The following is a 140,737-nucleotide window of genomic DNA, read 5'->3' on the forward strand; positions in this document are numbered from 1 at the left end:
GATAGGGGTTTAGGAAAACACAAGGGAGAGAGAGATCGAGAGGAGGTAATATGGAGAGAGAGGGGGCCATATGGACAAAGTGGGAGAGGGCTATATGAGGAGAAGAGAGAGAAGGGGATTGTGGAGTGATGGGAGAGAGAGAGAGGGGTAATACGGAGGAAGAGAGAGAGAGGTGATTTTGAGTAATACACGGAGGAGGGGCTTGGGGAGAGAAAAAGAGGGAGAGGTTAGAGAGAAAAGATAGGTTTAGAAAGGTTTGTCAGTTTATAATTTGTTTGAGTTAGAAAAATAGGATTAAAGTGGAAAACTTAGTCTTGAGATTAGAAGATATAAAACATAGGATTTCTATTGCTCATGATATGTTTTAAAATATTGGGTCAATGGAGATAGGAAACTTAAAAATAGGAGATATGAAGATATTTTTTTAAAGTAAAATGTAGGATATCTAGTTGAAGTTCCATTAGCGGAATATATTCAAAACGTGTGACAATCTCCAAGATAGATGGCATTTTATACAAATAACCTTTTATAGAAGAAATAAGACAAAGTAAGGTTGTGCGTGCATAATACTTTTGAACCCTAAATTCTACAGAGAAAATATATATAATGAGACCATCTTCTTTTGATACAAGGAGATTACAATCATTATTGACCATTAGATTTAAAATCCGGTGGTTGAAGATGTGTCATTGTTTGGGCACAAAGTCCAAAATAAAATTTCTCAAACGTTGTGACGCATTTTTATCTTTTGGATTTCACATCCAATGCTCAAAAGTGATTTTGACTTTTTTGTACTAAAAAAAAATGGTCTCATAGTATACAATCCTTTTCCAAAAATATTGAAGTTCAGCCCATTTATTTTCTCCCAAAAGTTTTGCCCTATTCTCAGTTGTATTTTTCCATAGCTCTCAGATATAAATTACTCTTAATAAACATCTTTTCAGTACATATCTTCCCATAAAAGGCGGAGCCTCCATCTCAATTCTATCTTACTACTCTCTTCCAGGTACCCAACTAAATAAGCAACTTCTAACATCTTTTCCACATAAAAATGCTAATACTACATCATCTCAGCTCTACTGTTTTTTGCTCTCAAATAGATATGGTGCCTCACTTGTTGCTCAGTTGATGAGCCAACTACTAATGTGTGCTGCCCAAGTATAACCTTCCTCTTTCCCTCTTCATCCACTGAACTCAAGTCCTTGCATAAATCAACACTTATGGTTGCCAACACAACTTCTCCTCTCTTCACCTCAACCCTGGTAAACCCAATCAGTTGTTGCTTTGGGTTTCCATTGATCTCAGTAGTGTTAGGAGGCTTCCAAAATAATAATACCACATGAGTCCCATGAATCGGACCCTCATTTTTTACTCCAACAGTCACATTGAATCTCAAGTGGTCACAAATAACTGTTGACAAGTCGATTGCTCTTCTGGGATCCGTCACCAATGCATCAAGAATGTTGTGTTTGATATCCAACTCCGAGCTTTGAGTAGGCTTAATTGGTATAGAGAGAGAAGAAGGTGCATTTTTTATGAACTTGGAGAAAGTGGAGTAACTTAGTCCATGACCAAATTCATAGATGGGTTTTCCTGAGTAAAACCTGTATGTCCTTCCTGGGAAGTTGGTGGTGGCATTGGGCCTCATGTTCATGTCTGTCATGAGGACTTTATCTGCAAATTCCTGAGGGTACCATGTGAATGGTGACCTACCCCCTGTTAGTTACCAAAAGAGCATCAGTCTTACCTGGTTTAGATGCTAAACCTCAGGTTGCAAAACAAATTTAGGCACCATGCATCCAAATTGAGTTTGAAAAGGATTTGATTCTTAGCATTAGACAAGGCTTTGATCTTAGCAAAGAAAGAAGAAAAAGAAGGGAGACCGCTGTGAAACTTACTTATTTAGTCTCATGATAATTACTCCCTTACACTTACAGTCAAGAGAGTAAACCATTCTAATTGCATAGCAATATTTATTGAAACCGTATACTAGACAGTCCGTCTATCTTTATAATAAGGAGGTCACAACTAATACTAGACATCAATTGTCAAATCGGATAGCTTAAAGTATATCACGGAGTTTAAAAAGAATTTTCTATGAACTTTGAGCTTAATCAATCACAAACTCTCGTCCTACTGATTTCAAATCTAACGACCAGAAATGATTGTGAACTCCTCATACAAAAGATAAATGGTTTTATTGTATATATTTCCATATTTATTTTATTTATGCAAGTTTCTGTTGTGTGGGTTAGAGTGAGAAGGAGAGAGAGAAACACATACCAGGATTATAGTCCCCAAATATGACTTGAGCTATGGCATCTCCACCAGCCTCACCAGGGTATCCGACCCACAATATCCCCCTTATGTTGCTCTTGTTCACAACAAAAGAAACATCAATCGGCCCAGCTGACATGATCACAAGTATCATCGTCCCCTTGGCGGCATCCGCTACATCAGAGACCAATTTCTCTTGTAAACCAGGCAAGGTTAAGTTCACCCTATCCAATCCCTCAGCCTCTATAGATTGATCAAGTCCAACAACTAACACCACAACATCAGCACTAGAGGCTGCCTTGGCAGCTCCTGCAATGAGGCTTCCATCTTTGCAACCCACATTCGCACACCCTGGATAATAACTTGTGCTCAAATTGTATTTTTGCATACCTTGTAATGGGGTGACATATTTGCAAGGTATTCCAGCATAATTGCTTATCATAACTTCAGTTACATTAGCATTGGGTCCAATTATAGCCATTGTTTTTAGGGCTTTGTCACACAAAGGGAGGGCTCCATCATTGTAGAGGAGGACAATCCCTTGCTTGGCTGCTTCAAGGGCCAATTGTTGGTGTGGGGCCGTGCACACGTCGGCGGGGCCCAACTTGCCAAATGGAAGCTGTTTGGGGTCGCCATCAAAGAAGCCTAATCTCATCAACACTATGTAATTGTTGATTAAGGCTTGGTCTACCACTGATTCTTCGACTTTGCCGGTTTTCACTGCATTTTCTGTGTATTTTCCTAGGTACGTCCCACAATTCATGTCCAGACCTGAATAACAAACAACTGTATTGTGAGGGTGGGGTTTAGGATTCAAACCTTGAAATTGAGCTTGCGACACACTTTCTCTCCCTCTCTTTCTTCAGTGGAGAAGGGATCCTTTAGTCTATTATAAAAATAAAACTCAAGACATCATTTTGTGGTGCTCCATTAAGTTGACCATTTAGCCTTAAGCCCGTGTCTCCCAACATTTTTCAAATTTAGCTCAGCTTTTTCTCTCTCCATATTTAGTTTACTCTCATTCTCTCTCTTTTGATTAATATTACTCTCTCCCCCACTAACCATAATGAGGGCCATCTCTCACGATGATGAGGGCCAAGTTTTGAGAGGATTATGTGAAACTTTATCGGAGAACATATTAAGTGTAATGCCATGAAAGAACCTGCTTTTAGTGCTGCAGCCACTGCATCTTCTGGTGTCGCCGAATAATGGATTGCATTATAAAAAACTTCGATTGAGTCGCAATCGGAAACAATGTACCTAACAACATAATAATCGATTAAGTTAATATACTTTCTCCTCCTCCCAAACTTTTATGTTACCATTTATTCTTTCACAGGAAAATCGGGAAGCTTGTGAGGCTCTACTAGCCCAGTGTTGGAACGATCTGACTGGGCTGAGTAGTCGGCCTGAGGTCTGGCGCAACTACAAAGGGTTAAAAAGATTAAAAATACAATTTTTTTTTAAAAATAGGAAAATATTTTAGAAGTAAAATTAAACAAAAAACTACCTAAATGAGGTTAAAAAAATAATCAAGAATAGATTTTGAAAAAATCACTTTGCAATGTGCTATTTTAGAAACAATCCACAAGGAAAGAAAACATGTAAAAAAATAATAAATATTCATGGGCAAAACACTTTCCAATCCTTACCAAAATAATAAAAAATGTAAAGCAATATACTACAAATAAAGTTCTTATTTTTTCTAAAATTTTTATAATTTTTTAATGTCCTTGATTTTAGACACCCAACTCGAGATATTCCGGCTCCCATGGTGGCAAGTCCGAGTTACTCAAACTGTCCCTGGCTCGCCTGAGTAATGTACTAGCCTTATAATCGACTAGTTGAACCGGAGTAATGTACTAGCCTTATAATAGACTAGTTGTATTTTTTACTATTAGGATGAGCGTGATGTCATCTATATGGGATGTGACAACACCGAATATACTATCTATATACAAAGAAATGTATAAGTATTCAAAATTTGTTCAGTACAATGATAAATTATTCTATAGTTTGAACACCTTAACATAACCCTATAAATAATCGTGTAAATATGCATTAAAGAGTATATAGAAATGCAGTAAACATTTATGTAAATATTCACATAGAAGGCACAAGCCCAACAAACATATGCACGTTCTTTCTCTCTATATATACACACACACACACACATACATATTAAATATAAACACCACATGGTATCCGCAAAATCGAATCATAACGGTTAACCAGATATGGACATGGAAGCGGTTTAACCGGCCTAACTGGTAAACCAGTCGATTCAATTGTTCTAATTGGGCAAGTCCCGAACGGTCAAAAAAGTGTTGAAAAAAATAAAAAAGATACAAAAAAAATCTATTAAAAGATGAAAAACATATGAAAAATGCTTAAAATAAACCACATTCAAATGAAGTTGAAAATTAATGAAAAAATAGATTTTAATGGATGGATTTGTGCCTAAAGGTATTTTTAAAATTTTATGAAAAATATGAGAAAATATAAAAGTGAGTATTAATAACCAAAACAATTTTTAATCTTTACAGTAATGTAAATAATATTAGAAAAGGGAAAGCTTTCTATGTCCCCCTACAACATAGAAGTTCTATGTTTCCCTTTATCCAACCGTCCATTTATGAATGGAGGGCTAAGATTGCCCCTTTATCCAACCGTCCATTTTTTAATGGAGGGCTACGATTGCCCCAATCACAATGTCACGTCTTTACACTGTTTTATTTTTATTTATTTTTATATAAACTGTTTTTACACCAAATTTTGGGTATATTCCTATATTAAACTCATACTAACGAAAAATATAAAAAAAAATATTTTCAATAAAATAAAATGAACAAAATACCCTTAAAAATTTCAAAGGGTATTTTGATCATTATTTTTTATCTAAAAATTATTGTTAATATTTTTTTATAGGTGTGCTCCAATGGAAGATGGCACAAATCAAATTCCTTATTTTTAAAAATTTATATACATTTTTTTTATTTATTTTTAAATACTAACGGATCACAAAAACCACTCAAAACCAGAAACAACCACTCTAACTTGGCCATTAGCTATTAAAACGCCCGATTTTTCCAACAGTACATTAAATGACCTCTCTCTCACAAACCCAGTAAATATAAGCTCATCTCTCTCTCTTTCTCTCACATACAACAATAAAAGCACCATGAACCTCCTCCAACACACTAAACAAAACATGTCTTTCTCTCACAAACCCAGCAAACAAAAGCATGTCCCTTTCTCTCTCCTCTCTGTCACAAAGCAATAAGCCCCACCAGCATCAAACCCAACCCAGTGGACATTATCAGAGACATTATTTTCTGAAGCACATAACTTTACAATTAAATTTATTTATAAAGTTCTTCCAAATAAAAAAGGAAGGCACAAACATGCTTTCTTATTTTTTGAAGTTAAGAATTTTCAAGTATTTATGAAATTGTAATAAAAATTTAAAATTAGTAAAAAAATGGGGTAGAGAGAAAAAATGCATAAATTTAAAATTGAAAATATTAGAAAAGCATTTTGCATTGAAACATTTTTTTTTTTCTTAATTAAGATTCAACATAATAAATGGAAGAGAGCATATACGCATAAAGAAAGTATTTAAAAATAAAAAACTTGTTATAAAAATTAAAAATACCTGTAAAAAATAAATAAAGTAACCAAGTGAAAGTCATTGTTCACAAAATAATATTGTTTTTACTATTACTGATAATATTTATAGGTTAAAAATCTCTCTTATATTTAGATAAATATTGCAATCCTATAGGTTAAAAATCTCTCTTATATTTAGATAAATATTGCAATTCCTATCCATCTCTGTACGGTTGAGATAATGAAAGGAAATAGGGTGACACATAGTAGTTGTCTGTACGGTCGAGATAATGAGGGGCTGATGTATTTCTCTTTCTCCAACATTGATGTCTATCTATTTTGTTTAATAATTGTACGTGCCAACCGTTTGTCAAATATTCATATCTATTTATTTCATTAATACTAGTATATACTAGCTACTTCTTATTAACATCTGCACCTTCTTCTTATTAACATCTCCACCTTCTCTATTAAAATGTACACTTTCGTTTTAAAAATTTTCCACCTTTCTTATTAACATGCACACCTTCCTTTTAAAATTTTATTAATAATTGTATGTGCGGCAGCTCCTCATTATTAGCATGTACACTTTCTTTTTAAAATTTGTAAATATCTTTATTTTCTAGAATCTCTTTCATTCATTGTTCTCAAAAACTCATAAAGATTGTTTATCTTTTAATTTTAAGTGATATCTATGCGTGCCAACCCTTATGGCTCCTAAGGTTAGCGTATACAAATTTTAGGAGGTGATCCTAGGATTTTTAGAGGGAATCCTTGTAGTACCTTATAAACTTTATTGATATTTTAATATATCTCCTGGCACTCTTTAGAAAGAGAACTCATCTCTCTCTCTCCTATCTCTCTAACTCACGAACCCACAAAATTAGAACTTTAATAACTATCATTAATTTCCTCCAATAACAAAAATATAAAATTAAAACTTTAATAACTATCATTAATTTCCTCCAATAACAAAAATATAAATTATTTGTCAAATTAAGTGAGAATAGTCTATCTTTCCATAAATTTGCTCTCTCTACATGAGTATTTTTCTCTCTCTACACTTGAGTAGTCTTTGGAATAGATTACTATAAAAGAAATTGCCATCTTTATCTTAAATATGGAAACCTATTTTTCTCTCCTCGTTCTCTCATGTACTCATCTCTCTCTCCCCTCAATAGGAAAACCTATTTTTCTCTTTGTTTTTCTCTCTACCTTTGTCTCACAATATCTTCTCCAAGTACATCCCTCTCCCATAAAAATAGGGATTTGGCACCTTAGGCTTTTTTTTGTATTTAGAAGTTATGTACCCTACATGCACTCTAAAATTAAGATCCTTTTTTATTTTGGTGACAAGTACCCATCCGATATGAAAACCTATTTTTCTCCTTGATTTTCTCTCTTTCTTTCACAATTTCTTCTCTATGTACTCTCTCTTTCACACATCTCTCTCCCTTTCACATGTCTCTCTCCCTCTCACACATCTCTCTCCTTTAAAGATAGAGATTAGGCACCCTAGGCTTTTTTAATTTAGAAGATATGTGCCCTACATACACTCTTGAATTAAGGCCCCTCCTATTTTCACAATAGGTACCCACCCCTTAATTTTAGCTTAATAATAATGTAGTATAGAATGATATCACATGCATTCTAGAACTTTTGTGTCTTGATATGGAAATTAAAATATGGAAAAACAAATGAAAAAGTAATGGGTGCAGTGTTGATACTGCGATGCATGGTTACGAACCCTAAACCCATCTTGGAGAAGATCGGTACCTCAAACTCTGCAAGTCCCTAAGCCACACCTCCAAACTCAAAATTGGAAACAAAAAAAGGAAAATATACTTTGAGCTTTAATCTGCTTTTCAAGTCTCTCAGTTATGGTTCCGTGACTCGCAAGTGTCCACTTGCAATTTGGATTCACCCGAGTCCAATGGGAACTTCGACCGGCCCATGGTATGTGTACAACTCGGGGATACTCGGAACTCGAGCAAGACCGATTCTCCTGGAGTTGTAAGTACAATTCGGGGTACATAAAAAAATTCAAAAAAATTATTAGAATTGTAGAAATTGTGTAAATTTTTTTTCTATTATTTACGTGTTTTGGAAATGATTGAGCCGTGCCAAAGTTGGCAGCCAAAAAATTTTCCAAAAATGAGGGGAAAGAGAAAATAAAAAAGCATACCCATCTAGGTTCCATTGTCCCCTGACCACCCCTTTAAGGAGGTTGGGATCAGCACAGGTGGGGATGCCATTGACTCTGTTATAGGAGCACATCACACTGCTCACTTGCCCCTCCTCAACACAGTTCTTGAACGGTGGCTGGTATGTATCTTCCATGTCTTGCAATTTCACCTGCACCCTCCCAAACCCACAATTCCATTTATCAACCCATGAAAACTAAAAACAGTAAAAGCAATGAAACCAATTCCCTTTCTCTGTGGGAAGCTCACTTGACAAGGGTCAGGCCATCATTTTCAAAATAGTGTTTCATGACTTCACCGAATCCATTCAGACTTGGCTTAGTAAATTGGCCTCACCCTAGTGTTGAGGCTAGTTGGGAGCTCAACTCGCCCCTCACCAAAAAAAGCGAGGCTAGTTGGGTTCGAGTTGGGAGCTCAACTCGCCCCTCATCAAAAAAAGTGAGGCTAGTTGGGCTTGAGTTGGGAGCTCAACTCGCCCCTCACCAAAAAAAAACAAAAAAAAGCAATAAAAATTTAACGGTGTGGTTTGTATAAAACCAAGATCCTAAACAATCAAAAGTAAGGTGCACCTGTAAATAGTGTTGAAAGATGATGTTTCAATACTGGAAATATTTGTGATGGCTTGAAAATTTATTTTCATATCTAATTATAAAATTTAAAGTTTCAAGAATAGTTAGATCAAACAAATCTATGAACACTTAAAAAACTGGAAAATTGACTGTCTAAAAATACATTATAAAATGCACTATGTCCAAGACTTGAATTCCATTTTTTCTCATGTCTATACATCTTGAAGTCGAAATGATCAATTTGATGATTTTGGCATCGAAACAACTTGTTTTAGTGAATTTTTGAGGTGCACCTTAATTTAATCTCGCCCGTATATAAAATTTTCCCAAAATTTAAAATTATAGAAATCTAAAAAACGAGTCTAGAGAATCCCGAAATGCTAGGTCTTTCTACTTTTTCGACTACTTTCTGATCACTTGAATATTTTTCCGATGATTTTCATCTCCCATTTTTTACTGCATTTTCCGTTTCCCAGCATTATGTACTGATGGGGTTCCCAAATTCTAGCAAGAATCATGAGTTTTTTGGCTTATAAATCTTTTCACTGTTAAGGATATGGGATTGTATATAATGAGACCATTTTTTTTACCTTCAGTACAAGGAGATCACAATTACTTATAACCATCTGATGTAAAATCTGATAACTTGGATGTTTGATAGAGTTAGAAAATAATTCTTTTAAACTTTGAGCTTAGTCAATGCAATAAATGCAGCCACCCAATTTCACATCCAATGGTCAAGTTTAATTGTGATCACCTTGTACTAAAGATAAATAATCTCATTGTATACTTTTCTTAAAGATATAGTATTTTCCAATGTTGTTAGATTTGCTTCGGAGTCTTTTACGGTTTGGTGAAAAAAATGAAGCAATTCGGTACTTCAATCCGACTCATACGACTCTCTCTCTCTTGCATCTTCCTTTCTTCATCTTCATTTCTTTGATCCCTAGATCTCTTGCAATACGACCGCACCATCTAACCATGATGCCGCTCAAGCTTCTTGTAAGAAATTGGTATGTCCTATAATATAGGAAAAAGTTTATATAGAGCCGAGGCTCAAAATAATCAAATTAGAGCCTGCCTCAAAAATTTCACTAGGAGAGGTTGTTTTTGATGTCCAAATATCTTCAAATTAATCAACTCGACATCAAGATGCATGGATATGAGAAAAAAATGGGTTTTAGAAATAGTGCATCTTGTAACGCATTTTTGAACTGCCAATTTTAAAGATTTTCATATTTTCATAGATTTGCTCGATCTACACTATTTTTAAAGCTTTAAATTTTATAATTAAAGATAAAAATATATTTTAAGGCTATCACAAAGATTTCTAGTATTGAAACCACCTTTCTCGACACTATTTGAAGGTGTGATTTATTTTGATTGTTTATAGCCTCGGTTCTATACAAACCGTACCCATAATATATACTACTTTGTTTCTTTTTTTTATTATTATTTATAGCCTCGGTTCTATACAAACCGTGCCACAATATATACCTTTTTTTTAAAAAAAATAAAAATAAAATAAAAAATTGGGCTGGATACTCGCCTTGACCAATAAGCGAGTAAAATGACCATGGAGAGACCTGACATCTTGATTCAAATAGGATACCTAGAACTACAGAAACTGTCAGATGTCTAGAATAAGACATCGAACGTTTGCGATCTCCCACTCACTCTATCAAAGACCAAATAGTATAGGATGCGGGTTTATCAATAAACATACTGTAGCATCAAAGTGGAAGCGATCAACCCCTTTCCAGTTATCGACATCATAAGCTGTGTAATGCTTGCAACAACTTGAAACCTTGAGACTGTTAGAAGATGTTGCCTCATTGTCAGGGTCCTGCAATCCTCGAACATAGTTGACAGCATAGCGACTAACAACTACGGGGTCCTCACCGGGGGTCTCCTGACCTCTTCCCCACCTATAAAAGAAAATAAGTCAGGTCAGCTTGTTTGACTTTTATAGGGATAAACTTCAACAGTTCAAACCATAGTTGTCAAGACCGAGCATGATTGGAGTCCAATTGGTGGAATTGCCAGCTGGTTTGGTCTAGAGTAAAAATCTTTATTGATAAAAAAACCAATCAAAATTTTGTTTTTGACTCGTTTAGGCCAATTTGACCAGTTTAATCATCCAAATAAAATGGGCAACTGTTATAAAAAATAAAAATATATTTTTAAATTATTATTCGTAATCTCAATATTTCTAAAATCTGGCCAAATCAATTGGACTAGTAGTTGGACCAGTTTTGATTGAGCCAGTCCCCTCACCAGTTCAGTGGCCAACCAAACCCTTCACAAGTTTAGTGGCCAATCCGATCTTGATAACATTCATTTAAACCCTTCACCTCTCTCACCCAAATTGACATACTTATGACTAAGCCAAAGCCTAAGGGACTGAAAGAATATAATAGATGAGTCCTTCCTAACCTAGGATCACGAAAGACGTTGACATTTGGGCTCCAGTAGGTGAGCCCCGCCAGCCCAGTGTTATACATGGCTCGAGCCTCGGTTGAAACCACTTGGCCCATCACAAACCATAGTGTCTCATTGAAGGAGGCACCACTCAGGATGACTGCAGGAAAACTGGTGGCACCTGGGATAGTGCCATTGAAGTGCACCGCGGGCCCAACATTGGAGACCCCATGTAAGGCCTCAGACCACCACTCGTAGGGTGGGACCCCTAACCTAGCAACCCCGGCAGCCTTGTTCACCAGCTGTTGAACCTTCTCCGTGAGGTTTAGGCGGGAAACGAGATCCTGTGCTCGATCATGTATGGGCAGTGAGATATTACAAAACGGCAATGGTGCGGCCTCACCTTTGTCACATGCATAAGGGATTACTGGTTGCGGGGTAACATGGAGGAGGAGGAGGAAGAGAAGTAGAGTTTCATAGTTTGGGAGTTGCAATGAGAGGAAGTGTTTGTTGCCAAAGAGTCTCTTCATGTTTGCTAGGTGGTGGGATGAAATCTGGAGCTTTAAGCATGTGATTATATATAACTTACCAATGATTCAGAGGCCATGTTACTTTGCTTTGCTTGGCTTTTGGGGTAAAGTGAGAAAGGCATTCCTTTCAATGCAAGGGATAGATGATGTGTGTTTTCTCTTTCTTCTTATTTTAGGCAAGCTTTCTAAACTTCTCATATTATCCACTGGCCGTCCTAAATGGATGGCTGAGATGACCTCAATTATAATGTCACATTTCTACACTATTTTATTTTTACAAAATTTTTTGACACCAAATATTGGGCACTTGTAAAATATATATATTCTCAATAAAATAAAATGATCAAAATTCTCTTAAAAGTTTCAAAGGTATTTTGATCATTATATTTTATAAAAAATATTTTTAATATTTATTTTAGGTGCTCCCCATTAAGATGATGACATGTACTAAATTTATATTCATATAGTATAATTTGTACAAAAAATAAAAAATAAAATATGCTAAGATGTCAGATCTAGATTGAACGGTCGGTGGCTCACTTGATCTAAATTGAACGACTGGATGAAGAGAAATATACACAGGGGAATTATAGAGACCTTTTCCGTGTCCCTCTGTCTCTATTTATGAGAGGAGTGAGTTTGAAGAGAGAAGTTTTAGTGGAGGATTATAGAAGGAGAAGGAAACACTCATATCCCGATGGACTGCTTATAATAACCGCATGTTTGTGGAAGGCATGAGTGAGGCCACTATCCATCTGTGTTGTAGCGTGTAAGACTCAAACACCATCTTCTTGTTTCTCCACGGTGTTGTCCATTGATTCACCATCACTTTAATCCACTCGGCACTGATGTGGAACCATACTGCTTTTTTATTCTCTCCCTCTCTAATGGAAGTAAACTGGGGGAAATCAGTCTTGATTCCTAGGTTTGTTCCATGAAGGCAAGATGTAAAACCTCTATGTGAAGATGAGAGAGATGCATGTACATCCAGTGAGCAGAATATCGACTCGGTTCGTGGCGAGTCAGAGACTCCGCTGAGTTTGGTACACCTCAGAAAAAGTGAAAAAAAGGGTAAAAATCTTCAAAATTCAGAAAAAATTCAAATGACCATTAGAATCATTAAGAGACTAAATAAGATAAAAAATATATAAAAGATAGATTATTGAAGAAGTGGATATAAATTCAATTTTTTTAAAAAATGGAAATTATAAAATTTTCAAATGATCTTAAAAAAATAATAAAATCTTCTAAATAAGTATTTTTGACCATTATGCTAGTATGTTATTTTCTTTTCTTTTTTTTTTTACATTTTTTAAGTATTTATTTAGGTTGGTGAGTTGTACACTTAACTCACTAGGTACTCAGCTGAGTATAAAAGGACTTAGCCTAATCTTGACACACTGTTCACATCTATCTTTGGTCTCCACTCCTGGCCAGGTTCAACACTGGAGAATGTTTTCATGCAACTATGTCATGCTCCACAACCCTACCATTGAATTAAGTTTTGAAGTAAGGTTTAATGAGCCTAGAGGTCTCAGTTTCAGGCATGAGATAATAAACTTTGAAACATAAGACGCGAATGATACAACCTTTCCATTTAGTGTGCGGTTTGTATAGAGCCGAGGCTCTAAATAATCAAAGTAACTCTCACCTTCAAATAGTATCGAGGAATGTGGTTTTAATATTAAAAATCTTTGTGATAGCCTTAAAATATATTTTGTTGAAAAAATTGCATGTTGATAGAATATTTATGCAAAAACATACATGTTATTATATTTCTAATGCAAAACTGTATTATATTTTTAATGTAGTTTTGCATTAAAAATGTATTTTCAATTTTTAAAACTTTGAATGCAAAAAATACATGTTTTTAAATTGTATTATCATAAGTAATTAAAGTGAATATCATTGTAAAAAAATCATGGCACCAGCGTGACCAAGAAGAAGAACGACATCGTCTATCATTTTATTTTTTGATCGTATGTTACTAATTGTATGCTTTATTGTAATCCATGTATGTTGATATATTTATTCCATGGTAATACTATGTTTATCCTTTTGTGTGATGTAAATTAAATGGTAAATAGTAGTTCATGCAGGGAAAGAACATATCAATATTCGCATATTCATGCAAAGAAATGAAAATTCTTAATGGAGTACCCTCATTTCTTATTGAATTATTAAAAAACAATATTTATAATTAATTTTAATAATTTTTTAAGATTTTTTTGAAGCTTTAATCTAACCGATTCAGCCGATTCTCGATCCGGATCGCCGATTCCCCGATCCGGATTGGTTTTTGAGGTGCCCGAACCGGGTCATCAATCCGCTTTTAAACCATTGGGGTGGATAATTTGGTCCCTTTGTGTCTTCATATTCTCAACTTTTAATTGGGACTATTGGAATTGTTTCTTCCTTTCGTGGGTTGGACTTTTTTATTTATATAGGAGCTCCCCATTGAATAGATCCTGACCTAAGGCAATTCTTATCATTCAGTTTTTGAAATTCCTTGATAAAATACGTCACTCTACCATTTCGGTTTTCATTTTCAGAGCGGTTTCTTTCTGTGCTCCAATGCCATATTGGATGATTTTCAATTCTGAGCATGAATTCCAACTTGTCGATCTTTATCAAGTTGATTAGGTCTTCATTTTCACAGTTGTTTCTTCTTGTGCCCCTAGGTAATATTGGATAATTTTTAAGCTTGAGTAGGGTTTTCGACACATTGATCTTTATCAAGTTGATACCAGCTAGGGCTTCTTCATCTTCATCAGTCCTATCATCTGATATTACCTGACTTTGCTTTGAGTAAGCCCCATCTATGTCCTTAAATGATTCTGGTGATGGTTCTGACTTGGGATTGTCGTTAAATTCTTCAATTGTCATCTCTTCAGAGTTACATTTAGGCGAATCTTCATTTTAGTCAGGCTCTTGTTTCTTCATGAATTTATCTAACTCTTTCCCTAGTATGGTTTCATCAGGCTCTTGCCCCAGTGTAACTGGTGATTGATCTCGGTCCCTTTCCTTTGCTCTCACATAACGTAAAACCATTTCTAACATTGAGTCAAAAGAGAAACTGATGTAGAGTTTATACTTAGGGGAAGCATTCTCTATGGCCATACCGATCTTAGAGGCTTTAGAAAGCATGCAATCAATGAGTTTTGATGCAGCCTCTCTAAATCGTTGGACAAAATCTATAAACAACTCTTCCGGATTGTGTTAAGTGGAGACCAATTCACTAAGGGTCATTGATCTCTCTCTGGTCCCATGATGTTGCTCAACAAAACGTTGAAACAACTCATTAGGAGTTTGATTCGGGTATTTTGATACCACCTCTCGAAACCATGTTAAAACTTCTTTAGAGAGAGTGTACTGACATATAGCCTTGAAACGACGAGGTTTCTCTTCAAGTGCAAGAACAGTCAATAGGTAAGCGATGATGTGATTTTCAGGATCACCTTTCTCATTGAACTTATTTTCAAACTGAGGGAATTCGAAACCCGGAGGAAGAGATTCGACATCCCCGAGAACATCATTGGTATAAGATTTTGGATAAAGTATATTTGGAACTCTAATCTTAGCCAGGGTATCTTTAACTATGGTTAATTCACCTTTCAACTGGGTGACTCAATTGACTCAGGGGGTTTTAACCTCAGAGGTATGTTGGTTTCTCAGAATTAATGATATAGATTTTGGTGCAGGAGATGCAGCTAATATGGGATGCACCGGACTAGGGATAGGCTGGGCCTGTGAGATGGTTGGAGGAGCCGGAAGCTAAAAAGCCGGCGTCGGGGTCTGAAAATGGATAGTGGGGGCTTGGTGCATAAGATACCCCAGGTAAGGGTGATTAGAGAAGGGGACTGCAGACGGAGGGTATGAAGCTGACTGGTATGGCTGACTTGGAGGATACTGGGTTGAAACAGGGGCTGAATAGGCTGCTTGTGACTAATGGTACGAAATTAGGGCACTTGAAAAGGCTGCACAGGTGAATAACTATACATAACTTGTAAAGGGTCAGGTATGGATTGACTAAGGGATGAACGGTCATGTGGTCAAGCCGAATCTGTAGAAGTTGGACGATGAGAAGATTGGTGATGCTAGCTCGCCGACGGGGTGGAACTCACATGACTTTGTTGGTAATGGGCGAAAAAGGTCATCTGATTCTAACATGATTGATGACTCGATGTCATAGGTGAGGCATGTGGCTCAACAAGGCCATCACGCTTCAAGAAAGCCTTGACCTCGAGTGGGGCATGTGGCTCAACAAGGCCAGCACACTTCCAGAAAGCCTTCACCTCGGGTAAGTTCTTGAGACACTCAATTGAGAGGGACTCTTAATCCCTAGAATTGTGTATGGATGAATCTTGAGGAATAGAAGCAAGCTTGAAGAACTCTTGGGTTTAGGTGAAGATGTCTTACTCTCTAGTTTTCCTTGGTGGCTAGCATTGCTTGAGTTAGATTTGGACATTTGTGGGAGGTGCGCCCCTGATTGGGCAGTATATTCCCTAGATATAAACTTAGAAGATGAAGGTTGGTTCAACCCTGATTTTTTAGCTTCGGATCGAATGCTCTAACTGTTTTAAGTAACTCGAGCCATACAAACTTGTTGCACTCCATGGTTTGGCTGGACTACATATGTGTTAGCTAGGCTTAGCCCTGAGCATGGGATTATGGACCCATTGAAGCCTGATCTCGACTGACTTGAGACATTGTAGGCCCAAGAAACTGAGCCATAAAGTCCTGTGGGTCTAGTCTAAGGGGTACTAGATGACACAATAAACTACGTATCTGAGTCCCTATGAACTACAGACATGACTAGAAATTTATGCAACAAAAATCTTCTCTTTTTTTTTTTTCTTGTTTTTTTTAGCTATCTAAAAAAAAAAGAAAAAGATAAAGATGCGTCTAAAAGAAAAATATTTTTTTTTGTTTTTTTGTTTTAAAGAAGATAATGTCAATAAAATGATAAGCTATGCAGATAAGGTTAAACAACAAAAGATAAGATTAAAAAAAAATGAGATCTATTTCTAATCTAAACAGATAAAGCAGAGAAGGCTTAGATCTATATCTTTTTTTCTTTTTTTTAAAATATCTTATCAAAAGATATATATATATATATATTTTAAATTAGGAGAGAGATAAAGATTCTTTCAAAAAGATGTATTCTAAAAAGATAAAGATGTACTTAAAGAAGATGATAAACATAAATAAAAGAAAATATGAAAAAGATGATATCAAGATGAATCTAAAGATGTTATCAAAAAAACAAAGATGATCTAAAAGGTGAATATAAAAGAAAGATTTACTGATAAAAATGATCAAGATAGATCTAAAAGAAAGATGATCTAAAAGATGAATCTAAAGAAGATCTAAAGATAAAGATGATCAAGATGAGATCTAAAATAAAGATGATCTAAAAGATGAATCTAAAGAAGATCTAAAGATAAAGATGATCAAGATGACATCTAAAAAAATGAGAATCTAAAAAAAATAAAGATGACCTAAAAGATGATCTAAAGATTGAGAGGAAAAAGATCTTAAATTTTCTATGAAGAGAAAAAAAAAGGTCTAGAAAGAAAATATATAAACTAATATAAAAAATCTTTTTCAATCTAACTCCTTTTCTTTTTTTTTTTTTTTTTTTTTTGCTGGAAAAATAAATATGAGAAACAAGAAAACTTCTTTAAATCGAAAATATTGATCTTAAGTTCAAGGTGCCCCACGATGGGCACCAAACTGTTTACGCTCCGATCTGCGCCAGTCTCTGGGATGAAATCTGCTCAAATCTTAACAAAAATTGAGTTACTTTTGAAAAGGTAGAGAGAGTGAGGTCGCTTGCAGTATGGGCTCAGAAAAATCCATCCATATAGATATGGACTTTTTCTGAGTCCACTGCAGCACCAACTCCAAATCCATATTTTGACTTAAAAAAAACAGTTCCTAAATTTAATTAAATCTAATAATGAATTAATTTCCAGAAAAAGAAAATAAAACAAAAAATTAAATGAAGAAAAGCAAATTAAATCAAGCAAAGAAAGATACACTTACCTCTTGGGACCTGAAACTCGGAGTTTCGAGCTTGGATCAAGTCGCTCTTCTGATTTGCACCACCATCTCTCTTTTTTTGGATGCATTTGCTTGCTGGAATTGGTAGATCTAATGTTTTTTGACCTAGATCTAGGGTTCTTAATGCATTGGGAAAAGCTGTGAATTTTAGATAGGATCCACTTAGGTTTTTTTTACGATTTGAGGACAATTTCCTTAGTTTTTTAAAGGTTTTGGGATCTCCTAGGGTTGAATATGAATTTTGGGATTTTCTGTGATTTTTGGGCTGTTAGAAAGCTCATGGAGTTCTCAGTATATTTGTTATATTCTTAACTCTTTAGTTCTAATTCACATCAAATCTCATTAAAATTATTTAATTTTATTATATTTTAGATAAGGTTGCAGTTTGTATAGAGCCTAGGCTCTAAACAATCAAATTAGAGCCTACCTTTAAATAGTATCGAGAAATGTGGTTTAGCACTGAAAGTCTCTGTGATAGCCTTAAAATATATTTTGATATTTATTTATCAAATTTAAGCTTTAAAAATAGTGTAGATCAATAGATCTATGAAAATCTTGAAAATTGAGGGTCAAAAAATATATTACAAAATATATTATTTCCAAAACTTGAAATCAATTTTTTTCTCATGTCCATGCATCTTGATATTGAGATGATCAATTTGAGTACTTTTTAGCATCAAAACAATATTGTCTAGTGAAATTTTTGATGTAAGCTCGAATGTGATTGTTTAGAGCCTCGGTTCTATATAATCTTTTCCCTTTAGATAATTAAAATGAAATTTGTGATTTCTCTGGATACTTTATTTTATTAAAAAATATTTTAAACAAGAAAAAATCAATTTTCTGGATTAAAAATTTAATTCAGAGAGAAATAAAATATTTAATAGATTTATTCAATTATTTTTTAATATTTTAAATATAATATAAGGTTTGGGGACCCATTGGGATTTTGGGCCCACCACATATAAGCCCACTAGTGGGGGCGTAGGGCCCACATGGCTCTCCATATCCGGGGGTGCCCCACTCCCTCTTCTTTCCTATCTTGTGTGGCTTGTGTGTTAAGCCATCTCTTTGATTTAAAAATAAAAGGAAAGTAAAGTGGAATGGATTTCATTGATTTCAAATAAGCAAGTGTAGAGATTGATTGAAAATTGATTTGTAAATATAATATTTTTCTACATAATATTTAACGGGAATAAAATTATAAAAACTGTGAAATAACGATTTCACCTCATTCCTTTAATCATGATGGTTGATATAAGGAACGAATGATTGAGATCTCTTCACCCCACAAATCTCCATGTTAAAGACCAAGATTGAGTATCATAATAATAGCAAAACCCTAGACCCCAAAACCCTAGCCTCCTCTCTCTAAATATATATATGCGAGTGTATTCTCTATACTCGTGAAATTGTAAAGTGGGCACGGGGCACAATTCATGCTGGATGAGGCGCAATTTGAGTCGGTAGATCGATCAGAGTGCTGTCTAGATGGAGGAGGGAGGTGTTCCGATGAGTCCAGATAGGGAGCACAGTGCACGATTAGTGCCTAATGAGGTGCGCCTCGAGTAAGGGGTCCGATTCGAAACACAATCTAAGTGAAGAGGTGAAGTACGCCGAGGGGTCAAGTGATAAGAGTGAGCACGAGGCACAATATGTGCCAAGCGGGGCACGCCCAAATTCGAGGATGCCGTGCTTAAAGCGCAATTAACGCGAGGGCTCAGGTGGTCTTTGAAATTGGTTTTTAATCCCAAATAGTTTTGTCTCTTTGGAATTGGTTTTCTTCCACGTTTTAAGTTCTTCGGACTGATATTTATATGAACTTGAACTGTACCTCTAAAATCTTGCCTTAAACTTAATTTTGATGGCATCTCATTTGGAAATCTAGGGCCCAAGCTTTTTCGCAACAATTTGGGATTGGTTCTTTTTTTTTTTTCGGGTCCTTATGGGTCTACAACAGCCAATCATGCCGAATTGGCTGTTCTCCTTCAAGGCCTTCATATTATCATCGATAAGAGTTTTATTGGTGATATTATAATTGAAAGAGATTTTCTTAATGTTATCAAGTGGTGTAGAAAAAAGCAAAAGATCGCCTAGTCTCTATTTACTCTAAAAATTCAAAACTTATGTGCGGGGTCTAATTTGAAGATAAGCTTCGACCACACTGTGTGTGAAGCCAATGATATCACTGATGGACTAGTTAAACATGGTGCTTCTTTTCTCTTTTTACAAGTTTCTAACAATTTGATCCAATCTTTGTAATCTCATGCCCTTGAAGCATTGTTTTAATATAAGTTTATAACATTTGTCAAAAAAAAAAGGAAAAAAAAATAATAATAATAATAATAAGGGAAAAAAAAGCTGGGCCTGGCCGGTCTGCACGGCTCTATTGTGCCCCTAGATCAAGCCCAACCTCAAGCCACCTTTTGTACCTAAGCCTTAATTTTTTAGGTCCAGGCCGACGCACTGTCATCCCTCTCTAAAAAATCGCACTGCCATCCTAGCTTCTTTGTTAGTTCTCGTACCCCTCACAGGGTACATTCCTAATCGAAATTCGAAACCCTTGCCTGTTCTCACTTAACATGGCATGTCCCCCTAATTAGGCACGCAGGAGTTCTCTTTATTACTTACTAGCACTTGTTTACTTACCCTTTACCCATTTCATCTCTCTCTCTCTGCACTACTTACTAGCACTTGTTTACTTACCCTTTACCCATTTCATCTCTCTCTCTGCATTACTTACTAGCATGAGGTTTATTTCCACGTTTACCCATCTCTCTCTAGCACTTCTTGTATTTCCCCTATACTCATCTCTCTCTGTTTCTCTCTCTACCAAAGCGCATACATCTTGGTGGACACCGTCTATGTCCCACGATTTTCCCTCCCTTCCTGTCAATCACTAGTCATTCACTAGTCAGAGTTCGAACTTCGCCCAAACCCAATTTAGAGAAGGAGAATTGTTTGGTGCATCCAAACCCGCACTTATTACTATACGGGTTTGAAGATCTACACCATCCACCAACAAAACTGTAGATCTACACCATAAATGATATTCCTCCAATAAAAAATAAAAAAATCAACGGTTCAAATAGTTTCTCCAAAACATATAATTACTGATTAATAATCTACATATTAAAGAAAATTAAGATTAAATTCTATTTTAAAAATAAATTATTAAGGGGCCCAAATTTCTATATGTGAGTCTGTGAACTCATAAAAACCGTGTCCTTCAAAGAAAAGCCAAGATAGCTCTCTCCTCTCCAAGCCACCAACTCCAATGGCGGTTCCAAATAAGGGTCTAGGGAAAAATATGAGAAAAAATAACGGGAAATTTCCAAAGCCAATACACCATCCATATTTATTTAAACAGTGCAGAAGGCTGCAATGTTACAACCTTATTTTTTGGGGTAAGGCTGCGATCTCATAAAATGATTTGCTTCACCCTTTGCAGACTAAATTTTGATTCAACTACTAGTCTGATTCCATACACAATATGAAATTCAATTGGGAATTTTCTTCTAATTTTCTGCAATTGAAAAATGATCATAATCACTGGAGCTCATTGGCTACTCAAGTGAGTTTCAAAATCCTATGATTGTTCTCCATACACACACATTGACAATTCTTTGAAAGAAAAGAAAACCAATGGAAATTGTTGAATTCTGCGACTTAAGCTATCATCAGATCAATGTGGCCAAACGTTTCCATATACATCAGGCTTATGGTACCGCCTATCCCATGACCATGGCACATCTGGGAAAAAAAGCCCACAAGTATAAGAAATGTCTTCCGTAACTCCCATAAATCCAATTACCAATAAAATGGATAATCACATGAAATTTCACCACATATAAGAGCAAGAACTAGAAATTTCAAGCTCATTGTACAAAATAGCGTCATGTGCAAGCAACTGCTGACCTTTAGAGGTGTATGGCTCCGGAGGGAGTTTATATGGAACAGGCAATGGGACTATTTCAGAGGATAATTCCTCACTTTCGTTTGCTTGCCAGCAAAGGGTTACCAATTTAGTTTTACCCTCTTCTGAAGTGCTGGGCAGTTCATATTTTTCCAAATCCTGAGCAAGAATAGTATTAGGAATTATAGTAGAAACAATCTCTGGAACACAATTGAAATTCACAAATAAATCAAATAGTTTTATTACTGCAAATTGTGTTTAACATATGAATGTACAACAAAAAATGATTTCTTAGGAGTAGATGGGAAAAGTATGTTACCCGAGAGGAGCTGCTATCATCTGTGCAAGAGAACCCAAGACATTGTTTACGAATCAGAGATGGCAAGAAAAGAACTCCAAGCTAATCACGTCAAAAGCAAGATTAGAATATGGGAAATATCTTGACATGAGTTAGAATCAATTAAAAGGCTGAACAATAAATATTAACCCATAGTTAACGAGATCTCCTAATGATCCCAACCATCCCATGCTCCCAGAGCTGGAACATGGGTGGATCTCGCTCCTATATGAGGGGAACACAATCCCAATCCCTTAGGGATCGGTAATAAACTCATGTTAGATTGATCTTTTGTAAGGAAACAAGTCTTAAATGCATATCCACTAAAAAATAAAAAATTACTATGTTGCAGAGGTGTGTTCTATAGATTTTCAAAAAGAAAAGAGAATTTTTAGACCTTGAGAACAATGGGATCTAGCTCCCAAGAAGTTGAGATCAAGATCCACAAAATTCAGGGTGCAAGGACAGTGATCCCGGCCACAAGAAGCTTCTAGCCTATTACAATCCCATGCTCCCGATCCAACAACTATGCCTTAATCTCTCCAAAATGCTACTATGGTATGAAAATAGAATGTTACAAGATGGAGGGAAACCGTGAATCTTTTGATTGCTAGTACTGAGTATCGGAGTATGCAATAAAAAGAAAAATAAGACAAAGTGCTCCTGGTGATACAATTCATTAGAAGAGAAAAGGGGTGGACTATATTTTGTTCCCCTTGAACGGAAAAGATAGTGGCTCCAGATATTTGAAGGGAATTGGGCTTTTCAAATAGAATAAAAGAATCAAAATATATACAAAAAAGAGAAAGGTCCCCCCACCAGTCAGTACCCTATGCCAGATTCCTAATGGAGCATTGGTTTTTCTTTAACTAGCTCATCTAATAATTCAGCCAAGAAAACTGTTTTCCGTACGAATTCCTTTTGTGGGGCTTATGGTTCCCAAGAAAAGGTAATAGGTATGCTTCTGTATGCTGAATGAACCACTCTGAAATTTCTAATATGTCTCTCCAATCGTCCTTACAAGAAGAAGACCCATCTCGAATGATGAAAACTGGGGCCATCTCTCAATTATTTCACAATAATGCACCTAGAAGTAAAATTGGTGCCATTTTGATCAAACCATGAAGAATCCGAGCTTCTATAAGCCAGGAAAATGTGGTTGCCTTATACCCCCCGGTTAAGTCTAGCAACTGTTGGGATTTTGTAGCCGTTTAAGGTCTTATGAGAGCTTGTAACAAATTTTACTATAGTGGAACAACGAACACCAGTGGGAGTATGGTCCAGAGGGACCGAGGTTAACAGTATTGATTCCGAGACTCAAACTACGTGGGCATCGAGCACCACCGATAAGGGTTAGCAGGGTTACCCCTTGATGAGGTCGAAGAAGATGCCCAGGGTAGTTTGCCAACAGACTTTGCGGCTTTTGTGTGTGACTAGTAGGCCTGTAGGGACAAGGGTCAAACCCTCATCATAGACCATCACACGGCATGTACACATGATAGTCGTATCGTGAGGCGAAGCACCAGTGACGTATTATATGTACATGTGCAAGAGATAGCCCCCATGCACCAAATTGCGATGTATGTGTACAAGTCTGTGTGACCAAGGCTTGTCCCTTGGGGGAAATCTGTAATCCATAGACTAGGATTGCGTCCCTTAACCTATTGGCTAACTTTGGTGGTTCAATCATGAACCCCTGTGATGAACTGTGAGTCATGGGAACTACTGAGTCAGTTTGAGAAAGTGAGTGTGGTACATAGTCTCTAGTAGAAAATGGAGTGCCTCAGTATTTTCGTATTTTCCTTAACATAATTGGATCTGAATCCCTTCAAATTAATTTAGAAATAATTAGTTTGACAATAAATCATTTTTAGAATGACAAAATGATTTTTAAAAGTCTCTGAATATTTTATTTTCTCAAAACAGATTTATAAATAGGTTTAAACTGAATTTTCAGATATTTCATTATTTAGAGAGAAAATTTCTAAAATTCATGATATTAATTTTATAAAAACTAAGACATATGGGGGCCCATTATTCTCCATGGGCCCCACAAAATTATAGCATGTGGGGAGGTGCGTGTGGCCCACTAGAGGCCCCATGGGTGGCAGGCACGCCCCACCATAGTGCATATAATTTCTTATTTTGATGGCATGCAAGATATGCCACTTAATCAATTGAATTGAAAAGGGAAGTTTCTGAAATAAAGACTAATTGACTTTTCAAAGAGGCATGTGTAAGAAAATGATGAAAATAAAAGGCAAGTATATTGAATTTTCTCTACACCATATATTTGATAGGATTAGATTAAAGAAACTGAGGGATAAGGTTCTAGCACCTTCCATCAGATCAAGATGGCTAATATACGGATTGTATGGTTAAAATCTCTCACCTCATAAGTTTCCTATGATCAATAATCTAGATCTAATCTCCATAAAGATGAGCAAACCCTAGAAACCCTAACCCTAAGCATGAGTCTATAAATAGTCTCTTTTGGGGGTCCCATTCTCTACACCTAAGATAGATCACATCTCTCTCTCTCTCTCCTCAAAGAAGCCTCACACCACTCTCTCTCTCTATCTCTGATCTTTCTCATCTCTCTAGCCTCCACTATACATAGAGAAATTATCTTGAAAAGAAAGAGGGGGCATGCCCCAACCATTGAGCCCAGAGAGGGGCACGCCACACCCACACAATCTTGAGCCTAGTTTATGTTCTACATTGCTCTCACCATTGAACGGTTTCTAGCCTAAGCTTCCCATACTTGTAAGATCTGAAAAAGACCTTGATCCCGTGCGCCATCGGAGGAGGAGACCCTAGTGGGGTGTATCAAGTCCAATTGAGGTAATCTTTTGGCACTTTAATTTTTGTTTATACAGTTTGTGTTTCTTGTTCCCAAATCAATATTATGTAATTTTTGTTATTGAAATAAAAGAGTTGTATTAAGTGGCAGCAGGTGAGAATCCATTTTGTGCTTCTTCTTTATTCTTTTGAGATTATTTTGTATTATTAGGACCTCTGTAAGTGTTCTAGCTGGTAGAGAAAAGAAAAATTTTGAACTACACATACCGTGCTAGTTCACCTTGTCTAACTTTCATTGGTATCAGAATTAGGATTTCTTGCTGCCATTAGTTTATTTTGTTATTTGAGTCTTTTTATATATTTGGGAAGAAAATACATGGCCGTAAGGCATTTTATTGTTAAAATTTTGAACACCGAAAGGTTTGATGGCACAAACTAAGCCTTATGGAAGCACAATAGGCTATGTGCTCTATGACAAGGGTTTGAATAATATCCTCACTGAGGCTCCACCATCTCAGCCTAGAGGTAATGCATCTCAGGCTACAAGAGATGCATACGCTGAGTGGGAGAGTAAAAATATGCTCGCAAGGTATATCCTCCTCGAGTATATGCATGACTAGTATGCATCCAAGTATGAGCTAATCAAAACCGTTAAGCGGATACATGATCGACTTGAGAAGGAATTTAGTGATCCTTCTCTCATGAGAAAAACGCTGGCCATGAAAAAGTATAATGATCTGAAACATGGCCGAAGGAGGAAAGATAGCCAACCACGTGCACACCTTCAGAGCGTTAGTTCGAGAATTGGAGGCAATTGAAATACGGCCCATTGAACCCATGCAAGTGGTTCACTTGCTAAATACTCTCCCCACTTCTTGGGAGGTATTTATATCCTCCCTTGCTACTAAGGAGACTACTCCTAGGCTAGAGGAGCTCATCACTTTGCTCAAAGCCGAGGAAGAGAGGAGGAATGCTCGAAATGCACCAGCACCCAAAGATGTGACGCATATGGTAAACTCTAAACCTTATTTTAAGCCTAATAAGAGTAAGGGGAAGTTCAAGAACAAGAAGAGAACTGAGGAAAAGGAAAAGGGAAAGTGAGAACATCAAATTAAATTTAACGGAAAGAGAGAGAATAGGCACTGCTACATATGCAAAAAGGTTGGGCATAATATGCTTGTGTTATTTTTTAGACTTTGTTAGCTGACCCTAAGGGCGCATCTTGGTGTCTGGACTCGGGAACCACAACCCACATATCAAACACCAAGGATGGCTTCCGCAATTTTAAACCCACGGGGTCAGGTGAGCAACACATCTTTATGGGGGAAACCAAAAGACCAAAGTACTGGCCGTCAGGGACTATGCACTTGAATGAAAGAATGGGAAGACCATGATCCTAAAGCAAACTCTTTATGCACCTGATGTGAGGAAATGTTTTGTTTAGGTCCCAAAGATGGCTAAAGCTGGGTTTGTCACCACCTTCTCTATAGACAAGATGACTGTCAAAAACTTCAATGATGTTGTTATGACCGGTCCTTAAAGACGAGCTTTACTTTATTGAAATAAAGGAAGAGTTTGCTTGTCTTGTTTCCCACTCATGATATTGATGCTTTCCTATGACACATGGAATTAGGGCACACAAGTTACAAAAGAATAGAAAGACTAAGAAAAGATGAAATTTTCGAGAACTACAAAGGCGATTTATCAAAGGCATGTGAATCATGCATGCAAGGAAAATTAATAAGGAAAAATCAACCGGGACACAAAGAGCTCCTAGTGTTTTAGAAATCATCCATAGCAACGTATGCGGTCTTATGAATGTGGCAACCAAAGGCAACAAAAAATACTTACATCACTTTTATTGATGACCACTCGCGATATGGCCATGTGTACCTAATACACTCAAAATCCGAAGCCTTGGAGCATTTCAAGAATACAAAGCCGAAGTAGAGAACCAAATCAACCAAAGAATCAAAGTCCTAAGGACCGATAAGGGCAGTGAGTACTCCTCACATCTCTTTAAGGATTTGTGCGTAGAGCATAATATTATCACCAATACACCGTGCCTTATACACCCGAGTAAAATGGAGTTGTCGAAAGACAGAATAAGACCTTGGTAGAAATGGTGAGAAGTATGATGGGGCATGCAAGTTCTCTCTTAACTTTTGGGGACAAGCAGTGTTGACGACAGAATACATCCTGAACCGCGCACCCAATAAGGCTGCCCCTGTTACTCATGAGATTTTCACTAGTTGTACTCCGTCCCTTCATCACCTAAGAATGTGGGGCTGTTCTCCCCATGTCCTAATCGCATACCAAAATAAGACCAAACATGATCCAAACACTACCAAGTGTATTTTCATTAGCTACCCTGACCATGGTATGGGGGTATCAATTCTTCAATCTTGAAAATGGGGCACTAATAGAGAGCTTGGACACTCACTTCTTTGAGGACGAGTTCCTTGAAGTAAAAGCTAGTCACAAGCAAGCCCAATCTCTATCAGATGGATAGAGACAAAGTTGAATCTTGTGAACCCGAACAGGAACTTAAGTGAAGTAACTGAATTAGATGACCACCTGAATTCTTCACTTGCCTAGGGGAACATTATGAAAGCGTTGGGGATGAGCCAGATCATGAGCCTACCATTTACCAAGAAGCCATAACCTGTTCAGAAAAGAACCATTGGATAGAAGCTATGAAAGATGAGTATAAATCCATTACCCAAAACCAAGTCTGGGAGTTAGTGTCTTTACCTCAATACTGTAACGCTATCTGGTGCAAATGGTTTTCAAGAAGAAACTAAACTCAGAGGGGAAACTAAAAAAATATAAGGCTAGGCTAGTAGCCAAGGGTTTTACCGAAAAGGAAGGGATGATGAAACTTTTCACCAGCTGCAAAGTTTTCATGTATTAGAATCCTAATTACCATAGTTGCATACTTTGACTTTGAAGTCCATCAAATGGATGTGAAAACAGCCTTTCTCAATGGGGACTTACAAGAGGAAATATATATGAAATAACCTAAGGGTTTTAAAGAGAAAGGAAAAGGGAACTTAGTGTGCAAACTTAAAAAATCCCTCTATGGCCTAAAACAAGTATCATGCCAGTGGTACATCAAATTTCAAGAGACATTGTCTCAGGCAGGGTTTGCCTCGAATGAGGAAGACTACTGCATTTATAATAAAGTTTGCGGGAGCAATGTCATATGCATATCTTTATAGGATATGCTAATAGTTAGTAGCTCAATGGCCCGTGTGTTAGAAACAAAAGAGTTCCTTTCACGACACTTTGCTATGAATAATCTAGGGGAAGCTTCATACGGGTTGGGTATCAAGATAACAAGAAATAGAAAGGACTGAACCTTTCAACTTTCCCAGGCAACTTAATTCAAAAGAGTACTGGAAACGTTTGAAATGGACAAGTGTAAGCCCATATCGACCCCTACCAAAAAGAAAAATGTGCATTATTGAGGATGACGAGAAAAAGGCCATGGAAAGAATAACGTTTCAAAGCGCAGTAGGATCTCTGATATATGTCATGTTAGGAAGAAGACAAGAGTTGTCCTTTTCCATGAGCATGATTAGCCGGTTCCAATACAACCCTGGGATTGAGCATTGGAAGGCGGTTAAGAGAGTTCTAAGATACTTAAAGGGAACAGAGAACTATGCGCTAACATATGCGGGAGGATCAGAAATTGTTGTGCAAGGGTATACAAAGGGTGACCCCGATGACGTAAAATCCACATCTACATATGTGTTTATGCTTGGAGGAGGATTTGTTTCTTGGAATCAAAGAAACAAGACGTGATGGCTTATCCACCATGGAATCAGAATACGTGGCATGTTGTCTAGAAGCTAAGGAGATTGTGTGGATTAAGAAGTTTCTTAATCAATTACAGTTTGAACCGGTACGATGTGCATGTGTGACAATTTTTTGCAACAACCAAGCCGGAATATGGGCTGCTAAGGAGCCATGATTTCATAAAATATCCAAGCGCATAAAGCCCTGCTATTATCACCTTCAAAATGAGGTACAAAGTGGAGAGATAGAGATCACATACATTCCCACAAAGGTAATGGTTGCATACCCTCTTACAAAGGGGTTAGTTGCAAATGTTTTTATTAAACATGTACATGAGATGGGTCTGAGAGAGATTGAGGAAGTGAGATTATAAAGCCTTCACAAGCCAAGTGGGAGATGTTGGGATTTTGTAGTCATTTAAAGGCCTTATGAGAGTTCGTAACAGATTTTACTATAGTGGAACAATGAACTCCAGTGAGAGTATGAACCAGAGGGACCGAGATTGGTAATATTGATATCGAGACGCAAACTAAGCTTAACGAGCTAGGCCAATTGAGTACTAAAACCCTAAGATACTTGGGCATAAAGTACAACCAAGTAGGGTTAGCAGGGTTACGTTTTGATAAGGTCGGAGATGCACAGGGTAGTTTTCCAAGGGACTATGTGTCTCCTGTGTGTCATTGTAGGCCTGAAGGGACAAGGGCCAAATCCTCATCACAGACCATCACACAACATGTACACATGATAGCCGTTTTGGGAAAAAAAGCACCATTGAGGGTGTTACGTATACATGTGATAAGAGATAGCCCCCATGCACCAAATTGCGATGTGTGTGCACAAGTACGTTTCAAAACACGCTAGGCATCCCCTAGGAGGCATGCCTGGCGCCTAGTGCCCAGCGCCTAGGCAGGCGCCCAGAAGCTCGGGCGCCCTGTTGTGCGAATTCATAGATTATTTTTATGTATTTGAGGGTTTCTTTATTTTTTTCAATTTGGGGTTAAAAAATAAACCACAAAACTTTTTTATACAAACTTGGGGGTCAAAATGACCCCCTTTGCCCTTTTGGGCGAACTTAAATACGATAAAACGCCCCACTGCCCTGAGCGCTCGCCTAGAATTGGGCCTTGGGCGCCCACCCAAGTACAACCACCCGTGTAGGGGAGCCTGGGTCAAGGCGTGCAGAAATTTTTTTCTAAGCGCCGGGCGGACCGTTTTTTAAAACATTGCAGGTACGTGTGACCTAGGCTTGTTCCTAAGGGAGAACCTATAATCCATAGACTAGAATTGTGTCCCCTCACCTATTGACTGACTTTGGTAGTCCAATCATGAATCCGTGTGATGGACTGTGGGTCATGGGAACTACTGGGTCAGTTAGAGAAAATGAGCGTGGTACATGATGGAGTGCATCAGTATCTTCGCATTTTCCTTATCATGGTTGGATCTAAATCCCATCAAATTAATGTAGAAATGATTAATTTGACTATAAATGATTTTTAGGATGGCGTTGAATTTTTAGAAGTCTCTGGATATTTAATTTTCTCAAAACAGATTTATAAATAAGCTTAAACTGAATTTTCAAATATTTAATTATTCAGAGAGAAATAAAATATTAAATATTTTCTAAAAATCATTATATTAATTTTAAAATAAGTACGACATATGGGAGCCCATTATTCTCCATGAGCCCCACCAAATTATAACATGTGGGGAAGTGCATGGCGCCCACTAGAGGTCCCATTGGTGGCACGCCCCACATAATGCATATAGTTTCTTATTTTGATGGCATGCAAGATATGCCACTCAATCAATTGAATTGAAAAGGGAAGTTTTTGAAATAAATACTATTTGACATTTCAAAGAGGAATGTGTAAGAAAATGATGAAAATAAAAGGCAATAATTTTGAATTATATCTACACCATATATGTGATGAGATTAGGTTAAGGAAACTGAGGGATAAGGTTCTAGTACCTTCTATTAGATTATAATGGCTATATACTATAAAGCTAAGATCTCTCACCTCACAGGTCTCCTATGATCAATGGTTTAGATCTAATCTCGATAAGAATCTCTATAAGTTTGGCTAATCCTAGAAACCCTAACCCTAAGCATGAGTCTACAAATAGTCTCTTTTGGGGTCCCATTCTCTACAACTAAGATCACATCTCTCTCTCTCTCTCTCTCTCTCTCTCTCTCTCTCTCTCTCCCCCCCCCCTCCCCCCCTCCCCCCAAAGTAGCCTCACGCCACTCTCTTTGATCTCTCTCATCTCTCTAGCCTTCACCATACTTAGAAAAATTATCTTGAAAAGAAAGAGGGGGCACACCCAAACCATTGAGCCTAGAGGGGCATACCACACCCACATAGTCATGAGCCTTATTTAGCTTCCACATTGCTCTCACCATTGAAGGGTTTCTAGCTTAGGCTTCCCATACTTGTAAGATCTGATAAAGACCATGATCCCGTGCACCATTGGAGGAGGAGACCTTAGTGGGGTGTATCAAGTCCAATAGAGGTAATCTTTTGGCACTTTAATTTTTGTTTATGCAATTTGTGGTTCTTGTTCTCAAATCAATGTCATGTAATTTTTGTTCTTGAAATAAAAGAGTTGTATTAAGTGGCAGCAAGTGAGAATCCATTTTGTGTTTCTTTATTTTTTGTGTCTATTTTGTATCATTTGGACCTCAGTAAGTGTTTTAGCCGGTAGAGAAAAGAAAACTTTTTAACTACATATACCGTGCTAGTTCACCTTGTACAACTTTCAGCAACACCTTCGAAATTTTTAGTGAATAGCACATCAGCTTCAACGCATTCCATCTTCCTATCCCAAAGAGACAGCAGCCCTATCAAGAAAACCCTCCATTTCTTAGGAGCTGCAACCTGCAGTCTTCTTCACCCCCACATTCTTAATCACGGCCTTCACATCTTCAACGCCTTTCCATTTCACAGATGACAAGTGTACATTCACCAAAAGTACATGGAAATTGGCATACTGCAGGGCTCAACCCAAAAAGCCCTCTTCAAACTGCAGAGACTTAAGAAGATCCACCAAGTACAGATTATGCTTGATCATGAGCACCATCACATAGCAATCCAAGATAAAATATGCCAACTCTACACCCTCAACACCACTAGCTGCATACGTTGAGGGCACCAACAAAAGTGAGAATGTTCAGGACAATGCTGGCCTCTACCAAATACAGGAAGAAGTCAAGTACATGACAGTCGTGCCATGTGTGGAATGCCAACTAATGGCAGCATGTGAAGCAAGATGGTGTTATTAGGCTTGCAGAAGGCAACTGATTGCAACTGATAAATCACTCCATTTTGCATGCATATAGATAAGGTCCACGACCATTTTGTTCATGAGGATCATCCTCAACATGGTTTTTCTTTAAGTAAGTGTGGATCCACTTTGTAGGATTAGGATATCGGAAGTGAAAGAAGTTTTGAGAAGGACGAATATAGGAAAGGCTTTAAGACCAGATGATATCCGATAGAGGTTTGGAAGTGCATGGGGAAGATTGGCATTAACTGGCTGACCAAGTTGCTCAAGAAGATGTTGAGAACAAAAAAAATGTCAGACGAATGGAAGAAAAGTATTGTGGTACTTATTTACAAGAACAAAGGAAACATACATAATTTTGCTAACCATCAAGGGATGAAACTTATGAGCCACACTATGAAGCTCTAGGAGAGAGTGATTGACAACTACGCCATGAAATGAGTCCACCAGAAAACCAATTCGGATTTATGCCAGGGAGGTCAACAACCGATCCTATTTTCCTACTTAGGCCACTGATTGAGAAGTTTTAAGGAGAAGGGACAGACCTCCACATGGTCTTTATCGATCTAGAGAAAGCTTATGATAGAGAACCTCAACATTTGATTTGGTGGGTGTTGGAAAAGAAAGGATTCTCCAAATGCTACATCAACTTGGTGAAAGAAATGTACGATGAAACACTGACTAATGTATAAACAAACTAATGGAGAGACGAGTGAGTTTTTAGTGACAATAGGTCTACATCAGGGATCAGCATTGAGTATGTACCTCTTTGTATTAGTTATGAACGACTTAATTAGGCACCTACAAGTTGAGGTACCGTGGTGCATGTTGCTCGCAGATGACATAGTTTTGATCGATGAGACCCGAAACGGTGTCAACAGAGGGATGCTCTAGAATCTAAAGGTTTAAAGTTAGTCGGACTAAGACAGAGTATATGGAATGCAAGTTTAGTAATAATAGAAATAGAGACGAGGAAGTAATTAATATTGACGGCCAGGAAATACCAAAAAGAATGCACTTTCGCTATCTTAGGTCGATAATCCAAGAAAATGGAGAAATTGAGGAAAATATTGCACACAGAATTAGAGCTGGGTGGGCGAAGTGGAGATGTGCAATTGGAATTTTATGTGATCGACGCAGACCAAAGAAACTGAAGGGCTAGTTCTATAGGACATCTGGGAGACAAGCTTTGTTCTATGGGTTAGAATGTTGGGCAGTCAAAAAACAATATGCCAATAGAATGAGTGTGGCAGAGATGAGGATGTTGAGATGGATGAGTGGCAAGACAAGATGGGAATTCGAAATGAATACATTCGGAAAAATTTAGGTGTGACACCAATAAGCGATAAGATGAGAGAGAATAGACTTAGGTGAGGAAATACCAAATTCTTCCACTATAGAAACGGGTTTTCGGAAAATTCAAGGAAAGAATCTCTTGTTCCTCCGAAAGGAATTCTTCCAATAATTCCAAACCTAATATTTTCAAAATTATGCGTACCGTGCTTTTATGTTTATGAGCCAAAGTTCTAGCACATGAAAGTCGAAGTATATATTTATTCGACACAAACTGCGTTTTTTGGAGGATCCACTGTGTTAATGAGAGATATTTTTGCATATCCACCCAAATTGATCCAAAATATCAGAATCTTTGGCCATGTGTAGCGCAAACCCAGTACAGCACCTGTTAGGAGGTGCGAGTTAGTTCAAGTGGAAGGCACAAAAACGGAAAGGGGAAGCCCAAAAGGACATGGTTGGAAGTAGTGAGAAGATACAGGGACCTATGGCCTCATTGAGGGTAAAGCCTTAATAGAGCAAATGGCAGACCACGATTCGTGTAGACGACCCCAATTAGTTGAGAAAAGCCTTTGACGATGATGATGAAGTGTGAACCTACTTCCCTTGAAAGAGGCCCACTAAGTCAACTTATGGAAAGAACTCCCTGTAGAGTATGAAATGCAAAATAAGAATGAAGGTGTTTCACACGTAGAGTTTATTGGGCACAAAGTCTTATTCAAGGCCCAGATATGGACCAGCTTGCCTTCTATGATAGAGAAATTAGAATAGGGGAGTGGAGGGAAAGACAAGGCTTCGTGGTTGGAGAGGAACTGGAGGCGACAGAGGCAGCAAGTAGGAAAAGAAGTAACCAGGAGGTGGCCTGGAGAAGGTTTTGATGGGGGTATTAGAAGAGAACAGGCAGGAAATGGGAGCCAGGAGAAGGTTTGATGAGAGTGTTACAGAAGAGGTCAAGGGAGGTTCAAAGCTGGGACAATGCATGTAAACTATGTGTTTCAGTGAATTCATAAAACAATCATAATTGAGGATTCTGGTGCAAGAACTCCTCAAAATGTGGAAACTCCATTACTCCGCCACCAGCTGAGCGACAGCCTTGGCCTCCAACAATCGACCCAAATTCCGCCCCTTAATACGCCCAAGTTTAACATAATATCTGATCCACACATTTAATCTCTTCATTTACCTAACAAAATTCCCCCAATAATTGATCACTTCATTGAATGAAAAATCTCTGCTCTTTACGCAAAAGCTCTAACAATTCAGATGCCTCATCCTCATTATTATCATATAGCTAATTGTTCTTTCTAATAGCAACGATTTCGGATAGAATTTTGTCACTTTTGGTGCACAAAAAAGCCAATGACTAATAAAAAAGAAATGCTAGAGAATGGATCTGGCTTTCTTGTGGTGTTTGCAGGCAGTTTGAGATGGGTACTAGAGATGAAAGGGAGAACAGAAAAAAAAAAGTAACAATTCAAGCAATGATAAATACACAGACCATATATATTTTAGTTTCCACTAATGAGGCATTGTAGCATCCGTTAGTTTACCCCTATGACCCATAAACTTAATAGTATGATGCAAAACTGTGGATCAAACAGGTCACCAGCACACAAAGGAAGCAGTAAAAAACCTAAGTGACTTTGAAATGGCAAAATAATATCAAGCATTTTAGTTTTAGAACAAATTACAAAGGGATGGATACCTCGTAAGAACGAATCATAATCTGGGAACAATTTTTCTGTAGTGCACCCCAAGCAGCTTTGCTGAGATTTGCTGATGTTAGAAGAAACCAACTGTTCAAGGACACCAGATCATATTCTGCACTAGGAAGTGATTAATGATATTGCTGCGAAAAGCCTACCTTAAAAAGGTCAAGAAAGGTGCAAACTGCAATTAATACATAAGTCAAGGTTGAGTCCTTACGCAAGACTTTGGCCGTTATAACGGGTGTATGTTTTTATGTGGGGCATTGCACGACTGCAACAACAGAAAGGGCAAAAAACAGATTATCAGACTGGGGGAAAGAGACGTGCAGCAACCATTGTTATATTTCACACATTGAATGACAAGCCAATAAATTAATTCAGAAAGCAATACATTCACGCATGATGTTATTTCTAAACAATATTGGCAACAATATTTCTATGTATACAAGTTACACAAGGCTATTTATGGTCTTAAGAACACTCATAAAGCATGATTTTCCATTCTAATTTCTTATTTCTAATATTTCTTATTTTTAAAATCCTAGTACCTCCATCCCTTAGTAATCATTAATCATTAATCATTAATCATTAATCATTCTCATGTATTTGGCAAGTCCCCATATCAAGGTTTTTTTAGTTGTTTGGTCAGACACTTGCAACAGGGAGAATTTTTTTTTTTCCTTTTTCAAAGAAATACAACACAGAGAGATTTACACGGACATCAACATTCAGGTAATATTGCAATGCATATAGCTGGCAGCTTTGGCCAAGATGTGTGTTAATTTAGTGTGACACAATCTTGTCATAGAAGCTGTCACATTGAATTATCATAGCCTTCAGCATGTGCATTTGTTATTCAACGAACAGTACACGATACTATGAACAGAAAGAGCTAAAGCGATGTCCATCAACATTAAAATGCAGAAGAAAAAGTACATTGTAATAAATCAGAGAGAAAAGGTTCATTACAATAGTCACAAGAATATAGCTTAAATATTTCCCCAACTTCCACAGAAACAACAAAATCTAAACATACCAGCGTCCAGTGTGATCTGCTTTCCATCTGGACCAATATTTCCTCATAATGTCTTTCTCTACATTCTTTTGAGGGCCGGGAATGCAACTGCCAGCAGCATAACCCTATTTAAAAATCATAAAAATAGATTAGGTTACAAATGAAACAACATTCTAGAAACTAGCAAATATAACTAAATTAAAACCATAACCAGCCCCAACAATTCCATCTTCATGTAAATGGATGACGAATAATCACAAGAGTTGCTACTAAATCTGCACAGGAAAGTTGAACATCACCTCACACTAAAATAGCTAGACTCGCTCAGTAAAATAGCTAGACTCGCACATTTATTTGAAAAGCGGCATATCTTTTGGGTTGTGAGGCACATTTTCCTTTTCCCAGTTTTCTTTAACACTGAATAGCGCATAAAACCTAGGTGTATTTTACCATTTTCCTAAGGGCAATTTATATGTTTGTAAATGTGCAATCTACACTTTTCTACTAGCAAATCCTAGTCATGGATAAGAAGTAAGAAAATATAATACACGCATCACCATGTGTGGGCGCCTTCTCCAAAGAATTATATCAATTTCTTAGCTTATTATCAGAGCAGGTTGAATCTGCAAATCAATGAGGACTCAGTAAACTGATTTGAGGACTCAGTAAACTCAGATACAAAAAATGGGGAAATGGTTCAAATCAATGTGGTTAACCCATAAGAAATAGATATATCAAATTTTAAATGAGACATCATACATACCACTAAGAAGCACATAGTACAAGGAATTTCAGTAGCTAACCCAAGATAATTCTGGACCATATGTGAGCAACACTTTTTTAATTCCTAGTCTGCTTTCAAGTCTGCACCATGGCAACTTGGAGACAGGTGTCCCAATGTAGACACGAGCTCCAAAACATGGTTTTAAAATGTGGTCGCATTGCCGCATATGCAACCGCATAAAGCATTATGAGCTGGGCAGCGCATCGTAACAGGCCGCATATGCGCTTTGGAGAGATGCGCCCGCATATACGCCGCATCTCTCCTCATATGCTGTTGCATCCCGCATAATCCGCATATGCAGCCAGTCATTTCCATGAAAAAAAAACCCTCGAGCAGGGGTATTTTGGACATTTTGTGACCTGAAAAAAGAGCGGAAAGGGTTTGGGAGGGTAATAAACCCCCAAACAACTAAAAACGTATTGGTTGATGTTTGGTTGAGCGGAAAGGGTTTGGGAGGGTAATAAACCCCCAAACAACTAAAAAAGTATTGGTTGATGTTTGGTTGTTGATATGTTTCTTTTGGATGTTCATTTGAGGAAGTTTAAGAAACGTTTTGACAACAAATCAAGGGTTTCAAGGGCCGAGAAGAAATCGATACTTGCTTCAAGTAATCAGTAACTTTCTTTTTCTTACTACAGTAATACTTTTTTTTGGAGCAATGTCTTCTTCCCAATCTTCTAGTAACAAGCGACATGGAAATATGCAAAACTAAAAAATTCGAAAGATCGAAATTGTATGATTTGTGGAAATACTTATATAGGGGGTGCTTTCGGCAAAAAGAACACTTCACCAGCATTTCTAGGAATGTAAGAGCATGCCCACAAGCTAACAAGGAGATAGAAAAAGATATTAGAGAATACATGGATAGCTTGAAAAACAAAAAGAGAAGAAAAAAATGAAACAAAAAGAATTAATTGATGAAATGTAACTAATTGATGAAATGCAATTATTTGATGATGAAGAAGATGAGGATATGTCAAAAGTTGCAATGAGGCAAAAGGGTACTCCAATGTCAAGAGAGAGGGATATAAATATTCGTGGTAGTATTGGAAAAAACACACATCTCTAAGGGGCCAATAAACTAGTTTCACGTTTCTAGTTTCTATCAGGGATAGTTGATAGAAATGTATACATTTGGATGCAAAAACTAATTTTCTAAGCAAAGAGGTTTCGAGCAGGCCATAGCAGCTCCAAATCCATTATGTTACACCCCATGATCAATCACCTAAAATTTAACAGTGGGTTTGAACCCCTGAAAATTCTCAATTTCCAATAAAATTATAAACCTGATATGAACCACCATTTCATGGATGTGAAATCACAGTTGTTAGGATTGGGAGCGAGAGTGGGACCAGAAGTAGAATCTAGATCGGGATTGGGGGACGTGAAATGCTCAAATATCCCTATGATTGGGAGCAATACATATGTTAGGGGTGAAGATTCCCAAATATTAGGGATCGAGATCCCAATGTTTTGGGGATTTGATTCTCAAAAAAAAAAAAAAAAAACTTTTTGGTGATCTTGATCCTGACCTTTTAGGATCTTAATTCCAAAAATATTATGGATGGAGATCCCAACTTTTTGAGGATCTTAATCCTTACCTTTTAGAATCTTAATCCCAAACTTTTGGGATCTAGAATCATATCTATTCTCTAGAGTAGGTAGTAATTTATAGCCAGGAAACAATGCAACTACACTAAAACTATAGATGTGTTGCTAAATGGCTATAAATAAAGAAAATAATTAGTTGGGCTATTGTCTTAGTCTTTAAGTTTGGGATCGAGATCCCTAACAATGAGAACAGAGGTCCCTAACAATAGGTATCAAGATCCCAAAAATTTAGAAATCGAGATTCCTTTCTTAGAGAGGAAGCGACATCTTAGAGAGGGATTGCCACCTATTCGAAAGATCCTGACAGCTATATGTTAAATTGATCAAATTTACCAAATCTGATTTAGAGCTTATAACAATGTCCAAATCCAAATTTATCACATGTCAAATAATTTTTAGGTCTTTTGGAGTGTTTTTAGGTCCTAAAATTCATGAAGTGGAATGGAGTTTGAGATGTAGCTGCATGAGTTTGTGACGCAGAGTACATCAAAAAAAGACTCTGTTTTTTATTAATTTCAGTTTATATACTAATTCTGTATAAAAAGGTGTAAATATCCGCATCTAGCCACATCAAAATGTCCATACCATATTTTTAAGAGTTGTCTAATGCAACATGTCTGTCAGCAATTAAACCAGTTTGTGTCTTTGTAACAAAGAAGTCCCTAAACATTCTTGTCCTCTCAAGAATATTTGCCATGCTATTTTTAACATAGATGGATCGGGATTCCTTGGATGCAAATCAATTTCTTGTTGAGTCTCAACGATCCATGAGTTTGAGATCCAGGTTTAAGAAGGTGAGCATCCTTGAAGGATAGCTTATTTTGATGAAGGGTCCCATTGGCTTCATTTATCGAAGGAAAGGAGACGAGACAACTTCCCCGTGGGAGATGCCTGCTGCTGATGTTCTGAGACTAAGGAAGACAGCCCTGAATGCCCGCAATATCACGTCATGAGGGTGGAAGGTTGCGATGAGGGCCTGTCACATATTGGAGAGCTTTTTCGCTATGGCAGCATGGTGAAGTTGGAGAATTTTGTGATGTGAAGTTGTCTGCTGGGTCGTCAGGACGCTTTGTCATGTTATTCACATGCATATTTTTCATTTTGTTTAGTTCATGAGGGGCGGATTCTTTTGCTAGTGCAGTCCATAATGTAACGTGGTAAGTCCAACCAACATTCTTGTCCTCCCAAGAACTAGCATAAAGTCAAACATGGATGCCGTGATTCAGTCCATGGGCTTCATCTATGAAGGCCAGGTATCAGACTTAAGCACCGCCTTTTGAGACCGGTAGCTTCTCAGGTATCACCCAAACCCAAAACCTTGAGAGGAACAAGGGAACAGCTTAAAACTCATCAAACATGAATTATGGCCGCTCTGGTGAACCCTCCGTACTTCCTCTCTCTAGGATTTTCCCCTAGACAATGTCCATCTCTCATAAAAGCAAGATGCAGACTAGGGATACTCCAAATTCTCCAAAATTCTAATTCTAATTCTAAACAATACAGGCCTAGGAAAGCCCCTCTCGTGTTAGAAACAACATCGATTAGAGCCCTCACCCACTCTCGTGCCCCAGATGTCTTGGCCATCACTGAAACCAAACTCCCCACCCCTTTCCTTTCTTTGGGCGTGGAAGCTAGGGAACCAAACCTTGTCATTGTCCCTTATCTAACCCTCATTTAATTTTTTGGGTACATAGCCCTCATTTAATTAGGGTTAGAAACAATATAGATATATATCTTTGAGTGAGGCCCCTCGCTCGAGAATGAATTGGGGTCACGGCACTCTTCTCTAGCTTCCTCTCTATCCCTCCCTACCCATGTCACAACTTGTTCCTCTCTCAAGTATTCAAGGTGACTTTTTAACATCGTATCAGAGCAAGGTTCAATCATCAATGTGTCCCATTGATCTAAGATGTCAAAATATCTCTTTTTGATATTTTTTCTTTATGATTCATAATTTAGAATGATCATGGTCCTGAAAATATCAACTTTAAACCCTGATTTGTCCCCGTGGATTTTCATATCTCTCTTAACCCTAAATCTCTTCTCCAAAAATCTCTTATTTACCCTAAGTTACCCTAAACTCTTTATTTTGACAAGAACCAAGGTTCAAGAGGCAAATGCAGCCGCCTATGCGGTCCGGGGTCTGGGACACCCATGCGCCAAGGCAGCCGCCTCGGGGGGTGCCCAGACACAAAGGCAGCCTAGATGATTCATGTTCTTTGGTTTACCTTCCATATTAATTAGAACTGAATTAATACTATGTTTTGGTTTACCAATAAATTAATCATTATTATTACTTGCAAAACAACAAGCGGCATAAAAAGTCTAATCCTTCCATATATTAATTAAAACTGAATTAATACTATTTTTTGTTTAACAAAAAATTAATAATTACGAATTATTGCTATTTTTTGGTTCACTAATAAATTAGTAATTACTATTATATGCAGAAAGCATTTTCAACAAGTGGCATAAAAACTCTAATGCTTCCATATATTAACTAAAACAGAATTAATACTATTTTTTGGTTTACTAATATATTAGTAATTATTGTTACATGAAAAACGACAGGTGGCATAAAAAGTCTAATCCTTCAATATATTAACTAAAACTGAATTAATACTATTTTTTGGTTTAATAATATATTAATAATTATATTACATGCAAAATGACAAATGGCATAAAAACTCTAATCCTTCCATATATTAACTAAAATTGAATTAATAATATTTTTTGGTATACCAATAAATTAATAATTATGATTTAATACTAATTTCTGGTTTACCAATAAATTAATAATTATTGTTACATGCAAAAGGAATTTTCCACAAGTGGCATAAAAAGTCTAATCCTTCCATATATTAATTAAAATTGAATTAATATTATTTTATGGTTTACCAATAAATTAATAATTACTGTTATATGGAAAAAGCTTTTCCGACAAGTAGCATAAAAATGTGCAGGTCAAGGCGGCGTCTAGGCGCCTGCCTTTTACACTGCCTAGGCGAACGCCTTTAGCACCCAGGCACGCACCTAGAAAAATCCGCCTAGAGCATGCCTCCTAGTCCACGACTAAGAAATTTAGAAAAAAGGCCCCCTCGGCGGGAAGGCGACCGAATTTTCGTTCATTGATACAAACAAAACTCTAGTTGTTGTTCATGTGAATAGTAAACACTAGTTACCATCCACATGAAGTAACAATAGTTCTTGTTCACATGAATCACATGAATAGTAAGACCTAGTTACTATTCAGACGAACAGTAAACCCTAGATATTCCTCACATTTAAACAGTAAATTTCATTTTGTTATATATATATATATATATATATATATATATATATATATATTACCATTAGCTTCTAGTAATTTGATCTCATGGAATCTTCTACTCTCCCCAAGATTCCTTTCCCAATAGTTACCATTAGCTCTAGATATTTCTATTGATAAAGCTGTGAGTAATGAGGGTGGTGTTCATAATGTTGGAGGACAGTTAGCTACGTTGAATACATTATGGGGAATCTGGACATTACATATTCATCTAAAGATGTATGACTTGTTGATAATTAAACAGCCAACCATTTAACAAGATATTCAGGTACGTTCTCCTGCCATGTCCTTACCCAGGTAGTAGGTTTACTGTAACCAGAGATGGGTCCTCTCACCACATTACAAATGCCGGGAATGCCACCATTCAGTCTTCTAAAGGTCCTATAAATCTCAAAAATGTTTTCCTTGTCTCTAATTTCAAAAGTAAACTTATTTCTCTATCACAATTGGTTAGAGAAAATCATTTCTTTGTATTTTCCTTGTCCCTAATTTCAAAGGTAATCTTATTTCTCTATCACAATTGGCTAGAGAAAATCATTTATTTGTATTTTTCCTGACTATGTTTCACTAAAGACCAACAATTGGGGATCATGTCTGCTGGCCGCTCGCAACGTGGAGAGTTGTACGCAGTTGATGATGAGTCAAAGAAGTTCCAATATCTGGTCGTGTCTGTTGTCTTAATAGGGATTCCATTGTGTAAAATCACAGATTTGGTCATTGCTATATAAACAAGGACTCCTCCAATATTGATCATCCTAGTGAGTTTATTGGTCATAATTGTCCGTTGGGAAAACATGTCAAGTTGCCATTTCATCATCATTATCCGAGCCTTATCTTAACTATTTGGGTTTGGCAACATGAATCTTGTTTCACCATTCCACTCTATCAAGGGCCATACCCTCAGTCAAACCATAAGTCACCAAATCTCTTCTCACTAGTTCTATCCTTTCCCCTTGCCCTTTTAGAGCCTTTTGCTTGAACCAAATTACCCCTCATAATCGGTGTTGTTCTAGGTCAAACCTGCAAATGACCAGCCCACATAAGCCTATTTTCACCACCGAACATTCCGTCTCATACAACACGGCTGGTCTCAAAGTTGTCCTAACTCCCCCTTCAATTCATTGGTATGCAGCAATCTTCCTCAATCTCTCCATTCTCATGGATTATCGACTCCAAATATCGAAAATAAAAATGAAGTGGTAGAAAGGAAACATATACATAAAACTGACGTTAGACTATCTCCTATGTTTGCTAGTGGAGTTCAAAAGTTTTTATGGACTGTCCATACAGCCACCTTCATGATAAATAGACTTCCAATAGATGCGTTGGATGGAAAATCTCCATAACGTACAGTACTTTAAAGAACTCCTGACTATTATATCTTGAGGAGTTTTGGATCTTGTTGTTCTGTCCATGTTGATAGTAGTCTTAGGAACAAACTTGATCCCAAGGCAGAAATATGTATTTTTGCAGGATACTCGAATGATCATAAAGGCTATAGATGTTATTGTCCTCGAACAAAATGGATTTTTGTTTATCGACTTGTAACATTTGATGAGTTGAAAATGTTTGCTCCTCCAAAGAATGATATTGGAGGTTAAAGTCCATGTCCAACGGAAAGAAATAAACACAAGAATGACACGAACTACTCTTCATAAGTCGACATCAGATGCCGAAATTTGTTGACCTCGATGTTGTGAAAGGAGGAGATGATGAAGATATTGTTCCTTGTAATCAAAGTGAAGACTTAATGACATTCTTTGAGGATGACAAGCTTACAGGCCAAAGTAGGGGCCATGTTCAATAAGTTGAATGCGGCCACCTAGGCGGTGGGAGGGGGGGCTAGGCTGCCTAGGCAGGCGCCCAGACTCAAAGGCGGTCGATAGTTTAAAAAAAAAAATTAGATCCCCCACACCTCCCCCCATTTTATTGTATATAGAATTGTCTGTTTTATTATTTAATAAGTTTTGTATATAAAATACTGTTAAGAATTTAAGATGCCAGAAGCACAAATCAAACCTAAACATTTACAACTTTAGACTGTAAATGACATAATTATAACTCAAAAGCAACATTTCGAAAAAAAATTTGATCTCTCAAAGAATCTTCAAATCTAGTTTTTTTGAAGTTGTTTCTCACTCTAAAGTTCACTAAAATTGTTTTGGGGGGCAAGAATGGTCCCCCCAAACCCTTATCCCCCATTTTAAGGGGGTAAAATGACAGTTTTGCCCCCTCCCGAATTTGTTTTCCGCCAAACTTGTCCAGGCCGCCTTTTCCTGCCTATCGACCACCTAGTCGGGTGCCTAGTTCTGGCCGTCTAATAGTGTCCGCTTCATAAATGCCTAGGCGTTGTGTCCAAAAGTCAGCCTAGGCGGTTGGACGGAGGACTTTTCGATCATTTGTAGGGGCTCAACAAAAAATGGGACACATGAAGTCACTGTATACAAAAGAAGAGCTAAGATGGGCCAGCAAACAAGCACATCAGAAAGACCAGCAAATGAACACACGAACCAGCCCATAGAGCATCTGAATCACACCATGGTAAGCACTCTAGTTGATGCATATGCTGAGGCCACTACTTTGAGGAGGATGACTTGCATTAAACATCCTATTGAAAGATGGATAAGCTATAGAGGGTTTCACTCACAAATATCAAGTATTCTCGAGTGAGATCCTTAAGAGAAACGTCAACATACTTAGAGGCAACAAAGGATAAGAGGTGAATTGAAGATATGCAAGAAGAAATCAAGGCCATACAAGTAAATAACACATGGGAGATTGCTAAAAGACCTGAAGATAAAATGTGGTAGGTTGCAAATGGGTATATAAGGTGAAATACAAATCAGATAGAAGTCTACAAAGACTCAAGGCAAGGTTGGAAGCTAAAGGATTTAATCAACAGCACAGACTCTATTATGAAGAAACCTTCAGTCTACTTGTTAAGAATGTGACAGTACACATTATTTTATCATTGGCCTTGGCCTATGATTAGTCACTCTACCAGCTGGATGTAAAGATTGCATTTTTTCATAGGGAGTTAAGAGAGGAAGTTTACATGGAGCAACCACGGGGATGTATTGAGGCAGATTCAAGAGAGCACGTATTTAAATTGAATCGCTCAATTTTTGGATTGAAGCAAGCATAAAAAACATGGTTTCAAAGTTTTCATAATGCATTAAAGAAGAAAGGATTTAAGAGAGCAAACGTTAACCACTCCATATTCGTCCAAAGAAGAAAGAATTGTGCTTCTATATGTTGCGAATATTGTAACTACAAGATGTACTAATTTCTAATGTGCAGATATTTCTTAATGATAAATTCCTAATGAGAGATTTGGGAGAACTAAGGTATTTTCTTCCGCTAGAAGTAGATCGAGGTGCCAGTGAAAATAAGCTATCTCAACAGAGTATGACTCACATTTTTTATGAAAAACTAATAACTAATATTAATGAATAACCCTTTGGGAAAACCTGTTGCCATGAATGAACGACTGCAAAGGGATGAGGCAGAATTGTTAAGAGAACCGGAGAAGTACGGGAGTATTGCAGGGGCTTTACAATATCTCACACTAACACAACCAGCTATATCATAAGTGGTGAATAAGGTATGTCAATTTATGCATATGCCCACTTTCGGATTGAGAAATTGGGGATGCTGTATATGCACCATTTCTGTTTATATTTAACAAATAGCAAATGGCCAATTTCGGATTTTGCCATTTCTCTTCTTTCCATGTAATATCTGAACATCTTCTGCATTTCCCCTTGTGATAATCGCTCTGAATTAATAACAAAATTTTCTCATTATACGTACACCAGCAAAGAAACTTTTCGCTTTGCAGTTCTCATAGTACTTAGCCAAGAAGAAAGGCGAAATCAATATGCAAAGCATGCAGATAATTGAGTCATGAGACGAATTCCTTCAGTCATAAGGAGGTATATTGATCATAAATAGAAAAATTATACAGTTGACATCTCAGAAATTTGAGTTTTATGTCCAATGACCCATTTCATGAAAACAGAAACTCGCAAAAAATGTGGAAAGTTAGAAACTAGCCATATCATTTGTTCTTGATGCAACCCTTGAATATACTAAAAAAACATAGAAACTAGATATCCTGGCCTATCATTTGCTTAAACTGTGCTTTTGGCATATAATATGGTGCTATGCTAAACTCAATAATCCCATCAGTAAGAAAGCTGATGAAGGCTAAAAGTGAACCTAATAAAGGATATCAGAATGTCATCTTGGAAATGCTTCAGATCATACAAGAAGCGTATGTTAGGTAGACCCAGATATGCATGTCAGTATCCAATAAAAACGTCCAGTCTTAAAAAAGGCCTTCCTGACAGGACATGTGCATAAGTCATTTTCCGAGAGGGGGACAATGGGAGTTTAAGTGACACTGAGTACTTTACCTCACATTTCAGTAAAAAAAAAAAAAAAGGGATATTAAAAATATGGTTATGAAGAAATGTCCAAGTTTCCATAAAGTGTTAGGCACGTGTTGTGTCCTTTAGTGTATTCACAGGTACCAAAAACAATGGACACGTGTGCAAGTTACATAACAGAAAACCCTATTCAATAGGAAAAGTACTTGCTATATTAGGATACCTCAAGGGAACAGCGAACATCTTCTACAGATGGCCATATTATTTGTGCTTTACCCAATCCTAAAGGGATTCCATCATCTGATGTGCCAGAAGACATTGACAAAGATAGTTCTGTCATCCACTTGTCATCCAGAGACCCAAGAGAGGAAAACTGCAACCAAAAATAGCATGTTTTCATTCGACTTGCTAAGCTACCATTAGATATTTTTTGCACTTAAAATCATCAAAAATACAATACAAGTAGCAAAGGACACCACATGTAGTAATAATCAGATGTAATTCTAACATGCATTGACCTGTTAGTAACATATCATTTTGTATCTCAGACATTTCAACCAATGACAACACCTGATGATTATCCAGAATGCATTTTTTCTGAAGGAACGCATTTTGAGTTCAATTTTAAAATTCGCATGTTCCTCATGTTTAATAAATTCTAGGTGACAAGCAGTGTTCGCAAAACCGGCCGGCAAGAACCGGAACCGGCAGTTAGATCGCTACCGGTGGGGTGGCGATTCCGGTTAGGGCCGGTTTTAAGGTACATCAGGTAAGGGGGCACACTCCAAAAAAAATCGGGACCAAAACCGACCGGCTCCATGTCGAACCAACGGTTTTTCTTCAAAACCAGTCGGTTTTCTAATCGGTCCGGTTTACCATTGTTTTCGTCCGTTATAACACCGATTTAACGCATCAAATAACGGCCATTATTTGACACATGCCCGTTATTTTTCATAGAACAAGATTTTGCAGCTTCTTTTTTCTTCCATTTTGTAGTTTTTTTTGTTTTTTCGGTCAAATATTGATGCTATACACCATAAACTTTCTATAGATCATCGATTATTGAATCAAAAGTCGAAAAACAAAGAGTTCTTGGCGGATTGAAATGGGGATTTTTGAAAATTATAAAGTTTTGAAAATTAGAAATTTCCGCCATTCTATCAAATGCACCTTTAATACGTCATATATTTTCATAAAAATGGAGTGCTTTGATTGATTGTTGAAGGATCCAACGTTTACATATTTCAATTTTTCCAAAACGATGAAGATTTGAGGCTTGTTTGGGCCTGAAGTACTACTGCTCGAAAAACTGTTTTTATCCAAACAAATTGATTTCTGATCGATCAATTCATCGATTTTTATGGAATTGATCACTGAAATTTGATCATAAAGGCCTTATATATCAAATAAACTAGTTATTTTGATTTACTATTGATTACATGTTTTTATATCAATTTTTTTTGCTTCGTTTTTTCCTGAAATTTTCTTGAAGTGAAAAATCCGCAATTTTTTTAATAAAGATATCAATAGTGAATAAAGTTTCGTGAAATTTGGGGCATTTGAATCTTAATTGAAGTATCTATCATATCCCCATGTCAATTTGTTCAAAAAATGAAAGATTTGAGGTTGATTTCGACTCTAAAGTTTTTGTGTTCTCTGGCTCGATATTAGGGTTCTTAAAAAATATTTGTGTCTTTAAATTTGCTGGCAAAATTTAAAATTTATAATTTTCTGGCTGGAATGGACTGGGCATGTTACTTTCACGAATACCTTGGTGATGCCAAAGCAGATTTATGAAATCATGTCCCTAGGTAAAATGGTTTTTATTGTCAATAACATTAATTTCATTATAATTTATTTTTCTAAATGGATTTTGCAATTCTTAACCACATAGATATACAAAATATTTACAAGGGTGACTACAACAACAACAAAATCAACGTAAATGTTTACCATGATACAAGTTCCAGCAAGGTAAAAGGTTAGTGATGAACATATGTTTCCAAATTAAGACACAGCTGATACAATTTCAGGCACAAGATTAGGCAAAATGTAGCATAATAACCCTTTCAGCAGCTCTGCAATTTTGTTTTGATTTTTAAGAACTTATTATTGAAAGCCCCCTAAAAGAAAAAGAGCTTACAATTCAGTGACTAAAATTAGGTAGGCATACATACTGTGCACCATATGGGGACCTACAATCGACAAATCATAGAAGTGGACCAAAGACAAGTGGGAGCGAGGCTAGATGTCAAGAAAACACCCCATGCCTCCTCTAACTTCCAGGCCCATTTTGAACTTTTCATAGGAAAATTTAGACGGTTAAAATACCAGGTTCCTTGTCTCGCTAGTCCCCATCTCTGTAAGGAAGTATGGCTTCCAAAGGCATGTATGGGAACTTGCTTGGTGTCAATTGGGCCATGATACTAATGACATCCTTGGCTCTTCAGAGAATATAAATAACATTCTTGTTTTGATCCTTCTAGTCTTCTCAGGATATATGTCATTCATGTTGCCTCCAAATTTATTCAATGTCTATGATCCCAAACATGAATAGTAGGTGATGCTAGACAGAATGTCATTATCTGGTGTATATCGAGACTAGTATGATACCTCGGGTTACTATAATGCTGTGATAGCTTCCTACAGCTAGCCACACATTAGATGCAGTGAACAACACTAGAAAAAAATTGAAAACTTGAATCATATAATTACTCAACACTACAGCTTTTAAGGGCATTCAAGTGCCAAAAACAAAAAAAAAGAAGAAGAAACGGTGGGTGAGGACGTGTCAATGAAGCCCAATACAACCCATCGTGCTAGAGACTGCATCTTGAATCATTGAACTCTACCAGCTACTCCCAAATGAAAGATTAAAAGTAAAAAGCTCAGAAGAAAGAAAGCTCATCTAAATCTTAAAAACATGTGAGAGTACACTATGGAAAGTGGAGTTGCCAACTCACCTAAATCTTCAAAAAAGTATGAAAAAGTGACCTATTTCAGTTCAGAAAGTTCAGACACGCTGAGTAGAATTGAGGCAACTTAATAGTACATCTTCCAGAAGGGTGTGGAGGGGCGCTTTACTTTGATTGTTTAAGATGGACGCCTTGTGTAAACCACACCCCAATGTAAATCCCACCCCAATGTAAATCCTACCATACAAGTTGTTCAAACATATCTAGAACAAAATGAAATTGAGGTCGATCACCCTAAATAGAATATTCATAATTGAGGGATTTACTATTGGACTTTTTGTCAGCTCCTTACACAAAAGAGGGAATACAAAGGAACTTAGAATTATGATAAACCTTCCTCAATTATCATGCACACAATAATTTGAACAAGAAAGATATTCACATCCAAGGGATTTTCAATCAATAGTTTCACTGCCTCTACTGGGAAAACAATCAACCTGAAATTCAAAATAAGAGACTCCTTGCACTGTAAAAGGCTTCCATTTCGGATGTTTAAGATACAACACAAACATATGGACTAAGGTGTTTATGAGAAGCACTTGAGATGTCCAATCTTGATAAGATCCAAGAATATTTATTAAATACCATATTGGATTCATTCTGGATTTCAAAACTTAGGCATGATATTTATACCTTGTATCCTACAATGACCAACATATTTCACTTAACAAAAGGCATACAATGCATTAAGGCAAGGAAAATTTCTCAATTTTTTGGAAAAGAACACCCAAACATCCATATTTTCATCAGAGTGCATTCTCTCCACAATTAGCAAGTCCAGAAAGAAACTAGATATACCTGATAAACAAGGGGAGAACCCAGGAATTCTTTCTCAAATTTGCTTTCCTTCAAAATAGTTTTCAGTTTCATATGGCCCCACTTGTTCAACTTGGGCCCTTGGTGATAGCCAGGAATAGAAGCAATCAGTCGTACCTGAATAAATGACAAACAAGCATAAAAGAAGCCCAAATACATTAGAAATTGCAAAATTTTAAGTATTCAAAGCAATTTCTATTCATTGTTCTTATTGAGCAGGTCTAACAAAATAAATAACAGAAGTTGCACAATTTAATCAACATAGACTCACATACAATTTCAACCAATGTACAACCACACACCACAAAGCACATAAATGTTTACCAAAACATAGTTTACGAAAGCGGACTGAGATTGGGACTCATCGTGGTCTTGATCTGAGTCAAATCGGTCTGACACAGCCAACTCCCAACAGTATATACCAAGTCTCTTTAAGGGCCTGTTTGATAACTGGAAGGTAAATGTCTCTCGGAAATTGGAAGTTCTTCTTTGCTGAGAAGAAAGAAGTTATTTAAGGAAGTTTTGAGTGTACCTGCTTCATAACTTGCTGGAAAGCTAAAGAAGTTCTAGGTACCTGTGTTTGACAGCCTATTGGAATAAAAGTCATGTTTATTTAAATATTATTAAAATATTATATATTAAATATTACTTTTATATAATATAATATATATATATCTTTATTTATTTATTTATTTATAATATATTATATTAAATATATATATATATATAATATATAATAGTACAAAAAATATATATGGACATAATTTAAAGGGTGTGATTTCTATGAGGTTGCAACTTTAAACAATCCAATTAAGGCGCACCTCCAAATTTTAACATAATATGGAATGTTGGTGTAGAAAAGCATTAGGATTGCCTTAAAATCTATTTTCATATCTAATTATCAAATTTTAATCTACAAAAATGGTTAAAATCAAGTAGTTCAATAAACATATGAAAATCTTGAAAATGGACGGTCTAGATAATGTGTTGCAAGATGCACTATTTTTGGTACTCAAAATATTTTTCTTTTCATATTCCTACATCTCGATGTCGAGATGATCAATTTTTCAGCATTAAAACAACATTTTCCGATGTATTTTTTAGGTGCGTATGTAATTCTACATTTAAGGTTGCAACCTTATATAACTTTTTCCTAATTTAAATAAATAAATAAATATATATATATATAATAGTACAAAACAAACATATGGACATAATTTAAATAAAAATATATGATATCTATAACATATTATAATATATAATATAGTGTATTTTATATTTATTTTATTATATAACATATAATATATATTAAAATATATTATATCACATAAATGTATAATATATATAAATATATTTTATATAATATATATAACATAATATAATATATAACATAGTGCATTTTATATTTATTTTATTACATAATATATAATAAAATAGATTATATTATTAAAGTGCATCTTAATGAAATTTTCTATAAAACAGTAGTGCATCATCATAATGTCAAAACATTTTACAATTTAGCAGATATTATCCCAAGCCTACAAGAGAGTAAAACATTTACTACTTTTTCGGATATTATCCCAATCCTTAAAGCAAAAATAAATGAACTGCAAATCAAACAAGATGTGTGATTCAAATGTCATATAAATGAGAGAGTGCCTATCTATTCTAAGAAACATCTTATTTTAGATGCCAATTAGATGAAATATGTCAGCCAATGGCATTCCCCATCCCCAATGTTCGAACATACGGCTCAGCCATGGAACTTGGACCCTAATTGGCCCAAGTTACTCGGGTGATTCTGAGTCACCTCGCCCGAGTCTGCCTCGAGCCACCCCAAGAGCCCAAAAATAGGGAAAATGACAAAATCAGAAAAAAAAAAAAAAAAAAAAAAAAAAAATTAAAAAAATTAAAAATTAAAAATTAAAAAGTATATGCAACAAAGAAAGTAGAAAAATAAAGTTAAAAGTACATAAATTCTAGGAATTTAAATTGAAAATGTCAATAGAAGTTTCGAGGCCGGTCCTTCAATCTTTGCCTTCAAGGTGAATTATGCCTTCAATATTTGCCAAAGCTTCCTCATACACCCCAAAGTGAAAACCCTAAGCCAACTTTTGGATTCAAGTTAAGATCCAGCTCATCTAAGCTATGTAAAATTTAGGGTGTTAGTAAATCCAAATTTAAAAACTCACAATTCGGAGAGTTTTCTTGTTTTTTGGTGAGAAAGAAGTTGAAATTAAAGTAAAGAAGAAAATAGCTTGATAGGATCTAGAGAGAGAAAGAGAGGAAAGAAAATAAAGATGATGAAAGGAGAGAGACAAAGGGGTCACTTGTAACCCCTACTCCTCTTATAACATTCAGTAGGAACCCTAACTAAAACTTATGGACAATATTGCCCTTATTTAGAGACTAAGACAAATAAGGACTAAAGAAAAGAAAAATAACAGTTGTCCATTAAATACAATAAAGCTTATTCTTTTTATTTCCAACACTCCCCCTCAAGCTGGTGCATCGATATCAATCATGCCCGCTTGCTGGTGACATCATATAATATGTCCTGTCCAACAGTGTTGGCGAAGGTACCTGAAAGTTGATCATTAGACTTCACATGAGGAGTCTGAATGATCTTGGTTGCAACCTTCTCTCTGATAAAGTGACAATCTACTTCAATGTGTTCAGTCCTTCCATAAAAACAGGAATTTTTTGCGATATGAATGGCTGCTTCATTGTCACAATATAGAGTCATGGGAAGCCTGAACACCCAAATCAAAAAGAACAGTTTTAATCCACATTACTTCGCATGTACCATGAGTCATCGCTTTGTACTCCGCTTCAGCACTTGATCTTGCCACGACATTTTGCTTCTTGCTCTTCCAAGTAACCAGGTTTTCCAAAATGAAGGTACAATGGCCCGTTGTGGATCTTCTATCAATTTGGCAACCAACCCAATCAACATATGTGTAAACTGCAACATCAAGATGCCCCTGATTTGAGAAAAATTTCCCTTTCCCAAGTGCAGACTTGGGATATCTTAATATTTTGTATATAGCATCGAGGCGGGGTTTACGTGGTGCATGCATAAATTGGCTGGCCACGCTAACCACATAAGAAATGTTTGGTCGAGTCATTATGAGATGTATAAGCTTGCTCATCATTTGATTAGGATTTTTTTAGTAGCTTTCCCCTTCCTACATGAAGTTTATGAATGACTTCTACAAGAGTATCTGTAGGTCTAAATACCAACATTCTTGTTTGTTGTGACAAGCCCAACACATATTTTCTCTAGGAGATGATTGTCCCTATCTTTGATCTTGCCACTTCAACTCATTTGTTGTAACAAGTCCAACACATATTTTCTCTGGGAGATGATTATCCCTTTCTTTGATCTCGCCACTTCAATTCCCAAAACATACTTAAGGGGTCCTAAATCTTTGATATCAAACAGCTTACTTAAATAAGATCTAAGATCCTCAATGCCCTTCATATTATCCCCTGCCACAACTATATCGTCAACATAGACAATAAGGACAGCAATTCCAGTAATATCATTTTTCACAAAGTGGGTATGATCAGCTTGACTCCTTTCGAACCCAAATTTCAGCGTTTTTAAACCTTGCTCTAAGAGACTATTTAAGTCTATATTTTGCCTTCTTTAACTTGCAAACTTTACTTGTATCCCCCTTAATCTGAAAACCAAGAGGCATGGCCATATAGGTTTCTTCTTGAATGTCTCCAAGTAAGAATGAATTCTTAACATGTAGCTAATGAAATGGCCACGATTTATTAACAGTTAATAGAAGAATGATCCTCATAGTGTTCAATTTGGCCACAGGAGCGAAAATATCTTGGTAGTCTATACCAGGAGTCTGGGTGAAACCTTTTGTAACCAATCTTGCTTTGTGAATTTTAATGGTACCATCAGCTTTGTATTTCACAGTGAATATCCATCCACATCCTACGACCTTCTTCCCTTCAGGAAGGTTAGTGATTTCCCATGTATTATTCCGCTCAGGAGCTTGCAACTCGTCACCCACGGCATCAGTTCGTTGAGGTTATGAAAGTTATGAAAGTGCTTCTTCAAAACTAAAGGTATTTTAATAGAAAACAGAGCAAACATGAAGGCACGATGAGAGAGAGACACAATTGTAGAATATGAAGTTTTCTATTAGGATTATCTGAGAGGGTGAAAGAGCTACCTGGGCCAGGAACAGTTTCTGATTCCAGGTTAACATTTGAGGTATGGCCACTTAGAACTTTGAGTTTTACCATTTCTTCATCCTGGTATACGTCTTCAACTCCTTCTCCGAATGGGAACCATTTCTTTCAAATAAACCACTCTCTTCATGTAAAAGTGGAGTGGGAATAGAAAAGGGAACAACGGATGTGCTCTCTTCACTAAATTGTATCTTATTCTCCCCTTGAAGCGAGCACTCATGACCTGTCGAGGAGAAGTATGAAACAGATTCAAAGAAAGTGACATCCATGGAGGCATAGCAGACCTTAGTAATAGAATCATAATATTTGTACCCCTTTTGATGAGATGGAGATCCAAAAAGTTCATTAGGCAGCTTTAACGTTAAGCTTGTCCCTCTTTGGACCAAAGATGTGGACAAAACATACACAACCAAACACCTTGGGAGGCACAAGGAACATGAGTGAGTTGGGATGAACAATTTTCGCAGGAGATTTTCCTTAAGAAAAAGAGAGGCATGTGGTTTATTAAAAGGGCATAGTGAGGACTGCTTCAGACTAGAAAATTTTTGGAACTTAGTTCGAGCGACTTCCAAGACAGCTAAACCATTCTGCTGAGGTGTGTATGGACATGTTGTTTGGAACTCAATCCCTTGATCATGAAGATAATCTCTAAGTTTGTTTGACACATACTCACCGCCATTGTCAGACTGCAAGACTTTAATTTGCGCATCATATTGAGTTTTAACCATTTCGTGATAGACTTGGAATAGATTAGCAACTTTATCTTTGTATTTCATTAGATAGACAGTTATAAATCAAGAACAATCATCCAAACGTGCAAGGTGGATGAAACATTAACAGGAGTAACGTGTATGGTTCTCTTTCTCTCGATTGAAATAAGAGAACCATCTAGTCTTTTAACTTATTCAGGACTAGAACAAGGGATATAAGAGGAAAAAAGATCAGCCATACAAGTAATATTTTTAGTTGCTCCAGAATCAATAATCCAAGGGGTTTCAGAGCTACTTACAGAGATATGATGCGTTGATGCAGATATACCTGATTGGGCAATGTGAGACTTAGATGAGGAAGAAGGGTCTCTAATGGAAGCCTATTGCTTGAGATCTACGAGCTCTCTTTTAGGAATAGTCACCAACTCCTCTTGAGGCTCAACAGAGATGGTATCTTGCTTCCGTTGAGAAACTGGGGCAGTACTTTCACTGATTGTTGTTGAATTTGCCCTTGAAAAGTTTCGCCTTTGGCGTCCAACCAAATCACAACATGTTTCCCTAGAGTGTCAAGTCTTCCCACAATGGGTGCACTTTAATTTGTCCTTCTCATCTAATCAGCCTTCGTAGCCAACAAACAAATCCTAGATGTAACCTTAACCGTCCACGAGGCCATTCACTCCAGATCTTTGTCAAGTCAGAAACGCCTCATAATTTAACTTGATAGGGAGAAGACCTATAACAGGGTGGATTGGGATCTCCTAGACTCGAACCAAGCTCGAATGCGTTTTGGCCCCCTTTGGAAGAAATTGATCTTAGCATGTATCTCTAACCCACCCTTCTCAATTCTTCTTAATGGATCCTCGAAAGGATTTGTCCAGGCCCAAAGAGGGCTTAGGCAAGGGGATCAACTGTCGCCTCTCCTTTTCATGCTCATAGGATAGCTGTTCACCCAAACCATCTGATCTAACTATATCGCACCTTCTTTATGCAGATGATACCCTTATCATCTACGAAGCAAACCCCACCCAAGTTGAATGACTATGGCGATTCCTTCAAACATTTGAACTTCTCACTAGGATGAAAGAAAATTTAAAACAAATAAAAATGTTAGGAATCCATGTTGGCAATGCAGAGCTACTCAGTTTAGCTCATGGCCTGGGTTGTGCCACAAAACCCTTACCTTCCTCATACTTAGGCTTGCCCCTGTGTATAGGAAAACCTAGAAAACAACTATGGGGCAACATAATAGAAACGCTCACTTGGAAGTTCGCCTCTTGAAAGGGTAGGTTCCTTTCCTTTGGGGGAAGAATCACCCTAATTTGAGCTATACTCGCCTTTATTCCCATCTATTACATGTCTTTATTTCAGATCCCCATCTCGATCATCAACTGCCTAGAGAAACTTATCAGAGATTTTTTATAGTCTAGAGTGGAGGGATTCAAAAAATTTCATCTTGTTGCCTCAGACATTCTCTGCTCCCCCAAGAAATTTGGGGGGGCTAGGTACTAAAAACCTTAGAGCCATGAACCTTGCCCTCCTCGGCAAATGGTAGTACATCCTCTCCTTTGGAAACATGTCATACAGGCGAAATATGGTCTCAACGGTGAAGATAGGCTCCCTAGATCCCCCCACAGAGATCCTTACGTGCGTGGAGATGCATCTCCTCCATCAGGAATGCTTTCCTCAACCGCACTAGATATAGACTAGAAAATGGTTCTCGTATCCTATTTTGGTTTGATCATTGGATTGGACATTCCCCCCTTTTTCTGGTCTTCCCCTCTCTTTTTCTAGTGGCGAGAAACCAAAATGCTTTGATTGTAGATTATGTAGCTTTCAAGGACACTAATCTTTAGGCGAAATCTCACGGCTTGGGAATCTACTTCCCTGATCTCTATTCTCCACCCCATTTTCTCTACTCTTCTTCCCCAAGATTCCTTAATTTGGTCCCATGTCCCACGAGATCTTTTTCCATCTCTTCTTTCTATTCCTCTTTCCTTCCTAACTTGAACCATAACCCCTTTTCAATTTCTCATGGGCTTTTCCAATCCCCCACAAAGTTCAAGCCTTCATTTGAGTTCTACTCCAAGGAAAAACCCTCACGTTGGACCAACTCCTAAGAAGAGGGATTTCCTTCTCCAACCGTTATATCCTCTACTTTCAGGAACTGGAGACTATTCCCCATCTCTTAATCCATTATGAAGTATCCCTCAATTTGTGGTCCTCCCTCCTTAAACTCTTTGGATTGAAGTGGGTTACCCCTCAGAACCTAAACAACCTCTTTGAGACTTTTTTCTCCCCCCCTTTCTCAGAGTATGGAAAAAAACTCTAGCACCTTTTTGTTGCAACTCTGCTCTGGAGTCTATGGCTCAAGAGGAATTCTAGAACTTTTAGAGGAATTTTGAAAACCACCCAATCTATTTTTGAGTCTATCATAATCCTTATATTCCTTTGGGCTAAAACAATGCCCATATATGCTACGCTTCCAATCCAACCTTTTCTAAATAATTGGGCATGTCCCCTAAACTTAACAACCTAGACAAATAGACTAGCTAGACTCCCCCCGAGTTTCTAAAAAACTCAACATTGATGGGTCATCATCCTTAGGGAACCCAGGGCCCTCGGGCATGGGAGGCACACTGACTGACTGTGCTACTACTATCTTGACCTTCTCAACATATATAGAGGCCCAGGACTCTACCTTTGCGGAGACCATGGCACTTCTAGAAGACCTCAAAAGGGTGAGCATGGTGGGAACCAACGGTCAAGGAATTATTGTCCAAGCTTATTCAAGCAACACCCTGCTTTGGGCCACCCAACAGAAACAACAACCTTGGAGGCTCACTTCAATATTTGAGAATATATCTTTCCTTTGCAGCTCTCTCCCTCAGCTCACCTTCAAACATATACACCGAGCAGCCAATGCGGAGGTAAATCGGTTGGCACAAGAAGGAGCTTCCCTAAGCTCATGAGCACAGCCAATTCCTTGACCTTCTTATCTTTCTTTTTTTCTTTTTCTCTCTCTTTCCCCAACTCCATACCCTCTCCCCCTTAAGGGCCCCATTGGGAGAAATAAATAAATAAATAGGAAAAAAAGGGGGAAAAAAAAATGGGGCAGAATTTTAGGGGTATTTTGGGGACTCTGCTGCTCAGGTCTCCAGCTTACCAACCCTCTTCTTATTTGCCCCAGACTTTTTCCCTTGTTCCTTTCTTTCAGTTTTCTTCTCTCACCCTTAACCTTACTCTCTAAGGCAGCCCAAAACACTCTCACTCTACTACCCAATCTCTGCAACCTCTTTTGTTCTATACCCTTATTCTCCCTATCCCAAATTTCTAACGGTGTTTTGTTACTATTTACTGCCCTGTTGCGAGAGTAATGGCATCTCCTCAGCCCTTCAAACAGGTATGTTTAAACCCTCCCCATCACTTACTCTTCTTTCTCTTTCTTGTCTCCATTCTCTTTTCTCATCCCATAGCAGTAAAACCCAAAAAAAAAAGGGGACTAAAGGGGATAGAAAAAAGGGGAAAAAAGAGAAAAGAAAAAAGAAAGAAAAAAAATTGTGGTGGGTAGTTTCCTTCTCTCTCTCTCTCTCTCTCTCTCTCTCTCTCTCTCTCTCTCTCTCTCTCCTTCTCTTAACATAGCCCCTTATCCATTTATTTTTTAATTAGTTCACCTATAATCCTACTGCAGCCTAACAAGCCTCTTCTTCTGACTTATCTTTGCTTCTCTACTTTTACTCAATCTCTACATCTCCCTCTTCTTCTCTCCCCCTTCCCCTTCCACCCCCCCCCCCCCCCCTTTCCCCATTCTCGCTTTTCATCCACTACAATTCCTTTCTTCCCTTATCTTTCCCCTATACCCTCTTTCTCCTCCAACATGACCTTCTTCAAATCTACCAAGTTGATACTTATGAGGATAGAAGTTTCTCCTTATTTGCGGACAGCTCCTTGGCTAAGAACTCCCCAAAAGCTCGACGAACAATATCCACTCACCCTGCTCAACAGGAGCCCTTGCCTTTTTCTATCTATGGATCTCACCATGGATCTTGAAGCCAAGGATTCGCTCCAATAGTTCATCACTTGTCACTCGCTCAAGCATGGTAGACCACTCACGTCTCCACACGTTCTCTCAAGTCTCTTTTTGTATGCAAATGGATCATGTAGCACCTTGCATTAGGATCTCTTTTTGGTTGTACAGCCTCATTTTTAGTTTCTCTCCTCAGTATTAGATCTCTCACTTTTCCTTTTTTTCAATAACTCTCTCTCTTTTCTTTTTTTTCAATAAGTCTCTCTCTTTTCTTCAATCTAATTATAGTTGTAGTTTGAGCACCCAATTTGTGGGATACAATCTCCAGATTTTTACTATGTAATTTTTAAAATATATATAGAAATTACCCTTATTCAAAAAAAAAAAAATTGTCCTCATTAGATGTGAGGTTTCCACAGCCACGTCCACCACCCCGACCTCGACAATGCCATTATCATGCGTCGAGTTTCTTCACGCTGAAGAAGGGAGAAAACAGTACCAACTAATGGCGAAGTCTCACCGCCGATAACATTTGCCCTAATTGTTTCATCCTATCCATTAACTCCCCTCAAAAGATCAAAAATCTTCCTTTGTTCCAGTCTCTCTCCATGTTCCTTTGCACAAGAACACTGTATGGGCTGGTGCTCGCTTAATTCATCCAAAAGATGAGCATAACAGTCTTCGAGTGACAAGTCACCCTGTTTAAAATCAATGATTTGCTGCTCCAATTTATAAACCCTTGCAATATTTTCTTTTGGGAATAGAAGTCAAAGACTGCCTCCCATAATTCTTTAAAGGTATTCCAGTTCATAAAGGATCGCTCCACATTAGGTTGCAAAAAAAATTGTAGCCAATTCATAATAGCCATATCTTCAGCCTCCCAATCTATATATTTATCATCCTTCAAGTCAGGGTTTTCCAAAAAGCCGTCAATGCACCCTAGTTTTTTCTTTCCACCCAAAAATAGTCTAATCGACCTGGTCAACTCTAAATAGTTGGTTTCATCAAACCTGACTATGATGATTAGGGGTCCAGATGACTCCATATTTCATGCCTGTAGAGATATTCTCTACGGTAGTTAAAATCCGGTTACACCCTCAGATCTTAATCAACAATTGAAATCAAGTTATACCCTTGGATTTCTTCAAATAAAAGATTTTACAGATCCGGTTACACCTCGGATATGATAACACTACCTTTTTTCCAGAAAAACATCAAAAACAACATTTTTTTTTTTATATAATTGTTAACATTGTATTACTAGAGAAAGATAGAGATTACAAAAGGTGTGGGACTCAAAGCACCCTCACTGGGTGGCAATCAGTAAAAAATACATCAACCAATTACATGCAGATGGGCTCATAAGATTCGCCCTACAGACAAGATTTACAGTGAGAAAAGGAAAAATAAAAGGCGGGCTATCTAAAGTGGCTGTGGTCCAAAATAAAAAAAGAGTTGGACCTGGCCTGAAATCCATATGTAAGCTAACACCCTCATTCGTCAGTAGGTCTGCGAGATCGTTGGACGTACTCTAAGTATGCTGCCATAAGACGCTCGTATCCCTACAAAGACGGGTAATTTCATAAAAAATGGAAGACAGTTGCCAAGGTGGGGGGACAAGCCACTTGCCCAAGATATGGTGTTCAAAGAGTCTCCTTCCACAATCAGACAAGTGCCCCAGGAAGGGTTGCGAAATCTCAAGCCCAAAAGAAGAGCCGAAGCTTCAGCATTTTGGGAGTCAAAGGTCCCAAAGTGCACAAAGAAGGTGAAGAGAACAACATTTCGCTGGCAATCTCTGAAGAGCCCCCCAACACCTGAAGGGCAACAACATTAACAGCACTTATTTGATTGGAGCATACAAACCCTAATTCATCAAACATTGGAACAGATACTCCCCTCCATTGGAACAGATACTACTGAAAAAAAAAGTTAAATGGGGTTTTACAGCATGATGATATAATCTAACCCAAAGGATGACATTAGCCCTAAACAAAGATCTTGCACACCTTTTTAAAGATCGACCTCTGTTGCAATACTGTTACTAATTGTCGGGCTCTGATACCAAGTTGAAATTAAAGTAGAGGAAAAACAATTTGGTAGGATTTAGAGAGAGGAGAGAAAAGAAATAAAGATAATGACGAAGGGAAACAGTGAGAGGCGTGTGAGAAATAGAGAGAGAGAAGGAACGTGAGCGGCTTAGGGGTCACTTGTGACCTCTACCCCTCTAGTAACATTAAGTAATAACCCAATTATAATTTATGGACAATATTGCCCTTTTAGAGACATAAGACAAATAAGGATTAAAGAAAAGATATGACAGTTCTCTCCATCAAATGCAATAAAATGTATTCCTTTTATTTTCAACAAAAGGAGTCAATGATGGGATGATGGGATGAAGAACCCAAAATTATGTGTAGGGAACAAATTTAATCAAATATTAACCGATCCTTGCGAAGAAATCACAATTTTCCAAAATTTGGCTTGACCTAGGTCGACATCTTCAATCTCTCCGATCCATCAAATTTGATGCTTTTGCACACATCTAATCTATTTAATGGTATAGCTTGCAAAAAATGAATCTACGAGAAAAATTTGGGCTCAAACAGAAAGCCTTCGATAAAAAATTACAAATTTTCATATAACCCCTGAGTTAGCGGAAGTTACAAGCCCGGCACCCTGCCAAACCCAAGTGAAACAGGAGAGTCCGAGTGGACTTGCCCAAGTTGGTGAAGACTGCTTATCACTAAGTAGTGGGATGAACCATTGCATTAGTTTTGTTCTCTAAACATCACCCATATTAAACAAACTTGCACGAGTCAGCAAACACTGCTCATCACCAAGTATTAGGATGAACCATTGAGGTAGTCTCGCTCTGTTAATATCCTCTAGTTGGTTTGCTCTTGAATATCCTTCACATTGAACACAAAGTGCTCAATGCATACCAGTTACTATCATAAGCTTGTACAAACCATGAGTTGGCCAAACTTCAAATGACGTATAACAAATGACTACAATCGAAAATGAAATTAGAGCAAAATTTATCAGTAATACTCAAGCCAAAGAACTAAAATGTTAAAGCAAGATCATGCAATATGATATCTTTGAAAAGCGGCCACTAACCGCATCACGGAAAAACACTTCAAGCTAAAAAACTATAAGTTCTTGAAGACATAGGGTATAGATTTATCTGTATTACACAGCTGAAAATGAGGATTTCAATAAATAGAAACCTAGAAATAAGAGCCATAACATTAAATTTCGGAAATTACAAATTTTAAGATATTGCAGGATTCAAATACCGTTGCGCTGCTGTAATCGAATCTCCCAAAGAATGATGCTGTGATATTGGCATTGCCAAGAGATCCCAGATTTGCCCTCAGTGGACGCCACTGCATAAGTATTAAAAAACAATAAACACAAGCTAAATAAAAATTCAGTGAGAAAATATTTATATATGGAAGCCGCATTATCGCTGCCCATACAATGCTTAAATCCAGAGAATCCACAGAATTATCAATGAAGTAGAAACCAAAGAAATCAATATATTGCAAATTTAAAAGTGGTGAAGTGAATAGTACAACAGCATTTCCATGAATTAGTTAAGACAAACTAAAGAAAGCACATCATTGATCTCCATCACTATTCTCTGAGATGATGATACACCGTGATGAATCTCCCCAAAGATTTTGGAGAAGGGCTCACCTAGTATCCAATTTCATGAGGAAATATGACACCATAAGACATGCAGCTTACATCATGGACAGAAATTAATATTAGTAAACCAGCCTCCCAAGAGTGAGATAAAGTCTAGCAAGAATCCAAATACAAGAACCCTACTACTAACAACCACATCCTCCTTATTGTGACGTACTACTTCCAAAATATTAGTACATGCAGTTTACATCATGGACAGAAACTAATATTAGTAAACCAGCCTCCCACGAATGAGATAAAGTCTAGCAAGGATCCAAATACAAGAACCTACTACTAACAGCCACATCCCCCGCATTGTGGAGATGACGTTGTACTTCCAAAATATTAGTACATCCAAAATAACAGAAGAAGAAACTTGGTGGCCCACAAAAATCATCATTCCAATAGATTCGACATAAGAGAATCATTTCCTACTAAATCATGAATTTAGAAAACTTAAAAGTAAGCAATGCTCAAGATCAAAAGAGGAATCCATTATTGGTTATTTATCATATCCTACAAATAGCCTTGATATAAATGCAATTGCCCCTCACACCTCCCAAAAAAGGTAACACATTCACGCATATGGGTTTTGACCACAATAAATGAGAAAAAAAAGGCCAAAAAGTTTTAACATAGACATGAGTGTTAAGTTGAATTCTATGGTTGAGCAAGAAAAAATTAATAGAGCTTGCATATGTACAAACACATACTGATAGGAATCAATAGAAAGGTGAGGTTTTAAAATGTCCATGAAAAGCTTTTACACCCGACCACAACCCTCCCTCAAGAGAAAGACAATCAAGGCAAAGACCATAACTACATGGATACACACTTCATGGGCCCATCAAAACCTCATTACTTAAGGGTTAGCCTCAGACAACACCTGCATATCAAGGCAAAGACCATGGCCACATAGATCCGCACTTCATCAGCCCAACAAAACCTCAATACATAACAGTTAGCTGCAGACACAACCTGCATGCAAGCCTTCAATTAAGAAGACAACAGAATCCTACATCCTTGTTCAGCTTGGTTCAAGTACACTAATGTTTGAGCACAATTTTGAAATTTGGAGAAATATTAGTCATATAAAATGCATACTATAAAGATATTAGAATCATTTTTTAAGCTCCTACTTTGTGGGTAGCCTCTAGTCATCTCATTTTTAATCTTTCATTTTTTGGGTCATCAGTTTTTGAATTGTAGAGCACATGGCTTTGAGCTGCCTCAGTCAAAACTCTTGAGAAAATGCGTAAATACTTCTATTCATAATATATTGTCAACATTTACACCCCCCACCCCCCCCCCCCCCCTCCTCCCCCCAACCCCAATCCCTCTCCACAACAAAAAAGATGACATTAGGAAACATAATGAGTCAAATGAATAACTCATATTACTCATGACCGTTTACCCACAGACAAATTTGCATCACAGTTATTCCCACAGAGTGGCTCCTGGAGTGTCCTGATTTGTCCAATCAGGTTTGTTGATTATTTCCTGCCAAAGTCCATCCCATGGAACCCTCGACCATACCTAGTTGTAAACATGCATCAGCCATTAACACGCCAATCACTGCCACGTGGCAAGCAATTCAGAAACCTATTACAGATGTGACATACAGAGACAGACTAGTAAATAAGAAAATTTTGTTCGTTTTATTTATTTTTTGTGTAATTTTTTATATTGCCATGGCCATATTGTATTGTCAACAATATATATACATGAACATAAGGACATCTGAGACCAATCAGGTCAGCTTTTGACGAACCATTTCAGATTGAGATACTCTCCTCCTCTACTTCAGTATATCCCCTATACTCTGTTCCTTTCTTTCACGGCATCAAAACTTGTTTGTACGATATTGGTTCAAGAGGCTTTTATTGATAACATTGAACCCTGATTCTATTTCTTTCCCTTCCTGATTGTAATTTTTTCCTGTCCTCATATCAAAACTTTAATAGTTAATACTTTTTCTTCTCGATTCTAATTATTTCGTTCTACAAACCATGATCTTCTACAAACCTCAATTCTATTTCTTTCCCTTCCTGATTCTAACTTTTTCTTATCTCAGACTCAAATCCAAACCTTGATCCTACTTCCTTTTGTTCTTGATTATCACCACTTTTCTTTTATAAACCCTAATCTTCCATACACCATCTTGATCTCTTTCCATACTCAGAAAATATTATTTTCATTTTTCAATATAGGATCTGACCCTCAAATCAAATATGAAAATTCTAGATCAGATCTGGTGCCTCTATTTTGTTTCTCTTCGCCATTCTCTCTCTCTCTCTCTCTCTCTCTCTCTCTCTCTCTCTCTCTCTCTCTCTCTCTCTCTCTCTCAATATAGCATGCTATGAGTTTTTGGATGCTTTTGTTAATCTCATGTGGATGGAAGTCAAAGCAATAAAATTGATATTGAAAACTGAAATGTGTGCATTCATGTGCCACAGCATTATGCACAAAGGTTATCACTGTTATTGCCCAAGAACCAAGAAATTTCGATTTTACGAAATGTTACCTGCAATGAAAACCAAATGCATTGTCCTCCAAAACTTCTATCAAATGAAGGAGAGACTCAAGTTGCTTCCTAAGAACCTAAAATTAATTATTTCTTGTGCACCAGCAGCTCGTATAAATTATTGCCAACAAATGGGATTTGAACTTGTTACAAGCAGCAGCTAGTAGAAGATATGACAAAGATCAAAGTACAACACATGAGAAGCGTGACATAGAGTTGATAGTCGATAAAATAAGAAATAAAAGGCAGCAGTCCATAAAAGACATCACAAGTATGGGAATGAAGTAGAGAATTATAGAACCAGCAATGCTTTATAGGACAAAATATTGGGTGCTCAAGAAACAACATATCTATAGAATGAGTGTTGAGATAAATCAGCAGCAAGACAAAAAAGGACAAAATTTAGAAAGAATACATCTGAGGGAACATAGAGGTGGCTCTAATAGGCGATAAGATGAGGGAAAGTAGATAGGTAGTCTGGACATATGCAGCGTTAACCTAGACCGACACCAATTAGGGGGGCCATTAGGTTCATGTGGAAGGCCTACAAGGACATGGATGTAATTAGTGAGAAGAACATGGTAACTTATGCTCTAACTGAGGGTATGGGCCTTCATAGAGTGGAATGGTGAAACACGATTCTTATAAGGCTTAGAGAAGGAGAAAGATGATGATGATGATGATGATGAAGTAGAGGCCCATGAGGAAGAACCCTACACATACCTTAATACTTAAAAACAATCAAATCAAGAATATAGTACCTCATAATACAGCTGTCAGGGATCAAAATCAATTCAAGATATAAGCCCGCACTTAGCATTCAATAGAAAGGTGGGTAAGTCATGATTCTCTCTTCATTGAACATCAAGTTTTCTTGAACGAAATTCTAGAAGAGCAAGAGCCTGGTTCATATTAAGTAGTTGTGAAGAACATGAAATGGATAGAGGCAATGAATGAGAAGATTCAAGCGGTACATAAATTTAGAATACATGTGACTGTCCCAATACACAAAGTAAAAAATGTTGTGGGACTAAAATGGGTGTATAAAATAGAGTATAAGGTAGATGGCTCAGTTAAGCAGTTCAAAGCGAGGCTAGTTGCAAAGGGTTCAGGCATTTAATCAGTACCACAGACTAGACTATGATGAAACCTTAAAATTTTGGATGAAAATAAATATAGTTAGTCATTCTATCCTTGCACTAGCCCATGATTGGGAGATTTCCCAGATGGATGTTAAAAATGTATCTCTACATGGGGACCTGAAAGAACAAGTGTGTTTCAAGCAGCCAATCAGATATAGCAAAGGAAATCTAAAGGCCATGGCATGCAAACTAAATCAATGAGTATATAGGCTGAAGCAGGAATCATGAGCATGGTTTTACAAGTTTTGTAAGGTAGGAAGGAGGTATGAATTTCAAATAACTCAAAGCAAACCACACCTTATTTATTTAGCATGATGGAAGAGATATTATCATTCTACTACTTTATGTGGATGATATTACACTCACGAGCAGCTCACTTAAGAAAGTGAATCACATTTAAGTTCTTTTTAATTCATTTTTTAAATGAAGGATCTTGGGAATCTAAAATATTTTCTAGACATAGAAGCTGAAAGAAAGACAGAGAAGACGATACTTGGGCAGTGAAAAATATGTTTACGAACTTTTTCAAAGGACAAAGATGTTACATGCAAACCCAGCCCCAAAACCTGCAGTTTTGAATAGGAGATTAGGAGATAATGGAAGTTTTTTAGAGCTTATTTCAAATCCAAAAGATTCCAAAAGTATAGTCAATGCATTTTTGTACTTCACCTTCACAAGACCTGATATATCTTATGCAATCATCAAGGAAGTCCCTACATGCATAATCCAAGAACAGATCATTTAGAGGCGACCGAATGTATGATGGGCTGCTTTACTTTGAAAGTGATAGGGATATGTATCCCTTAAGTATTGTAGCCTTTTCAAATGCAAAGACTGGCAATGGACCCAAGTACCAAAAGATTACTTACGTGTGTTAATGGGAAGCAACTTGTTATCCTAGTGTAGCAAGAAACAAGGCGCAGTGGCAAGGTCAAGCATGCAATTGGAGTATAGAGCAATGGTAGCAATCACTTCCGAATGTACATGGATAAGTAGCCCAGCTATGGTTTGCGGTCTCAAATTGCGTGGTAGTGTTCCGTTCCACAGTTACCGGGTAGTTGTAGATACTGCTCAATGATCTCGCTCAAGCACTCCCGGATAGGGACATCCATGGGTCCTAATCCCTATTTTTTGTGATTTCAATTCAACTTCTAAGAATTATTCCTAGCCACTCGAAGGGACAAGAAAAGGCCAGGAAGATGATTCATTTAAAACTTAGTTGTGAGAGATGATTCATTTGAAACTTAGTTGTGATCTCTCTCTCTCTCTCTCTCTCTCTCTCTCTCTCTCTCTCTCTCTCTCTCTCTCTCTCTCCACACAAATGCACATACACGCACACACACACACACATTGTGATGTGTAAAATTCCAAACAAAGCACCTTATTATGCTTATAGATGTCATAAAGCGTGAATTGTTAATTAAAGATCAGTTCCCTTGTACTGCTATCATTATCCCAGCGTGCCTCATCACAATATTTTTTTGGGAAAATATATCCCGTACACCCTCTTTTTAGGTTTCATTTCTCAAAAGACCTAAGGTTTCAAAACATATCTGGCGGCATAGAGATCCCATGTATTATATCTCCTAACCCTCGGACCAACTTTACCCCATCTTTTTAACACAAACAAAAGTTCAAAAGACATCCCTTTTTCTATTCCTTTCTAAACCCCCTTTTCTCTCTCTCTTCCCGCCTTTCTCTTCAAACCTCTCTCCTTTTTTTAAATATTGAAAAAATATCTTTTGACAAAATATCTTTTGAAAAAATATCTTTTGAAAAAATATCTTTTCTTTTAAGTATTGAAAAATAAGGAAAGAGGTTTTGGGAGAAACACCGAAAAAGAGAGAGAGAAGGGGGTTTAGAAAGGAATAGAAAAATGATGTCTTTTGAACTTTTGTTTGGGCTAAAAAGATGGAGTAAAGTTGGTCCAAGGGTTTAGGAGATACAATACATGGGACCTCTATGCCGCCTGATATGTTTTGAAACCTTGGGTATGTTGAGAAATGAAACCTACAAAAAGGGTGTACGGATATTCCCAAATTTTTTTAATCGTTTTTGTAGGATTATTGTTGCAATGGAAAAAAAAATATATCATTTAGTATTTTGAGAATGTATAAAAAATATCATCTACTAAATTAACTAAATTACTTTTGCATTGCCACTTTTGGCCCACACAGTTTTATTGTATTATGTGGGAGTACTAAATATTTTTTAGAAATTTTATTAAATTATTAATTTTAAGAAAATGTATCCATTAATTTAAAAACCATAAGGAACGCACTCCCGACTTAAGTAGCTTTTTGCATGTCGATCCGTCACTCCTGCTACCGCACCGCTCCGCTCCAAGCAACTACATTCCACAATGTGATAATGAAAGTGCAATAGCCACTTCCATGAATCAAGGGCTTCATGGAAAAACCAAACACATTTAGAAAGATCAACACTTTGTGAGAGAGAAATTTGAAGACAAACATAGTTGTAGAGTTTGTTAAGACCAATGAAAAAGTGGAGATTGTTTGCCCAAGCGAAGACAAACTTCTAAAGGACAAATTGTCCATGTTTGTTGCTAAGGTATAAGTGAAAGAGGCATATTACGGATATCACATGCAAGGACAGACTTGTAAATAGGATGCAGTTTCTATAAGGCCTACACATTATGAAAACAAAACAAAGCCTCACCTCAAATCCTCGTCCAAAAAGCACTTGGGAATCAGAAATCACCATGATGGCTCTAAAATCAATTTCCTACACTAACTATGAAATTTGAAGCTCAGAAAATGGTACAGATCTTGTGAATCTGTAAACATATATTTTTAGGGCGAAATGGACGGTCTAGATATTGTGTTACAATATACAATATTTTTAGCACTTGAAATACTAATTTTTTTCACAACCATAATGATCCAAGTCGACATGATCGAGTTGAAGGTTTTCCAACGCCAATATTGCAATCTTCAGTGAGTTTTGAGGTGAAGCTTTACTTATTTTGATAGGGTTGCAGCCCTGATCAAACCATGTTCCTTTAAATAAGACATCTATGTTTGCCTTATTTATTTTGTACTCGTATATAATATTTGATATGGCAATGGGCATATAGCATTGTTTACAATATACAGACATGAGGACATCCAAAACCAATTAGATTAGATTAGCTTTGGATGATCCATTGCAGATTCAGCTACTCTACTTGTGCATATTCTGTATCCTCTTATCCTGCCTTTCAAAACCATTGGTGGTCAACAAACCCAGTTAATCCACAATTACAAACACATTCCACTATTAATACCCCAAAATTAATGACGACCATGTGCCATCCATTACAGATCTTTCATGAGTTTGTATGTCAAAACTTGCCTGACTAAACTAAATACTTCTACTGCAAGATCAACATTTGAGGCAACCTAGAACACATACTGTAGGAAAAACATCATACCATGTTGAGTTCTTTGGTGAAACTTTCTATCATGATAGCTGCCTCCTACACTTTCTTTCAAGCTTTAACAGAGCTCTTATTTCCTCTTTCAAAATATATGATCTTTCCAACCACATCATGAGCCCACCAAAGCAACTCCATCAAACAAACCACCCCTCTTAAATAAATAGTGGCTAGTATAAACATGACGGTATGTACATTATGTACCTGCAGCCAAAAATGATCTACAGTTGAGACCAGCCCTACGTGCAACTTGGGCAGAATCCCCTAAAGGGACAACATGATAAACCATGCATTTCCATGAAGGAAAAAAAATGCATTTCCATAGAGTGCCCCTTAGTGCACAACATTTATTTTTCACCATACAGATACTCTATCCGGTGATCAAAAACTCCCTGAGTTCAACTCTGGACTTCGATGAGCCAACTCAGCTTGGAAACCCGGTTAAAATTGCCGAGTCTTATGACAGTCAGCTGAGTCTTATCCTTAGTTACCGAGATTTCGTAAGATGGGTGGGGATCCCGCTCAGTGAATGTGATCCTAGGCCCTTGGAGCAGGATCGTGGTCCTATCATGATCCCATGTTGGGGAGGGTGATCCTAAATCAATATGAGTTTGTCAACAGGTTAGCACACCATACATATATTTTTAAAGAAATAGAAGCAATAATGCAGATCGACTAAAAAAATTAAAGAAATAAATGCATATCCATCAAAATACGAAAGTAGTAAGTGCATATCAGTAAAAAAGAAAGCCACAATTATTGCAATCCATGTTTTGTAAAGTTTTCAAAGGAAAAGAGATTCTTAAGTTTGCATCAATCCTAAAAAGAATGTTTTAAACCCAATGCTCCCAAAATCACGTTTGATGTAGAGAAATGATGGGTCCAACATTTGTCACAAATGGTCATGAGATATGTATGTTTCTGTGTGTGTGTTTATTCAGGCTTATCGACCCCATGTGTTAGGTTTCTCCATTAAATTGACTTAAAGGGGTGTAAGTAAAGAAAAGGGCATGACTTGCATATGATTTGACTAAAATACTATCCTTTATTATTATTATAAATTTAAGATTAAATAAATATCATTTTTTGGAAGAACGGTCAAATAAATATCTTTAACATATTATTGTGAAGAACTTATATATGAGAAAAGTAAATAAATATCAGCTATTACTCTCAAATTTTATTTAAGTAATTTATTGTAAGTATAATTAAATATAATTCTAATATTTGCAATTAATTTTCATTTATTTATTCTAAGCAACTAATTGCATTTAAATATTTGCAAAAACCTTTGTGATTAATCTTTCATTTATTTAATTGTTCACTAGCTTTATATATTTATTGTTAGGGCACCCTCATGGGGCTCCAAAACAAGGGAACTCCTAACAAACAAGAAACCCCCACAACTGCCTCCAACAAGTATCGTATCTTAGAACTACTGGTATGCAAGGCGTGATTTCTTTTCATGTTAGATACACAAGTCCCTCTTGTCAGCCATTGACAAACGCATCTAAAATTTAAGACATGCACACATACTTCATATTTTAGTGTGTCCAAAAATATGGGCACATGTGCCAATGTTCAAGACGTGGATCTCTACATTAGAGACATGTTACTGATTTTTTTCAACTTTCTTAAATAAAATGTTAATATTATCTAGAAATACGTAGAGACCCATATGTACACACATGGCACCTCTGAGTGTGTGCGTTTGTATTTAAGATGTCCCATTTCGTTTACCACTAAAAAAAGAAAAATACAATGTCAAATCCAAAACAGCGTCAAATATGGTATTGAGTCTATGGTTTTCAAAGACACAGACACATGCTGATGCCCCTGTGAGCAAAATCCATCCCCCCCACCCCCCTGGGGCCCAGGGGCCTGAAATCACATCAAGAACATGGGGAGCCATCTCCGGATCTGTCCCAAGGATATATCATATCTCCCTCTTTCCACTTCTCCATGTGAAGAAACTGGACTGTTCATATCAATCTCATTCTCCCCATCCTTCTCAACATTTCAGATCCTAATTCCCACTTGATCAATACTTATTCACTCTAATACCCATTATTTGTGCCTAGGTGCTTCCTACTCTTTAAATTACGCATTAACGCATCTTCCAATCTCTTTTCCTTCCGGTCCTTTTGTTCCATATTAATTCTACCAAACATTCCATATTAATTCTACCAAACACTATCCCTAGACAAGCCCAGAACAAGAGTAGAAGATGCAGCTCCCACAATCCACATGACACGGAATCCTAAGAAGCAAATTAAGCACCCTGAAAATGTAAAATAAAGAACAGAAACAACTGTAGTTAAATTCCAGGCCACAAGCATTCCACCAATCCAGTGAGGCTGCACAGAAATACAGTGTGATCATATTTAAACACACAAGAGACAGATATATTGTGCCTCAAGTATCCCTGAAGTATTATGAAATTTGTCTCTTTTGATTTTTAAAAAGGTAAGTGAAGTCTCCAAAAATGGTTCTTCTATCCCGAATCCCTATATATTGTATTCAGCATGAGCATAGAAAGAAATTTAGAAGCTAGACTAAATGACAACTAACACACAGCTCCCTGCCCAATGTAATAAATACACTCAAGGAAACTGTAGAACCACCAAAACCATGTGGACAAATTAGCCATATTTCATTTTGAGCCATAATTAATTCTGGTGTTAACTCCCATTAGCAGAATTTTGCTATCATGCTAACCATGAGATATATCATAAAACAAAGACTTTAGCATCAAAGTGTTCAACACCTAGTCCATAGAAAATATGAGTAAGGCACCAGTCAAAGTGTGGCAACATACAAATGCCATAAACAAAATTTTAGCTCAACCAAAATAGATGCCAAGCTTACCTTGAGTGCTTCAAGATACTCAACCAGGTCATTTTCAAAAGCAGACTGTTTGTTGAGATCTTTCTCGTCTTTCCATGGGAAGTCTTGCATCCATAATCCTTGAGTTTTGTTGTTCCAGTCAACGTAAATTAAATTGGCAGTGTGTACGACAATACGCACCCCTCTAGGGTAAACAAGAATCATAGCTTTCGAATGGTGTGTCCCATAAGAAATAGGTAGAGGTGGTTTGTGCAGAATCCAACTTGAAGGCTTCGTCTTCTGAAAACAGTAATTAACTGCATTAAAGTTTCAACTAAAACGAGAAAATAAACCAAAAAAGAAAGATTAATAAAGATTTGAAGGATCCAATACACTCATTTGATCCAATGCACCACCGCTTTCTCCATGAACCACAAGAACATGAGATATCCTTTTTAGCATAGGGCAGGCTACATAAACGAAACATCATTCAGTATTTACTCATGCACAGGGATTGCCATAGTTAAACAAAAAACAAAAATGCGAGCAAATCAATCACAATAAATCACATGAACTAGAGAACTAACGCAAACTTAACAATGATAGAAGCATTTGCATTAATGAACGCTGTAGATCAGGAACTGTGCATTTTATGTTTCCATACAAAGTAGTTCACTAGTGCAAAGGAAAGGAGCATTTGCATTAATAATAGTAATACTTTAACTACAATATGCTTTTCTTTTTTTGTTCTTTGTGATATTCAACAAAAATGTTTTTCAATATCTAATAAAATGTTGACATCTGGGTATATACAAGAATAGATGTACATTCCCATATTGCAGTTATACAGCAAAAATGTGGAGATCTCATTCCAACTTTTAAGAGCAAGAATAACAGGTTTGCAAGAGCATCAACATTTTCTGTATACCTGTAAAACAATGGCCCACATCAATTATGATATCATCTTATAATAGTATATCAAAGAGAAGAATGAACCAGCAAGTAATCTTGTCAGTTATACCAGCTAATCAAGAAATAACCCAAGAGTCGGATCATTCTTGCCATGGCATCAACTAGGGGAAATTGGTTCTTTCTGCAACAGCATCAACTAGGGGAAATGGGTTCTTCAACCAAGAATGAACCTCCTTAGTTACTAGATATGTCGCAGTAGAGAGCCTTTGATTATAAACACTAGCACCATATTAAGTTACAACCATTCTGGGAAAATGCCTAAGAAATCAACAACTTAATGTTTCGATTTCATGGCATATACCCATGTCACTCCAAGCTGGAAACAAAGCACCAAACAAAGAGAAACAAGAGAGAAACCCACCCCAAACATAAAAATATGTGAATCAGTTAACAAAATCTCATTTTGAGTCGGTAAAACTCTCCCAGGTTCAGTCAACTCATCAAGGGGAGAGTTTTACAAATGAGAACTTGGGATGTATTTGATTTTTCCCTTTAATATAGTTTTGGGCATCGTTACCAGGTTCTCCTAACCAAGGGATGACCCAGCTCCGAAAATTCGCTCCTTCAGTCCAATGGGGATCTCGCTCCCTGCAAATTTTAAAGTTTGGGATCTTGACCCTTCCCATTAGTGGTCAAGATCCTGAGTTACATGGGATCCAAATTGCTTTGCATCATATATGAGGGTTCATAGGTAAACAAAACCATGGTTCCACCCAAATTGGGATCAAGATTTCCTGAGTGGCAGGCAGTATTGGGCCCACTTGCCCTCTTTAATAGGTCACTGAACTCAGTAAGCTGACTCAGTTTTGGCAAGAACAAAGCTGCACTTGAGCTTTTAAACACTTCTATTAAAAGATCCATTACATGGCTTCTTATAGGTAAAAATATGGAAAGATGAATCTATATGCCTGTTTAACTCCACCAACATATCCCACTTGAACCAAAGATGTTGGTCTGACTCTAGAACCCTACAATATATGCACCTTTTCATATTCAGGTGCTAACCCAAACAAAAGCCCACAACCACTTTGGACTTTCAGATGCGTCAACCAATGTTCAAAAAGGCGGAGGCAGCCACCTAAGCGACCAGGGGCCTTGATCGCCTAGCGGGCAGGGTGTCAAGGTGGGTGGCATAAGTTGTTTTGTGTGTGTTTTATGAATGTGCATGTGCGTAGTGTGTGCACACGTGAGCGCCAGTGCGTGAGGCCTCGCATGAAATTCTTAAAGATCATCCACTCTTTTTTTTTCTTGGATCCACGGTCGTGAGAGAGAGATCCTGGACACTTGGAGGCTCGATCTTCTTTTTGCTATTCTAATATGTCGAGAGAGAGAGAGAGAGAGAGAGAGAGATTGTGAGAGAGAGAGACCTTGCATCGAACACTTAGAGGTCATCTTTTCCTTTTTCTTTTTCTTACAAGGGAAGAGGGAGCATTGGGGACCATGAGTATCTGTGGGTGTGGGTGTGTGTGTGTGTGTGAGAGAGAGAGAGAGAAAGAGATAGAAAGCCCGCGCATCAAACATGTGGAGGCCATCTTCTTGAGTTCTTCTCATATGTAGAGAGCACACGGGCCACAGAGAGAGAGAGAGAGAGAGAAGAGCATTTACATAAGCCTGAATTTTTGTTCGGGCTGATTTTTTATTTTTTTTAAATGGGTGGCACTAGGTGGGCACCCAAACCCGCCTTGAGCCTGCCTAGGCAAATGCCTTGGGCACCTACCCATCCCACATTAGGCATGCCCTCCCAGCGTAGGCAATTTGTCAGCCAGGCCACCTAGGCGGTCGTTTCATCATTGGTCACTATGGATGGAACCAGTACTCAATTGTACAGCCAATAAACTTCACGCAAACCAGTGCTTGAAAAATCGCCGATCCGGATCGGAATTGCCCATCCGGATCAGAATTGCCCGATATATATTGAGAACCGCTATGTCCCCCTATAACCGGCCGATTCGGGCCGGTTTGTACCAATTCTCTAGTTGGTTTTGTAAAAGAGAACCAGACAATTCTACAGGGAACAGGTTTTCATTTGAAAACTGTCCTTTTTCCCTTTGAAATTCTCAAATGTTTTTGTCCTTTTGAAATTTTTAAATGCTTTTGTCCTTTTGAAATTAAAAAGTAGATGTTACATGGCCCACACCACATTTTAATATTTCATGTTTTAATCTCTTTACTTTTTCAAGTTGTTAGTTTGTCCTTGCCATTCCATATGTAAGAGCCTTGCATAGTACTCTTTAAATTTGTTGGCCCTACTGCACCCCAAAGCTGCCACGCACGAGGACCTTGTGCATCAATCACCCCTAAGGAGGAGAAGCAATGTCTTTTATAGAACCCAATGCTTCTCCAAACCCACAATGTAGGATAATCGCCTCTCCTCTTCTCAACAAAGACTTCTTTTTTACGTAGAACATAAAAAGACTATGTGAATGATATTTCTAAAATAAAACACAATTTCATGTATCAAATCGAAAACTATATGAAAATAAAATAATATATAAACAAAGAACAAGAAAGCTTGAGGAAACAACATTCGAATTTTCAATGAACTCAAAACCGTTTTCAATATTTTGCTCAGATCTTGCAACTGCCCTCATCAAGCAAAGGAAGGCTGCTCGCCTATACTTAATGGATTGGCGCCACCTTTGTACACCTTAGGAAAGCATGCTAGAGCCTTTGCTTCCAATTTCAAAAAATATGACCATGTGAACAACTACTAAAAGAGATTCAAGGTCTAGACACAATAACTAAGGAGCAATAAATCCTATTTGCGCAGAGACTTGCATTTTAATGCAATAATAGAGTGTCTTTAAGTTTAACTTCCATGTTTTTCATTCACTTTCCATGTTCTTCAACATAGAGAAGATGTAAACTTAAACCCACAAGGAGTACCCACTCTCCCTGCCTCAACTTGGTGTGATTACAACCTTAGATCCTTTCTTGAGTCTTGTTTCATGTAGATACAGTGTTTATGGTTTGTTTGTCTATTATCAATACAATTTTCCTTCACATCCCAGGGAACTGCCTACCCAACCATCAGTCGGGTACAGTCCACCGATACACCTGTGTGTCTAGGTCGATCAGATCAGTGAGAAGGTGATAAGATCTGCAGCAACATGACATGGTCATGTAGTTTGATACCTAGAGCACAGATCTATACTGCAACCCTTCTATGATCTAGAAGAAGAATGATAAGATCTCGACGTCCCTCACTGCTACCATGGAAATAGTGCAAAGAAAAGAATGCTAGGCCCAAGACTAGATGGCATAAGAACAATTGAGAGAACGTGAACATTCAAGTTTCATTGGCCTTTCATTAAGTTATAGCATGTAAAAAATGTGCATGTTGTCCACATAGATATGTACAACTACATGGCTATCCAATACATGAGAGAGGTACAACAAATAACAAGAAACAAACAGATAAAAGACAAATGTAATAAAAAAGTCCCAGTGACTAAAATACCCCACTCATGTGCAAAAGTAAATGGAATATGCTCCTCAGATACATCGATAGATATCAACTAAGAAACATCATAGGTTGAGCCTCAAATATCATTTAATATAATGCCAATGCGCCTTTGAAGTGTACATTTTCTTTTAATTGGTAACTTTCATGTAAATAGAGCATAATTCCTTTGTAAATTACAGTTTCCCACATCTTTTACGATGTTTTCATATTTTTCACCAGATTATGTTATGACAACTCACGCAACAAGCAATCTATTTCTCATGTATAATGGACACATTGTAAGGCAAGAAATCCAAAATCTGTGAGTCCAAGTGAAATAGATCACACAAAAACATCTGAGAATACAGAATCATTTAAAACAATTAATGAAATTTAGAAGATGTATTCACCCCCTAAACTCACCAGATAGCAACCAGTCCAAGTCCACCATGTAATTCGAAAGGATGGCAAAGAGCACATTCCCCTACTACGAAACAAAGTAGAGATCATTATATGGTCGTTGTTATAGCAATCGATACTAAATAAAGCATGGTACTTCACATACAAATAAGATAAATTGAAACTTTGTAAGGTGTTGGAAAGATAGGAAACACAGTTCAATGACTATAACTATGTCATAAATAAACAATACATAAATAAACAATACAGTTCGAGACAATCAAAAGATCAGAGTTATTGCCCTTGTTCTTTATATACCAAAACTTGTGTCACAATAATCATGTATGCAAGAACCAGAATTGATCAAACATTCCAACTGGCTTAGACTGGAACAATACAGGGATATAGAGCCCAGTTCAAGGTCACCTCCCAAAGCTATTCTTATACAAAACAACTCAAATACTTGAATGCAATGCCTTTGGACATAAAATTACAGCAACATACCCCACACTTCAGCAACTTAATACACTTCAAATACACACGAAACACAAATACATGAATTTAAGATAGCCCTATGCCAATTTCCCACTCTTAAAACTCTATGGGGATTGAGTCAAACACAATACTATGTGACTATAACATAAAATTCAGCAACATACAAAAATTTCATGTAACATAAACTTGAATTATAAAACTTTGAATTACAAGACTTAAAAAAAAATATTCAATCTCAACTTACATAAACATGAACCAAATGTGTGCACTTAATCTAAAATCACGTGACGCCGAATATAGAGCTCAACTACCTGGTTTACTACCAAAGATTCAAATACACCCTTTGGATACGCCCACTACCAATAGCGCAAAATCTTATATCCAAGTTTAATGACATTAATGAGAATTAAGGATCATGAAGCATGAATCCACACAAGAATATTCAACTCAAAATAATCAAGAAGAGAAGGGGCAGATTAGAGGAAAATGTGGAAGCAAGATAAGTGGCATGCCAAAGCTAGAGTAGGCCCTATAATGTATATAATTGAAGCGTAGTCATGAGCAAATTTTGGTATAATGAGAGCTAGTAAAATTGAAGCTTTAACTATGCTAGGAATGACTTTAGCTTGTTGTTATACTCGTGAAAAATCCCAAGGGAATATCAGATAGAATTTCTCAAGGAAAACTAGTTCAAACTATGCCAAAATGAAGTAGAATGATCAAGGCATATGGGCTAATGAACCAGGTATGAACTATCAATGAAAACCTAAGTTAAAAGGATCAAATTGGATAAGTTACCTTGCTGGCATGAAATGTTTACAGCAAGAAGTAAGTCCTTGGAGAGGTGAAAACCTCAAAGCTCCAGCCTCATGGAAAGAGCATATACCACGGTTCTCATCACACACATGAAAACTCAAGAGAAAGAGGGGGGAGGTGTGCCTCACTATTGCTCTCTCTTTCTCTCTACCTTATCAAGGGAACAAGGAAAGGGGGTAGTGTGCCTACCAAGGCTCTCTCTGTCTATTTCAATTAGGTTGGTTGAAAAGGTGTGTCTAAAATCGGATCATTGATTAAGGACTTCAAGATGACTAAATTTGGATCATTGATTAAGGGCATCCAAGGGGTGAACAAAAGGCTAGGATCCTAGCTCCTCATCTCACACAATGATCATATTTGTGGATGAGATTTGCCACACCTTTATCCCCTCAAACTCTAATTCATTAAAATTTCCCTCTGAAATTTAATTTCAAGTTTTAAACTCCAAGTATGATACCAAATCACATCCATTCATTCTCAAGATCAAAGGGCATAATGTAGTAGAGAGAGAAGCAATGTTGGAGAAGTCACTAGGCGGCACCTAGACGATGAGGGGACTAGGCCGCCTAGGCGCCCATCTGATCACTGAAATGTCATAATTTTTTTTCAGGGTTTGGTTAAATACCAAACCCTCCTGCAGATGAATTAAAATAGCTAATTTACAAAAACAAATGCATCCAATGTTTCATAAAATCATAAAAATAGTAAATTTCCAAGTCTTCAAACAAAAAGCAACAAATATTTCAAACAAGCACAATGAACTCATAATTCATAAGGGAAACTGAGTTTCATCAATCATTAATGCTAGCTATATCACGGCCCTTTCCACTACCAGATGCATTTGAAGTTGATGATGGCTCCAGTCCGTCATCATCAAAGTCATCACCTCCCTCCAAATATTGCTCATCTTCATGTATCTTCTAAATCCACCTCTTCCTCATCTAATATTCTCGTCATCCTCTTCCATCTTGTTTGTGATCTAGTGGCTCGTGAAGGGCTTTGGGGTAAACCTGCAGCTTTTGAACTTGGCTCCAGGTTAATTCTTCTCCAGGGGAGACTCCTTTATCACCATCATTGTCAACCACCCACTCACCGGTATCATCCATGTTGTTCAGCACAATAGGGTCAATTTCATATCTCTCCATGTAACGCTCCTTCGGCTTTGGTTGAATTGCACATACACAAGGTTATTCATATTTTTATAATCGAAATTTGTTAAAAAACATCAAAACCATACTAATCCACATTTTAAAGATGAAATGAACCACAAATACCACAAACAAAAAAGAAAAAAAATATATGTATAAATAGCTCCTAAAACCCTAATCCAAAACGTGAAAATCTCTACCTCTAAAACAGAATCCCTCAAGCTTTGAAAGGGTGAGCTTTGGTGGCAAAAAACCTCTTCTCGCAACTACTTCAAGCCACGAAAAGGATGGCGCAAATGCCTTTCGATTTGGCATGAAATTGAAAATTTTATATTTTTGTTCTATTTTCGATTTCAAACAAAAAATCCAGATTTGGGAATTTTTTTGGCTCGAAATTCGTTCTCCAAGGGTTTGGGGCATTAAAATGAACCCTCCAATGTCTTCATACGAAGAAAAGAGGGGCAAAAATTCCAAAAATGCTCCACTCGAGGGGCATCTTCGCCCCACTTTCCGTCATTTTGTTGCAAGCTGCCTAGGCGCCCGCCTTGTGGCACGACCCCCAACCCACACACTTGGCCTAAGGGATGCCCCCAGGGCCTCCAGCCACCTATGTGCTCGAGCAGGCAAATTTCTCAATTGGAGGGATGCAACCATAGGTAGAGCGTTCCACCCTCTTATATTCTCTCTTTCTTACTATATTTCTAACTGAAATTGTCTTTATGGAACCTTCACATAATTAGCCAGCCGCACACATGCTGTGTCATAACGCACGTGTTAGTCATAAGACACATGTAAACTTCCATTTGTCCAATCAAACTTTCCCACAGAAAAACAAACTTTTAGATCTAGGTTTTAATTGGACAAAGAGTCATAAATTAAGGGAAATATATTGATCCCACATGGCAGGCCACAAGTGTGCCAAAATACACACCACGTACATAATACACATAACAATATCTTGAATAACTCCACAACCAAACATGGCCATAAGGGCACAATACCCTAGGGCAGCCCGCATCACCCAAATGTCACCTGCGTGTGGCGACATGGCAGCCATGTGGCACCTATTGGACACTTGGGAGCAAAATAGGCAACGTGTGGCTGTCCTTAATAGTCATTATGCCCAAAAAATTTGAAATTCTCAGTTTTTGCTTAGAGAAAATTCTCAGAAAATCCAAAAAATCATTTTCAATTATGCTCTATCATGTTGAATCAATTTGGCATCCCAGAAAAATATATGTGATGGAATTTAGGATCTTGTAAGAAATGAAATAGGGCACTAGGGCTCCACTCAGCTAGACTCACAAAATACTCAACAAATGCTCGTAAGTACTCGTGCTCACATAAAAACTCAGGAATAAACAAAAATACTCCAAAGTTACTCATGGCCTGGTTTACAAAATTATAAGCTATACAAATACCAACCTTAACTAGAGAAAAACCTCAAACTCTCGGCCCAAAAGCCCTTTAAGCACTTAGCCCCCATGCTTCAGTGTTTTATTTCTCTCCAAATCCCAAATTATCAAGATTTGGTGAGACAAACATATTGGTTCACTCCCACTAGACTAGGAACCATCACAAAGTGTTGTGGTCAAGGCCGTGAAAGGGCATAATTCCAACAAACAAGTCCCGAGAGAGGTCCCGTAGAATCTCCAACTAAAATCCTTGGAAAACCATTCCACGTATAAAATTCAAATTAATATTAAATTAACCGAACAAACCAATTGGTATTTAGCACAGACTACCAAGTCGTTGCATGCATAGGATAGCTTATGAGATAACCAATACTACTATTGAAAGGTGGACTATGTGATCAAGCAAGTCAATACCGATTAAAAAAAAATTTATCTTTTCTTTTATATTGCCACCCAAATCACTCACAAGTGTTTAAATACAATATATATGAAATAAAAAAAAATATCCAGAGAGGTCCAAAAATTTATTTTTAATTATCTAAAAATAATTAAAACATATCCAAAGAGATTTGATGGAAATAGGATCTATAGAATTATGATTACAACAAATATACTGAGGACTCCATTCTTTCTAAAGACCGTATCTCACTGCACCTCAAACTGACCCAATAGTTCCCATGACTCACAGCCTTTCGAAGGGGTTCATAATTGGACTATCAAAGTCAGCCAATAAGTGAAGGAGACACGATCCTAGTCCATGGATTACAGGTCCTTCCCTGAGGACAAGTCTAGGCCCCATTTCAGCACTATGCTTTATAAGTCCTTCCAACACAGTCCAGTGTTGCAGGGAGTCATCTCTTCCGCACATGTACATGTCGTACGCCCTTACTAAAAAGGGTCGCTTCTCAGACGGCTATCTAGTGTACACGTTGGGTGATGATAATGATGACGATTTAGATCCTTGTCCTCTCCGACCATCCATCACACACAGGGATCTCATCGAGTCCCCTGACCTAACTATCCTAGGCACAACTCCGACATCATCAAGGGATAACCCCACATCAAAAACCCTCATCGGTTGTGTCTTACATAATGCCCAGGACTACAGGTTTTAGGCATCACCTATGAGCCATAGCCAGTCAAAGCTCATATGAGTCATGGCATTAGCAGTGCCTAATAGTCCAAAGTGGATCACACTCCCACTGGAGCCAATATTTCATTATAATGTTTTAGGACATGCTCTCATAAGGCCTTTAAATGGCCACAAAACCCCATCAACTATAACAACAATAACAACAATGTCAAGCAATCAAAGACAAAATGATAATTTAAGAGAAGAATAGAGTTAAACATTAAAAATAACTCAAGACACATTATGCACAATTTATTCATGATATTGGATTAAATACAATAAAATTTATATGGATGCTAATATTACTACAATATATTGCTTTATCGATAATTTCCTTTTTAACTAATGAACATAATGGAAAGCAAGAAAGACAAGCATAACCCTTTGGCAACATGATACCCAAAAATTCCATGCCCTACATGGTCCTATCCAGATTGGTCAAACCATCAGCCATGAAGATCCTCCAAAGAATATAATGATGTCATTGTCGGTAATGGAGAACAATCAATTAAATTTTTCTGCATAAACATCAATATGCACCATGCAATAGGACAATAATTGTGTAAAAATCGCTTCCTAGCCCTATGAAAGAAGTTAAATTTACAATTAATCGCAAACTAGAACTCAAGGAAATCTGGCCAAGCTGAATCGAATGAAACAAATGGAGCTGCATAGCATCAAATGGTATCTCATGCGCTGGATCAAATACAATCTAAGACATAAATCCTTGGTTGAAGTCAATCATCGAGGTCTTAGGGTGCAGTTATATCAAAATACCAATAACTAAGAGAACTTCTTTGAACTATAGTTACTCAAATCATGTACCACAGTTGCGATTCCAGTTCAAAATTGTGATTCCACATTCTGCAGGATGAGTCGTGATTCTCAAAAGATAGGAATCATGATTCCAAATTTCTTGAATTTCATTCCAAATATATTTTTGAATCTTGATTCATGTAAGTTCGAAATCTAGATTCCATCTCACAAAATGTGTGATGCATAGGAGCACAAGACCGGGATTCAACGTATATGAGACCTTGATCCCAATTTTTAGGAATAGCGAATCAATGTTTGTTGGAAGCTAGATCCAAATAGTCAAAACCCGAGGTTCATAGATGCACCGAACAATGTTTTTTTGAAGATGATGCACCCAACAATGTTTCGATCAACATGGAGTACAAGTTCTAATAAATTGGAATCAAGTTTCAAATGCAAATTTCTAGAGTTATTGATTTATTAGCAAAGTATGATAATAATGTATTTTGCAAATGCCAACCAGAATCTTCAACTTTAAACTTGAGCCTTGCAGGTATCAATGTTAAGTACTTAACCAGTACAAATGTTAAGTACTTAACCAGTACATCACCCTCATGAAATTACAAATTGTTTCACTTTTGATAAACCCCAATGTTGAAAGTGTTTTCCATAAAGTGTCGAAGCATATGGCACTCTAGGAGCTTGAGGTCCACATCGGAGAGACTCATTTTCGAGTGAGAAGATGCATACTTTCTTTCATCATCAAAAAATGCATGAAAAACACATACAACATACTTGTATGGTTCCATACTTTCGATAGACCCCCAATGTCAATAAAGCATCGAAGCATACAGTGCTCTAAAAGCTCGAGGTCCACGTCTCAAAGACTCTTTTCTAGTTAGAAGACGCAGTTCCTCGTATTGTCCTCAAAATAAGCATGAGAACACATACAACGTATTGTTTCCTTGGAGTTCTAGAAACTCAAAGAAACTAGACACCTAAGGAAGCTCGACTTTAGTTTTATAGTTGTGGAGAGCTATGTTAAAAGGCATTCAAGACACCGTGACCATTGTTAAGGGAGGGCTATCAAAGTCATCGATCCGAATAATATGGGAGCCCTGGATAATTCAAGCTTATATATAACATAAAACTTCGAATCTTTTCTTGCTTAAAACTTCTTGCGTGGTCTCAAGTGGATTGGTGTGTGATTCCTAAAAGGTAGGAATCTCTATTCCAAACTGATGGGACAACGATTCCAACAAAATAGGAATAGGAATGATGATTCCTATTTTATCGAATCCTGATTTTAAATGGCATTTATCAGAGATGATGGATGTGCGATTCCAAAAAGACAGAAAACTCGACTGCAAATTGATGGGATACCGATTCCAACAATATAGGACACACGATTTCATTGAATCGCAATTCTGATATAATAGGAATCACACAACAAGTAATTTACATTGTACGAATGACGATTCCGACTATAGGAATTATCAGACACCTGCGATTTCGCGATTCTGATTCCCAGAACGATTTGGAATAATAGACGTTTCCAACAACTATACTTCGAACCAAATTACTTTACAAACAACAAGGGCATCTATTCAACTTGTGCACTTGACCTCACTGTCACAATCACTCTTCCATATAACACTAGACCCTGCTGTCGCAATTTTCTCTCTCTTCCAAATGTTACCAGATTGCCTCCAACCATTGTACAATAGAACAATAGAGATCTCCTAACCAGTGGGAAACTTGTCCAATCTGCATCTGAGAAGCCTTTGACTAAACAGTGTTATTGATTTAGAAAGGACGCCTTCCCCTAAAGATAATTTCAAAAGTATCAAGGTTACTATGCTTAAGTGACTTAAACAAAGTGCACACAGCAATGGCTACCAACATTCACAGCATATCAACTATGAAAATTACCAACTAATCTTTTGCATCCCAAGGTCTATCACAAGTGGCTCAACAACCAACGCATCAAATGAAAAGTAAGATTCAATGGATAAATCACAAAGCTTCCCTGCTACTCTTTGGATCCTTCAGCAAGTCCGTGAAATACTTCCTTTTTAAAATGAAAATACCTTTGAAGCAAGGGTATTGAGTATTTGAGATGTAGGCCATATGAAAAAGGTCTCCAAATTAAGTGGTTACAGAGATAAGCTGCAGGGTAATGGAGGGCAAAGGGGCAAAGTCTTGTAGAACAAAATATGCAACACAGGGAACAGAGATTTGGCATCGTAAGTATAAGAGACAATCTAATGTTTAGAAGGCTATCTGCAAAAATTAATTACTGTCTTTGAAGGACAAGAACAGAATACTTGCTGGGATGAACATAGATGTTGACTTGTTAAATAAAGATAGGATTCCCAGGATTTGAGCTGAGTCGGAACCCTGAATAGGGTGCCAAGTGCAGAAGAACGCTTTACACCATTGCAAAGATGATCAATTGGCCGCCTGAGTTATGGACTAACCTGTTTGACAAAGGATAGGAAACATAAAGTAAGTGCAGTGAAGCTTTTGCAGGAAACTTCACGTCAACCCAACAATTGGATGTCAACAGCAAATGGCTGGCGTGTGTTATTTTCACAGACTTTGGGCAGAGGAATGACACAGCTATCCCTTGTTGACATCTGAAGGCAAGGGATCACTAGAGGTTTCCTACAAGAACTTCATTACACTCATTAATTACATCACCATCTCTTCTTTCTATGAATGAATACTTTGCAATATCTCTTTCCCCATGACATGGGTATTGAGAAATGAACCACATATAAAGTTTTCTCACAGTTGAAGATCTTGACAATAGATCATTTAAAATATAGAAGGTTTTGTACAGCAAAATGTGCATCCTTACAAGGAGGAGATTGCTCCACACCACTCTTTACCAATGCACCCATTGTCAAGATATTTGGAGAACACGTTAAATATGATTGATTTCTCAGTGAGGATTCGTGTTTCCTATTATCTTCATTGCAGGCTGGCTCTAGCTTGATGGAAAAAGACAGTATCCACTGTGTTGGACTATTTCATGGTCACCATATGGAGAAACGGTAGGGAGCAAGAACATAGTATTCCGATAAACTAATCGACAGCAGCAGGTGGTCATTAAGATAACTAAGAGGGAAACCTTTCAATGAGAACTACAACACCACAGGATGGGGAGACCAGCACCAAGGCATTTCCAGTTGATCAAAGGAAATCAACCCACAATGGTAGACTTTTGCAATATAGTAACAGCCATATCCTGAAAGGCGAGGAACGCTGAAGGTAGGAGCAAATGCCTTAAAGCATGAGTTTGCATTTGCAAGTCAAGCTTGTCCAGGGCTTGCATAGTTGAGACCGACCACCTAAACATCATTCGATGGCGCAAAAATGGGGAATATGCCCACCACATACTATAGGGAACTATAAGATAAGAGAACAGAGCACCTGAGCAAGAACCTGTGGATTCTAGCACCTTTCTAGCCAAGCCAAAAGCCAAGCAGATGGTCTAGCCAATCAAGGATATGGAAAGGAACTTCCCAGGTCAGGGATTGCTTCCATGAGTTTGGGGTATCTATTTTGCATCTCCTCTATGTGTTGTCATTTTATTCTGCACAAAGTAGAGAAGCATTACAAATATCAAAGAATGAAATAAAATCACCAACCCCCCCACATAAGATCAAAAACTTCCAGATATTCCAAATCCGCTTACATCCACTAATCCACCAACATATCTCCCTCAGTATATCACTGACAGGACTTGGAATGGCATGCGAGAGAATAACAGCATCCATTTGGTGGGGCACAAGGATTCATACCCAAGCTGCCTTTAAAACATTGAGTGAATGCACATCTATAAATAAGTGGCTTAGAGCAACTTCAATATGAATCAAATTTTCCATTAGAGATCTTTTAAAGAAAATTTTCCTTAAGTGAGTCAATGCAGTTCACCTCTGGACAATTCAAGCAAAATCCAGATTTTTAAGCCTGCGAGAGTGCTCACAAACATACGTACCCACACACGCGCACACACACACAAAGAAAGGGCAAATAAATCTAAAGCTTTTCTTGAAATAGACTCTTTTGTAATCAATCAAATCGTGTGATGATATCGAGGAGTTCTGAAGTTCAGCTAGTAAATTTGTGAGAAGGAGACAGCCAGGACATGTGATAAGATCCACAAAAGATATAAAGTTCCACAAGAATATTGAGAAGCAGATAAAGTTGTAAGATTGGAATGTGATAAGATCCATTAAAGATGTAAACTTCTACAAGAATATTGAGAGGCAGATAAAGTTGCACTAATCATGCACGCCACTAACTAAAATCAGCAATTTAGCTTACCTTAATATATTATTTCAGTGATAATAGGTCTACATCAAGAGTCAGCATTGAGCCCCTACCTCTTTGTCTTAGTTATGGACGACTTAACTGGACACCTACAGGATGAGGTACCATGGTGCATGTTGTTCGCAGATGATAGTTTTGATTGATGAGACCCGAAACGGCGTCAACACAAAGTTAAAACTTTGGAGGGATGCTCTAGAATCCAAAAGTTTTAAAATTAGTCGGACTAAGACAAAGTATATGGAATGCAAGTTTAGTAATAATAGGAGTAGAGACAATGAAGTAGTTAAGATTGATGTTCAGGAAGTACAAAAAAGACCGCACTTTAGATATCTTAGGTCGATAATCCAAGAAAATAGAGAGATCAAAGAAGATATCGCACACAGAATTAGAGCTGGGTGGGCGAAGTGGAGATGTACAACTGGAATTTTATGTCATCGTCGCATACCAATGAGGCTGAAGGGCAAGTTCTATAAGACAACAGTGAGACCAGATTTGCTCGATGGGGCGGAATGTTGGGCGGATAAAAAACAATATACCCATAGAATGAGTGTAGCAAAGATGAGGATGTTGAGATGCATGAGTGGCAAAACAAGAAGGGATAGAATTCGAAATGAATCTATTCGAGATAATTTAGCCGCAGCAGCAATAGGAGATAAAATGAAAGAAATTAGACTTAGGTGGGCTGGCTATGTGTGGCGCCGACCAAGTACAGCACCTGTTAGGAGGTGCGAGTTAGTTCAAGTGAACGGACTAAAAAGAGCAAGAGGTAGGCCCAAAAGGACGTGATTGAAAGTAGTCCGAAAAGATATGGGAGGATATGGCCTTCATAGAGCAACATGGAGAACCAGGATTCATGTGGCCGACCCCAATTAATTGGGAAAAGGTTAAAATGATGATGATGATATCAAAAAATGATGTCCACATTTTCCATCTTACAAAGTACATGTATAGACATTTATGTATAGACATTCACCAAGAAAACATATTTCAGTAAGAAGCCAACACCTAAGAAAGAAGAGAATCTGCAATTGAATCACATAAATCTCGAAAGAATCCTTCTTTACATCATATTAAGCTAGCCACCTTAATAGAGGCTTCATTTTTGTAAACTTTAAGGGTGTTGTTGCTAAAGAAATTAACCTTACCTGGATAACATCCCTAATTTTTACTGACGAGGTATTTGCCCATTCAGGTAGCCCTTGGACTTGTAGAAGTCTAAATGTTAAAGGTAATTTATCTCTCTGAACATTGAACTGGCAAATGGCCTCCAAGCTATCAATAGATGCAGATTCTTTCTTCAGTTTTTTGTAACCAGATTGTCCAGAATTGACAGTTACCGATTTATTAACCGCCTCTGTGGAGAGTTTATTTGGTACCTCATCCTGCAATTAATTTAAGAGAACTTCAAAACAGCAAAGCATAGAGACAACAAAACTGGAAATTCATAATAAACCTCAAAAGGGTAACTTTAAACTGTAATACAAAATCAACTTTCGTTGTGAATCATTCTCCAAAAAAAAAGTAGCACGCTAGATGCAACAAAAGGGACCAAATTATATAATGGGACAATAGATCATTTACCAACATTACAAACAACAAAGCAACATTATTCATAAGAATTTGTAAGAAAATTAACAGCATTTGACATGACGAATCAAATTAAAACACAAACTTGGGATATAATCCGATTGGCATCAAAGCACTTAGAAATACAAATAAATGCACACGTGCATGTATACACTGTCTATAAGTGCATGTACATATATAAATAAATGCGCATGTATGCAAGCATGCAAAGATATAAAATGTTCATTCCACATATATGAACAATTACAAAGTAGCATAAATTAACAGGAGATAAGTGGAAACCATCTAAGCCTTCAAGAAAATGATTAGGGTATCATATAGTCAAAGTAAGCCGAAACAGAACTTATCGCTGCCCTCATTACTATGCAGATCTAACTTAGTCAAAAATTAATCAAATATTCCAAAGATGCAAACCCATGTCAATCATAGGGCATCTCTAGAAATCACCAACCCATGTCAACCATAAGGCATCTCTAGAAATCACCACCACTTCAAGAAGTCTGAAACAATTCCAATCAATCAACTCACTGCCGATCACCATAAACACGAGCTGAAGATTGTTTGTAGACATTGCAACCTGTGTATCTTAGAATCATTTCACGGGTGACAAGGTAGAGTAGGTGATCAAAATCCTTAAGAAAGAGACACAATGTGAAATGCAAAATTTGGCTGCCTTTCCCCCCCGTAAAGACTAAAGACAAGTTTTGGGGGCGTTGTGTCCCAGCCAGCAAAAAAAAGCTACCATTATTGATCCTTCTATGAGTAAACTTCAGAGTTGTTCTGACGTCTTGCATTCCGAAGCTTGTGGTCCAGCTCCCTCCTTATTGGAATTATGTCATGTTTATTGATGATTTCTCTTAAAGATGGATATATTTAGCAGGGGAATACGCCAATGTACATGTCATCCTTCAGGCCCCCAACAACATGATTGAAACTCAATTTAGAGTTTTATCAGACTCACTGGGAGACCATATGTCAAATAACCCCTAAAGGTAATGCCCCGGAAAAGAAATTGTCCACTGGAAAGTTGCCTCTACATACTGCAAACAAAATGGCAACGTCAAAGAAAGAATAGTTATGCATAAGAAACTTCTATCTGCTCCTTTTTGTTGCACTTGTGCATACCACATGATTTTTTGGAAAGGTTGCATCTAGCGTTGTTTGCCTAACGTTTTGGTCAACTCCCTGACTTACTAATAATACCTCAATAGTTGACGTCTCTATTGGAAAAATATTGGGTTCACCTCCTTTGTTTTATTGTCATCCGCACTGAAAATAGTTAGGCAATCCATAAACAGTGTACTCCTAGGTTGTTTAGGAACCAAAAGGGGAACTCTATTGATTAGATCCATTAATAATAAATTATATGTATCCAAGAATGTCATCTTATATCCAGTACAAATAGTAAATAAATAATTCCAATGGTGACCATGAAACCACCCTGTCACATACAGTGATTCTTCAATCCTTGAGAGGCCGTGAAGAAAAGGTAAGTCAATGTAAACTTCAACGATGATCAAGCTACAATTTTAAATATTCCCATACGCTGCAAGTTTGCATTCGTCCACACTCCATCATCTGTCACAAACGACTCAGCAACATGGGGAGTAAATTTTTGCACAGATTATTCATTAACGAATGTTTCAAACTCGAGTGAAATTTTAGAACATTGTTCTTCAAGAACTTTCCTACCACCGTGCCATATTCTGTAACATATTTATGACTCATCATGGTCTTTCTTGATTCTGTTCATAAGACCAAAATGTAAAACAAAGCTCCTACTTAACCCTATTGCCATTTTGTTCACGAGACCAGATCTTACAAAGAAGTGTCCACCCTGTCCGCTTTCACAAAAGGATATGGATAAAGAGCTTGCTGCACAGCATCATAACAAAAATCTGGACTTGGTAACAAGGATCATATTTCATAGACTTCAAACCCTGGCTGCTATCAGTATAATCAAAAAAAACAACAGCAACACAGAAAAAAGGAAAGAGTAAAGAAGACTAAGACGAGGAAAGAGAAGATACATGGGAGGAGGAAGAAGAAGAAAAGAAGAGGAGGAATGGGAAGAATAAGAGCAGAAAAGGACAACAAACTAAAATACTATAAAAAAAATAAGGCACTATAAAAAGTAAAGAAGCAATATAGGACATTTAAGGACAATAAAGAACACCTCCTAGTCACATCCATGTATTTCATTTCCTTTGCTATTGTTATTGAATCTTGACGACACGAGAAAAGGCTCAGATATTCCTAAGTTTTTGAGCACTTCAATTTACAAAGTGCACACATGTTTTGAGGCCAACCTCTAGTTATTGAAGTATCACTATATGACTATAATGTTGTTCATGTGAATCATGTCACAATTCATTATGGGAACTATCACGAATAAATAGCTAAACGTAAAGGACTCCAATGAACTCTAAATGAAAGAAAACCACAAGGGAGCCGAATCAAAAAAATACCATCTCTCTCTTGGGAAAAAGTCTGCCAACCGAAGCATCTTGGTGGGCTTGGGATTTAGATCCTAAGGCAACAGAACACGGCTCTACTTAAAAAATGATGGTCGCCACTTGCTACGTAGAACAACTTGCTCTGATCCCAAGTCATTCGCTGCAAATACATAATCCCCTCTAACACCTAACTACCAGAAGGGAACACCGAGAAAGGGCTTCAGGGGCCTGGAAGTCTTTCATGTCTTCTATGTCCCTCTTCCATAATAACATATGCTTCCACCCTAGGGGGGTGAGAGAATTCGATTCTAGTCTAACCTCTGGGTGGGTCACACCCCCCTAAGGGATAGGTATCCATCTCTCTTTAACTTAACTACCAACAAGTCTTCCTCGATTACCGATGACATGACCATCTCCGATAACTGTAGGGTCTTCTTTCAAACGCTCCCTCTTAAATACTGAAACATCTGACATTCTATCTTTGTCCTCTTTACTGCACTCTACCTTCCTCGCCCTATCTGGTGCCGATAGCCTGGTGTGGACCCCTTCCCCGTCCGATTCTTTCTTGGTTGCCTCCGTCTACAAAAAACTCTTGCAACCCCCACCTTTCCCCATTCTCCGACCTTTCTTGTATCTCAGTGTGGTCTCCGATCGCTCCACCAAAAGTGCACACTTTCAACTGGATAGCGTGCTCTGAAAAAGCTCTCACAATGGACCAACTCCAATGGAGCGGAATTCCCATTCCAAATCGCTACGTCATGGGCCTCTACAAAGAAGAGAGAAACCCCCCACCTTTTCATACATTGCAACCTAGCCCTCAACCTGTGGACTAGAATCCTTCGCCTTTTTCGATCTTTCCTGGGTAACTCCTGCTTCCCTACCAGCCCTCCTCAAATTCTCGTTGGACTCTCCTTGGCCAAAGGCAAGCAGGCTCTTGTGGCGGGCCTCCATAGCCGCAACGATTTGGGTCATATGGATCGAGAGAAATTTCAAGGATCTTCCGAGGAATCAAATGTGAAGCTCTAGCACTTTTCCACAAAATTACCTCCCATGTCATTTTCTGGGCCTCTAACCACAAGGAATTCAAAGGCATCTCAACTTCAACTTTCCTGCAAAATCGGGAAGAAATTATCCACTTCCGTCCCCCTCGAGTATCTCAAGCGAACAACTGGTCCCTCCCAATGGCGCGCCTTACAAAACCCAATTTTGATGGGTGTTCTCTACATAACCCAGGACCAGCAAGAGTGGGTGCGGTCGTCAGAGACTACCACGGTAATATCCTGGCCTCTTTTTCCTTGATCATTGGCCACGCCGACTCCCAGCTCTCGAAGTCTATTGCACTCCTTTCGAGACTCAAATTGTTCGACCATGTGTGGGGTCAACCACTAATTGTTGAAGGAGACGCCAAAAATATTATGACATGGGCTGCCGGACTTGCTCCTCCCCCTGGCATCTTGCTTCGATTTATGATGAGATAATACAATTTTGCAGGGATATAGCCATCTCATGGAGGCATACTTGGAGGACGCAAACGCCTTGGCGGACCAACTGGCTAAGGACGGCACACACTCAAGCTCATGAGAGACTGAAGTTTTTGGATCATTGTCGTCTTTCGAGAATCGCAGGATGTTTTGGACTATCGGGATCATCAGCCTCTTTTTGTAAATCCTCTGTAAAGGGCATTACTTATAAGCCCCACCCATTTTTTGTACAAGGTCCCCTCTTGGGGAGCCTAATATTTTTTGCTACGAGTCCCGACTTGTGGTTGTCTTGACGGACCACGGTATTTCCTTACTTTTTTCAATACAACAGTTAACAGCATCAAAGAAAATCACAGTTCTGAATTCATTACACAGAACAGTATCTCATTAGCTATGCTTCATGGCATCATCAAGACATGTCTCTGGGTAAGAGAAATCACAATTCCAGGACAGGGGAACCATGTACTATCTTATAGGAACCATGACTCCAAGAAACATCTAGTTCGAAAGTACCTCCCAGATCTGGAGGGATCATGAAGCAGAGAACACTCCCCCATATTCCCCCAAGAATCAGCAAGCAAAACAATTCAGACTAATCCAATGAACAAGCCATCAACTGAGAAAAATTTCTAGCTCAGTCTAACCTAGATTGACAGGTCAAAATTGTTGGTGGAAGAGTTCAAAGAAATCAAGAAAAAATTGTTTTCCCAATCGGTCTAATGAGCAAATAAAACAATTTGTCCAATCCAGACATGAAACTCAAGTTATAGCAACATCATGTTTTCTTTTTTTTTCTCAAGGTCATGAGGAAGCCAGGTCAGAAGGCAGTTTCATTCTTGTTTACACCTATCAAACCAGCCAGCAAGGAACATCCTATGTAACACTAGTTCTGATCACTAAATCTATGATGAGATCAGCATCATTATCTTAAAGGCAAGCGGCACTTCTACACTTCATGTTGCCAATTGTCAGAAGTACTAACAGATGTATTTCACATACATGTTAAATACTTGCCTTTTAAGGTATTTCTGTCATTTAGACATTTTGTATGTTATGTTGATTACCCTTGTAGGTATTTTCACTATTTTGATCATATATAAGCTTATTTGAGAATGCAAATGGAAAGCTTATAACTATGGTATGGATATGGATATGGTATACAATTTTAAAAAATTTCACATAACAGGCTTACATAAGTACATGCGCATACCATAATTTGTACAGCAATAGACTAATGTAAAGACACAAAACCACCACTAATGTGATTCAAATAAAGCACTTCTAGCTTGCCCCCACTATCTTTTCCATTCAAAAACACAATTGAGATTGCCAAGAACAAAACAATTTACACTTGGACAAATTTCTGCACAAATATAACAAGGCTGGTGCAGAAGAGTTACACAAGCCTCACTGCAGACACTTAGAATCCAATCTCAATTTTACATAACTCACATTTCTTGAAGTCACAAAGCAAAACGGGCCATGGTAAACCTTAAAACAATAGAGAAAGTTCCCGATATTACCTCAAGGGTAGATTACACCCCTTGCCAGATATCGCACTGGGATCAAATCCCACCATGCTCCGAACTTTGGGAAGCCAAAGACGCAACTAAAATCACTCTGAAAAGGTGGGAATACGGCCTGATTTTATTGTGAAGATGGCTGCAGTAAATCACTGGGATGATGTGCTTTAAAGTTGCTCTAAACTTGCCTACACCACCAACAATTCATAAGGCAACATATACCAAACAATGGGGTTCATGCTTATGGACCTTTAAAAGACCATGGCCAGTGACTGAAAATGGCTTTAGAATGTGCTGGATACAGCTACAAGGAGGTCTGTTGGAGACTCACATGAAGATGTGAGGGTGGTGTGATGGTATGAGAAGGTATGGCCTACTATATAAAATGCACCATGGAGCATGGAGAACCAATTAATCATCGATGGCTATGGCTCTCACTACACAAAGCAGAGTCTATCAAATGGGGCGAGGAAGACAAGGTATACTCTCAAAAGAAATTTTGGCAGCATTTTCGATTGATGGAAAACGAGTCACCAATGACTTCTATTTATAGAAGAGATCTAGGGTTTCATAAGGGCCTAAAAGCTTCTCCTTAGGATGGATCAATATGGGCTATTAATCTTAGAAATCTATAGGAGAGAGAGGCTTCATAAGCCTTCCACCCTTGATGAGCTATTATCAATCAAGGGTTGGAATTAAACATCTAATCCCTAGGTTTCCAAACACTAATTTCCTTTGATTTCAAACTACAAATAATACTAGATTAATTACAGATAAGCCCTTAAATATCTCGATATTTTGTTTTAAGAAGGGTGAGGACCTTAAACTTTCCCTTAACTCATCCCAAACCCAAGTAAAGGAGGTGGATTGTGTTAGGTAGGCAGCCAACGTACAACTTTGTCAAAACTTCTCATGAATCCTAAATCGACGGTATTTGCTTATGCTAAAGCGTTCCCCATAAGCGAAGCGCTATACCGAAAGCCGAGTACAATAAGAAATGAGCAAGACTTAGCTAGGGCGTTCCCCATAAGCGGAGTGTTGCAGCACTGCCCGATTGCGGTGAAAAATAAGCAAGGGTTTCTACGACATTCTGGAGGAGCGCAGGTAAAAAAGTAGTTCAAGAGAATAGAATTCGTCTAGGCACATGGAATATAAGAACACTTACAGGTAAGAGTATGGAGTTAGTAGATACAATGAGATGAAGGAGAGCAAACATAGCTTGTCTATAGCAAACTAAGTGGAAACAGAAAAAAAGCTAAGGAAATAAATGGATATAAACTTTGATATACAGAAAAGCATAATAATAGAAAACTTGTAGGCGTAATAGTAGATAAAGATTTAAAAATGAAGTAATTAATGTCAAGAGAGTAGATGATAGGATCCTATTAATTAAACTTGTATTAGAGAAGTAATAATTAACATAATTGGTGCTTATGCACCACAAGTAGAACTAGAGTATAAAATTAAGAGAAAATTTTGGGAGGACATAGATGGACTAGTCCATGACACACCAAATGAAGAGAGGACTATTTTAGGAGGGGACTCAAATGGTCATATAGGGAAGGATAGTAGATAATATAAAGAAGTACATGGGGGATATGGATTTGGTGAAAGAAATGAGATGGGTGAGGCTATTCTAGATTTTGTTGTGGCCTGCAACCTAGCAATAGCAAACACTTTAAAAAGCAAGCTGAAAATTTAGAAACCTATAAAAGTGGATCACATAAAAGCTAGATAGACGTCTTCCTAGTTAAAAAGGTAAATCAACCATCATATAAAGACTGTAAGGTTATCCCAAGAGAGAGTTAGACTACAGAGTATAATCTAGTGGCTATGGACGTCTAACAAAAGAGATGAAAGAGTAGGGGTGAAATTAACAGGTGCCCAAGAACTAGGCGGTGGAATTAAAACAATGAGAAAATAGATTTATTTAAAGAAAAATTAGTTAAAGAAGGAAAATGGAACTCTAAATATGAGGTCAATGTTATGTGGAATGAAATGTTTGATTGTATTAAGAAAGTGGCAAAATAAGTTTTAGGCGAAACTAGAGGGAAAATAAATTCTGATAAAGAAACTTGGTGGTGGAATGATGAGGTTCAGAAGGCCATTCCCGAAAACGATTAACAGAAACTTGGGGGTAGAGTGATGAGATTTAGAAGGCCATTCACGAAAAACAATCATGCTATAAAACTTGGCACTGTAATAAAAATGATGAAAACTTAAAAAGAATATAAATATGCTAAGAAAAACTGATGGCCGGCAAAATCATTCTTATTTTTTATTTTTATTGAACTTTAAAGGATGAAATATTATAGTTTTAGGGTTTAATTCTAGAGTTTTTAGTTTTTTAGAGATTCTAGGGTTTTTTTTTCTTATTTACTTAATAAGTACTATTCACAAGTATTATTCACGAGTATTGCTCATGGGTATTGTTCACAAGGGTAAAACTGTCATTACAAAATTTAAGTTTTAAGTTGATATATAGGCCATTTTAATCATTGTATGGACATGTAATGACTTCGAACAATGAATTACAATATATAAGAGGTATGTGGGGCCTTGAAGGGGTAAATTCCACATGATTTTTAGAAATTAAAAGAGGAAAAAGCTTAGACTTTTGGAACCCTAGCTTGAGGTATGAAAAAGAAACCATAGGTTTCTTTTAATTATGCTTGTGTTTAGCTTTATTCCTTGCAGAAATTATTGTTTCCTTCAATTTTTCCTGCATCAAATTGGCATCAGAACCCGCGATCTATAAGGAAAGTAATGTAGCATTGTACAGAGTACTGTAGAACTGTGCGGGGGTTACTGTAGCACTATACGGAGTTACTGTAGCATTGATGTTTTTGGTGCCCTAAGTCAACAACAAGGCGAAAAGTTACAGTAGGGGTCTAAAGTTTGTTAATTTTGACAAACGTTTTGCCAAAACAACCTAGATCTTGCTGATTTCAGCAGTTTTTTGTTGATTATTTCCCTAAGATTTATGATTTCGACAAACCCATGGCAGCGAGAAGGGGCCGTAAAAGGAGGATTTTGTAGATTCACTCCGTGATCCCATAGATGATAGAATTGAGGAACTTGAAAGGCAACTACAGCATTTGGTGCAGTCATTCGTGAGCCTCAATAATGGACAAGACGATTTTTCAGCCCAAAAGGATCTCAAGTACAAGCTTTTTCACTTTTACACTCCGTATGGAGTTAAGAGAATAGTGACAAAAGACCTTGATGTGGAGACATCACTCTAGCGTTTTCGATTTGGAGGAAGAGATTCTTGATTTTGAGAAGGATGTAGATCTGCTACAAGTCTTCGACGCATACTTAGATGAAGAACAAGATCTTGTAGGAAATCCAATCCACAAATATGATCAAGATTTTGTGGTTGAATTGGTATTTGACAAGAAAAAAGATGGACTCAAATGAGAATTGATATGTAAAGTTGTTGGTTTAGTCGTTGAACTCAAATGCATCTGTGGTGTGTTCTAAAGCTGAGCCTGGGCAAATTCAGCAGCGTTACATGGCTGAAGTGATGCAATTTTACCCAATTTATGTGATTAAAAATATTCTACCAACATACAATGACCCTTTCCTTAAGGATTTCTCAGTTCTAATGCACAATCATTATGTTTTGATTAGCGCAGTAACCCAAAAGTCTCATGATCATGTTTACAATATTCAAGTTCCAGAATGTTGTTGGACTAGCGCCAATTTCATCTTAGCACACTTCAAAACTCAAGGACGAGTTTTCTCCGACCAAGGGAGAAATGATGGAGGGCAAAACTATTCTTATTTTTTATTTTCATTCAACTTTAAAGGATGAATATCATAGTTTTATTTTTAGGATTTTTAGTTTCTTTAGAGATTCTAGGATTATTTTTTTATTTACTTCGTAAGTACAATTTACAAGTACTATTCACGAGTACTATTCACGAGTACTATTCATGGGTACTGTGCAAAGGGTAAAATTGTCATTACGAAGTTTAAGTTTAAGTTAGGATATATATACCATTTTAATCATTGTATGAACATGTAATGTCTTTGAACAATAAATTATAATATATAAGAGGTGTGGGGCATTGCGACGGCAAATTCCACATGATTTTTAGAAATTGAAAGAGAGAAAAACTTAAGCTTTTGGAACCCTAGCTTGGGGTATGGAGAAGAAACCTTAGGTTTCTTTGAATTATGTATATAGCTTCGTTCCTAATTGATTATATTGTTTCCTTCAATTTTTCCAGCTTCAAAAACGTTAAATAAATAGTAAGGCTAAACTGAAAGCATATGATACTCCATACAGTAAACTACAAACAAGAAAAGGTGAAAAACATATCTTCAAATTAACAAAAATAAGAGAGAAAAATGTACATATCTAGACCACATTAAATACATTAAGAGTAAGAATCAAAGCGCCATAGTGAAAGATGAAGAGGTCAATGAAAGGTGGAGAGTTTATTTTAAAAAATTATTAAATGATGAACACAATGGGCAGGTAACGTTAGAAAGAATTGTTGGCATAAATCAAGGCGGAGGTCATAAATACATTCGTAGTTACGATATCAGAAGTAAAAGAAGCTTTGAAGAAGATGAAAATAAGAAAGACTTTAGGACCAGATGATATCCTGATAAAGATTTAGAAGTGCATGTGTTCCTAGCTGATTTTTTTTTTTCTTTCAATTTTTCCTACATCAAAAATATTAAACAAATAGTAAGGTTAAACTGAAAGCATATGATACTCCATACAGTAAACTACAAACAAGAAAAGCTGAAAAACGTATCTTCAAATTAGCAAAAATGAGAGAGAAAAATGTACGTATCTAGACCACATTAAATACATTAAGAGTAAGGATCAGAGCATCTTAGTGAAAACTGAAGAGGTCAATGAAAGGTGGAGAGTTTATTTTCAAAAATTATTAAATGATGAACACAATGGGAATTTAACATTAGAAGGAACCGTTAGCATAAATCAAGGCCTAGGACATAAATGCATTCGTAGTTAGGATATCAGAAGTGAAAGAAACATTGAAGAAGATGAAGATAAGAAATGCTTTAGGACCAGATGATATCCTGATAAAGATTTGGAAGTGCATGGGTGAGATCGGCATTGAGTGGTTGACCAAGCTGATCAACAAAGTGTTGAGAACAAAAAAAATGCCAAATGAATGGAAGAAAAGTATTGTGGTACCTATTTATAATAACAAAGGAAACATACAAAATTGTGCGAACTATCGAGGGATCAAACTTATGAGCCACACTATGAAGATGTGGAAGAGAGTGATTGAACAGCAACTACGGCATCAAACGAGTGTATCAAAAAATTAATTCAGTTTTATGCTAGGGAGGTAAACAAAGGAGGCTATTTTCCTACTTAGGAAACTAATTGAGAAGTTTAGGGCGAAGGGAAAAGATCTCCATATGGTCTTAATTGAAAGATCTCCATATGGCCTTAATTGATCTAGAGAAAGCTTATAATAGAGTACCTCGAGATTTAATTTGGTGGGTGTAGAAAAAAAAATGAGTCTCCAAATACTACATCGACTTGGTGACAGATTTGTACGAGGAAGCACTAACTAATGTGCGAACAACTAGTGAAGAGACAAATGAGTTTTCAATAACAATAAGTCTACATCAGGGGTCAACATTGAGTTCATACCTCTATCTTAGTTATGGACAACTTAACTAAGCACCTTCAAGATGAGGTACTGTGGTGTATGTTATTTGTAGACGACATAGTTTTGATCGATGAGACCCAAACGGCATCAATATAAAGTTAGAACTTTGGAGTGATGCTCTAAGATCTAAAAGTTTAAAATTAGTCGGACTAAGAGTATATAGAATAAAAATTTAGTAATAATAGGAGTAGAGATGAGGAAGTAGTTAAAATTGACGATCAATAAATACCAAAAAGAGTGCATTTTCGATATCTTGGGTCGATAATTAAGGGTGGCAACGGGTCGGGTATGGGTCAAGTCCTGTTGGACCTAGACCCGGACCCAAATACCACAGGATGGAACCGTACCCAGACCCGACAGGTTCAGAATTCCCATACCCGTATCCATACCAACAATGAGATCCATACTCAAAACAGTTATCCCTACCAAATCAATATGGACCGTCCACTTTGGCAAATCGCAGTCATTCATCCCGGACTTGCTTATCACTAAATTAGGGTTTTCACTCCTTTCACTCCCTGGTCCCTGCCTTCGATCTTCATGGCCTCCTCTGAGCTTTGGTAAAGCTCGTTATTTCTAATGCTAGAGAGAGAAAGCCATGATTTTTGTCTGAGAAGTTGTGGAGTATCAAAGATGTGCGAGAAATTAGACAAGTGGGTCATCTTGAATGTGTGAGGGAAACGTTTGGAGGGATGAGATAGTGGAGATTAGTAGATAGAGAAAGGCGGTGAGAGCGCCATGGATAAGACCCTAAGAGGAAACGAAGCTTTGGCGGAAGAATGGTTTGAGTTTTCAGGTTAATGGTACCAACCCAAAGAGAATGGGAACGTGATGCAGATAAAGGATTAATTTTAGCATTCTGGTTATTTTCTCCCTGCATCAAAACGTCAATGGAAAGGGTGGACTGTAGATGGAAGACTCATGGCTGCGATGGCTTCATTACTGCAAAACCTGCTCACAGAGATTAATCACCAAGTAGAAAGAGAAAGATTTAAAGACTGATAGAAGGGGACTACTAACGAGTATAGAGTAAAACTAATGTTTGAAACCAATCATTGAGGAGAGAGTCATTGAGGAGAGGTCGCCATGGAAATGGAGCTGGAGGCAATGAATAAGTTGCAGAGGAGAGGAAGGAAAATGAGAAAGATAACATAAATTGAATACTTAGGAAGAAAGATAGAGAGAGAAGAGAGTTCAAGGTAGAGAGAATGGGAAATGTAGAGAGAGAAGTAAAAATGCTTAAAGAGTAAAGGTAGGTGACCAAGAGAGAGAAAATGGGGAATTTACAGAAGAGGGAACAATTGTAGAGAGAGAGAGAGGTATAAATAAAACATAACACTAAAAAGAAACTTAAACCTAAAGAGTCCCTAGTCGAGTATTGGGCGGGTCAACTAGTACCCTAACCCATACCCAAAAATCTTCAGGTCTATTTTGTAGGACCCGCACCCTACCCACAGGTCCAAAGACTGGACCCATACCCGGATCCGTGTCGGGTATACCTGGCAAATCCCGGGTCGAATCTGGGTCCATTGCTACCCTTATCAATAATCCAGGAAAATGGAACTGATGAAGAAGATGTCGCACATAGAATTAGATATGGGTGGGCGAAGTGGAAATGTGCAACCGGAGTTTTAGGTGCTTGCCACATATCAATGAAGCTAAAAGGTAAGTTCTATAGGACAGTTATGAAACCAACTTTGCTTTATGGGATGGAATATTAGACGGTCAAGAAATAAAATACCTATTGGATGAGTATAGCTGAGATGTGGATGTTAAGATGGATGAGTAGCAAGACAAGAAGGGATAAAACTCGAAATGAATCAATTCTGAAGAAACTTAGGTGTGGCTTCAATAAGCGATAAGATATTAGGTCGACCAGCCATGTGCAGCGCAAACCCAATATAGCACCTGTTAGGAGATGCAAGTTAATTCAAGTGAAAGGGCAATAAGGGCAAGGGATAGGCCCAAAAGGACATGGACAGAAACAATGAGAAAAAATATGGGAACTTATAATCTCACTAAGGGTATGGCACTTGATATAGCATAATGGTAAACCACGTTTCGTGTAGTCAACCCCAAATAGTTGGGAAAAGACTTTTGATGATAATGGACGAAGGTAGAGAGAGAAAGGGAGCATGCCACACAAGGAAACCTCCTCTCTAATGTCGCATGAGAGAGAGAGAAAAGATATTCCTAAAGCATCTTCCCTTCAACTTTTAACCAACTCACACGTGTGATCAATCAAAATCAAGCATGTACGTAAGATAGCTTTACATAGAGGACAGACAGTTAACAGCATCAAGAAAAAAAAATTACATAGAGGATCGGTATTTAGGTGACATGGGTCCAGCCCTTAGATAATGACCAAAATGTCCTTTGACCTTAGGTACAAATCACCAAACGTTGCCCCATAAAACCATCACGTGACCAAATTACGAAATCATAAATTGACCCCTTAACAAACACAAGTAACACATATTAGTCCATAGCCCCATGTCATGATGACATCATCATTTGGGGCCCACAATAGAGCCATGTGTGCCCCCAAAAGCTCATGTGGGGTCCATTACTCATTGCGACCCCACATGTGCCATCATTCCTACATGCTTGGTCATAAGTGTCCATGCATTTTTAATTTATGGTTAATTTCTCTTTTAGAAAAATTCACAAAAATTTTCCAAAAATTCCCAAAAGATCATGATTAATAATCCAACTTGTTTTGAGCACCTAGAAGAATTATCAAAGAGAAGGCTTGGAATCACTGAACTAGGGCACTCCATTCGGCTACCTTGGAACTCTCACCTACCTTCTCAAATCAACCCAACAGAACCTATGATCCACAGTCTCAAGCAAGGCTTCATGCTTGGCCCATCAATGCCGATTAATAGACAGTGGGCTTCTGGGACTTTGAGGATTGCAAGTGCACCCTCAAGGACAAGTATACTCTGAATCACACACTAGGATGCCGAGAATCCTCTTTATGCACATGTTCACTATCAGTGTTTTAAAATGTGGGATGCGGTCCCGATGCGGTCAGGGGGCCGATGCAGCTCGATGCGGTCCAAATGCGGGCGCATCACCTTGATGCGTTCAATAAATATAAAAAATTCCAAAAAATCTCAAAAAATTGGTTAATGCATGAAAAAAATATGGAGGTGATTTATGTGATAATAGGCATTTAATTTATTCATTAACTCCAATATGTCGGTTGTTCAAAGCATCTAAATTCCCTGTTAGAAGACATTAGAAACTAGAAACTTGAAAGTAACTTAATAGAAGCCATTAGAAAACCATAATCGCAATCGCATACTCAGTCCTTAAAACCCTCGATATGTTGACAAATATATGCCCAAACTTCTTCAAAACAACGCCCAAGCTATTCTCCATCGACAAACCAAACAACACCGAGAGCAAATTGACAATTGTTTGCAAAAACAATTTCTGCCTAAACTTTTTTCTTCATTTGATCCAAAAACAACCACAAATGTGGCTGTTTTTTGTGTTTGCTCGTGGGCACTATTTTCGCCCACGAGCTATGTTGTGCATATGTGCTATGCATATGCGGTGCATGTGCAGGTGCATCCTACCAAAGCTCATATGCACCCCTATGTGATGCGCTTCAAGGTGTATAACGCACTATGCGGCTGCATAGCGAATATGCGACCGCATATGTGGTGATGTAGCCGCATTTTAAAACAATGGCATTTAAAGGCCTAGAAAGCATGTAAATAAAATAAATTATAGTAAATTCTGCAGTTTTGGGAGTGTATGCATTTGACTAACCTAGGGTTTGGCGGTCTATGGCATAGGTCATGTCCAAAACCCTTACCCCTGGGCACGTAGCATACCATTGAGGGAAGTGAGTAATCCTTTATTGAGGTCAAAGAGATATCCATAGACATTGTTTATAGGCCAGGAGAGTTGTGTGGTCTCCTGTATGAGGAAGAAATGCCTACGAGAGCGAGGGCTCAATCATCAACAAATTTTTGCACGACCTATACATATGATAGCCATGTTTTACGAAGCAACATTATATAGAGGGACACATGTACATGTATAGAAAGAAAACCCATGCACTATAGCAATGTGTGCGTTTTGACTTGCTCTTAAGTGGAGAACCATAATCTACATACTAGGATTTTGGTTCCACTGTTAATTGGCTTACTTTGACGAACAAATCATGCCTCTACACTTGATTGTGGATCGTGCGTCTTGTTGGGTTGGTTTGAAAAGATAATAGTGGATCATGGATTCTAGCACAAGTGGGAATGCCCTCACATATAACTTGTTATTTACCTATAAGGTACTTATCCACTTCTAAATTGTATTTCTGTGTGCTTTAGATTTTTGTGGAACTCCAGAAATATTATTTTAAACTAAAATTCAATTACTATGATTTTTTGGATAGGTTTCTGAATTTTAAAATGTTTTTATTTGCTTAAAAAAAAACCCTACAAGGGTATTTTGGAATTTTAAAATTGCAAGGGTATTTTCGGAAATTCATTTTTAGGTGGAACCCACGTGAAGAGGGCAGAGGGTATAGCCTTTCGCACATGTAGGGCCCACAAGGCTGGGACATGTGGTCCCAGATGGGCCACACATGCCACACAAAATATCATTATTTTATTTCGAAAATATTAATTATTTTATTTGACAATAACTTTTTGAAATATTTTGTGAGATTTAAGGGGATCTAGAGTTTAATCACTATTTTATATCTTAATTACCCCTATGTGAGAAAGTAGGAAATCTGGAATATTCTGGATTGTTCTAGAATAACCTAGAAGATAAAATTATGATGAGACAAAATCTAGATTATTAAAAAGTGGATATAGGTCAAACATCAAGGGATAAGGTTCCTAAATATTCACTCTATATAATGATGATTGATCTGGAAATGAATGGCTCTAATGAATTCTCCCTCTTAGATTACCTAAATATTTTGGATACTGCTGAATCCTAATCTAAGTGGGACTCCCAAGGCCCCCATAAGGGCTATCAATAAGAGGTGGATCTCCTCATTCTCTACACATCAGATCTCTCCCATCTCCCTCTCTTGTCTTTGCACCCTCTATAGCCCTCTCTCTCTCTCTCTCTCTCTCTCTCTCTCTCTCTCTCTCCCTATATATATATATATATATATATAGATATATCAGTGTTTTAAAATGCGGGATGCGGCCCTGATGCGGTGGGGGGCCGATGCGGCTTGATGCGGCCCGGATGCGAGTTCATCGCAATGATGCGGTCAATAAACGTAAAAAAATTCTAAAAAATCTAAAAAAATAAGTTAATGCATAGAAAAAAATATGAAGGTGATATATGTGATAGTAGGTATTTTAGTTTAATGATTAACTTCAAAACTATTAGCTGTCGGAGATTTTGTATCCAGTTATCCACTATCCCCTGATAGAAACTAAAAACTTGAAACCAGCTTCATAAAGCATACAACAATCAACAACCATAAGCACAAATTTACACCATAAGCACAACCATCAACAACCATAAGTACAACCATAAGCACAAAATAGTGATATTACAAAATACAAACCAAAAGTCAGGCTCAAGAGAGTAAATAGTTAATAACTTAATACAATCATCCATTTTGAGAGTCAATTTGAAATTTGAACTTCATTTTTTCAAATATCAATCAGACAAGTCATCTTGAGAGTCATCATGCGCATCGTCAATATCATCCTCGACGGCCTCCATGTATTCTTCTTCATCGGTCTCCTCTGAGTCAGCTTCCTCCTCGACCTCTGACGCTAATGTACGAGTGCGACTATACCCAGCAGCTCCTCTACTCCTTTGTGCTCTAGTGTTAGGTCGATCTTCTTCATTAACCCTTGTTGCTAGCTCGACATCAAGCCATGTAAGATCCTCACCCTCAAAAATACGCTCTTGTCTTGGATCCACTGTCCACTCACTTATGGAATCACCATCAGCTTCATATAATTGAATAGGGTTGAGCTTCGTGCGATTTTCATACCTCTCCCTAAGCCGCTCGTTATACCGCACATAAACCAAATCATTCAACTTTTTATGCTCCAACCTATTTCTTTTTTTTGTATGGAGCTGTGGTAGAAATTTGAAATCAGATAAATTAGATTTTAGATTAGAAAATTGAAATTCAAGAAATAAGGATTAAGGAATAAGGAGTAAAGGACTTACATGCTCAAATGCACTCCAATTGCGCTCACAACCAGATGAGCTACATGTGAGATTCAACACTCGAATAGCGAGACGTTGTAGATTTGGTGTCTCGCTTCCATATATGCCCACCATGCAGCTGTATAATATTTTATAATTTAGAATATAGCTAAAATTAAGGGTATAAAATAAACAATGGAACTATACATAAAGTAAGAGACAAGTAAGATTATTTTTGGGCTTTTGGCCCTTACCTGGATTTGTAGTGTCCGTATATCGAGTGGCAATATCTCTCCCAAAGTTTCCCAAGGCTAACTTAAACTTAATCAATTCATGACTCGGGATCTCATCCTGGATATCTTTGGCTGGCACCAACCTCTCCAACACATCTAAAAACCCACCATTTATTACACGAACTGACTCAATGGATGGGTGCTTATAGTGAAGAGATGGGTTTAGAAAATAACCGGCTGAATGGAGGTGCCTGTGAAACTGAGTATCCCATCTCCTATCAATAATTTCAAGCATAGCCTTGCACATATTTTCATCATCCTTTAAAACATCTTTTATTTCAGTTCTTGCCTTAGTCATTGCCTCATGTATGTAGCCCATGGCGGGCTTCGCATCACCATCAACCAGTCGCAGCACTCTCACTAAAGGGCGAGCCACCTCCAATGCAATAATTATTTGACTCCAAAAAGATGTAGTCAAAATAATTTTTTCAGCTTTCTCCCATCCTTATGCTTTGACCATTTGCTTTGACTCCATTGCTCTGAAGCAAACATGGTCCTCAAGGCACTTTTTTGCTTGGCTAGGCTTCGAAGAGTGAAATGACGTGGCAAATCTAGTGATACCCGGTCTCACTAATTCTCTCTTCTTTGTAAGAGACCTCATCATGCTTAGGACTATGGTGTGATTGTAAATAAATCCAACAACAAACATAGCTCTTGAAATCACCCCACTAAATAAAGATGTTGTACCTATTTCCTTAAGCATAAGATTAACACAGTGAGCTGCACAAGGTGTTCAAAACATACGCTTCCTTTTCTAAGTCAAGAAATGCCGAGCTGCAGCATAGTTGGCACCATTGTCAGTGATAATTTCTACCACATTTTGCTCCCCAACAAAATCGACAATCTCATCCATCAAGCCAAATAAGTATATACCATCTTGTGACTTGTTTGATGCATCAATAGACTTAACAAAAAGAGTACCCGTTGGGAAGAAGACATTACCCCAAAAATAAGTATAACAATATTATCGTACAAGAAGGAATAAAAAGTTACCAACTCTGTGAAGTAGTGCTCGATTTCTTCACGGCCTCTGAAATCCCCAATTTCTTATCACAAATTGACTTTAACATCCCCAAATCAACAATAAAATGCATCAAATGAACATCCAAGTATCAAACAACCGCCAAATCGAAGATTTGGATGAAAAAAAAATTTTCGCCAAATTTTTTTTTTTTCTTCGATTTGATGCAAAAAAAGCCGCAAAAGTAGCTGGAAATCTTTGATTAGGGGGTATAGTAACCCTCCAGACAGTTTCCCTAAACATTGGAACAAAAAAAAGACCATTTTGCCCCTCCTCTTGGGGCAAAATCGAAAAAAAAATTCATGGAAACAAATGCAGGCGAGATGCGGTCTGATGTGACTGCATCTGTCAAAAACGCATATGCGCTTGAACGGGATGCGGATGCGAGTGCATCTCGCATGATGCTGCCGCATATGGCCACATATGCGGCGATGCGGCCGCATTTTAAAACACTGATATACATATATATATATATATATATATATATATATATATCACATAGGTGGCATGCCGCCGCCCATAAGAGTTGAGGTGGCACATACCTCTAAGAGGGATTAAAAAGGGGGGGCACGCCCAGCCTTCGTTTTTATATGAAGGGGAGGTGCCAATTGCGAAATGCCCTAGGGCTAAAAAAAGGGTTCTTTATGAAACCCTAATTGCGACCCATGCTCTCAACCCCATAGTTTCAAATAAGGGTGCTTCCCTAGGTTCAAATTTGTCGATTCAGCAGTGCTCGGAATCAAGTGCGCTATTGGCCAAGTGATGGGGTGTGGGGTGGGGTGGGGTGGGGTGGGGTGGGGTGTGCAAAGCCCCAAGGGGTTAACCCCAGGCAAAATCAATAAGTCTTCCCTCAGTTATTGAACTTTCTTTCACATTGTTATCGTTTTATTTTATTTCCTAAAATTGTTAGTTTGTATTCAGTTTGAATAAAGTTTATTTTTTGCAGGAAGTTATTACTAGGTTGTAGTAAGCCAATTTTATTGTTTTTGTGGCACCTATAAATAGAATATTCAACAATTAATAGAAGAAAAGAAAAAATTTGTTGAATTCACAACCTAGAATTCTACATAGCCACTTCTTTCATGCACATCATCATCAAACGATCTCCAAGGAAGGTGGCCTCCTATATAACGCAGTTGTCATATGCACATGTCATTGATGAAGCAATGTCGAGGATTTGGCCCTTCTCACACGCCACCTCATCTACATGAAAATATTGTCCCGGCTCTAACCACGGAAACATGCTGACCTCAACTGAGGGATCACCCTTCAATCCTCACAACAAAAATCCGGGCCTTAGCCCAAACTCGTTATCAAGGGTTTCTATGACCCCAGACTGCCAATTGATCAACCACAAGGGTAGGCGAGCCACCCAACTATCCCCTTTCAGGATCCGAGCTCCCACTGGAGCTAATAAATCAATAAAGGGTATAAGTTGCACAGTTTTAAGGCCACAAAAGCCTGACACAAATCACACTAACCCTTACTTTCTAACAAGGGTCTACAATTGACCAGACCCAAGAACAAAGACCAGCTAAATATTTCAAGACCCTGATTCATCAAACAAAAAGGAGATATACATGTATCTGCACCTCCCTCCATGTTACCACAGCCATGGAGTTCATAATTATTTCTCTATATCTTTCTAGAACGTAACATACTATGTCACACTTGCACAAACTTCCACTAAAAAGCTTTAAGTTTGCAAGTTTTGACAATTAAATACCATAAAAAGGAACTGCCCTTGATAAAGAAATATATCATGAATCAAAAAAAAAGCAATTGATGAACAAAAAAGTTACGTTTCTAGCATCAAGGATAATAATCCTGAAGAGATAATTATCAGAATAATGCAAGAATTTCAAAGCAGTGAGCAAGTATGGACTGGTGAAAATGCACGTTAAGACTATTGGAAATTGACATAATGATTATCTAACACATCTGTAGACATATATCGACACAAGCATAAATAGCAATCACGTGCGATGGAAGAAAGCTTGCCTGCACAAATTCTTCATGTTCAGGATCCTGCCATTTCCGTTTGACTGTACTCAAAGTCCTCTCCACACTAGCTTCTTTCACTTCAAGTGGATCATGTGAAGACATTTTGGAAACAGAGGTTTGTTTATCACAATCCACAACCATGTACTTAAAGCAATGCTTTCCAGGAATCAACTCAAGAACATCTCCATGAACCATTACGGTTTTATTTTTAGGACCCAGTTTATTCCTCTGAACCCCAGATTTAACAATGGCTGGATTTGGTCCTTCCTAGTAGAGCACGTCAAATAATAGAAATCAAGTAATAAGTTTCCAAAATAATATGAGTCAAATCAATTTTATCACTCATCAAAAAAAAATCAATTTTATCAGCATGCATAAAAGTGAACGACTTATAAATACAACTTCTAAAACCATAATAACTCTCAAAACTGTTGCAACATATAAAACTTATGGACACCAATAAGGAAACTATTTTCCATAAGTCTTCAAAGATTATCAACAGTTCAACATATTAAGGTACATTTGTGTGAAGAAGATATATATGCGTAGAAGATGATCACATACCACCACAACTTCAACAGAACCGTCATCCATAGCATTCAAACTGATATGCTTGCGGCTTACTCTTTTATCAGTTGTCCCAAGATCGTTGCGACCTATGACATTGTCTCCTTGGAAAACAGGTAGTTTTGCTAACATGCCATCTTCCTCTTGTCCATTGTTAAGGGGAACCAATAAACCAATCTTAACCTAGAATGTATCAACAAAATAGAAATCCTTGAGAATTATATTTTGAAATATAAAACTGGAGGAACAACTGTGAGAATTATATGGCAAACAAAGACTATATCTGGACTTGCTTAAGTAAATACCCAGCCGGTTTCTTGCACAAACCTATTACAAGATTAATGAATTGATTTCACCTTCAAGCGAAAGTCACATAAAACTAAATTGATATAATGAGAAGATGGAAGAAGATAATACTTTTAATAACTGATGACCAGGATAAAACTAGGCGGACTTTTTTAAAAAACACCTAGGCGTGGTCAAGGCGGACAGCATTAGGCGAAAAACATTAGACGCCCATCTAGGCACCCACCTAGGTGGTGTAAAAGGCGGACGCCAAGGCGCCGCCTCGACATTGGCGGAAAAACTTTTCGGGAGAGGGCAAAAAAAGTAAGTTTACGCCCTTAAAAGGGCGGATAAGGGTTTTGAGGGTCAACCTTGCCCCCAAAAACAATTTTAGTGAACTTTAGAGTAAGAAACATCTTGAAAAAAACTAGATTTGAAGATTTATTGAGAGATTGATTTTTTTCAAAATCCTCGAATGTTCATGATATTAAAGGATAATCATCCCCAATCTTTTTGAAGCTTATAGGGGTTGTAAAAGGGGAGATTTGGGATCCCAAACATTTTGGTTTGACCCAAAATCGAGTCCACTTCAAGCAGGTTGGTATATTTAAATAGTTTTCATTAGGTATTGTATTTTTTTTTCCCCCTTAGTGTCTAATAATATTATTTGTTATTTTTTTTATTTTTTTTGATACTTTGTGATATATATTTGATATGTTATTGTCTATTTGGATTATTATTTTCCCATTTTGATATGTAGTTTGGGTTTTTGGGAAAAAAAATTAATAAAAAAGTCCATTGCTCCCAAACCGAAAAAGTCCATTACCACAAGAATAGAAAAAGTCATTTGTGGCTCTAGTTGTTTTTTCTTGTAAGCATGTATCTATTAGACGCGGGTAAAGGCATAGAGGTCCAATGACACAACCGTCCATGTACATGAACAAACTTATGGTAGTGGCATGAAACCCCAAAAGAATCATTCTTACAGTTTTGTCAATTTTTGCATCTCTCTTTCCGATTTTAGAAATGTTGCATGTCATTAGATAAGTTGTTCGCTTGCATCGAATTGCTTCTATGAGAGAGTAGATTAAAAAAATGAACAAGGTTTTCAAGCTATGCGTTTTGACACATCAGATATGTGAAATGATACAAAAACCAATAAAAATGGTAATATAATATCCCATGACAAATCAGTCCCAAATTAGATGCTATGCTTATTGCTTTTTGACATTTATGTGGCCAACTTTAGGTCTAGTTTCAAACCCAGCCTTAGGAACCCTAGATCTCCTCAACAAAGTTAAGTGATATCATTCGAATTCTAACACGTAGATTATGGTTCAACTTCCTTCCACAATTAGGATGCAAGTATACCCCCTTTACTTTTATGTTTCCATCAGTTTAGATCAGTGTTTAAAAAATGGGTGACCCGATCCGAAATCGGGTGATCCGGATCTGATATCAGCAAAGCTGTATCGGATCTGTTAAAAAACAAGATTCGTTCGGTTCTTAATGGTTCTCTGACAGAACCGGTTATGACACCATTGAACCAGTGATGACTTCATCAACTGTTCTGAAAAAATGGGTGCGAACTTTAAAAACACCTCCCCCCCCCCCCTCCGCCCTTACAACTGAATTTATGATTTTGAAATTTTTTGAAAATATGAGGAAAGGCTACCATCACGTGGAATGGGACCCAACCCACAATAGCCCCCAACCTCCCACCAATGTTTCCAAAAACAATCTTCCCAGCGCCTAGGCGCCCTTGACCAAAACATCGCACACCCAGGCCTAGGCAGCCCAACACGGGCGGATGTACCTGGGCCCACCAATGTTTAAAAAAATGGTCTGCCCAACGCTTAGGCGCCTTGGACCAAAACATCGCACACCCAAGCCCAAGTGGCCCAACACGGGCAGATGTACCTAGGCGGGCACCCAGGGACATGGGCTTGTTTTTATTTTTTATTTTTTATTTTTTTTTAAGATACCCAAAAGGGAAAAAAAGGTAATTTTAACCCCCAAAAAAGGTTTAAATAGGCTATGGGGATTATTTTAAAATCCTAAAGTTAAAAGAACAATTCTATAAACCCTTAATGTCTTAGCTATACCTATTTCTGATAATCAAAAGTGCTATTTGTGGTTTGAAGAAGCTTCCTAAACTTTTTCACTTATTATGTAATATGGAGAGCTGGAGATCATTACTAATACATTTCCTATTAAACTTTTAAATTTTAGGTGGTTTGAATTTTGAAATTTTGAACTAGTTTATATATATATATGTATAGAGAAAGCGAGAGAGAGAACTTGTACTACAGGGCACCCATGGTTCTGGGCACCCGGCTAGGCCCTAGCTGCTGCCTAGCAATTTTTGAAACCTTGCCTCCCACGCACGCGTGCAAGGCTGTAATTTTGGGAGCCTTAAACACATAAAAAAAGAAAATTTGTCTCCTTTCACCCTACAATGTGGGATATATCACATTTGTTGACTTTACATGTTGCAATGCAAATTGACACTTAAAAGATTTAATACTTGTTTTTTGCTTGGTGTGCTAACGTTTTGTGCACTAAAATAAGTTATTTCGTGTCGTGAATGTTTTGAAAACCTATTGCAAAAGAGATTTGATTGGCCTCAAATACAATATAATAATTTGGTGGGACCTTCCTTGTATTTGGGTTACTTGTCTGGCTCGTTCATGTGCTAAGATAGTGAGAATCAAATGAATGCTAAAAAAATGGCAAGAATTAAAATGTGCATTTTGAGATTAGGAAAATTAAAATGTGATGAGCGTTTTGACATTGGGAATATTAAAATCTGATCAGCAGTTTTGACATTAGGAAAATTAAACTGTGAGAATACTATATTGAATTAAAATTAACATTAGGAAAATAGTAGTTTTTTTATATTAGCCTAATATTATTAGGAAAATAATAGTATTATATTCAATTCTATAACATGAATTTATAATTATCATGGAAAAAAAGTTGTATTTTTCAATTTGATCTACTTTTTGAAATGCAATAACATTTACGTTCTTGATACATAACTAAAATGTACATCCAAAAAGAAAACCATCTCTGCATTCACCTATTTTTACAAAGTAATGAAAGTACATAATGCACCACTCCTAATTTCTTTTAGAAAATACAAGAACACTATTTTTGGAGATTTATAGTGATTTTTTGAAAAAACTTTGGGACAAAAATTGCCAATTCGGCTGATTCTTCAATCCGATCCACCGATCCGATACGGGTATGGGTGAGACTGATTTAGGTCACCGCTCCGTTTTTTTAAACATTGGTTTAGATAATTCAGAACAGATAATAAAGAAGTAGCTTCGCAAACAAAGATACAACTCAAAACAGCCGGTGCAGCTGTTGCAGCAGGATTTTCTACCTCGTAACTATTATACTTCAGAATTCACTAATGCCCCCTTTCATAATCAAACAGCCGGTGCAGCTGTTGCAGCGGGATTTTCTGCCTCGTAACTATTACCCTTCAGAATTCACTAATGCCCCCATTTCATAACACTTGAAAAAAAAAAAAAAGATTCTATTTAAGATCTCTATTATCAAAACAAGAATGATAAAAGAAGAAGTCCAGGGATAAATTCACAATAATATCAACCATAAAAGACAAGTACTCCAATCCATAGACAGTGAGAAAGGATATATCATTTAAAATTCGCAACAATATCAAACATGAAAGACAAGTACTCCAGTCAATGGATAGTGAGAAAGAAGATGATCAGACATGTAACGTAATCATTTATGGTGCAGTTAACATTTTCGTAAAAAATGTTTTGAACTTTAACCACGAGTCAGAAACCACCAACTCCCTCCAATCAAGACAAACAAGTCTTACATTGGCAATGTTCCCCAAAATAAGCACTCAATGTGAAGGACATTGAAAACCAAACCTAAAACTAATTAACTGGTTCAACAAATAACAAAAAGTGTCTCCATACCATTCAGTGAACTCCTTCAATCAGACATCATATGAAAGATAAAACCAAATTGCTATTTAGATGTTGAACAAGATTAAAATGTAAACATCATACCCTGTCTCCAGACATTTTTGGCAGTCGAAAGCAGGAGGAGGAATGATCTCGTTTATGCACTGGTAAACAAGAAACTGAACACAAACAGGTTAGCAACCAAAGCTAGATTTCATCAACTAAGTTATCTCCATGACAACACAATTTGATGATTTACGTCAAAAAATGAGACTTAGTGATGAATTTAAAAAATAACATAAAAAGAAAAACAAAGTGTGAAATTGAGACAGTGAGAGAAAACCACCATTTGTTTTAGCGTAATTTACACGGGTACGAACCCTAATGGAAAAGCTAGTAGGTTGCAGGAGACTTGCCATGAAAATGGGAGAGTGCGCTGGAGAAGCGGGAGAAAGAGGGCGCGCCAAATGACGAGAACACCCTAGCCTTGTCTTTCAAGTTCCGGAATAATCGAAGTTGGGATGGGCATATGAATCGACGACCGACGGGACCAAATTTTGTACGAGGGAAATTACAACACGGATAGAAATGTCGAACTTTTATATTTTAAAGAGAGTAATGATTTTACAACATTCGTGAATTAACCGTCCCTAAATGTGACACATATCTCTAAAAACAATTATCATATAGATATAGGATTTAACTTTTTTAAATATCTAATTTAATGATGATCATTTGAGATCCGACACGCATGAGTACAGGAGGATCTAAAAAAAGTCATTTCCCTTTTAAAATAAAATAGTATATTTTAAATTTGAGTAATGATACTAAAAGACCCTCCTACATCAATGTGAATAGGACCTCAAAAGATAACTATTAAATTTTGATATAAATCTTTAAAAAACCCATTCACCCAAGTCTCACACTCATGTGATAACTTTTCTAGAGATATGTGTCAAAATTTAATGGTGATCTTTTGAGGTTTTACTCACATGATTGTGGGTCTTATAGTGTCATTTCTCTTTAAATTTTATAAGTTATATTTTAAAGAGTGCGGTTTGTATAGAGCCTAGGCTTTAAACAATCAAATTAGATCCTACTTTCAAATAGTACCAAGAAATATGGTTTCAATATTGGAAATGATTGTGATAGCCTTAAAATATATTTTCGTATTTATGTGTAAAGTTTAAAACTTCAAAAATAGTGTAGATCGATAGATCTATGAAAACTTGAAAATTGACGATCAAAAAATACGTTACAAAATACATTATTTTCAAAATTTGAAATCCATTTTTTTCTCATGTCCATGTATCTTGATGTCAAGATGATCAATTTGAAGATATTTGGGCATCAAAACAACCTACTCTAGTAAAAATTGTGAGGTAGGCTCAAATTTGATTGTTTAGAGCCTCAGCTCTATATAAATGTTTCCTTATTTTCAAATAGCATTGTATATTTTAAATTTGATAAAAGATTGTTTACAAATAGACCTGTTATTTTTTGTACAAAGTCACAATCATTTCCACTCATTAAATCTCAAATTTCATAGTTTGGGATGAGTCACCATATCGGATAATTTTTTTTAGAGCTATGTGTCTATTCAATGATTCTCTTACAACCACCCATGTTGAAATCAGAAAAGTTTATATAGAGCCGACGCTCTAAACAATCAAATTAGAGACCACCTCAAAAATTTCACTAGAAGATATTGTTTTGATGCCCAAGTATCTTCAAATTTATCGTCTCAGCATCAAGATGTATGGACATGAGAAAAAAATGGATGTCAAGTTTAGGAAAAAGTGTATTTTGTAATGCATTTTTTTACCGTTAATTTTAAAGTTTCATAGATCTATTGATTTACACTATTTTTTAATCTTTAAACTTTATAAAAAAAATATAAAAATTTATTTTAAGGCTATCACAAATATTTCAATGGTTGAAACCACATTTCTCCACATAATTTGAAGGTAGGCACTAATTTGATTGTTTAGAGCCTAGGCTCTACACAAACCGTACTTTTTAAAAAATATAAGGGATAAGAGTGATTGTGACATCCTTGTACAAAAGATAAATGGTATTTTTGTAGACAATCTCATTTTTATAATTATAACCTATTTTTGTTGTTTGGATTTGGTCAAGGTTTTGAAAAACAAATCGATGGCACGGATTAGGCCATCATGAAAATCAAGTCGGATTAACGAGTTGGCAATCCGGATCGGCCGGTTTTGGCCTTGAATTCTATACTCAAAATTTTTATTCTGCATCTAAATCAATCCAAAATTGTCACAATCCCACCCCTACTGTTCTTACTGGACCCACAGAGGGCTAACCCGGGCCTGCCGCGAAGACAATAAAGTGTAGGGTCGTGACCACATGTAGCGATAGCTACTCAGGTGTAATGCGCTCAGCGCTTTCATAAAGGAGGATCAAAGCCAACCACGAAAGAAAGGAAAACAACGCACGAAAAGACACAAACATGAACCAAATGACAATAAGTCCCACAAAATTACATATGATAGTTCCAAAATATTACAAAACAGTCCAATGCACAGTAGGCCCAACCACAATACAAAAGAAACTATATGGCCAAATTGCCATCTAACACATACAATTAAACAGAATAAGCTTCCATAGGAAGAGAGTACGGGGCTGCAACTGCGATCACCAGAATGCCCTTCCAAAACCCGCTAACTATCACTCTACATAGAGGAAAGTTTAAAGAGTGAGTTCTAAAGCCCAGTAAATAGATCAAGGTATCATGATTTCCTACTTATGAATATTATCTCATAATAATAATCAAGATGTCATGCAAATCTTACAAACATGTAGCCATATGCCCAAATCATATTTAGCAATATGTCGTGCGTAATTCATTTCATGGTGGAGCAATAACAAATCAGATATCGTATCATTCAAGCATGCAAATTTTAATAGATCAACATAATCAAGCAAGTATAAACAAGTTCAACAAATACCAACTCACTCCACGTACTCTCGAAGTAGAAGCTCTATCCATCAAGCCAATCAAATCCCGATGCTTAAAACTTCTACCATCTCATAAGGAGGGAAGCACCACCAATGAATGACCCGACGCCTCACACACACACACAGTCCCCAGTACGCTTTGGGGTTTTGATAGGTTGTGGCCTTGCAAGACACGACCGTTTCCTTATGCCTTTCTGGTGATAGAGCGTTACACTACCAAAGGATGACTCAATGCGTAGTACCCACATATATTTTTGTGGGTGCGACCCTCCCAAATTCACATCACATTCTAGCTCCCTTCCTATCATTGGGAGTAAGGGAAAGATTTTCAACTGTCGACACAACTGTCTCATCATGTGGCATGTCTTATTATAATCATTCACACACATCATTTTATAGGCATGTCTTATTACAACTATACACATTCATTTTTTCATTATCATGTGGTATGTCTTATTACAATCATGCACATTCATCATTTCATTATCATGTGGCATGTTATATTACAACCATGCACACATATCATTTCATAGGCATGTCTTATTACAACCATGCACATTCATCATTTCAGATCATGTGGCATGTCTTATTACAACCATGCACACAAATCATTTCATAGGCATGTCTTATTACAACCGTGCACATTCGTCATTTTATTATCATGTGGCATGTCTTATTAGAACCATGCACACACATCATTTCATAAGCATGTCTTATTACAACCATGCACATTCATCATTTTATAAGCATGTCTTTTTACAACCATGTACATTCATCATTTCATAAGCATGTCTTATTACAGCCATGCACATTCATCATTTCATAAGCATGTCTTATTATCATGCATGTATTTCACAACAGGGCATGCATTCAATTCATAACAGAGCATGTCTCATTATCATGCATTCATTTCATAGAAAAGCATGTCTCATTATCATGCATTCATTTCATAACAGAGCATGTCTCATTATCATGCATTCATTTCATAACAGAGCCTGTAACATTATCATGCATTCATTCCATAACAGGGCATGCATTAATTTCATAACACAGCATGTCTCCTTATCATGCATTCATTCCATAACAAGGCATGCATTCATTTCATAGCAGAGCCTATCTCATTATAATGCATTCATTTCATAACAGAGCATGCATTCATTTCATAACAAAGCACGTCTCATTATCGTGCATTCATTCCATAACAGGGTATACATTCATTTCATAATAGAGCATGTCTCATTATCATGCATTCATTTCATAACGGAGCATGCATTCATTCATGACAAAGCATGTCTCATTATAATGCATTCATTCCATGATAGGGCATGCATTCATTTCACAACAGAGCATGACTCATTATCATACATTCATTTCATAACAGAGCATGTCTCATTCATGCAATCATTTCATAACAGAGCATGTCTAATTATCATGCATTCATTTCATACCAGAGCATGTATCATTATCATGCATACATTTATCATTAGCAGAAGATTTCTACGCTGACATATCATAACAGGAGCATGTTATATGTATACTCACATGAAACATCAACATGTCCAAGGCATACTATGCATATGATCATATCATCATGCTTATTTAGCTCAAAAGACCGCACAACATCATATTTTTGGTTCTTCAATATGAACACAGTCCACATTTAAAGGCATATCATGATGTTCAAAAATCATTTGGACCTGAGACTACTTTTATGACAATCTTGGCTCATGAAAACACAACTTTCGTAAAAGGGGTAACCCAAAATATTGGTCTAAAGTTTGTCAAATGTTTGATGTTTTTTAATGAAGTTTCTGTTTTCACAGCAGAAAATTCAGGATAATATTCTCATAAAAAAATGGTCATAACTTTCAAACCACAAAAAAATTCATCATGATTTCAAAATCATTTTCAAAATAGATTTATTTATCTATCATTTAGACGTGGTTTGACCTCATTATAATATATTTTTGTCAGTGAAAAGCTCCACTTAAAAATACGTTAAATCCTTAGAATTTTCTTTCATAAATCTGGCATACTTCAGTAATGATTAACAACTTTCAAATCAAATAATATATTAACAAGAGGTATTTTCCATGATAAAATAGATTCAATGGGCTACTTAACTACCAAATTTCATGATCTAAGGAGATATTTAAGGTACTCAAATGATCTCTCAAACAAATGCCACAATTTTGGAAATCTGAACACATTTTACAGGAATTTCAATAGCATACACCCTCACTCACATTTACACCCATATTCATACTTGAGTTTCATACTTTGATTAGGTAAAGAAATATGCATTAACATAAGCATGAAGACATGAAAACCATATCCACTTACATACTTCAATCGAAATTCCACATTGCTCCACCAGCCTCACATTGGATAGCAAGCTCGAATGGTTAGGGTCCAGACTTAAGGGATTAGAGCTTGGGGAGGTCAAATGACGAAGGGAGGAGAAGGTGAATATATGTGAGAGATATAAACGCCATTTCATGAGTGGTGGGGTGAATAAATAAGCGTGGATGGTAACAGCATGTAATTTCCACATGGCACACAAGTGGACATGCATGAGGAGAGAGAGGGAGCAAGCATGGGAGACATCATGATGGTGGTGCAGTATGCATGTGCCACATGGCACTCATGCATGGAGAGAGTAAGTAAGTAAGAGAAAGAAGAAGCACCCCAAGACTACCATACACCACCCGCGCCCAGCGGCACGCTCATCTGCCCAAGCTCTCAACGCGTGTCCAGTCACCTGTGCTCGCCAGCACGCTCATCCATCCGCGCTCAACAGCGTCATATCCATCCGCGCTCAACAGCGCAATATCCACCCACGCTCAACAGCGCAATATCTACCTACGCTCAACAACGCAAATATCCACCCGTGCTCAACAGCACAATATCCATCCGTGCTCAACAGCGCGTTGGTTCACCCACGCCTAACTGCGTGCTCACCTCAGCCCGCGTTGTACGTGGATTTGTCTACCCACGCATGCGCTCTAACGTGCATCCACCTGCTCGCATTCGCTTGCTCGCACTTAGCCGCACACTTCACCATTAACACCTCGGGAAAATCCGGGTCCTTACAAAAACATAAAAAGTAATAGATTCTTGTGACATTTTGAATTTAATACTAATTGTTCTAGCTAATAAACTCCATCACTAAAAACCTGAAAATTAACAAATAAAAATCAAATAAGTAAAAAAAATATAGCATGAAGGTATTCCCAACAAAAATCAAATAGGTAAAAAAAATTAAAACATGGCGATATTCCCAGCAAGTAAAAAAATAAGTGCACGAAGCCAAGTAAATTTGGAGTATTGGAGCATATTATTTTCTCTATTAATTTGTTTAACTTTGGTGTTTTTTATAATTTTATTGGTATAAAAATGTACGACATCTTACTTTTCTATAGTTCTATTATTAATATTTCCTGCATATGATAATGATAATGTATTATCTAACTTGCAGTTTCTAAGTTAGAGGTACTGATACATGTATTGATATCTTGAATTGGATTTGTAGAGTGGTTTCCTCTACCTACGTTACGCTGCAGATTCAAATAACTTATGAAGTTGGTACCCAAACAATTGATATTATTACTATTCTTTTTTCGATTCAGTATGTATGAGGTGTGGATCAATTATTTATTATTTATTGTAAAAAAATTTATTTAGTTAAAGACTTGGAGAAGTTGGGCTTGAAGCTTTAGTTTCTATCACAAATAATATATGTGAATTATTAATTTCTTTCATGGTTTTAAAGAAATCATAATTATTTAATACAATTATTCAATTATGATGATAAATTCAATCATCATTATGACTATATTATATTTAAAATATTTGTCAATGATAGATGTGTTTCAATGATTAATGTTAAATACAAATAGCATATTCAAATTACTTATTTCTTTCATGGTTTTAAAGAAATCATAATCATTCAATAAAATAATTCAATAATCTCTTTGACCATATTATATTAAAATTATTTTTCAATGATAAATATATTTAAGTGATTAATATAAAATATCACATGCATATTACTAATATGTATATATATGAAAATCTGATGGTAACTATTCCACCTATATTACTATTCATTATAGTTGCTAAGTGTTTGGTTGCTTATCTCCCTCTCTCTCTCTCTCTCTTTCTCACACACACACACATACACACACATGCATATATATATATATATATAAGGGAATAATATCATGCCACCGCGCCATTATAATATAATGAAGCCTCACATCTAGAAAACTATGTTTTTGGAATTTGTACGACTCCAAAACTGGCACAAACCTTCTCTTTATTCTAAAAATAAATTCTAAAAAAAGTAAAAATTCAATTTGTACCTTAGATATGTTAGGACAGATTGGTGAAAAAACAGCAATGGTTTATAATATTCACCGCTATTGTGCATTCATATTACTATAACAAGCAATAGAAACTATAAGATATCAAAGTAAAAACATGGAATAAAAAATACAGCAACATTCAATCCACAGAGTACAAATATTTAATATAGTTCAGTCACAAATCATGACCTAAATCCACGGGAGAATGGCGCGAGACTTTACTTATTGATTTGGGAAAATTACATGGTGAAATCGAGCTCAAATATCAATTCCCAGCAATCCTTTTATCACAACCCCGCCCCTTGACCCCTGCTGTCTTATAGCGGAGGGCGACAGAGTGTGGAACCGCGACTGGAGGTAGCGAATACCACTGATGTGGGAATGACTCAACGCTTTATAAAACGGTAATTAGTACAAACCATGAAAGAAAGCAAAACACCCACAAAAAACATAACAAAAGCTGGATAAAATAAAAGCATTTCCTATCCATATACAGTCTCCAAGGTCATAAACAATATTCAGAAAATTACAATTCGTTCAAGGCACTACAGGCCCAACCACAAAATATATAACTTCATAAAACAACAATTTCATGGCCAACAACATACAAACACCTACACATGAACAGAGATCCACTTGTCGAGTGCGGGCTTTCAGTCCACCAAACACGATCACCTCTCACCGTCCTCAACCTGCAGCAGACAATCTACAAGAATGGAAGTAAATGGATGAGCTAAAAGCCCAATAAGTAGATCATAACATCATGCTTCCCTTCCTATGGATACTATCTCACAACACAGATCAAGGTTCTAAGCCATGCTCATAAAACAAGAGTTATGCATCACAATTATGTCACAATTATAAGATGATGCTTTTCATGGTAGAGCCGGCACAATATAAGATATCAGATATTATACACACTAGCAATCTATCAATCCCAATAGAGCACCATAAATAAGAGAGCACAACACAATCAACATATACTAACACACTATCTAGCCCTACACATTAGGCCAAACACATCTCTCAAATCAGTTACTTAACTCAGGTTGTCATTTATCTCAGGTCAATCTCACATCTCAAGTCGATTACATATCTCAGACAACTACCTATCTCGGGCGATGCAATGTGCATAAAGCATTGACTGGAAGTCACATATCACTTCATGTGTACCTCACTGGTGTCAGTCAAGGCCATACAATATGCTCAAAGCATGCCAAGTAATCACATAACAATCACAGTATCACAATATCCAATTACTGATAAGTGACCCATTATGTAGTGGTCAATATCACAGTATAACAATTTCAGTACATATCAACTCATGTGTACTCAGAAGTCACATATATCAGTCAATGTAATATGCCCAAAGCATGTCGAGAAATCCCATATCATCAAAGATGTCACCATGTTAACAGCCAGTTGTACAATACACTCAAAGCACGCCAATATCTCAGTATGGTCGTATATCACAGTACAATCATATATCACAGTATAATCATGTAATACGCTCAAAGCATACCATTCAATCACATATCATAATATTATATATCACATTATCACAAATCTTAGGATAATAGTATCCCACTACTCAGAGAGTAGTGTTTCATATCACATCGTAGCATATCTCATCTTATAAGCATTATCTGATTCAAAACATTCATGGTGTCATAGAAAGATATACATAGCCCTTGATTCATAAGGAATCTCAACTTAGTCACAACATGATAATTGAAGCAAACACATCTATCTCTCACCCAAATGTGGTATGAAGTCAATTGATAGCCATTTGGTCAGTCAACACTTAGGCACAACATAAATATTGGTGTTGGAATTCCTGCATTCTACCACAGTGATATATCCCTCTTATCAAAGATATAACTCTCAATCTAAAGGGCATCTCAAAATATTTCAACATACAACTTTAAGCCAATATACTGATCTTTCAAATGGTAGAGGTTTGGGAGCAATTGGACTCCATTTGATTAACCAAAACCAATGGCAACAGAGGTCACAGTTATGAAATTCAGTGAATCTGCTAATCAGAGATAGACCTCCATAATTTGGATCATAACTTAACAATTATATAGAATTAGAACTAGGTTAAAACATCAAAATCACAATAGACTCATGTATCTTTCAAATGGCCATGATTTCGTGTTATTTGGACTTCAATAGATTAGGCAAAGTCTCAGTGCAATAGAAGCAATGTTTCTAAAAATTATCACAGTCCGCTAACAGTGACATAGAAGCACAAAATAAAACACATATTCCAAACCATCAAGAATCTCAGCTAGACATAAACATCAAACTCGAATTAGACTCATAGATCTTTCCAATGGTAGTAAGTTGAGGCAATTCGAAGATCATTTGATAGGCTAACAGAGAATTATAAGAACCTCAATTCTCCTTGAAATTCTACTGTCCAGCCATAACATACTTCAAGGATCAAAGCATAACTTCTAAACGACATAAGATAACCACATGAAACTAATTCTAGCTTAAACTAGACTCACAAAAACATCAACCTATAAATTTCAAGCTCAATAGAAATTACAACGGTGCATAGCATATCTTACAAATAAGACCCACTTCCTGGAAAACAAAACACAAAACATGCATAGAATCCTATTCATTCACACCATTTCTATATATACTCAAAACCTAACTCATGTTTAATTCAGTACTTCATTCATGCTTAAATCTCATACTTTCATACTTAACAAACATGCTCCATATTATAGACACATAATAGTATAATCTACTTACCTTGTGTGCTCCAATGGTGACCAAAACGTACACGCAACTCATTGTTCTTCAAGCTTCTCAAGCTTTCACACAGCCCACCTGCACTCCTCTCCAAGTTCTCCGAAAAGCTCAAAGGGTCTGACATAGCTCCTCAATGGGGGAAAACGTGGCTAAGAGGGAGCAACCACTTGAGAGAGATGTGAGGGGCGAATAAACAAAAGGGGCAACATGCATGTATCAACAAGTGGCATCAAGGTCCTCCATATGGCACACACTTGGAACAAGTGGCAATCTCATGGCACACTAAACAACAATCAAGGGACAAGTGGTGCATAACATAAGAGAAAAGAAGAGGAAGTCTCCTGAACTACCCTATACAGTTGCGCCCGGTGGCCTACATCGCACACGGCAAAACACAGTCGGCGCTACACAGCCAGCGCTATGCACACGACGAAACATAACCGGCTCCACGCACACAGCGAAACACAGCTGATGCTATACAATTAGTGTTACCCCCTCAATTCACAGTCGTTGCTAGTCTATTTCACACGTGGCGCTGACTTACTCTCTTAGTGCCTCTCCCATTTCACAGACGACATTGATCTCACTCTCTTGACAGCTAGTGCTAGCTCTCTTTTTTCACAGCCAGTGCTCTCTCTTCATATGGCATTGCAACACACTCCCTACCGTGCGTGTCCTTTCCTTTTCTCTGACTTGGGAAAAATCTGGGTCGTTACACCTTTATCACTCTAAACTCAGCCCAAACTCAAAGCACAAAGAACACCTAAAAATGAGTTTTCTTTAACACTCTCTCACTAAAACAAGGCCCACAGCAAACCCACATTGGATTTCAAGCCTTTTGCTCACTCTCTCTCTAAAATAGAGCATATGAAGCTCTCAAGAGAAGACCCAATGGCAGCCCAATCTATGTATCTTTTTCTCACTTTTTTTCACTTTAAACAAAAGGGTTTTAATCCCTTTAAAAGAGTAAAATTCCTACAACACCACAACTATTGGATTAGATGCAATCCAATGATCCAGAATAAAAACAGAGAAGAGTTAAATAAAACTCCCACATGTGTGATTTATTTTCACACATGTAGCAAGATATGGTCAAAATCAGTCCCCTCCAACAACGAATCTAAATCATTCATTTAGTGAATATCAAGATCTAACCATTTACAAATTCAAAATCATTTTACTGTATCTTTTAACATTGTTCATCTATTAATAATAAAGCCATCTAAAGAATTTTGAAAGGAAAAAATCCTTTCAAGACCTAGATCTAAGTATCTTATTATAATGGATAGCCTATGTTAATTGGGCAAAATAAACACATTCTAGGTTATATTTTAAAATTTGTTTTTTGTGATTGCTCATTGGAATGAAAAGAGTGTATATTTATAAATTAGGGTCAAACTAATTACCTTAACATAGTTTTTGAAAATTGTTTCATTATATTATTATACAACTGTTGCCTGAAATCACTCTCATATATATATATATATATATATATATATATATATATATATATATATATATATATATATATATATATATATATTTGTGTGTGTGTGTGTGTGTGTGCGTGTGTGTGTGTGTGTATGTGTATGTGTGTGTGTGTGTGTGTGTGTGTGTGTGTGTGGAAAAGGCTGAAGTTAGCCCACTAGCTCACAGCTACATACGAGCCAATGGCATAGATTGAATCCGGACCTAAAAATTGGGTATGTATTCTTTAAAAATATGAGAATCTAATAACAATATCAAAAGCATAATTTGTAAAAAATGATTTGACCAAAATACCCCCAAATTGTTGGGGGGATTTATTTTTTGTAAATTAGTATTTTAGTATTTTATTAGGTACGTCTTGATGAGAATAATGGATGCTTAAAATTTCATGTAATTTAAATTTGTAGAAAACAGAATTTAAATACAAATTAGGTCGAGGTCGTGATTGTTAAATCGGCCTAGATTGAATATGAACTGTTGGACTCATATATAGTTATAAGTTAGTAGGCTAACCTCAGCCTTTTCGTCTATATATATAGACTGTTGGGCTCATATATAGCTGTGAGTTAGTAGGCTAACTTCAACTTTTTTATCTATATATATATATATATATATATATATATATATATATATATATATATATATATATATATATATATATATATATATATATACAATAGCTGGGCTGGGCAGTTATAATGAATAGTAATATAAGTGGAATATCAGTCGTAAAATATTCATCATGTGGTTCAGAATATATATTACTATATATACCTAACACTATTGCGTACCATATAAAAATAAAAAAACATTATTTTCAATAATTTAAAATGACCAAATTACCCCCATCATTTTCTGGTGTATTTTGGTCATTTTATATTTTGAGAAAATTTTTTATATATTTCTTAATTTTCCATTCTATGTTTTAGTACATACATTTAAAATTTCATTATGATTAGATTTCTAAAAAATATTAAAATTCATATAGTGATATGCATTATGAACTACATGATGAAAATTTAACGGCTCTCATTCCACCTATATTACTATTCATTATAGCTGCCCAGCTATTGTTAGTTTTTTTTATACATATATACTGCATTATTATATATATACATATATATTATATTATTAAACAATAGTTAAGGTGTAGACACTTGTTGCGAAAATATAAAGGTCCCTAATTATAGAGAGGTTGTAGGACATAATCCTAACTCTAAGGGAAGAGATAAAGTATGTATAAGAGAGAGCTTATTTGAGAGAGAGAGAGAGCATATTTTAGGGAAAGAGAGATAAAGCAATTTATATCTCATCTTTTAACTAGTTTGAGAGAAAGACAGTGCGTGTGAAAGCAAGAGATTTATATATGTGAGACATTTTAAGCGAGAGAAAGAAGGGGAATGCGTGAGTAAGAGAGAGAAAAAGGTTGTACGAGATATTTTAGGATAGATGAGAAAAATATTGAGCAAAAAGTATGTAAGAGTCAAGGGTGGATAAGTGTCACAAAAATAAGAATGGTCCCTAATTGTAGAGAGGTTGTTGGACACAATCCTAACTCTAGGGGAAGAGAGAGAGAGAAATAGCATATTTTAGAGAAAGAGAGATAAAGCAATATATGTCTCATCTTTGCAACTAATTTGAGTGAGAGAGAGTACATGAATATGAGATTTACACATGTGAGAGATTTTAAGGGACAGAAAGATGGGGAATAAGTAGTAAGAGAGAGAAAGAGGTTGTATGAGAGATTTTATAATAGATGAGAAAAATATTGAGCAAAAAGTATAAAGGAGAGATTTTAGGATAAGTAAGGGAGAAGAAGATGAGAAATAAACATGTGAGAGATCTTAGGGGAGTGAAGAAGAAGGGAATAGGTGAGTAAGAGAGAGCAAAAGAGAGAGCAATAGGTTGTAGGAGAGATTTTAAGATAGATGAGAAAATTGTGGAACAAAAAATATATAAGAGAGATTTTCTAAAAAAGATATAATGAGAAAGGAATATACATAAAGACGGGGAAATTTTTGGAGTGGGATCTGCGAGAGTAATCTTAACCATATCTATACTACATTATCAAAGCAGAGTTAAGAGGTAGATACATGGTGCGAAAATAAAAATGGACCGTATTGTTAGAGAGGATGTAGGACAAGTCAAAAGTGTTTAGGGTATGTGGGTGATTGCAACCCTTATTCTTAAGGAAGAAAAGATATGTTAAAATTTTAAAAATTTGCAAGCTAAATCTACCTAAGAAGAGGTATCCTAAAAATTACATGTCTTCTCTCTTTCTAAGGAGAATTCAAAATATTCTTATATAGCATTATATCTTCCTAAATGTATGGAAATATTTTTTCTAAGTGAACCTTGCTAAATGTATGGAAATGGAGCGATTTAAGATAGTGAAAGGAGGGCGGCGTGAATGAGATTTGAGGGGATAGAAATTATCAATCTTGAAAATTACCATTCTCAAGCACCTTTCACACTCTACTGACCAAACTTGCCAAGCAAACAATTATTTTTAATTAACCATTAAATGGAAACTTACTTTTTTTCATTGGAAAATTTTAGATAATCTGTTAGGATCATGAGAGCTATCGAGTTTCCTAATATTCTAATTTTTTTCTCCCAATTTGCATAGAGATTTAGGTTTAGAAGCCTTATAAATAGGTTTAGAAGATTATCACGTGCGTCTCATATATATAAAAAAATTAATGGCAATTAAATTTTTCATGAATAACCAATCTAAAATAAGTACGTTGTTCCTTTTTTTTTTTTCATATTTTATTTTTCATGCAATTTCATTATTTTTTCTTTTAGTTTATTCTTCATGCATCTTCATATAAATAGGTATGTTTGTTTTTCTTTTTCTTTTCTTTTTTTCATCATTCAATTCCATTTTTTTTTGCTCTTATTTTTATTGTTCAATGCATCTTTATGCATACTTGCAACCACGTACTTTTCTGCAAATTTATAATTATATGTTAATTGCATTATGTGAATGTTAATTTAGGTGGTTCCATCAATGGTGTAAAAGTCATCGAGTCGGCCTGGAATTGCCTCCCGAGGCTGACACCCAAAAATACTATGGTGGTTTGGTTGCTTTTGAAGTTGTCGAGTCGGCTTGGAATCGCCCCCAGGGCTGACACAAGAATCGGCACCGAATCGACCATTTCGTACCGATTTCTACGTAATATTGGAAATCAGACGTGTCAATAGAAAATCGCCATAAATCAGACGTGTCGAGTCGGCCTAGAATCGCCCCTAGGGCCGACACAGGAATCGGCAAGCAATATCCGAAATCAGACGTGCCAATAGAAAATTGACAACAAAACCCTCCATGACAAAACCTTGTAAGCCACGCGTCCCCGTCCCCTCTACAACAAAATCTTGCATGCCACTCGTCCCCGCTCTCTACAAACCTTAAGAGCAGCAGTAACCTCCCACGCTCTCAATAATTTACTACTTACGAAAGAAAAATCATGGCTTTTATATGGTCATTTTGCACTTCTATTTTTAGGTGCGGGACAATTCCTAGAACTCAACACTATTAAGAAATTTAATACGCTACTTGGTTTTATATGCTCATTTTGCACTCCCATTTTTCGCACACAAGATTTGTTTTTTTTACAACAATAAATGGAGTGAGGTGAACATGCCATTTTTTATTTTTTGAATTTTAATATCTTTATTTTCTAATTTTCAGGGTAATTTTTTTTTAGTGTCATAATATTAAAATTTATAAGAGGATTTAGTTTTTTTAATATGTTCTAAAAAATGAATAAATGAGCATGTCTATTAGTTTAATATTATTAATGAGTGTGTCAATTAATTTATAACTATTAGCACATCATGTTTCCAAATTAGCGTGTCATATTCAATGAGTCTCATCAACATATTTCTCTAATTAAATGACTTAATTAGAGTGCCAATTTAAAAACTTTCATATAAAAGTTTTTGCTATTCATTATTAAAATGGTTTTTTCGGTATATTTTATTTCCATATGTATTTTTAGTTTTTTGTAACTATTGTGCATGTTGTCGATAGGCATTGTTTTTATTTTTTATATCAATTTTGATATCTTTGTTTTTATTTTTTTGGATAAATTTTTTTTGAATTTTTTAATATCATAACATTAGAATTTATTGGGGGTTTTATTTTTTACTTTTAATCATATGATATGGAAATATTTTCTGGCACTTTTTTAATCATGTTTACTATATTATAATTAATAATAATGGTTAACAGTAGTTCATACAGGAAAAAACATCTCAATATTAGCATATTGATGAAAAAAAATGAAAATTTTTAATGGAGTACCCCCATAGCTTATTAGATTCTTAAAAAACAACATTTATAATGAATTTTAATAATTTTTTTGATTTTTTTAAGGTTTAATTCAACCGATTCGACCGATTCGGCGGATTCCCAATCTAGATCGCCAATTCCCCGATCCAGATAGGTTTTTGGGATACCCCATCCGAGCACCAATCTATCTTTTAAACCACTGGGTTCCATGAATGTTAATTTACTAGATGACACTACTGATGGGCTAGGGATTACACGTTACCTTATACATAACAAGGTTGATCTCAAATCCGAATCCCTATTTTTTGGGGAATTCATAGTGGTATGGGCCATAGTGCAAGGCATTATCAAATGCCTTGCTTAGTACCAACTTTTACAAGGTTCTATAGGAAGAGGAGAAAAGTTATTACTTATTTCTCTACATCTAAATTTTGTAATTGCGCTATTTTTCAGGTATTATATCTTCACTCAACCAAGTTTGAAGGTAAGCTGAAGTAATTCACAGTAGATACTTTTTTTTTCGTTATCTCTATTCTTATTCTTCTTTCTGTCTTTTTTTTTTTTTTTTTTTAAGGTATTCTTCCTATTTCATGGAGATAAAAAAACACAATTGTCTCTAACGGTAGGTATCAATTTTTTGCACTATTTATTGTTGAAGTTTTATTACTTCATGTATAAAATAAATATAAATATAATTTTATGCTTCAAAAAATAATCTATAATTGTTTTTTACTTTTTACATGTAAGTGTGTATTTGTTTTTTTTCTTTTTTTCTTTTTTTTAATTGTAAAGTTTGCATTTTAAGTGTAAAAAAATTTATAATTATTATTTGTTTTCCTTCCCGAATATTTTAAAGTTTTATTTTTTATTATGATTTTCAAAATAAAAAAATTGGTTTTCAATTCTTCAGTTTCAAAATTTTCATGCTTTAAAACTTCATTGGTAACCATTGACCTATTTTATGAAAGACTTCAAAATTCAAGAGGAAATTCCGTTTTTTTTTAAAAAAATAGATGTTTTGGAAACTGTTGGTTACATATTTCTAAGTTTATTATAATGAATAATCCATTTATGCCATATTTTGAATTATTTGATTACTATATATACTAATATGACGATGAACAATTAAATTTTTCCAGAAAATTAAATTTAGAATTTTGAAAGGTCTAAAATGAATTGTTCTGTCTGTACTGCAAAAATAGTAAACCAATTTTTAAAAAAATTATACTTCTAATCCTTGGATTTTAAATGCTTTTTGAAATTCATTTATGACTTATTTATTTTTTAAAGAATTATAAAGCAAAAAATGAATGTTAATTTTCTAATATATGGATACTATATTATGATATGATTAAAGGGTAATTATTTGACAATCAAGATTATGTTATTGAGAAGAAAAATAATAATACAATAGTATTCAGTATATATCTCGCGTTATTTTTGGGATAAACAAATTTTAGATAAGAAAATATTGAATATATTTAGGAGGATAAAATATTCATTTAGTAATATAGCATTAAAAATAAAGAAGGCATAATAAAGCAATGTATTGATTAGAACAAAAAACAAAGATATTACTTGATCGTATTAGTATCTTTATAAATCATACAGAAATACAATATATGAAATACTTTATAATTCGAATGATAAATATCATATAAAGTAATTATTGAACCATGTCTATTAAAACCGCATACTATAATAATGAAGTAAATTTTTTAAATACAAATAAAAATGGGATCCAAATTTTTAAAAAATTATACGTCTAAGCCTTGGATTTTAAATGCTTTTTGAAATTCATTTATTACCCATTTATTTTTTCAAGAATTATAAAGCAAAAAATGAATTTTAAAGTTCCAATATATGGATACTATATTATGATATGATGAAAGGGTAATTATTTGATAATCAAGATTATGTTATTGAGAAGAAAAACAATTATACAATAGTATTCAGTGTATATCTCACGTTATTTTTGGATAAACAAATTTTAGATAATAAAATATTGAATATATTTAGGAGGAAAAAATATTCATTTAGTAAAATAGTATTAAAAATAAAGAAAACATAATAAAGTAATATACTGAGTAGAACAAAAGGGAAATGTTTCTATAAACAAAAGGGAAATGTTTCTATACTTCCCCTACAGCATAGAAGATCTATTCTTCCCCTACCATCCAGCCATCCAATTTTGATCAAGATAGGCACTAACCGTTTGATCCTAGATCCGATGTCTCAATGAATTTTATTTTTAGTTTTTTTATACAAATTGTATGAATATGAAATTTGGTACGCGCCATATTCTCATTGGGGTGCACATATTAAAAATAATTTTTTGATAAAATATAATGATCAAAATACACCTTGAAACTTTCAGGTATATTTTGGTCATTTTATTTTATTGAAAATATATTTTTTTTTTTTTTTGCGAGTGCGAGTTTAATAGAGGATTGGACGTCCAAAATTTGGTGTCAAAATAGTTTATAAAAAAAAATTTAAAATAAAATAGTGCAGAGATGTGACATTGTGATTGGGGCAATCTTAGCCTTCCATTCAAAATGGACAGTTAGATAATAGGAAGTATATAAGTTTTATGTGGTAGGGGAAGCATAAAAAGCTTCCCTAGAACAAAAAACAAAGATACCACTTTATCGTATTAGTATCTTTATAAATTATACTAAAATACAATATATATATATATATATATATATATATATATATATATATATATATATATATATATATATATATATATATGGGTGTGATTTCTTTAAGGTTGCAACCTTAAACAATCCTATTAAGACGCACCTCCAAAATTTATTATAACACGTATTTTTGATATAAAACATTTTTAGGATTACCTGAAAAATCTATTTTTATATCTAATTATAAAATTTAAATATCCAAAAAGGGTAAAAATCAAGTAGATCTATAAATATATAAAAATCTTGAAAATGGACAGTTTAGATAATGTGTTGCAAAATGCACTATTTTTAAGACTCATAATCGTTTTGTTATTTCATATTCATACATCTCGATGTCTAGATAATCAATTAGATAGTTTTTTAATATTGAGACAATGTTCTACGATGGATTGTTGAGGTGCATCTGTAATTCTACATTTTAAGGTTGCGACCTTATATAAATTTCTCTCTCTCTCTATATATATATATATCCTTTATAATTCGAATGATAAATGTCGTATAAAGTAATTATCTAGCCATGTCTATTAAAATTGCATACTATAATAAGAAGTAAATTTTTTAAATACAAATAGAAAATGGATCCAAATTTTTAAAAAATTATACTTCTAATCCTTGAATTTTAAATGCTCTTTGAAATTCATTTATGCCCCATTTATTTTTTCAATAATTATAAAGCAAAAAATGAATGTTAATTTTCCAATATATAGATACTATATTATGATATGATGAAAGGGTAATTATTTGATAATCAAGATTAAGTTATTGAGAATAAAAAAATAATACAACAGTATTCAGTATATATCTCATGCTATTTTTGAGATAAACAAATTTTAGATAATAAAATATTGAATATATTTAGGAGGAGAGAATATTCATTTAGTAAAATAGTATTAAAAATAAAGAAAACATAATAAAATAATGTACTGCTTAGAACAAAAAACAAAAATACCACTTGATCGCATAAGTATCTTTATAAATCATACTAAAATACAATATATGATATACTTTATAATTAAAATGATAAACATCGTGTAAAATAATTATCTAACCATGTCTATTAAACTTGCACACTATAAAAATGAAGTAAAAGTTTTAAATACAAATCGAAATGGGATCCAAATTTCTTCCCTTCCTGATTTCCCGTTATTGTTCTTTTTTCCTTTAAAACTATATGTCGTCTTACTTTTTTTCTTCCCTATCTTTCTTAAAAACAAATAATTGTTCAACTTTTATTCCTTATTTTTCCTACGATGAGAAGCTCAAAACTTTTGAAAACTCATAATTCTATTTCATTCCAAGTCAATGGTATATATGCATATATTTGTATTCTTTCTTACTGTAAACAATCTCTACTCCTTTATTTATTTGGTTTTATTGATTTTTTTTGGCTTTTGTTATACATAATTTCTTGAGGTTTGTTTTGATTGATTTTATTTTTTGGTAGAAAAAATTAGTTTTCGTTTTGTTATAATTGGATTATCAATATTTTAAACTTTTGATGGAGAGACGAGAGAAGTAAAGAATGGAGAGACGAGAGAAGTTGTAAATAAACAACTTTTCCTCGATTTTGCTTATGTTGTTATATCATATTTGAACTTAGCTAGTAATAATTTATTTAATTGCATATTTTAGGGGGAAATGGACGTGAAAATTGTATACTATTGAATTATGTTATTTTTCTATGTTGATTATATGAAATATCATTTTTTTTTTATGTTAATTATCTGAAATGCCATATCTTTTTATTGTATCATGGTTATTTTTTCCCTATTTCTGTGAAATTATTCAGGAAAAAATACATGTTGAGCAAAAATAGAAAAAGAGTAAAATAAAAATGATTAATTTCTTTTAATTAATTGTTTCTTCAATAAATCTAACGATGCATCTCTTTGCTACTTTTATTATTTTTTGTTTTTGATTTTTCATGATTTTATGGTTCATGATCGGTTATTGCATATGAATATACTTTTGTGTTGTATATTTGTGATTAGTTGCGTGAATGCACATTCTATTTCTATGTTATGTACATTATATATTTACACAATTATTTATGTCATTGATTTATTCCTTTTCCATGTGCAACTGATTTATTTAATTTCTATGTGCAACGCACATAAATGATATCATGTCACCATGTCATTATAATATAAGAAACCACACTTCTAAAAATCATATTTGTGGTATTTGTATGACTTGGAATTTTGCACACACACTTTTTTCATCTCAATAATCCATTTAAAAATAAAATAAAATTGTTCCCTCTATATGGTTAAAATGAGTCTCCTGCAACAATGAATCTAAATTAGATCGTCCATTACATAAATTTCACGATCTAGGTCTTTATGATTTCAAAATCAGATTAATCTTTTTTAACATTACTAATGATGAAAAAATTATCTAAAATGCAAGGAAAAAAAAAATTCTTTGAAGGCTAAGATTTGCGCATCTCACCAAAATGAATAGCCTATATAAATTGTATTATATAGAAGTGTGGCTTCATCATATTATAATGACATGTGCCATGATATCATTTTTCATATAGATATGTACTATCTAAATTTTTCATTAAAATTTAGATAGCGATATGTACTTTGAACCACCCAATGAAGATTTAACGGCTATATTATATATATATATATATATATATATAGCGATATGTACTTTGAACCACCCAATGAAGATTTAACGGCTATATTATATATATATATATATATATATATATATATATATATATATATTAATGATCCATGTGAACAATGCTCTTATATATATATATATATATATATATATATATATATATATATATATATATATATATATATTAATGATCCATGTGAACAATGCTCTAGTAAAACTCCAACTTGTTTTAGTAGAATGCCAACTCATAGTCTTCATACCTTGACAAAAGAAGATAATTTTATTCTCAATCTGATAAAAAAAATAGCGGACCCTGATGATACAAGACAAGTTATCACACAATTTATTAATTTAACTAAAGAAAAACCCAAACCAATTGCTTTAATCAAACCTCCAGATGAATATAATTTCCCTACTATAATGAAAAGAATCAGCCAACATGAAGCTATTCATAAAGAACCCACTATTGCTGACCTTAAAATAGAGGTCAATAATATTAAAAGTGAAGTATCACAATTAAAACATAGGATACAAATACTCGAGTTACAAAATAACGCTTCAGAAGCCGCAATTGAAAATGATGATATTGAATTTGATTATTTAGTCCATACTTATAATCATAAAAATACACCTGAATCTTCAGGAGTCAAAATAAAAGAAGACGATACTACATCCGTCAGTATACTTAATAAAGTAATTACTCAAAAATGGTTTGCATTAATCAAAATTGTAATCAATGACGAGTATGACTTCCAATCTTTAGCCTTAATAGATTATGGAGCAGATTTAAACTGTCTCAATGAAGGATTAGTACCTATTAAATATTTTGATAAAACAATTCAAATCTTAAACACTGCTGATGGTAGTCGATTATATATTAAATATAAATTATCAAATGCCATGATCTGCAATAATGGACATTGTGTCTCCAGCCCAAACCCCAAATAAGCCAACCTCCTCAGTACCTAAATCTACTTATATAGATAATGCTTTCCTCACTGATAGTCCCATCGATGACAAACACATTCACATTGACCCACATAAATTAGCTCCCCTTTACCTTCAAAACCATTTAAACCCAATCAATGGTATCAAAACCCGTGAATGATATGAATTCGTTTTAATGGAAACAGGATCAGTTTCCATTGTTCATTTCTTTTAATGAAATACAAACCTGTCTGCTTATTCTAAGCTACAGATCAAAAAATTACTTACTTATGAGGATTGGGGTAATAACCCCAAGCAAGGGAAAAAACTATTAAATACTGAATACCAATACAAATATTTTCGATATGCTGAATACATTGAAGCCTGGCATAAAGTCTTTTTATACCAGAATCCTAATAATACTCATTCCTGGTACATACAGTTCAAAATGCCTATACTTGAAAGGTTTCCTAGCTGGTTCCGTCATTGGTTCCTTATCTGGGGATCTTCTACCCAAATACTACCAGACAACTTCCAAGCCTTCCAAAATAAATTTGTTGAACATAATACTTGTACAGATTTGGTAGACTACCATCTTTATTTCATGTCCATATATCAAATATCTTGGATCTACAAATAGGAGTATGCCATTTCTGAAAATAATTCAAATAATTATACATACATTCCCCGTCTTGGAAAAACAATTAAAATCAAATGGTGAGATATATTTAGCACAGACCCACGTATTAATCATCTCAAAAGGATTCCTCCATCCTCTGAGATGTATAATACTTCTGCTCATAATACTGCACTCATTACTGTTGACCTACATACTTTCTCTTCTTATATTAAGCAAATGAAACAAGCCTATCCTCATGCTACTCTTACTGAATTAGAACAACAACTCTTTGAAATTTTTGCTGAACCCTCTACAGTACCGGCGACATCAGAAGAAACAATCTAATCTGGTAATCCCTTACTAGAGGATTTCAGTAAAAAACCAGACCCATAGGCCCAATAATCCATAATATCTTATCTCCATAATATCTTATCTACAACATATCCCAGATCTGATATGACCCTCTCTTTCACTTGATGATATGACCTGCTAAACAGTAAAAGCAAGATTCTTTCACACGATAAGACTACTGCATAGTAAACTCCTTACCCAGCGATCGCCACGTATCAAGACAAGAACCCAAATACAGTGTTACAAGATTTCGTTTTGATTTGACTAAATATTTGTCACATCAATGCCTTCATCGATCATTCGTCAAGCAATGAGAAACAACCACATTCCCGACAAATCCCCGACATTTATGTGTCACGACAACAACCCTTATCCATACAACATCTTTATATCACATCACCGACGTGTCCTCACTCCTTCTCCTTCGGCCATCACTTTCAGCCAGCTCACCTGAAGATAAGGATGAATCATAGACGCATCCCAGCCGTCCACCTGTTGCACATCGACGCATCCCTGCATCTATAAATACCACCTCCTTCAACAAAAAAAGCAGGTCGAGTTTCAAGGATGCCATACGAGAAGACCTTCTTCATCACATTCATGAGTCATCTCTTCCTCATCTCTTTCTCTTTCTCCTTTCTTTACTACTGTAAATTCTCATACAGTAGGTTTGCTTTCATAACAGTCCCTTATAAACGACATACAGTTGGGAACCTCTATTACTCTATAATTTTAAATGTGTGATTGTAATATCCCTTCTCTTCCCTCTTACTGTCCTACTGAATGGAGTATCTTCTCCAGTTATTGTATTTGTAAACAGTGAGTTGCAATAGTTTATTATATGATCATTCTGTTTATTCTTCATGCAATTTAAAATAGTATTCAGTCATAAAATTAGGAATTTAACGCATACGTCGTGGATTGTCTTAGATTTTTCTTTAATCTCTGCTGTCTTTCTAATCGTTTTATTCTTTTATTATCTTACAACAATTAATCAATTATAATTATACTTTGTTCATGTTCCTAAGATGGAGTTTTAAATAGATTTGTAATTATACTCTGTACACTAAATAGTCGCAAACTGGTTGAAACTGGTTGATCTTGGTGCGTTATGGTATCAGAGCCATACCAGTTCACACTTGTTCACTGTTCATAGTTCGTAGAGGATCATTAGTTTGAAAAACAACTTCATCTTAGGAAATCTAAGAAAATTATCCATTTAAGAAAGTTGGTCCGAGGAGTTGGGGTTAGAGACGCTCAGACACCCAGTCTAAAGACCGTTAAAGCCAGAAGAGCCGCTGAGGTCGAAACAGGCATAAGAGGTAGTCAAAGAGGACTGTCCAGATAACACTCATCCGCAACCTACAAATTGAAAATTTTATTAAAAATCTCATAGATAAAGCTGCTAGTCAAACTAGTAATACTCTACGAATTAAGAACAAAGAAGAAGTAGTGATAAATGGTATTGAAAATCAAATACAAAATTGGAATATACCAAAAGTACCCATCTCTAATATTTACAAAAAAGGAACATTTGATTTAAAAATAGGTTATGCTATAAAAACAGTAGAACAAACTTTGTCTGTTACTACGAACCAGGAAGACTTTCAACTCTTATCAAATAAAATATTACAAGAACATAAAAATAAGAATTATAAATATTTACATATTGGTTTAATACAAATCGCAGTCAAACCATTAACACGATTAGGACTCAACCATTCTGTCCTTGTATGGCTATGAGATACAAGGCATAATCGGTTCTCTGATTCACTACTTGGAATATGGAATCCAGTTTGTGTAGTGGACCAATATATTTTAATTGTTTTTCTAATTATTCTGTATCTGTAACAAATCCTAATATTTTAAATGTTTTATCCTTGAACCTGAAAACATAAGGATTTGACATAAGAATAGGATCCCAAAATATTGCCATAATATATCGAATATATTATAAAGTTATGACTACTTTATGTCCTAATGTACTTCAAGTAGATACGAAAGGACAAACTATATTATTTCAAACAAATATAGAAAAATCTAATACTATTGTCCCCAGAACTATATCATGGTCAGAAATAGTTCTACCACAATCATGGTCAATACATAAACATTTAAAATATTAAGATCTATTAAAGATACATAATAATTAGGAAAACAATTAAAATATATTGGTCCTCTACACAGACTGGATTCCACCATTCCAAGTAGTGAATCAGATAACCGATTATGCCTTGTATCTCTTAGGCATACAAGGACAAAATTGTTGAGTTCTAATCGTGTTAATGGTTTAACTGCGATTTGTATTAAACCAATATGTAGATATTTATGGTCATATATATATATATATATATATATATAATATAGCCGTTAAATCTTCATTGGGTGGTTCAAAGTATATATCGCTATCTAAATTTTAATTATTTTTTTATAAATCATATTGCGATAAAATTTTAGGTTTATATACTTGATATTATCCTGCAACATATAAAAATGAGTAATGACCCTATGAGACCCTCCCACACCTATGTGTGTAGGACCCAAATGATCACTGTTAAATTTGACATAGATCTCTGGAAAGTTATCACATGGGTGTGGGACTTGACTTTTTTGGAGATATGTGTCAAATTTAATGGTGATCATTTAGGGTCTACACACATGAGTGTGGGAGGGTTTCACAAGGTCATTTCCCTATAAAAATATATAAAATACTATATTTTTATTATTTTATATTTTAAAAATATTTGCTTTATATATTTTTCTTGTACGCCCTATTTTTTAGTACAGGAAAAGTTTATATAGAGCTAAGGCTCTAAACAATCAAAATTGAGACTACCTCAAAAATTGATCAAATTGATGCTAAAATATCTTCAAATTGATCATCTCGACATTAAGATGCATGAACATGAGAAAAAAATGAAATTCAAGTTTTGAAAATAGCGTATTTTGTAACGCATTGGTTGATCGTCAATTTTCAAGTTTTCATAAATATGTCTGTCTACACTATTTTTTAAGCTTTAAATTTTATAAATAAATATGAAAATACATTTTAAGGCTATCACAAAGATTTCCAGTAGTGAAACCACATTTCTCGACACTATTTAAAGGCATGATCTAATTTTATTGGTTAGAGCCTAGGCTCTACACAAACCGCACCCTTTTAGTACATATGCTCAACATTTCATCGCTATTCGATTTTTAGAAAAAAGAATTAAAATTCAGATAGTAATTGGTATTTTGAACCACTAGATGGGACGATAGGGATTCCACCTATATTAATATTCATTATAGCTACCAAATCTTTGTTAGTTTTTTCTTATATTGTATGTGCATGAGCATGTGCTAAGACCAAAGGTAGAAATCAGTGTTTAAAAAAACGCCGAGTCG

The 140,737-nt window shown here is 36.3% G+C and overlaps 3 protein-coding genes across 14 annotated transcripts in view; all 3 read right to left on the bottom strand.

Annotated features, from left to right (window-relative positions):
- LOC18425469 (putative beta-D-xylosidase 5) overlaps positions 1–11,178 on the bottom strand; it is an 11,351-nt gene extending 173 nt beyond the window's left edge. Inside the window, exons 1-6 of the mRNA XM_006830016.3 lie at positions 11,096–11,178; positions 10,386–10,587; positions 8,072–8,241; positions 3,440–3,537; positions 2,284–3,048; positions 1,135–1,716 (exon numbers count right to left, since the gene is read on the bottom strand). Coding sequence (XP_006830079.3) covers positions 1,135–1,716; positions 2,284–3,048; positions 3,440–3,537; positions 8,072–8,241; positions 10,386–10,587; positions 11,096–11,163 — 1,885 coding nt within the window. The 5' untranslated portion in view covers positions 11,164–11,178. The remainder of the gene's footprint in view (positions 1–1,134; positions 1,717–2,283; positions 3,049–3,439; positions 3,538–8,071; positions 8,242–10,385; positions 10,588–11,095) is intronic.
- A 9,829-nt stretch (positions 11,179–21,007) lies between these two features.
- TDP1 (tyrosyl-DNA phosphodiesterase-like protein) lies at positions 21,008–114,777 on the bottom strand. Of its 12 annotated transcripts, none has more exons than XR_016049433.1 (18): positions 114,552–114,664; positions 114,311–114,384; positions 109,968–110,153; positions 109,401–109,670; positions 88,371–88,607; positions 77,147–77,207; positions 72,700–72,776; positions 72,349–72,606; positions 61,985–62,074; positions 50,061–50,228; positions 49,719–49,853; positions 46,169–46,318; positions 35,853–35,956; positions 35,034–35,087; positions 34,813–34,928; positions 21,912–21,992; positions 21,595–21,751; positions 21,008–21,429 (listed from the first exon to the last, which is right to left on the bottom strand). XR_016049433.1 is itself a non-coding variant. In XM_088858320.1 (18 exons), exons 2-18 carry the CDS (start codon positions 114,323–114,325, stop codon positions 21,362–21,364), a joined length of 2,202 nt encoding a protein of 733 aa, XP_088714446.1. In that variant the 5' UTR covers positions 114,326–114,384; positions 114,622–114,777; the 3' UTR covers positions 21,008–21,361. The 12 variants fall into 12 exon arrangements, 8 of the variants coding, with proteins under 8 accessions (XP_088714446.1, XP_088714447.1, XP_088714445.1 ...); XM_088858320.1 differs by having other exon boundaries at positions 34,813–34,903; positions 114,622–114,777; XM_088858321.1 differs by having other exon boundaries at positions 34,813–34,903; positions 114,586–114,685.
- LOC148783214 (uncharacterized) lies at positions 105,436–107,152 on the bottom strand. The gene is made up of 3 exons (XM_088858324.1): positions 106,340–107,152; positions 106,107–106,224; positions 105,436–106,010 (listed from the first exon to the last, which is right to left on the bottom strand). The coding sequence occupies exons 2-3, from the start codon at positions 106,218–106,220 to the stop codon at positions 105,582–105,584; spliced, it is 543 nt and encodes a 180-aa protein (XP_088714450.1). The 5' UTR covers positions 106,221–106,224; positions 106,340–107,152; the 3' UTR covers positions 105,436–105,581.
- Positions 114,778–140,737: the final 25,960 nt, after the last annotated feature.

The sequence above is a fragment of the Amborella trichopoda genome, chromosome 2 (assembly GCF_054954075.1).
Source record: "Amborella trichopoda isolate Santa Cruz 75 chromosome 2, AtrichopodaSantaCruz75HAP2 v2.0, whole genome shotgun sequence".
NCBI classification, from domain to species: Eukaryota; Viridiplantae; Streptophyta; class Magnoliopsida; order Amborellales; family Amborellaceae; genus Amborella; species Amborella trichopoda.

Bases quoted from the DNA above. Each gene is read 5' to 3' on its own strand.
- LOC148783214 (XM_088858324.1), bottom strand. From the start codon at position 106,220: ATGGTGGGCATATATGGAAGCGAGACACCAAATCTACAACGTCTCGCT. The intron at 106,011-106,106 runs GTAAGTCCTTTA...TTTCTACCACAG, and splicing joins ATTGGAGTGCATTTGAGCAT to CTCCATACAAAAAAAAGAAA.
- TDP1 (XM_088858319.1), bottom strand. From the start codon at position 114,624: ATGGCAAGTCTCCTGCAACCTACTAGCTTTTCCATTAGGGTTCGTACC. The intron at 72,607-72,699 runs GTATTGGATCCT...TACTGTTTTCAG, and splicing joins GTGCATTGGATCAAATGAGT to AAGACGAAGCCTTCAAGTTG. The intron at 21,752-21,911 runs GTAACATACTTT...ATTCTTGCTCAG, and splicing joins ATGATAGCAGCTCCTCTCGG to GATTTGGAAAAATATGAACT.